This window comes from Hibiscus syriacus, unplaced genomic scaffold, assembly GCF_006381635.1.
Source record: "Hibiscus syriacus cultivar Baekdansim isolate YM2019G1 unplaced genomic scaffold, ASM638163v2 tig00111099_pilon, whole genome shotgun sequence".
NCBI lineage: Eukaryota > Viridiplantae > Streptophyta > Magnoliopsida > Malvales > Malvaceae > Hibiscus > Hibiscus syriacus.
Genome location: NW_024062984.1, coordinates 655,589 through 780,341, shown reverse-complemented (window position 1 = coordinate 780,341; position 124,753 = coordinate 655,589). Strand labels below are relative to the sequence as shown.

Genomic DNA, 124,753 nt, shown 5'->3' with positions numbered 1-124,753 from the left:
GTTTGAGAGACTCCTTGACCCACCTAAGGATGCAACCCCTCAGAGTGGATTGCTCACCAAAACCCCTTCTCAAAGCAGGATGAGCATCCTTTATAATTTCTCATCAGATTACATCTTGAGAGAACAGTATAGGGATCCCCGGAATGAAGTTAGAATTGGGAAGCTGCTTGAAGACCTTGATGCTTTAGTCGTGTGCTTTTTCCCTTGTTTTGCTATTCGGGGTTGTAAAAATTCAACCTTTTCCCCCTTTTGAACGGCTAAAGTTGTATGCTTTGTTTGTGAATTAACATGTTATATATAATCTTAAATATTGTCAATGACAAAAATAATTGAATGCTTTGAAAATAAAAATAAATTTATAATTTTTACGTTTTAAATTTATTCTATATATTTTTTAAAATTATTTTCTAATTATATATATATAATCATTAAATTGCTTGTTTTTAACTTAATTAATAATTTAATTTTTTATTAAAAATAAATTATAACTTATTTAATTTTTAATGAGTTTAGGATTTTAATCTACTATTACTTCTAATCATCATTGAGACCGTACGTAGATGTTTTAGCTTTCGAGTAGTATTCACAAATATTGTGTCTCCTCTTGATTGTAGGAATAGAATCATGCTTATCATTTATATGTAATATTTATTGTTTTGTTTTTCTTATATATATTAAATTACAAAAGTGTTCAAGTATATAATTAAATAGATCTCATATTTATTGTGCTACAAGCAGACAAAAATATTAATAAACACTTGGACAACACGTGCCATATAGAAAATCTTCAAAGGTCATATGGTAGGACCATGACCATGTCATTAATGGTAACCCTAATCACATTATCATCGTATGAATTACAGAAACCATTGCTTTGAAACTTAAACAAGAACATTCTGAGAAAAGCTAATGTAATATGTAAATTATTACAAACTCAAACACCAACAACAACGTGGGGCTTACTTTGATTGATTTTGCAGAAAAGAAAAGGGGCTATGTGTTGGGAAATAAAATGAGAACGAGTAATTTTCTTATAACCAGATTAGTGAGAATGCGAAAAAAATAGAAAAATAATATCCGAAATTGATAACGGAGTTCAACCAATTATGCCTACGTCTCCGGACTGCTGTAGATCTTTTACTAAGAGAGACATTTTACAGGTATTTACAAAACACTCACTACTCACGAGAAAGCTCTCTATTATTGGGAGAAAGAAATGATTTGTGATGATTTTGAAGCTAAATGAGGTAGGGTATTTATAGTTGAAGTTTGAGGACTAATCTTGTAAATACCCTAAAGTACAATAACTAAATGTGTGATTTTACCATTATCAAATTGTTAAAAGTTACAACTTAATTTTTATAATTTGTTGTTGCCACCGAAAGTGGCTTCCAAAATCCACCGAAAATTGCCCACCAATTTGGCCTCCAAAATCCACCGATTTTGACTTTAATTCTTCAACAATTGTTGGCTTGAATATTCAAAAATCTCTCACTTGAAGACTGATTTTAATCTGTCTTCACACCTCGATCAATGCAATAACATTTCTGCTCTTGTTACTGTAGCATGCCAACTGAAGCTGAACACAACTTCAGTTTTTCTGTAGTCACCGCCTTGTAAACCCACTTATTATTGGGCAGTTTCTCTGTGATTGTCTTGTCCCTCAACGTCTTGGCTCCCTTCGACTCTTGTCCACTAGTCTTTGAAGGATTGCTCCTCACTTGAACATCCTCGGCAAGCCCCTACTTCAACCATTCTCTTAAGATGGTCTCTGAAGCCATGTTCTTTACACGAACATGCTTGTCAAACTTCTTGGACACGGACAATTATTCTTGCACTTGATTTCTACTCGCATTGGCAGAAATGAATCTTATTGAGCCAACTCTCAACGCCTCTTCGATCCTGGGTTCGTCATTTTCTCTGGACAACTCGATCTTGGGCTCATCCATCACCTTGGATGACTCAGCTTCCCTTAGGTAATTTTGCAACACTTATGGCATCTTAAGTCTGCGCCCCTCGCTTGCTCAACAATTACCCTCGGCTTAGCATCTTTGACACTTGAACTTGTGCCAAGACTGCACACATCTTCCCCAGATCCATCATTTGTTTCATCATTGAGTGGACTTTCTCTGCCACTCGAGGAAAACGTTCCTTATCCTTCGACTTGCCTTCATCATGGAATCTGTTGTCGCTACCCTCGGCTTTCGGCAGTTGTCAAGGCTTTAGACATCTCATTGACTTCCCTTCGCTCCAACACTTTCTTTTCTCACGACTTCAATCCGAACATGAAGGTGAAGAATTCATCTTCTTCAGTCAAACTTGAGACTTTTGAGCATGAGTCTTCTGAATCGGCTCACATACTCCTTAAGTGTTCCTTTATGCCTGAGACGCCTCAACTTGGACCACGCCTCCATCCTGACATACTGTGAGCGAACTTGCTCACTTTGCACCCTCTGCTTGACGGCTTTATCTCTTGCTATTGCACCAGGTCCCTTCTTGTGCCCGACTGCTTTAACACCCGTAGTCTCGTCACGTCTCAATCCTGGGCTAACTACTTGAAAGTTTGTAGTCGCACCATGCTTGGCCCTTGATTCGGCTACTTTGGAACACGTAGCCTCACCAAGTCTTTCCTCTGACTTGATTGCTTGAACACTCGCAATCGCATCGGGTTTTCTTCTGGGTTCGGCTGCCTCAACATCAATAGTCTTGCCTCAACATCAATAGTCTTGCCTCGTCTCGATCCTTGCTTGGCCGCATTGATCCCCTCAATCGGACCAAGTATTTTTCCTGGCTTGGCAGCTTTAACACTTGCAATCGCGCCAATTCCTGCTACTTCTCCTTCTTCCATCCTATTCATGATGGTTGTAAGGCGACGCTTCTCGGGACATCCTCTAATCAAATGAGGACCATCACAAAGTAACACTTCAATTTTTCCTTGCTCCCCTTCTTCTTTACAACGGACTTAGCCTTGTCATTTTTTCACGATAGCTTTTCTTGGCTACGAACAATCGATGGCTCACCTTGGCCATTCGAAGAGTTTTCTCTACCATCTCTCTGCTGCACCTTTTCCCGGTCTCCACCATTGTTGCCATTATCTCTGGGCATGGGCCTGGACGACACATCGCTACTTGGCTTGTCACCTGCAAGCTCAGTCAGCTTTTTCGGCTACAGCTATGGCATCCGAAAGTCTCTGGGCATCACCTTGCTCTCTCTCGAGCATTGCCCCTGGTCTAAGTCATTCCAAGAATGTCTTGAGCACACCATCCAACTTCTCAATTTTCACATTCATTTGTCTGCAGCCATCGCTCCCACTCGAATCTGGCTTCGTTTGGATCGTTTCTGACAATTTCCGTGAACCACCGTGTATTAGAACACATCCGTCGACAAACTCGTATTGCCGACAAAATTTTACTATTCACGAGATTCACTATTCATTTGAATAGTAACATCGCAGAAAAATTGACAAAATTTAACCAAAAGCTCTGATACCAATTGTTGGGAAATAAAACGAGAATGAATAATTTTCCCTATAACCAGATTAGTGAGAATGCGAAATAAAAGCGGAAAAATAATACCCAAAATTGGTAACGGAGTTCAACCAATTATGCTTATGTCTCCGGACTGCTGCAGATCTTTTACTAAGAGAAAAAATTTACAGGTGTTTACAAAACACTCACTACTCACCAGAAAACTCTCTAGTATTGGGAGAAAGAAATGATTTGGGATGATTTTGAAGCTAATTGAGTTAGGGTATTTTATAGTTGAAGTTTGAGGATTAATCTTATAAATACCCTAAAGTATAATGACTAAATACGTGATTTTACCATTACCAAATTGTCTAAAGTTACAGCTTAATTTTGATAATTTGTTTCTGCTAGCTTTCAAAATCCACCGAAAATTGCCCACCAATTTGACCTCCAAAATCCACCGATTTTGACTTTAATTCTTCATTAATGGTAACCCTAATCACATTATCATCGTATGAATTACAGAAACCATTGCTTTGAAACTTAAACAAGAACATTCTGAGAAAAGCTAATGTAATATGTAAATTATTACAAACTCAAACACCAACAACAACGTGGGGGCTTACTTTGATTGATTTTGCAGAAAAGAAAAGGGGCTATGAACAAACGTTTACTGCATAAAGAAAATCATGCCTCCAAGCTGCATTAATTTATTATTCTTCGAAGGGTGAGTTTCCTTTTTTTTATAATACACCACCATGGAACCACACAAGAACTGAATTCGGGTTTAATAAGAGAGAAAGAACAGTGTTGGCATATTCGAATAACAAGAACATCACTTGAGATAATCAAGTCCCAAGTTAGGGAGCAACTCACTGTTGTCTTTGTATCTATGTTAAATAGGAAGCGTGGAGCAAGTTCAATTTCGAGGAGCTGTTCTGAGTTCCGATTTGTTGTCGTTACGTTTCTAAAAAAGTTGATCATTGGGCAAACTATCCCTTGGAGTCAAATGCATGGTTGTTCCAGCAGCTATAGTTCTCTATCTGTAGCTGTTGTCGGCTTCAGTTTGATGATTCGTAACATCAGCAGCTGGTACAACGGAGCATGCAGTACCGGCTTCAAAGTTTTGTAATGGAGGGTGAAGTACTCTTCTTTTGTTCATATTGGTGTACATTAATTAATCTCCATCCAACTGATGCATACGGAAAGTTGAATTCTTTGAGTTGATGTAGATTATCACCTGCCCCATACACTAGAAGATCAGGGGATTTTAATTTTTGTGATTAATTCTTTTACAAGAAATATATTTTTCCTCTTTATTTCATTGGTGGCAAAAGGAGCATTGATTAGTTTGAGTGATACCGATATTGTTCAATTGATGGTGTGATTCTGAGATGTGTAAGATTACTGTGATGGGTATGCCCAGGTTGATGATTCATAAAATATTTTTCAATTTTCTCAGCCTTACTCAACTGGTCTTATTTTGATAAAATCGACTTTGATTTATATCATTTAAATAGTTAAATACGATTTTTTTTGACATAGTTAAATATATTTTTTAACAATGATTTGATTTAAATCATTTAAATAATTTAATTGGTAAAATTAAAACATTAATGATCATATTGAAACCTTCACGATTAAATGGTCCTGATATAATTTACCACAACTTTTTTTTTATTTAACATGATGTTTTAAAAATATTTTATTTAAAGTACGAATTTAAGAAATGACATTGTTAAAATGGATTGTGAATTACAGTAAAACAAACATCTAAAGAAAGCTGAGAGAGGAGACAAGATTCTATTGTTCATGGTAAGAGTCGAGTGGAAACGAGATTCTTCTGCTCAATTTAATATACTGAAATAAAGAAGAAAGAAAAAAATATAGCAGAACATAGAACTCTTGTGCGAAGAGATATGATTCAGATAAAATGGAAGCTTAACCAAAAAAAAAATTAAAACTAATGAATCAGAGACGCGTGATGCACCCATGAACCATGCAGCAGCCGGATCAAGACGAAAGCTAAATGACAATCTTAAAGGTACTACAATCCTGACAAAGGATGTACAACGCAGTTAAGCCAAATCTAGTCTCGAGGCAAAACTTGGGTTTTAATCTACACCCTCGTTCAAGATGAACTGCATGGGCTTCCGCTAATCGATACCGTAGTATATCTAAATTAACCTGAAAATAAGACCAGATTGTTGATAAGTTCGAAAGTTGACCTCAGAGGCAACTTTTTTGATCTGTTTACTCACGTTGTTCCTAATGACGACATGAGAGTATAGAACACTACGAATGAAATGTCAATGGCTTAGCTATCAAGCAACTGTATTTATAGAAAAACCATAAAAGCAGTGCACACAATCATATTACTATAGCAAATCATTTTTTATTTTTCTTGAATGTTTCATATCCTTCACGCAAGCAACAAATCATAGAGAAAGAGACAAGTACGTATTTATTTTGTTATAAGAGCAAGCTTCAAGAACATCTCAATCTATAAAGAAAAAATGAAAGTGGTTTGTTGTTTTATAGGGTTTATCATATTCAGTTGGAAGAGTTTCTCTCGGGTGGAAAATCCAGGCTATTCATGGTTCGGAACTATGTTTCTCGGACTTAGGTATGAATATTGGATAGAGATATTTATTTGACACACGTATGCTTATTTTCTCTCAAAGTTTTCTCATGTCCTTTAAAGTCTTTGAAAGATCATATACCATGCCATTGTTTGAATATATGCCGGACATTGGTTTGGACATGGATACTTCAAGAAAAATAAAGAGTCAGCACAACATGGGTTGGGAAAACTTATCAAATAAAACATGGAGCAATCGGATGATAAGAGTCATCACAAAGAAATAGTTGCCATGCATAAAAGTTTGCAATAAAGAATGGTGAAAAAAGATAAAAGCTGATTGGAGAACCTCGTCGCCCCTGTTAAGCTGAAGTTTGCAAAGGGTGCAATAAATTAGCTGATGGTTCTGTTGTAACTCTCCTCTCTTACAGATGGGCACCATATCTGTTGCTGCACCTAACATAAACACCAAAAATATTGTTGGTTTCATTAATTTAGAAAAAAATAGCAGAAAACGATGAAATTGAAAGTCCTATGAACTATAATACAGGAAATAAAAAACTAATACTATAGAAATTTATTGCAAGTTATCAGAAAATGGTGCCTGGAAAGCAATTTAGCACACCTGCAAAACCCTGCGTGTTAAATGTCCCCCAAGGGTTCACAATACTAAAATTTATATAAAAAATAAAAAATGAACAGTTTATTGTCACTGAACCTGCTCATTCAATTGCATATGCTCATAAACTGCACTGGCCAAGTACTCATCTTGTTCAACTTTCCAAGTTTCTATTCCTTGTTTTGGTTCTGCAAGGAACTAGAGTAAACATTTGAACTCAAAAAGGGTGACTTTAGCAAATATAACCTCCCGAGTCAGGCATCTGCATGATCATTCACCCACTTATGGAAAGGCATGAATACCTCGACACTTTGATGCATGCCTTAACAGCGTTGGTTTTAAAATGGGACTATTAATTACCTTTTCCTTCCGGCTCTCTCCTAAGATCCTCGTAAAACACTCTTTGCAGTTCTAACAATATCTCTTCACATTCACCTTGATATGCATCTTGAAGGCCATTGTATTCCCATAATTCATCAGAAGCTTCAGGGACAGAGTTTGATCTTCCCAAACTGTCACTCATTGACGAGTCTTTAATTTTTTTGAGTTCATCAGAAACTATGTCATGAAAGGCAGACTTCATGAGCTCCTGAAATCAGAAAACATAATAAATAAATAAGGGATGTACAAATAAACTCAACCGCATGAACCGAGTTCAAGACAAACAGAATTATAAGAAATCAAGAAAAAGCACCCAAATTAAAAAATACCAACAAATATAACCAAAGAGAATGCGTGAAAGAAAACTTCACCAGGTTATTTTCCTATGCTACTCGAAAATGCGGATATCCATCTAACACGGGTATGTTTCCCTATGTTTTTTTTTTTTTATATTTGGAGAGTTTATAGGGGTTTTCTGTTCGACACAAGCACTGAACAAGGGAATTTCAAGAAAATTACAAAATGAAAGCAACATAGATTTTATCATGGGAAGCTAACAAGGACAAATGCAATGATCATGAAACTCTGTAACAACCACTATTCTCAAATAACTTCCAAGTTCAGGGTAACCAGGTATGAAGCAAAAGAATCCCTTTCGCCGTATCCCATGTCCAAAGGCAATAAAGATAATGACATATATTGGAACACAAGTTTAAATGATTAAGGTGGTCCCATCCATCTTAAAACCCCAAGTTTAAATATTTTGTTAGCATTATTTTTTTCCCTATCATCAACTAAAATAAGATACGTAAAAAAATGTTGCAGTTTAGATCAAAATTGAGTATTAAAATTTAGGGTTGTAAACGAACGATGAACACGAACGAAGTATACTCATATTCATTCGTTTAACTTTAACCGATTGAATGAACGAACACAAAAAACTAAACGAACAAAATTTCTTGTTCATTCATTAAGAAATATAGTTTGTCCGTGCATGTTCGTTAAAATGATAAACGAATACAAACGAACGGACGTAAGCGAATATAAAATTAATTTGATTTATATGTGAGAAGAATTTTTTCTTTCCAAATAATTTTAGAATTTATATTTTCTTTAAGTGATTTGATTACTTTCTATTTGGGTTTATAATTAATTGGATTTTAAAATATTCATGTGTTTAAGGTTAAAATTTATTAGGTATTAATAATTCAAACGAGTCAGAGATTGGAGTGAATATAACGAAAGAACATAAAGGAATAGATTACTAAACGTTCACGAAGGTAAATGAATGAACAATCTCTTTATTCATGTTCGTTCATTTAATTAAACGAACATAAAATCTTGTTCATGTTCGTTCATTTAATAAATAAACGAACATAAACGAATTCTCATCGAATAATTCACTGAACGTTCTATTCATTTATATACATATTAAATTTTTTATTGTTAAATATTTTTTAAAACTTGGTATCAATTTATTTTTTAAAAGGCTTTGTCATTTCTTTAATTTTATTATATATATATAATTTACATGAAAAAAATTTCTTTTTAAAATTTTTTGGGATGTCTACAATGTATATTAACTCCGCCAGGGAATAAGGTGATAGCACATGTTACTATCTTTTAGTGAAAAAATAAATTAGAATAAATAAGTAAATAAGAAAGAAAACATCCTCTTATCAGGTACTGGTTTGTGTCACTATTTAATTAAATTAAATTTTGACCAAATTAATATAATGTATAAATATTGAAGACCAAATATATAATTATATCAAGTTTTTTAAATTGTCAAGTCACCTCCTCCGGTTAAAAGTTAACGGCTAGTGATTTAATTGAAGCATTTAAATGATTGAGTGATCTGACTGATGAAATTGAAAACTCGATGATCAAAATGAAAGTAGGCAATAGTTAATTGGTCTCCATGTAGTTTACCCAAAAATTAATTAAATATCCGACAGCTCTGTCACTCTAGGTCACTACCCCACATTAAATTTCTCAATTTTATTTACTGTTTCTCACGTTCTTCGATTTGTCACTCTATTATATAAATCATCCAATCTCCGTTATCTTCTGTTCAAAATATTCGCATAATTCTTCGAAGCTTTGAAGTTAAACCATTGTGAGGGAAAAGAAATATCAAAGAGAAACAAAATCCAGGTTCTCTGCTTCGTTCTTACGCGTTTTCTGTGTCATTGTTGGATCAAGGAGCCGAAAGTCCCCAAGACTCGTCTCAGGTTCTTTATCCAATATTCTTTTATTGTTTCTCCGCCTTTTACTTAAATGGGGGTTTTTTGGTTTTAGATCTAATCTTCCAATTCTTTCTTTTGTTCAGTACTGTGATCTGTTTTACGATTTTGAATTGATATGATTGGGTTTCAGTAGTTTTGGTTGAAATGTTTTTTAAATAATCATGCTTTTTGCATTTCGGTATATGGATCTACCGCTTTTAAAGTTGATGCAATGAAATTGTTTTATGCTTAGGTATCTGAGTATCCTTTCAGGTTTTTTATTAGTTAATGTTAAGTTGAATTTGTATGGAAACTGAATGTTGAACATCTGTTTTCTGTAGATTTCTTTTTTCATTCTGAATGCTTCGATCTAGAGTAGCTTAGATTCGACAGTATATTGCAAGATCTGATATCATCATGGTTTTCCCGGAAAGAAAGAAACCCGGAATCTGCTCGGTTATTCTGTTAGTGGTTCTTTTTGCCCATTATTCTCATGGGTTTTACCTGCCTGGGAGTTACATGCACACGTATTCGACCTCGGACACTATATTTGCCAAAGTTAATTCATTGACTTCCATTGAAACCGAGCTTCCTTTTGGTTATTACAGTCTCCCTTACTGCAAACCTCTCGGTGGGATTAAGAAAAGTGCCGAGAATCTAGGTGAGCTCCTCATGGGAGATCAGATTGATAACTCACCTTATCGGTTTCGAATGAATGTGAATGAGTCTCTCTACCTTTGCACTACTAGTCCCTTGAGTGAGCATGAGGTTAATCTTTTGAAACAGAGGACTCGCGATTTATATCAAGTGAATATGATTCTAGACAATCTACCGGTTATGAGGATTGCGAAACAGAATGGGGTTAACATTCAGTGGACTGGATTTCCGGTTGGGTATACTCCACCAAATAGTAATGATGATTACATTATCAATCATCTGAAGTTCAAGGTCTTGGTTCACGAGTATGAAGGCACTGGTGTGCAGATAATTGGAACCGGGGAAGAAGGGATGGGTGTGATCTCTGAAGCTGATCAGAAGAAGGCATCTGGTTTCGAGATTGTTGGTTTTGAGGTGATTCCATGCAGTGTCAAGTACGATCCAGAAGTTATGACTAAACTTCACATGTATGACAGTATCTCTCTCGTGAACTGCCCCTTGGAGCTAGACAAGTCACAGATAATAAGGGAACGAGAGAGGATCTCTTTTACTTACGAGGTTGAGTTTGTTAAAAGTGATATTAAATGGCCATCTCGGTGGGATGCTTACTTGAAGATGGAAGGAGCACGTGTGCACTGGTTTTCAATTCTGAATTCTTTGATGGTGATTACTTTCTTAGCTGGTATTGTGTTTGTCATTTTCTTGAGGACTGTGAGGAGGGATTTGACAAGGTATGAGGAATTGGACAAAGAAGCTCAAGCACAAATGAATGAAGAGCTTTCTGGATGGAAGCTTGTTGTGGGTGATGTTTTTAGGGAACCAGATTGCCCGAAACTTCTCTGTGTGATGATAGGAGATGGAGTTCAGATCACAGGAATGGCAGCTGTCACTATAGTTTTTGCTGCCTTTGGTTTCATGTCACCAGCTTCACGAGGAATGCTACTGACAGGGATGATTATTCTCTATCTTTTCTTGGGTACCGCTGCTGGCTATGCTGCTGTACGACTCTGGAGAACTCTCAAGGGCACTTCTGAAGGATGGAGGTCTGTTTCCTGGTCGGTCGCATGCTTCTTTCCTGGAATTGTCTTTGTTATCCTCACAGTATTAAATTTTATTCTGTGGGGCAGCAAAAGTACTGGTACAATTCCCATTTCTCTGTATTTTTTACTCTTGTCTCTCTGGTTCTGCGTTTCTGTGCCTCTCACTCTCTTGGGAGGATTCTTGGGGACCAGAGCAGAACCTATCCAATATCCTGTACGGACCAACCAGATCCCAAGGGAGATTCCTGCACACAAATATCCTTCTTGGCTTCTCGTTCTTGGTGTCGGGGCCCTTCCATTCGGAACCCTGTTCATCGAACTCTTCTTCATCCTTTCTAGCATCTGGCTTGGCAGGTTCTATTATGTGTTTGGCTTCTTGCTTATAGTTCTCCTACTACTGGTCATTGTTTGTGCTGAAGTGTCGGTGGTCCTTACCTACATGCATCTCTGTGTCGAGGATTGGCGATGGTGGTGGAAGGCTTTCTTTGCTTCGGGTTCGGTCGCCCTCTATGTGTTCCTATACTCCATCAACTACTTGGTCTTTGACCTTCAGAGTTTGAGTGGTCCTGTATCAGCTATTCTTTATCTTGGCTACTCCATGATCATGGCAATTGCAATCATGTTGTCTACAGGCACCATTGGCTTCATCACATCATTCTATTTTGTCCACAATCTTTTCTCATCCGTCAAGATCGATTGAAAGTTTCACCATGGTCTTCAGCTACCAGTATATTGTCATGTATTTCTCTCTTATTTTTAATCAAATAGAAAGGCCTCTCTTCTCTGTCTAATTGAATATTTTTTGTTTTCTTGTTGAATTAACTGTTCTTTAATTGGTTTGATCCTACCATAAAGACACCAACCTATGTTATTTATTTTTTTCATTAACATTTACAGAGTTACATCCACTACTGGTCTTATACTAATACAAGGATGAAAAGGTCTTTGAAAACTTACAACTGAAAGTGCTTTTTTACTATAGCTTTTACAGAGTTTTACTTAAAAGGTGCCATAAGAGAACCTTAGACAGTATAGAAGTTATAAGGCTTTATCGAGGTTCTTTGGTTCATCATCATCCCAGTTCAGTAAGGCTCTTATTTGGTCCTCATCATCAGGCCAGTCCACGGGGCTAGCAACTCCGGGCAAAGCTTTTTGATGCGATGAACTTCCAGAATAGCCTGATGAAGATGAGAACCCCCCCTGAGGTGCACCCTGAAAAGAAGCTGCTTGCTGCTGATATCCTAAAGGTGGCCGTTGATTGCTGAGATTGGCCAGAGCTGTTGGTTTGTTGTACGCTGGATATGCATCCTGCTGGTTGAAATAAAATGGTGGCAGTGTCGTGGTTGATGTTCCGAAACCAGATGCATCTGCTGGTTGAAATAGAACGGTGGCATTGTCGTGGCTGATGTTCCGAAACCAGATGGACCTGCCTGTATAGTCGTGAAATTTCCTAAACTAGCCGGTGCTTGCCTATACAGGACTGTGTTTCCCGTTGTTCCACTGCCTATATACTGATTGGTGAACTTCTTGCATGCTCGTTCCAGTGCATTGTATAGGTACATTCTTTGTGCTTCCAGACACCTTTGAGCATGCTTCTCAGCCTGCAAAATTATGGCTTTAATATTATGGATGCTGAACAAAGAACTTACAAGAGTTCCCTTTCAGTATTTTTTTTCAATTATCGAAGCTTCAATTTCTACAAAAATTATTGTAAAAAGAACAAAGAACTGAGTTTTTCTGTTATCTTTTTCTAGGCTTTGGCTGTAAAATTTGGAGCTAATTTATTATATCTTGACATAAAAGATATTCTAGATTTTCAACAATTATTAGCATATAATGTTAAACAGATTTCCAGAATAGAGAGATATTTGCTGAATTAACTCACCTCAAGTTTCAGATAGAGTTCTCCCTTTCCGTTTTTCGAATTTCTTCTGCCTCTCCTGCATTTAGAACGCCAAGAATCAACCATAGGTATCGAACCTTGAACCAGTTAGGCAAAAAGTTTAAATATATCGATAAACAGAATCACGTCGATGAAAAGAAAAGCATACCTGTTATCATACGGTATCGAGTTCGTAGGAGTAACACAGCTTGAACTTCCTGCAACTTGAGAGAACGAGACTCCTTTCATTCAGAATTTGTTTTCAAAATGTATGGTCAGCATGAATAGCAACATGTTCTACTCGTGATAAGAAATATCAGAAAAAATATTTGCCCCTACACCAATCCTTTTCGAGTTTCAGGTTCGAGCGGAAGAGGACATACCATAATGATTCGAATCACAGGTTAAAATGAACAGAACCTACCGGTATTGCCTGCCTCCGTCGACTCCTTATCGGCATATCTGCCCAGTCTGTATTTCTGAGGCATACATCGATAACATTTACATAAATGATAATCCTTCATATGAAAACTTTTAACAGTTGGTTTTAAGTGCCAAAGAGAGAAATGTTTTAATTAAATACAAACAAAAACTTACTTGTAAATGACTCTTGACATGGCGAACACCGAGTCCATCGATATCCATCAGGTCCAGGACGGCCTTTGGCGTTGCTCCTGCAAAAAAGATTTACGGTATGGTCCATCAATACGTAATGGTAACTACCAGGTTACTTACGGGCAGCAAACGCAAGACAAGTCTTCCGGTAACATTTCAGAGCCGGAAAAACGTAATACGAAATTCAGTTCATGCATTATGACTTCCTGGAAACTAACGAATGAGCCTTAAAAAAGGGTATAGTGGCCATCTTCGTTTAGGTTGGTCCATCATTGAACAATCAAGCATTATGTGCTAATGTTATTCTTGCGGCACAAGAAATTTCAATTACAGTTGCGACCGAGTCCATAATAGACTAAATTGAAACAAATTGATTAAAAAATGGCCAATACTAAGCAGAAATGGTAATACTATAACTGCAAGTGCCATTTGCAGACCCATGGAGATGCCCTATTCTTCAACAATGTGAACATATTGAAAGTCATCTAAGCGTGCCTGCAACGGTACACAAGCCGACAAGCTTGCAGTTGGTACCGCCAAATACGGTAACGAAGAAACAGAATTCAACATACATCATCATCAATGCTATGTAAAGCCGTAAGACCGTTACATACGGCATAAAGAGAAACGACGTAATACAAGGCAACAAACTTCCCATGAGCATCTGGAAGAGTATGACCATTACTCCTAGAATGCAATGTAACAGAACTACATGAAGATATATGAATCAGAAAAGAAAAGTTTAACATCCATAAACAGCCACTAATCGACAGATATTTTGTCGGCTGCGGCGAGGAACCTACACGGACTTCCTAGATTACCGTTAAGTCGATCTATTTTAACATGTCAAGCGTAGAAAGGTAAAACAACACTGCAAAAGGAAAATTGGAGTATGCAGTGAAAAAACTGAATGGTTTTTAGGAATCTTACACATAAAAAGAGATCAAGCGGACCGAAAAAAACATTGGAGAAACAAGATGTCAAATTCAAGCAAATCTTATTTAAAACTATGATCAAAACATTTTTGGTGGAATCTAAACAAAGGGAAGAAGTGATCGGAGAATAGCATTTGCTGTAGATGATTTAGTTTTATCTTACCAGAAAAAATTAGAAACTTGTGCAAAAACATATAAAATTTGTGTAGTGTTGGAGGACAAAGATTAGCAACTTGTGCAAAAATTCATTTGCACACACGGATGAACTAATTTCTCTCTAAAATTGGTTGGAAAAGGTTATGCATGTTGATTTAATAGCCTTGAAAACAGTAAAAACAAGCTCCAAGCACATCGTTGAATGAGAAGAGCTACTTTCTCAAGAAACAAACATCTATCATTATACTAGGAAAAGAAAAAGGAAATGAAAATCTTCAAGCTGAGCAAGAAAAATGAACCTGGAGGAGAATTTAACTATCCGACATAACAAGTCTAAGTGGTTGATGCATGCTGGATAAGGATGAACAAGAAAAGGGAAAAACACAGACCCCTTAGACATCTTGCTAAGCACTAAACAAGGCATGCATGCTGTTTCCAGTCAAAAGAGCAGAATCAAACTGTTTTATGAGTCATTTTCTTGCTCCTACCACATCTTCTCAAAGATAAATCCGTTTTAGACACCAATTAATGCAACATATACCACCTGAAATAAGATTATTTTTGTTTGTTTTAAGAAAGAAGAAGGATATGCACACACTGAGAAAACTACAAGGAGACTACGAAGAAAAAAATGGCAGAGAATTGAAGGAAATGAACACTGACTATGAGGGCCACCAAGGCAATTGCAAACATCAACAAAGTAAGCATGGAGTTCCCTAGTCCATCGAAGGCGAGGTTTATTATCTTTAGTCACCGTGAGCTTAGGTTTCTCCTTCATCTTTTGCACCCCCTCGTTACCAACAACATCATCAGCCTTGAAAACAGTAGGATTTCCATGGATTTCTTGCGAAGCAAGAAATGTGTTATTATCATCGCCCTGGTGAAGCAGCTGCTGGCCATTGACATGATCACCTTGACCAACTGCCAACACTTGTTTTCCTAACACCAACCTCCTACACTCATCGGAGTTCTGCTCTACGACATCGTTTTCCATTGGAGCACTCTTCATTTCACTCGATATCTCACCCATTTCTCCCCCTCCCCCTGAACCTCAAAGTCTTGCAGAACCGAAACTGAGATTACCTCAGATATATATAACTGATGAATGAAGCAAATCCCAAATATGACATACCCCATAAGAAACCAAAGAAAAGAAAACTGAGGACCTCATCAGGAGAGTTTCTGTGGGGGCCACAGAAGTACTTAGCACTAGTAGAATTAAGAACAATACAAAGAAATACACAACGTCTGTTTTTGTAATTATCTTGATATTGGGGGAAAAGAGAGTGGAAGTGAGACTTTTGAACCAGGACAAGCAGGGAGAAGAAATCGAGGAGGGGATTGATAAGTTTACCGGAGAGGTGAGTTACAATGCACATTGTAAAGGGGGAGTACACGACGTGTACGGAGGGCCGAGGTGTCGGCGCGTGAATGGAAAGTGGCGTTGGAACAGCGAGTCCACCGACTGGAGGTGGGAGAGGAAGTTTTGAAATTGAAATTCCGGGGTGCATGAGGCGAAACGTGGAACTCAGTAGCTGTTCGGTGTTTGGTGTTTTGTTCTTAATTACAGTCCATGATTCTCATTTTGCTTCCGATGATTTAAGGCTTTGGAAAACTCTGAGTTAGGCTGGGTCATTGTATTCGAGCCCATTCATACACCATTGAAGCGAGCTGAAGAAGATGATGACTTGTAGTTATTGTCTGAAACATTTTATGGATATATATAGATAATTTGGCATTCAAATTTACATTCAAAATAAAAATGTGGATATGCTATCATACTGCACGTGTAACTCGGAACCTCCAATTGCAAAGAGAATTAGACAAAGATGTTCTGGTTTTGGTGTAGTGAAACCGAAGGTCGTCAGATTTTGAGTTAGTCTCTGTCAAATTGAAAAGAGGATTGTCTCATGAAAAGCGGATTAATATACTGTTAATATACGGTATTACCGGATACATTAAAAAATATTTGATAAATTCGGTTTAGCGCTATCGGAAATATCGAGTAATAATAATGTAATATGTGGAAATCATGAAGAAATATTAAAATATTTGGCAACCGACAAACTTAGCTTGTCGGTTTGTATCGATACTTTATAAAAATATATTGATCTATAACAATATAACAGGTAAAAAAATGACAAAACCGGTCTATAAATGACAAAACAGGTAAAGTGCTACCAGATATATTGAAAGTATCGATACTTTATAAAAATATATCGATCCATAACAATATAACATGTAAAAAAAATGACAAAACCGGTCTATAAATGACAAAACAGGTAAAGCGCTACCGGATATATTGAAAGTGTCGATACTTTATAAAAATGTATCAATCCATAACAATATAATAGGTAAAAAAAATGACAAAACCGATCTATAAATGACAAAACAGGTAAAGAGCTACCAGATATATTGAAAGTGTCGATACTTTATAAAAATGTATCGATCCATAACAATATAACAAGTAAAAAAATGACAAAACCGGTCTATAAATGACAAAACAGGTAAAGCGTTACCGGATATGTTGATAGTGTCGATACTTTATTATAAGTATTGACACTTTTGGAATTTAAAAGAGAAGAAGTTAAAGCGCTAATAAAGTGTCGATACTTTATAAAAATGTATCGATCCATAATAATATAACAGGTAAAAATATGACAAAACCGGTATCGAAATGAAAAAACCGGTAAAGAGCTACCGGGTATGTTGAAAGTGTCGATACTTTATTATAAGTATCGACACTTTTAAAGTATCGACACTTTCAGAATTTAAAAGAAAAGAAGTTATAGCGCCAATAAAGTGTCGATACTTTATAAAAATGTATCGATCCATAACAATATAACAGGTAAAAATATGACAAAACCGGTCTATAAATGACAAAACAGGTAAAGCGCTACCGAATATATTGAAAGTGTCGATATTTTATAAAAATGTATCGATCCATAACAATATAGCAGGTAAAAAAAATGACAAAACCGATCTATAAATGACAAAACAGGTAAAGCGCTACCGTATATGTTGATAGTGTCGATACTTTATTATAAATATCGACACTTTTGAAATTTAAAAGAGAAGAAGTTATACCACTAATAAAGTGTCGATACTTTATAAAAATGTATCGATCCATAACAATATAACAGGTAAAAATATGACAAAATCGGTCTCAAAATGACAAAACCGGTAAAGAGCTACCAGATATGTTGAAAGTGTCGATACTTTATTATAAGTATCGACATTTTTAGAATTTAAAAGAGAAGAAGTTATAGCGTTAATAAAGCGTCGATACTTTATAAAAATGTATCGATCCATAACAATATAACATGTAAAAATATGACAAAACCGGTCTCAAAATGACAAAATCAGTAAAGAGCTACCAGATATGTTGAAAGTGTCGATACTTTATTATAAGTATCGAAACTTTTAGAATTTAAAACAAAAGAAGTTATAGCGCCAATAAAGTGTCGATACTTTATAAAAATGTATCGATTCATAACAATATAACAGGTAAAAATATGACAAAACCGGTCTATAAATGACAAAACAAGTAAAGCGCTACTAGATATATTGAAAGTGTCGATAATTTATAAAAATATATCGATCATAACAATATAACATGTAAAAAAATGACAAAACCGATCTATAAATGACAAAACAGGTAAAGCGCTACTAGATATGTTGATAGTGTCGATACTTTATTATAAGTATCGACACTTTTGAAATTTAAAAGAGAAGAAGTTATAGCGCTAATAAAGTGTCGATACTTTATAAAAATGTATCGATCCATGACAATATAACAGGTAAAAATATGACAAAACCGGTCTCGAAATGACAAAACCGGTAAAGAGCTACCGGATATGTTGAAAGTGTCGATACTTTATTATAAGTATCGACACTTTTAGAATTTAAAAGAAAAGAAGTTATAGCGCCAATAAAGTGTCGATACTTTATAAAAATGTATCGATCCATAACAATATAACAGGTAAAAATATGACAAAACCGGTCTCGAAATAACAAAACCGGTAGTAAAAAAGTTGGATATTTTAAGCAAAACCCAGTAAGAAAAGAACAAAAGCTTTGCAGTAACAAAAGAATAACATTGGGAAACCCACCATGTTATCAGTTTCTAAAAGAACAAAAACCCGGAAACAGGTAAATTTACAATGTAACCGGTAAAAATATACTGGTTAATTAGCAAATAGGTTTACATTATGTATCGACACTCTTTAAATATGTGTCGATACTTTTTTCCCAAAATGAAAGCACAACGAGGTGCACGCATAAAATGTCGATACATTTAAAATTGTATTAATCCCAAAAATATCAAAGCCGATAATTATAATATAATAAGTAAATTTGTAATGTTACCGATTTAAATATACCTGTTTAGTTAGAAAATAGGTCAATATAAGCACTACCTATTACATTATGTAAGCGCTACCTAATATATTATTGTACTTGATAATATTTCCGGTTAAATGATTTAACATAATCAGTCTAAATTTTAACCGGTCACTTGTTTAACAGGTCACGCCGTTTTTTAGTCATTTTTTTAGGCGTCACACAACAGAAGTTCCCATTGAAAAGATAGTCTAGAATCTGGTTTGGTTGCGTGAATGATAATTAAATGGGTAAACTACATCGGATGTCACTTTTGTTTGTTTTTTTCTTATTTTGATCATAAAACTTATTACAATTATGTTTCAGTCACTTAACTTGTTTTTTTTAATAGTTTGGGAGTGATTAGAAGGTAATATATGTTTATAATTTTTCTTAACCATTCATAACGCACACTCTGTAAACTCAACTACTTGAACTCATAACTTCAAGGGAGAACAACACTCTTAGATAGATTGAGGAGGGGTGAGTAGGGGTAGTCACCCCCTAAAAATTTAAAATTAATATATATTTTAGTTTTTTATATGTATTTTCTATTGAAAATTTATTTTCACCCCTCAAATTTTATAAGTTCAAGTTTGCCTCTTAACATAAAATATTATATCTCTTAATTATTGAAACCACTTAATAAGCTCACTATATTGTTAATTTCTTACAATTTTTTTATGAAATGTTAGCTCCCGTTATATTTATGATTCGATTGATTTTTCTTTTTTATAAATTTTAAATCTAATCCTAATCTTAACTAGAAAGGAGAGAAAATTAAATTTTAGGAGAATGAATGAGAATGCTTCTAATGGGTTATAACTATAAAAAATATGAGCAGCTTTGTAACATCCCAAATCTGGGTAAGTGACTAAATTACAAAATTTGAAAACTATGTGCTTGATTTCAAAACAAGTTAAAAGTTCAATGACTTAAATAAGAATAATTTCTTATTGGATTAGATGATAATTATGGGAATTTTGAAGGGTATAATAGTAATTTCATAAGAAAGAATTTTTCCCCTTTTTATATAAGATATAACACGTGGAAATGAAGAGAGACAATGTTCCAGTTTCCAGAGTTCTCTTCTTCTCCTTTCTTCTTTACGTATGGAAGCCAAGAGCAAATGTAAGATTTCTCGTTAGTTGATACTTAGTTGAATTTAAGATTGGGTTATGATCATTAGATGATAACTAAGCTTAAGGAAAGCTTAGGTTATCTTAAAATCAAAAGATGATGGAGTTATGAAGGATTAAAGAAAGGGGGTGAATAAGTGAAATCTTGATAAAAAGGTATTAATTAGATTTCAAGACTAAATTTGACTTGTCATCTATGAGAATAAGAAGTTAGAAGTGTTAGAATTAAGTTTGGATAACATGGAAAAATTTGGTATGATTCTTAACTTTAAGAATTTGGATGAGATATGGGAGATAATAAGGTATTGGAATTATAAAAGTTAGTTAAAATGGTTGTAGTTGAATTTAGTGGTGTAAAAGGAGTTTTACATGAGGAAATTTAATGAAAAGTTGTGAAATTTTCGTAGAAAATAGTCTATTCTGGGTTGGTGCATCAATGCACTATGAGTGTGTATCGATGCACTAAGATAAACTTTGAAGGTGCATCGATGCATTAAGAGGTGCATCGATGCATAGGAATTTCGAACCCAATTTGTGCACCGATGCATCCATAGTGCATCGGTACACCCCTAAAGGAAAACTAAATTTTTGGGTTCATTAAATTAGCTCAAGTTATTAGTATCGAATTATAAGGTTTAGGCTTCTTATAATTGTCTTGAAAATTATATTTATATATATATTGAGCCTAAACAAGTTCCGGAACTTGGCAAGTAAGATCGATCAAGGGAAAGATAACAGATCGGTATTGACTAGTGAGGCCAGGTGAATGCGTATTATTAGAATATGCGTATTGTATATGGAAATTGGACTTGCGACAAGTTTGTTTCCAATATCTTGAATATATGATTGTATGATTAGAAGTATAATTATGCTTTATATTTCGTGAATATGTTTTGTTTGTATTACATTTTATGTGGTATGAATTTATATGATCTGTGTTATATGGCAATGATTTAGGTATTATAGGAAAAACGTTATACGAGCTATATGAAACGGGGATATAAGTTATAGGATCATGAACTATGTAAAATACAAATTACTTATGTGATAACAAGAGAATGTGACATAAGACATGAAACAATATATAAATTACTTGATTTAGATATAAGAGAATTGGTATAATCAACTTAATGGATGAAAGGAAAAGTGGGATAATTTAAATATCATTGACCTATAGAACAATACAAGAATAATATATATATATTAGGAACTTTTGATGATAATTTATTAGAAGACTTGCATATGTGATAAATAATGCGAGAAAGACATAAGGAAGGAAATGAATATGTGAGCATAAGAGGACCAAGTATAAATTATACTATATGGTATAAGTGAGTACATGAGAAAGGTTATAAAACTCTATGAGAATAATAATTAGAGAAAATAATCTCAGTGACCGAAAATGCCTTATAATATACGATTTTAACCAACTTTTTTTGGATTTGCCAAAATGACCAACAAATTCGCAACCCAGGTTCCAAATTCGCAATGTGAAAGTCGAAATTCGCAACACGATTTAAGATTCGCAACGCGATACTCCAAAATCGCAATGCATTTGTTTCTTAAGAATTTTCTCTAAAAAGATAGTATCCGCGCGGACGTATCAAAGACACGTATTACCACGACCACGACCACGACGGGACGGGACGGACGGCGGCGGCGGTGCGCGAGAGTCCCCCTTGTTCTCTTTCACTCAACAAGGAAGTAGAAAATCCAAGCCTTAAATACCCATTCCCAATAGTGTTTCCAATACTATGTGGGATTGAGTATTACCAACACTTGTTTCCAATGCTAAGTTGAAACATTTAACATTTGGAAGTTGGAACACATTTAACCAAGTGAACATCCTTTCGGTGGCCAAGATAATTAAGTTGGAACACATTTAATCAATGCTTGAGAAGGCAATGTACTTGGCGAAAGTTGGGTTAAGAGAAGATAAAAGAGATGATGTGAAGCAAGAGTAAGCACTTCGTCGTGTTCCCCCGACGATGTCACCATCACACCATGTAGCCAACACAAAATACATTTGATTAACCCCAATGTGTTGTGTACATCCTGGCACGTAATAATGGAATATGATCTTATGTTAAAAACAAATATCACTTAAATATTGCAAAACAAACCAAGTTTTCCCAACTCGATTACAAATATCACTTAATTATATTGGCCACCGAAAGGATGTTCACTTGGTTAAATGTGTTCCAACTTCCAAATGTTAAATGTTTCAACTTAGCATTGGAAACAAGTGTTGGTAATACTCAATCCCACATAGTATTGGAAACACTATTGGGAATGGGTATTTAAGGCTTGGATTTCCCACTTCCTTGTTGAGTGAAAGAGAACAAGGGGGACTCTCACGCACCGCCGCCGTCGTCCGTCCCGTCCCGTCCCATCGTGGTCGTGGTCGTGGTAATACGTGTCTTCGACACGTCCGTGCGTATACTATATTTTTAGAGAAAATTCTTAAGAAACAAATGCATTGCAATTTTGGAGTATCGCGTTGCGAATCTGACTTTCGCGTTGCGAATTTGACTTCTGTGTTGCGAATTTGACTCTCAAGTTGCGAATTTGGAACATGGGTTGCGAAATTTGAATTCGCGTTGCGAATTTGTTGGTCATTTTGGCAAATCCAAAAAAAATTGGTTAAAATCGTATATTATAAGGCATTTTCGGTCACTGAGGTTATTTTCTCTAATAATTAAGTTAGGATGCATAGACATATGTGATTATATGAATAAGTAAAATAAGTTATATGGTAAAAATTTAATGGGATTAAATGAAACTAAGGTATGAGGTAGATGGTAAATATCTATGAAGGCATATGAGAAAAATTATAGGAGCTATGTGGAACTGAACTAAGTAAAGAGATTATATTAATAGATAAGAGGAACAATAGAAGTGATATGTGTTTATAAGTATGACATAGGTTACATGATTTAGGTGAATATAAGAAAAGAAAGCATAAGCTATAGGAAATGATATAAGTTAGTATATACCTATATGGTATATGTTACAAAATATGAGATATTTGATTAAGAGAAGATTATAAATCATGTGAATGCAAGTTTATAAATAATATAAATATATATATATATGAGAAGTCATAAGAATAGGATACAAGAAATGTGAAATAACATGAAAAGTTGATAGAAATTATGAAAAAGTGGTCTATGTGATACAATGTTATGTGACATAAGCTACGTGATGACATCTCATGAGAAAAGATATATGTAACACCCCCAACCCGTATCCAACCCGGATACAAGTCAGAGATATTACATTGACTTTTAAAACACAACTCATTACAAATAATAGTAAAATACTTGAACTTATATTACAAAAAATACAATAATATACATATGGTAATATAAGTTTACCAAAATATTCAGAGCATACACAACTTAACTCTTTAATTACATGCCAACATCCATTTTCATAACAAAATGACCTACTGATTAAGTTGCTTTTAATCTGATAGTTGCAGGAGTAATGTTGTCCAGCTGCTTAACCTCGATCGTCTACTTTATCGGATCCTACGTGTGAAACACTCACACGCTAAGTCATCGACTTAGTGAGGCAATATAATAATAATATCAATAAATATAAAGTAATTGCCAAAATGAGATGGGTTGCAATAATAAGATGTATGTAAACAATGCAATAACCAAAACCATGTTTCTTACACATATACTTATCAATTTCACATTCATAAGTTCTCCTTAGTAAGTTCATTAGCCCATGGTACCATACAGAGAACCTAAGGTATGTGAGTATTGTGAAGTTGTGCACTATGTTGTCACCACAGCTCATATAATTGCACCTAAGTGCCACGTAGAATTGCACCTGAGTACCGCGTAGAATTGCACCGTAGTGCCATATAATAATGTCCATAAGGACCACATATTATTCCTTAAGAATCATATACATATGCCAAGGATCAAGTATGTGTCTCACCAGACCTCACACATGTTCCAAAGAATACATATATGTCCCGAAGGACCACATAGACCCTTACCCTTGGCATGCCAACTATACCTATAGTTCTCATTTACATAACATGTGCTTTCACAATTTATCTTATTTGTATCACGTAGACATAGTATTTTCATACCTTTATCGCATAACTCATATAACTTTTTCTTTCATATTCATGTCCCATAATGCATAGGGTATGGATTCATGTCATATATCATAATATGAAATACTATCATGTATCCAAATATTGAATCTAGACTTATCACAAGTCTAGAACTGAATAAAATACATATTCATGCTATGCATATGCACTCACCTAGATTTCTTTGTCTTTCCCTCGATTGATCCTACTTGTTGATGGTTCTGGAACTCGTTTAGGCTCGATATCTACATAGTAATTCATTGATACTTATCAATATACTAATTAATATATTCTAAACTATCATTTCTTAGGCTAAAAGAAAAGCCATTTTCATCTTTTAATGGAGGTATGCATCGATGCACTACACCATGCATCGATGCATAAATCATATTTGATGTTTGTATTTAATGGGGATGCATCGATGCACTCCTTATGCATCGATGCATAAATCCTATTCGATGTTTGTATTTAATGGGGATGCATCGATGCACTCCTTATACATCGATGCATAAATCCTATTCGATGTTTTCTTTTTAAATTAATGCATCGATGCACTGCATGTGCATCGATGCACCTTAAACAAATTATGGGATTTATCATCGATGCATCGGTGCACAATGAATGTGCATCGATGCACATTGCCCAGAATTGTCATTTTAGCACGAAAATCTCTTCTTAGTCTACTTCACACTTTATATTTCTCCTCTTTATATATCCTTAACTTGCATACTCTTACTTAAACTAATTATTATCCATTCCATACTTTTGAAACTTAAAAATCCAATTCTCCATGTAGAATTTAAGAATCTAACCCAAATTCCAACATGTTCTAATTTGAATTCTAACACCTCATACTTCTTAGTTAGCTTTATGACAAGTCAAATTCCACTTCTAATTCTTATTAGGAACTCTAATCCAAGATTTCACTTTTCTACTTCCTTTCTTTGATTCTTCATATTCTCCTTATCTTATGGTTTTAAGATAATCTAAGCTTTCCTTAAGCTTAGTTATCAACTAAGGATCAATAAGAAACCTTAAATTCATCAAGAATTTAATCAACAAAAAAACTCACCTTTAGCTTGGCTTCACGGCAGAGAAGGAGAAGGAAGAAGAAAGAAATATCCAGAACATTGTTTCTCTCATTAGCTTTCCACGTGGTTTATTAAATATCCTTAAGAAACATTTAATTATTTCCTTGTCAAAAGACTCATTTACCCCTTTAGTTCCCCATGCTTTGCTAATTGATCCTACACCAAATATTTCAATCAATTCCCTTAACTTTCAATTTATCAACTTTGATCGCTAAATTATAAAATTTCACAATTTGATCACTAACCCGGTATGGAGGATGTTACAATATATGTGATAAGCTATGTGATATGTGAAAGTGAACTGTATGTTTATGTGAACAAATAAAATGATATAGAGAATAATGCCCATGTTATTGTTATGAGAGCTAGAGGTATAGTTGGCATGCCAAGAGAAGAGGGTCTATGCGGTCCTTCGGGACATATATGTATTCTTTGGAATATGTATGAGGTCTTTCGAGACACATATTTGGTCCTTAACATATGTATATGATTCTTAAGGAATTTTCTATGTGGTCTTTAGGGACATCTTATATGGCACTATGGTGCAATTCTACGCGGCACTTCGGTACAATTCTACGCGGCACTTCGGTGCAATTCTACGTGGCACTTCGGTGCATTTATATGAGCTGTGGTGACATCATTAGTGCACAACCTCTATAGACTCACATATATATAGTTCTCACATGTGTACATAGACCATTAAAAATATAATATGCGAAAATTCTATGTGATGTATATGTTTGTTTGGTGAAGTGATGTTATATGTTGTGTATATGTATTAAAGATAAGAAGAGAATATAATATAAAAAGGGAGAAGTGATGATAACATATAAAAGATTATGAATGTAAATGATGCTATGTGTGTTTATGTGTAATTAGTACATCAAAGAATATATGATTTGGTATGATATGCATATGTATGTAATTATGTTTTATATGTATTATGAGTTTATTAAATTACTATAATTCTATGAAGTGTGCAGAGTAGTAATTAGAGTTGAAATTTTATATTTAAGTGTTAATGCCTCACTAAGTCATCGACTTAGCGTGTGAATGTTTCACACGTAGGTTTCGAGAAGATGAAAAAAAAAGAATCGAAGATGAGCTTGTCAGATCAGCATCTCTTTCCTGAATTTCAGATCAGAAAAATCTTAAATTATATGCATTTTATGAAATGTATTTGGCATGTAAGATAAAATATTGGTGTCAGATATGCTCTGATAAGTTTTGTAAATCAATATGTTTTATACAATGGCAATTATTCGGTTTATTGAAAATGTCGAACTAAATTTTATTACATTTTTTTCAAAGTAAATGATTTGAAAAGTCAATGTGACACCTCAGACTCGTATCCGGGTCGGGTACGGGTTGGGAGTGTTACAAGCTTGGTCGCCCGACCTAATGTACTTACCACTAAAATTGGTTTTGGATTAATACCATTATAATTTACATATGACAATTATATCAAACTTTATTAATATTAAAAAAAGTAAAAAAAAAATTACATATTTATTATATATATAATATATTAAATATCATAAAACTATATTTAAATTATTAATTAGATTATTGATTTTTTTTAAAAATAAAATAATCATTACATTTATTAAATTATTATTAAATTTTATCAAATATCATAAAATAGTTATTAAATATATCAAAGTTGTACACTATTATAAAATTATAATTATATTTACAATAGTTTAATAAACGTAGTAAATATTTTATATATTTTTTAAAATTTTAATAATAAAATAATTATTTAATTATAATTTAATGAAATGTGAAATATTTGGAGTTAAATATATTATTGTTTTCAAAATCAAATCGATCCGGACACTTATGACCTTAACTTTAGAAATTTGGGCTGGCAAGTCTGCTTTTGGTTGGATGAAATCACTTGGAATTAGAGAAATTGAAATTCAATTCCACCACTTTCTCATGTTTGGTTCAAGTTTTCCAAGGGAATTGGAATCCCTCATGATTTCAACTTTCCATTAAATGAGGGAAAATGAATTACATCCAAGAATGGATGGAATTCAATTCCCTTGTTGGAGGGAATTGAAATTTGACCATACTATCCTCATCAATCTTTTGGTAACTTATTCATATATTAAATAAAAATATTTTTTATTATTTCGGGTCGGGTTTCTAATTCACATATTCTAGTCGGGTCGGGTGAAACTTTATTTTGGTCGGGTCGAGTTCGGGTTTAGGGTGAAAAATACCCGACTCGAAAATATATATAATTTTACTTTATATATTTAAAAATAATTACAATAATACCCCTCTATATATTTTTTTTTCAATTAAGTCACTGTTTTTATTGAATAAAAATAATTTTTTATTATTTCGGGTCGGGTCGGATTTCTAATTCATATATTTGGGTTGAGTGAAACTTTATTTTGTTCGGGTCGGGTCGAGTTTTTTAAGTGTGATATTCTGGTCGAGTCGGGTCGGATTTTTTTAAGTGTAATATTCGGGTTGGTCGGGTTTTTTTAAGTGTGATATATGGGTTGGGTCGGTTTGGGTTTAGGGTGAAAAAAACTGGACCGACCCAAAAAATATATATAATTTTACCTTATATATTTAGGAATAATTACAATAATACCCCTTTATATATAATTGTTTTCAATTAAGTCAATGTTTTTATTGAATAAAAATAATTTTTTATTATTTTGTGTGTGTAGGGTCGAGTTTCTAATTCATGTATTGAATAAAAATAGTTTTTGGTATATTTTTTGGTAACTAATTAACATACTCCGATTGGAATGTATCGAAATATTACTCTATCTTTTGGCAACTTATTAACATATTTTGATTGCGATTATTTTAACTTATGATGTTTATTAGCATGATTTTATAATTTATTGAAATGAATAATTAATCATAAAATGAAAGTTTAATATTTTTAATTTTTTTATAATATATTACTACATGTAAGTTGTAAAACAAACTAAAATAAAGCAAAAAAATAAGAAGGACAATTCTGTCATTTTACATTACTGAAATCAAATTCATTTGACATATCTACGAACCAAACAAAATATGAAATTGGATTACAATTCCATTTTCATTTCCTGCCAACCAAACAGAATATAGAATTGGATTCTAATTCCTGACAGATTCCAATTCTTTCACAGATTCTAATTTCCTCATAAATATTCTAGTGAACCAAATGCCACCTAATGGTTTTAAAATGAGAATCGGTGAGGAAGGTGCTTAAAGACAAAATATATTTAAGTGAGATTTTATGACAATTTGTTCTGTTGATCATCTCTGAAGTAACTGTAGCCGTGATTCTTTTTCTCCCTCCACCCTCAAATCTCTAACGTTTTAACTTTTTTAGGTACATTACGAATTTAGTATTTAAATTATCACTTTTAGTTTGTTTTAGTACCTAAATTTTTAATTTTTTAAAATTATATCTAAAGTTTAGCTTTTATTTTATTTTAGTATATCGCCGTTAAAAACTTTAGTTTTTGTTTAATTTTAGCATCTCGATCAAAATTTATCATTAAGCTTTGAAAAAATTGAAAGTTTAAGTACTAAAACTCACAAGAATTGATAGTTTAGGTAACAAAGGAGTTAAGTTTTTAATGATGGATATTAAAATGAAATGAAAACTAAATATTAGGTATGATTTTGAAAAAAATAAAGTTTAAGTATTAAAACAGATCAAAACTAATAGTTTATGTATTAAATGCATAATTTACCCTTGTTTTTATTTTGGCAAATGTTGATGATGTAATAAAACAATTTCTTTTAATCTGTTAATTGATAAAATGATTAAACTGAGTGAGCATTTTATTCAATCTAATATTATATTGAATATTTTTTATTAAGTTGAGGTGATTACCAAGTAATATATGTTCTAAATACTCTTAACCATGACAAATGAAATAATCAATCACCCTACCGCAATTGCTGTTGATTATACCAATTTTTCTTACTGCCACATCAGCACTGTCGTTAACTATTAACGGCTAGTGATTTGATTGAATACATTTAAATAGTTGAATGGTCTGATTGACAAGAATGTAAAAATGGTAGGCAAAATGAAAAGGGGTTATAGTTGAGTGGTCATATATATAATTTACCGTAATTATAAATACAGGGGAACGAATAAAATACCCATTATATATAAGAAAGGAAAAATAAAATAAAAAGTTCAAACTAGCCGTTACCATAAGTGAAGATCCCAAAAATATAAAACACACAGGCCGCTCCTTTCTTTTCTTCATTACCTTCCCTTTCTTGTATTACTTTCAGCTAATTTCTTTTCCCAAAGCTATCTCTTTCTCTTTCAGCTAATTTCTTTTCTAGAAAACCTCTGATAATGTTCACCGAAGGGTTGGACGAATCTGCAATCAACTGGATCAACCAGGTTCTGTTCTGTTTTGTTTTGGTTTTTGGTTTTCATTTTGATTTTCAATCAAATTTGATTTTTTTAGTTCTTTTGCAGGGAAAAGAAGAAGATCAAGAACCCAGAGTTAGATCGCCATTGGCAGAAAAACTAGCGCCTCACGACTCATTCCCCAAATCCCCTCTTATTTACAACGCCGCCACTCTTTTATCTCCGCACGTTTTGCCTTCTCCTCTCAAATTCCGCTCCGGCTTACTCGGACCTCATAGTGTTATAGCTCCTGCTCTCGATGACAGGGACTGCGGGGAAAATGAAAGCGTAGCTTCGTTTTCCGATGATATATCATGTGGAGATGCTGGGAATGTGAACTTTTCTGATGAAGATGACATGTTTGAGAGAACCGAGTGTAGTTCAAATTTGATTCGAGGGTTTTCGAAGCTGGATTTGAAGGTTGAATTGCCTGACACTAATAGAAGATTTACTGATGGTGATTTGGACATTAGAGATTTTGCTAAGAAACATGTTACTTCAGCTGGCATTGGAGGGGGTGGTTTTGTACTCAGGGAACGAGTTCAAGTACAAAATGCACATGTAAGGAGTCTTCTGGCATCTTTTCTCTTTTATTTTTATTTTGACTACTTATGTTTTGCTTCCCCATACTGTAAAAGCAGAGCATTTGGATACGAAATAATGATTTTATTGCTGCCTGCAACAGTTATACATTGTCTAGACTCTAGATTGATGTAATATTTAAACAATCAGATTTCGTTTTGCAACAGTTATACATTATCTTTTCTCTTTTATTATTATTTTGACTACTTATGTTTTATTTCTGATTGGTTTTGCTATGAATAAAAGATTATATTTTTACCTCTGTAGAATGGCTAAAACTGTCTCTTTTCTGTTTTTTTCCCTTTCTTGATGATGATTTTAGGGGACTATTCGAGGTCAAGTTAACAATACATTTAAAGATGTTGAAGATTTGGGGACACCAAGTGCACCTCCCATATTGGATATTGAAAGAGAAGGGAGTGACATGGAGATGGAGGTTGAAGAAGAAATTGAACAAATTCAAGATGGAACCTACAAGCCAGTACAAGCAGATTGTTTTGATGGCAGTAAAAAAGAACTACCAGAATGGAAATCTCAATCCTTAAATGGCCCTGAACTTGGTGAAGAAAGGTGATCTAGTTTTCAGTTTCGTTAGGCACAATTCAAAAGGAAGCCGCTCATGTCTTTTGATCTGATTATACTACTATTTCTAATATTTCTTGACATTGGCTTTTGCAGAGAAAATGAGACCATGAATGGAGACAAAGAAGAAAAGATCCCTTACTGGCAAAGTAGCATGCCTGATGACTTGCATCATTATAACGCAAGGTGCATGCAATCTCTATTAAAGTTCTACTATTAAGCTAATGTTTATAAAAAAAAAAGTTGTTGGGTAGTAAACCACTTAATCTATGTTCTTCATTTTGTAATTCTATTACTCCAGTGGCCAATATGCATGGCAGACTTTAATTGCTTATGATGCATGCATCCGCCTATGCCTATATGCATGGGCTAGAGGCTGCCCTGAGGCACCTGAATTTCTGCGCGATGAGTGCCTCCTACTACGGAGTGCCTTTGGGTAGGTTGCTTCATTTTTGAACTTAAAGCTGTCCCGTTATCCTTTCAAATATCTCTCAATTTTCTATGTGTTTTAAATCTATAGGCTACACAAGTTTTTGTTGCAACCGCGAGGTGTACAGCCACTAGCAGTGAGCACTAATAAGAGTGTAGAACAGGTTTCATTGAAGGCAAAGAAGGTCGTTGGAAAAATAAGAGTGGAAGGTAAGGTCAATTTTGTTATGGCAATTGTATATAAAAATTTGATTTTAGGAAGGATGGACGGGCTATGGAATTATTGTTCTTTATCATCATGTCATATTAATTTTGAACATGTCATAGGATAACTTCTTTTAGTTTAAAACCTAAGTTGCTTGTGGTGGATAATTGCAGTGAAGAAACTTCGGATAATTCCAAGGAGGAAACTTAGGAGTATGTATTCACAGCGAAGTGCAATGTACATGCAAGTGGGAGCGGAGTATGTGCGGCAGGTCTCATCACTTGTGAAAACTGGCATGAATTCTCTTAAAATAGCCTCTTTTTCAGTGGCATCTGAAGGTTCGTGGCTGTTCTGGTATAATATTTAATGTATTTTAGTTATTTTGCAACTATGAGCTTAAGATGAAACTGATATGGAGAAGTTTAACTTTGACTGTAGCTGCATTTTTGGAAGGTATGCTTAAGCTGGTTAAACACTTTTAACAGCTTAACTATTTATTGCCCAATAAAAATCTGCCTACCTCCTTGGGAGAGTGTTTGAGGAATTTTTTTTCTTCTCTTCACTAATACATGGACTACACGCTGTATTGAAATTCCATACGGTAATGTTCTGACATAACTAATATGTTGTTTTTCATATTTCCAGAGCCACTATCGTGCTTATTCCAGCTGAAGAGTGCTACAGAAGATACCAAAGTTGAACCAAGTTCTGCCATCTGCTTGCACCAAGGGAGCAGTGATTATCATGTCTTGTGAGTTGCTGTCTTATATCTTAAACTTACGCTAGTACTTTGGCGGACAGCAAGTCAATCGTAACTCATAAGTAATAAGCTAATCTTATGCATGCCATGGCATAACTCATAAGCAATAAGCTAGTCTTATGCATGCCATGTCATAACTTATATTGATATCCTGTCATGTCTGTCTAAGTTAGCATAGATTGGATATGTAAATGAGAGATCACATCCGTGATGAGAGTTATGCTTTCAATGGTAGAAAAATCTTACACTTGCACGTGCTTTTAGTTTCCCAGAGACAGAAGGTGATGCTCTTTTGCTGGAAGTCCAAGACAAGAAGAAATTAGTCCAAGGGCGAGCAACAATACCAGTTTCATCTTTGAGTGATAATCCTGTATGTAATGTTATCTATCTTGAATAAACATGTTTTTTAAAGGATAAATGCTAACCATCATGATCCGATGTGCTCTTCTATCTGTGCAGAATGAGAGAATAAGATGGTGGCCCATATATCATGAGGATGAAGAATGTGTCGGGAAGATCCAGCTATCTATTGGAAGTACAATTACTAGCGATGAGATGAGTCAGATAAAGGTATTATATTTTCCACGTCAAGGACAATTCAATTGACTTGATTCTATTCAGTGATTGGTGATAAGAGAACTAGATATGCTGTATGGAGTTTGCTCTTGGAGTAGATCAAATTATGGCCCCACTTGTCCTTTCCTAAACCAGAATTGTTTTCCCCATAATTACATTACAGATTTCTTTTTGCTTTTCTTTTTAAAGAAAATTGGTGCTAATTTCATTTATAGTTAATTACTATCCATTTTCTACAACAAGAATTTTCTGTAATGTCAACAGTTGTGTGGAGTTGGACTAAATTGTTTAAGTATGCCAATAAGTGTTTAAAAACATACAAGTGAGCATGCAAGAGTATATTTCACCTATTGTGTTTTTCATCTTTTAGAGTGGACCTGTCGTAGAGACTCTAGCCTATGATCTACTCCTTGAGGCTTCAATGCGTGCAAAGCGTTTTCATTCCAGAAACTTGAGGTTACAGGGACCGTGGCAGTGGTTATTGACTGAGTTTGCAGACTACTATGGAGTTTCTGATTCATATACAAAATTGAGGTATGCAATTCTACTTATTCATATACTCCTTGCTATTTCCTTGCTATGCTTTAACTCCTTTTTTTCTCGTAGATATCTATTACATGTCATGAATGTAGCCACACCAACAAAAGATTGCTTAGAACTTGTAAATGAGTTGCTTGTACCCATTTTAAAGGCCAGGAATGAAAAAAGCTTGACAAGACAGGAGGTGGGTATCTCTGGTTATAGATTGCTTCATATTTTCTTTTAAAATGATAAGAGAGGTGCTTTTGAAGCATCAATTGTGTTAAAAATAATGCTAAATTATATTTAAGTTTCAAAAGCTTTTATTGACATAAATGATTATAATCTCTTGCGTTGATTTATTTGACCTTGAATGCTTAAGTTTGGAGAATAAAAACATATCACTATTTTGTATACCACAAATTTAAATACCAATGGATTTCCTAATTTCGGAAGTATGGCTTCCATTCATTCTGAAATGAGAAGTGTTCCATATTTTTATGCTTCAGAAATTTGTACATGATCTAAATGCTTCACTGAGATGACTCATCTGCATGCTCTCTTGCAGAAAAGCATACTACTGGGTTGTGAAACACAAATTGAGAGCCTTTTGGCAAATGCTTTTGAAAATTACAAGTCTTTGGATGAGAAATCTCCGACAGGCCTGGCCAACTTGTTTGGACCAACCCAGGAGACTGCTGCAGCACCAGCTTTAGCTCCTGCTGTTCAAGTATACACTCTGCTTCATGATATACTATCTCCAGATGCTCAGACTATGCTGAGAAACTATTTGCAGGTAGTTGCAATTCTTCAGCAATGACTAAATAAGTCAATCACACAGAATATATTAATTGCCATAATTTGGACAATGTGATGCGATCCTCAGCAAGCCAAGCATTCTTTTGGACCTGTTAACTTGTTTGATTCATTAAATGCATTAAAATTACTATATATGTATTCAATAGAAAGGAAATATTGCCATGCATGCATTAATGAGAAATCCCCTCCAACTCTCATTTTATTAAAATCATATAAGCAACTAAATATGCTAGTGAGCAACTAAATAATGCTAGTGATGATAACGTTTTGCAGACTGCAGCCAAAAAAAGATGTAGGAAACACATGATTGAAACTGATGAGTTTGTTTCAAGCAATTCTGAAGGTATATGTATTCAATAGAAAGGAAATATTGCCATGCATGCATTAATGAGAAATCCCCTCCAACTCTCATTTTATTAAAATCATATAAGCAACTAAATAATGCTAGTGATGATAACGTTTTGCAGACTGCAGCCAAAAAAAGATGTAGGAAACACATGATTGAAACTGATGAGTTTGTTTCAAGCAATTCTGAAGGTTTTCTCTTGGACCCCATTACCATTTCAACAGCTTATCCGAAGATGAAGAATCTGTGTTTAAATTTTAGCAAAGAAATTCAGGCAGACATCAAAATCCACAATCAGCACATACTGCCCAGGTAATGGCATACTCTTTTTTTTATGAAAAGACCAACATGTGAGATACTTAACCGGTTATATGCTAAAAATCGGTTAGCTTATTTGTTTTACCTTTTAGTTAATAGAAACTTTAGACAAAAAGAACTAGCGACTAAATTCAAATTTATATAGGAAGATAAATTTATATGGGTCTTAAGTTGTAAAAATCTCCACTTCAAACTTCTTAAATATATACTTATGAACTGATTGTATAATGCCTTCTGACATATATGCTTCTTCTCCAGTTCGATTGACCTGTCAAACATCACGGCTGCAGTATATAGCACTGAGTTGTGTAAGAGGCTTACTGGTTTCCTTGCTGCATCGCCTCCATCTTGTCCCGCACCACATGTTAATGAACTTTTGATTGCAATTGCGGATTTCGAGAGGGATCTTGAGTCATGGAACATCAGGTTTGTGAAAGAAATTTTATTTGAAATCCCTTCATATGCTATAATAAAGTACTTTAATTTTGACAAGAAATGGTCAGTAGATCTTGTATGAGTATCTAAATTTGGATTATGACCTGAAACATAGAGTTGAAGCTCTCTTCCTTGCACATTATCTTGTCCTGTTTCAGTCCTGTGGAGGGTGGAGTAGACTCGAGGAGTTTGTTCCACGATTACATAATGGTGTGGGTGGAGGATATGCAGCTTAGGTTACTCGATCTTTGCAAGGCTGAAAAGGTATTACTTGGCCTTTTTCATAAGTTTTACTTAATCTGATATAAATAGGATGATATTTAAAGAAGCGAAAAACAAATATTCTTCTTTGGGAACGTAAATCAAGTGCATTTATTATCAAGGATCTGGAATAGCTTACCTTGAACTTTGGAACATAATCAGCTGCCCTGGTCTGGAGTAACAATAAACCATTCAACCTCACCTTTTGCTGAAGAAATGTACGAGAAGATAAAAGATTCCCTTATTGGTTATGAAGTTGTTATCAATCGGTGGCCTCAGTACTCGTTGGTCTTGGAAAATGTAATTTCTAACACTCTCTTGCAGTTTTTGTCTTTGAACATGTTTGTGTCATTTTCCCATCTACTGACTGTTGCATAATTTTGGTTAAATGTGAAGGCTGTTGCCAATGTGGAAAGAGCCATTGTTAAAGCACTGGAGAAACAATATAATGATATCTTGACTCCTTTGAAAGATAGTATTCCAAAAAGACTTAATATGCACGTTCAGAAGCTGACACGAAGGCAGTCGACAGCTCTATACTCAGTTCCCAGCCAAGTAAGTGCACTGTAATCAATATAATTGAACTCCAGTCCATTGGGTCAGCAGTGAATATAGTTCTTGCATATCCTAATTTAGTTGTTAATGGTGACAGTTAGGAATATTCCTCAACACTGTCAAGAGAATTCTTGATGTATTGCATTGTAGAGTGGAGGAGATCTTAGAGTCTTGGGCATCCTGTCTGCCTCTCACCGGGGAAAAGAAGTCTCTGTTTGGAGAGCAGATGAATGGGATAACTGTCATGTTGAGAACGAAGTACAAAAATTATTTGCAGGCAACGGTGGAGAAGCTTGTTAACAATGCAAGTCCTATTTAATTAGTTCTCACTCAACTATGATCGTCCAAGTTAATAGAAAATGCAACTTTGTTCCAAGTTCATCCTTGAGAGCATTTCATCCTAAAAAAACTATTAAAATTAGTGCTTAATGACTGTTTCAGACTCAAGCTAATCGAAATACGAGACTGAAAAGGATACTTGAGGAAATAAAGGAAGAGGATGGAGAGGCTGAGATCCGCGAGCGAATGCAGATGCTGAGTTCACAACTGATAGACTCTATATCTAACCTACATGAGGTCTTCACAAGTTGGATATTTGTAGCAACCTGCCGTGGATTTTGGGATAGGATGGGACAGGTGAATGAGAAACTTTTAGATCCTTTTTAACTTAGATTTGTCTTGTTTCTGACATGTTTTTCGATTCACTAATTTTACCAGATCGTACTGAAATTCCTCGAAGGAAGGAAGGAAAACCGAGTGTGGTATAATGGATCATACTTCGCTCTTGGGGTAAGTCATCTACTTGACACCACTTGACAATAACCAAATTGACTCTTCTACTTGTTCATGCTTATGAAAGATTATTTCCAAACAATGTCTTTTCTTAACGCTGATATATTACATGGACTCAGGTAATTGTCGGATTCCGATGAGTTCTACACAGAATAGTCCGGATTTGCAGTGGTTATGGTTTAACATTCCTATGTTTTATCCTTTGTAGATACTGGATGATACCTTTGCATCCCAAATGCAGAGGCTGCAAGGAAATCTGCTCCAAGAAAAAGATGTTGAGCCGCCTCGGTCGGTAATCGAAGCTCGGTCTATCCTCTGCAGAGAACCGGCTAATGCAACGGATGCATCCACCTACTTCTATGTTTAATTACAACTCATACTCCTGCATCAGCTGCAGTACCAAAGATTTAATCAATATATACGTACAGCAAAAAGACAAAGGACCTGCAATTGATATATTCTTTTTTGTATATGTTATGTAATACCCAGATGCTGCTGGAAAACGCTTTCCTTCTTGTATTCTTTCTGCTTGAAATTACATGAAATGATAACAATGTCTCGGCTCATTTAATATCAAAACATGGATCAACTATAATTTCCTTGTACTAAAGGATTACAACTGCTTATCAATGGCGAGTTCAGGGTCCCTGACTCCCGTTAGCTGAAGCAGGAATCCCTACTTTCTTAGCTATCCAGTCTTTGGTTTGCTATTTCTCTTTTCTCTATGCTTAATTCCTTATTGTAGTTCAGGCGACTTCAATTTGCATCAAATGTTTACGATGATTGTCCTTTGAACACCTAATGATAGAAAATATATTCCGTTTAAGTTGCGCACGTCGGAGTTTGGGGCAAGGACATCCTCCGGGAAAGATTCAAAGAACCGTAGCCCGATGTGGGCGTCACTGATGCGGAATAATGGCTAAGGCAGAGTCTGATCAAACCAGATCCTCCTGCCGGGAACCCTCCACAATGGACACAACCGTACTAGAATAATAACCAATTGTGCATGATATGCAATTAATTTATTCTATTAATATTGTCAAGTTAATATATTTTCATATGCTACAATTATTTTCAAGAGATCTATATAATTTTCGTTGAATATATAAATCATATTTATAATTTATAGTTTTTTATTCGTATGTGGTGTGATTATAAGGTAGCATTTGTTAGAAAGACTTTAACAATTTGACAATGTACGCTCAAACACCTTTGCAAACGTCATACTCAAACCCATGACCTCTAGAGATAACAAATCATTCTTGTAACTATTGAAATCGCTTGGTTCGTACAATAATTTGACATCTGAACTGACTTTTGAAAACTACAGGTTAGCTCTTCACCACCAGCGGATAAGGTTGACAGAGACCTCCAAGGTAGAAAATTTTGGCCAATCTGCCAGTTCTTGAACGTTTAAATATTACTATACTGCCTAAAAATATACATCACATTTGGAAATTACTACAAATAAAAGAGAAAAGCTGGTGCAAGTAACATGCCTTTGCATTTACTTTCTCGAGAATAACCAATGGAACGGTGCCTGTACTACTTAGCAGCAAACTTCCTCAGATTACAGTTCCACTGGGAATCAAGGCATCCTTGATTACTGTCACAATCCCACTCTTAATGAAATATCCGTCCGTTTCCCTTGTTGCTTCTTGTACATTGTCACTGTTAATGATCTGAAAAAGAGCGAAATTAGTTGTCAACTGTTTAACCATGAAAATCCAAAAAACATGGATCAACTGCATGGGATTACATGTTCTTGAAAGTTGTTTAGCAATGGAACTCATTCAATTAAGAACTTTGTACTGACAAACAATTTCATCAGAAAGGTAAAAAGCGATCCAAATCAAGAGACGGAGAATAGGAGAGAGTTTTTTTTTTTTATTCCGGCGAAGTTCCAAGCAGAGAAGCAATACCAAGGTGAGAATTTAACTAGTAATCAGTGAAACTCGTATCTCTTTCCAAGAGTTTAATGACTAGTTAGACTATAAATAAACCATAGTAAATTCATCTAAATTAAAATAAAAAAATACCTTCACATTGGCACCAATTCGAGCATTCTTGTCAATAATGGCTCTCTTGATGTGTGAATTCTTTCCAATACCAACTGGAACGCTGCCCTTTGCAGCAAGTAACTCCCTGTCAGCATCAGTCTGAATGAAGAAAATGAGAACAGATTATCATGGATTCAATGGTATAACGTCACAAAAGCAGTAAAGAGTGAACTTGATGGGAAAGAATTATTATTATTATTATTATTAGATAAGAGACTATCTTATGTTCATGTACTTTCGGTTAACAATTTTTGTTTTAGATCATATTGATGTAACACTTAATAATATTAACGTCATAATTTATGATGTTGACATGACAATATATAATAGTAATGTGATAGTATATGATATTGTGACATGGTGACATGATTAATAGACTAAATTGATTTTTTTAAAATTTAATTAAGTTATATTTAATTTTAAAATATTATTATTCAATTTAATTTACTTTTTTATTTTTATTGAAATTATAAAATTAACTTTGTCATTTTTTTTGGAGTTTGATACCAGCAGCACAAATAAATTCTTTTTTTTCATTGATATATATATATATATATATATATATATATATATATCATATCAATTTAGTTATTCCAATGATTAAATACTGTTATAAAATCATGACATTGTTTCAGCTTTCAAATTGATCATGTTTTAATCACCCTAATTTATTTTATTAATATTATTTGTGTCATGAATTTTTTATTATTTGTTAATATATAATTAAAATAAAAATAAAAGTCATGAATTTTTTATTATTTGTTAATATATAATTAAAATAAAAATAAAACTATACACAAACTAAAAATATGCCATAAACCCTAAATCACAAATTTCTCAATTTATTTTCTTTTTCATTTTAATCATTTTTAATAAAATAATAATTAAAAGATGTCACATCATAGAAAATATCGATGATATAAGTTAGAGTAAATGTTAGTAATATAAATTAGAATGTAAAATATGAGTAGTTTGAAAGTTAAGTGTTTAAATTTAAAAAAGTTAAACTTCAATAAAATATGAGTACTAATACAGAAAAAAAAAATTAGGTACTAAACATATAGTCTAGTAAAATTTGAAATCGTACAAACAAAGCCTTTCCATTTTTATCCGAATAAATCTTTGTTAAAACGGAAACATTAAGCTAATGTAGGCTTATAACTATCCGAACGAGGTATGTTCATGTTCGTTCGTTTAATTTTAATCGAACAAATGAATTAACACGAATATAAACGAACAAAAAATTTATTTTCGTGCTCGTTCGTTAAAAATGTAAGTTGTTTGTGTTTGTTCATTTAAATGATAATGAATACAAACGAACGAACATAAACGAACGGATATAAACTAACATAAACGAACATAATAAACGAATGCAAACGAACACAATAAATAAACATAAACGATTATAAAGGAACGTAAACGAACATAAATGAAAATAAATTTTTCTTCTTTCCTAATAATTTTGGGATTATATTTTATTTAATTATTTAGGGTTTTTTTATTTGTATTTAAAATTAATTGAATTTTAAAATATTAATGGGTATCATATTAAAATTTATTGGTCTTAATATTTTAAATGGGTCTAGAGAGATTGGGTTAAATATAAATAAACGCACAAAACATAAACGAAAGAAAAGAAACAAACATAAATGAACATAATGACCATATTACCAAACGTTCACGAACGTAAATGAAATAACGAGCATTCTATTCGTGTTCGTTCATTTAATTAAAAGAATACAAAATCTTGTTCATGTTAATTCTTTTAATAAATAAACAAACATAAACGAACTTCCCGTCGAACAGTTCACGAACGTTTCGCTGAACGTTCGGTTCGTTTAAGGACTAACCCAATGTATTTCAGAAAAGGAAAGGAAAGATAGAGAAATGTCTCATTAATCAAACTGGATTTCATTTTTTTTGCCAATAATTATTGTTTTAGCCAAATATTACAGCAAGGGCCCTGAAGAATATATAGAACACATTGAAGGCCATGCCAAAAGCAAATACATATAGGATTGAATCCAGGGATTTAAACTTAAAGCTATTTTTTAAGCAAACCTTTTATAGTTTAGGCTGCCTTCACTACTATAGGACTCCTTACATAGTGTATACCATCTGACCATATCAACTGCCCATATACATATTCCTCGACTGCATCAGCTTTCTTAACTTTCAGGTTAACCTTGAATGTCTTTTCTTCACCAACCTTTTTGAACTTCAGTTTTCTCGGCTTAACATAAACCGATATCCCCATCGGTTTCCGCACTTGAGCTCTGTAAGTGCCTGGTGGTCCTACATTCTTAACAGTCCTAGTCACTGTAATGGATCCAACGAGTTTAGGGATGGTGATTGAAGGGTAGTTGAAGTTGGCAAGACTGATTGAACCGCGGCACTCGTAGGGTTCCTGCAAGAATGCTGATATTAGTGTTTCGTTGTACCCCAATGTGCACAGAAACTTTAGGTAATCCTTGGAGGTTAAGTCGTAAACGAGTCCCGGATCCATAGCACGGTTTGGTTGTACATGTCCTGCTCCGTAGTTGAATGGTCCGGCTTCGATGTATGATTGCTGCAGGACTCCACTTAGGATAAAGGGATTTAAGAAGGCCAACAATTCCTGAAACATGAGGACATGACATCGAAGTGCCGGATACAGAGTTGAACTGAACTCGGCGCTTATCGAAATCTTGATTCGTTGGCCTTCTGCTCCTGTATAGGCAGCTATTACACTCACTCCTGGTGCAGTGATATCCGGCTGGATATAGAATGCATAGTACAGAGTATCAGATCCATTTTAGCAGAAGAAATAGTAAGGGGAAAAAATGAAAAACTGTAGCTGCTACTAGCAAGTACCTTGAGGATCTCAGGTGTGATGGTATTGGGTCCCTTTGATGAAAATGCTGCCATGAAGGGGGCTGGCTTTGTGCCAATTTGGGTGGTTACGAGTGTAATACGAGCCATGGGATGCCTGTTCATATGTAGTCCGTGAATTCATAATGCTATTGTCATATAAGCTCACTGAATGCATATATTTACTGATTCTCACACTTACTTTGTTGATTTTATGTAAGCGAAAACTGCAAGACCATTGGTGTAGTTTATATGCGAAGCTGGAAGGAGATGAGCGTCGGCGATAATTTCATTCCCTGTGAGATTGTTATTAGCAAGAATCATGCCAACAGCACCAGCCAGAGCTGCTTGCTCACCCTTGTCCACTCTAGCATTCTGCCCTCGAAGACAAACCAGGATCTTTCCTGTCGCCTTTTTAGGATCAATGGCACCAGCCTGACACAATGTTCTGCATAATCTAGGCAAATCAGCATGTTTGTATGCATGTAAGGAAGAGATCAACATGCAAAGATACATATAATACAGAATGAAGTGTGTTAGAACAGTAGGTATAACTGAAACCAAGGTACCACTATTTACAAGTGTTCTATCCTTACGCGTTTCAATCGATGCATTCGCCAACTTAGCATCTACTGCACTAATAAGTGGGAAGAGCTTCTTGCCTGGCAAAACTTTATCTGATAAACTTTGTCCCTTCAGAAATGAAATAAGTATTGATAAGTTCCAAGCATTTTACGAACCAACAATCTTAAGTTGTGGTTTGATTCCTCTCTGTTTTGGTGTTTAATTTTGTATTGCACTGGATACTTATGTTGCTACTCATTTTTCTATTTGTATCTGATCTGCATTGGGACTTATGTCCGACGATATTTATCATCTTCCGCAAATTTCCATTTGATTTTCACTAACTAGACTTGAAGGGAGGGGGAATGTAACCTTGAAGCGCATACTGTTGCCGAGGACAACGATACTAGAAAACACCCTATCCATGGTGCTGGCTCCGACCGTGATCTCCCATGGTGCAATATTGGAGACAGTGCCATAAGCAGGTCCTGAGTTTCCAGCCGAGCAGACCACAACAATTCCATGCTTGATAGCATGAAAAGAACCAATCGCGACGCTGTCATTGAAGAAGGCAGTGGGTTCTCCTCCAAGTGACACAGACAGCACATCGACACCATCGTGAATGGCCACATCAAAAGCTGCCAATATATCTGCATCGAAGCATCATTTCCGGAAACCGGTGGCCAGCACACCTTGTAAGCTGCTACTCTGGCTCTAGGCGATCCGCCTTTCGCGGTTCCTTTACCGAAGCCGAAAACACTTGCCTTGGGTACCATGTTACCTCCAGCAGTCGATAAGGTATGCGTTCCATGACCTTCTTTATCACGTGGTGTATCGAATGACGAGTTGAGTTTGCCAACCGTAGCAGCATAGCCTTTGTGAAATACCTTGCTCCAATTAGCTTCCTGTAAAATGAAAATCCAGCAATTTAGGCACTAACATGGTGTAAATATACATGGAAAAACATACTTCCATTACAAACAAATAAATTTTAATTCAGATACCGGCACAAACCTAAACTACCTCCAGGATAAGAGACAATAGCTTTTTCCAGGATCGAAAAGACACCATAACAAGACAGTTGTAGGATAAAAGTAACATTTCAACCCAAAAGAAAAAGGAGGAAAACGTATCTGACCAATGACAGCAAGGGAACATCAGAATTAGAGGAAGATGTTTTCGTATCAATATTGTTAGAATTTAACTTGAATTCTAAAAAAACATAAATTAATTAATATATAAATATTGAGAAGGTAGGAAACTCATTTTGGTTAAAAAGTAGAAAACTTTATTAAAGTAGATTTTTACTTTATTTAATTTTATTTTGTAATCAAGTATCTATACCTGTAAATGGATACTAAGTGTCAGGATTAGATATCAAGTTCTTTTCTTTCACCAAAATCCTCATGTATTTTATTCTTTCATATTAGTAAAATTCTTCTCATCTGCTCGTGGATTTTCCTTTTTGGGGTTTTCACGTAAATCTTGATGTTCTTTGTTTTTCTTTTTCGATCGTGTTTACTTGTTTGTCTATAAACATTGTTTCGATTTTATAAAAAATTGGTATCAGAGATTCGGGTTCAAGATTATGACAACAATGAAGTATGATATTCCTCTGTTGGATCGAAGCATCAGTTCTCACTATAACAGGTGAAGGTTTGGGATGTTCTTGCACAGTTAGATCTCGACGATGTAATATAAAGATTTGATGAGAAGCCGGTAACACAATGGACGAATGAGGAAAAGCATAAGGATCGTGTTGTGCATGATATTACTTGTGGTGAAACATTTGTGAGAAAAGTTGGCACTTAATAATCATGTCGATGTGAAGACTAAATCCAAACCTATAAAAAGTTTGGACTTAATTGGTGTCTGTTACTGAAGATTACTCCTTTGAGGGGTGTTGTGGAAGAGGTGGAGAACTCGTTCATTGAAATGAAGAATTATTTTTTGTTGAGTTTGGGTGTCACATCGAATTTGAGTGTTTTATCTCGAAACATTTGCACTTTCAGAATTCGTGTCAAGGTGGAGATTTGTTAGAGTTTGACTCGAATTGAGAGTGACACAAATTAATTAATATATAAATATTAGAAAAGTAGGAAACTCAATTTGATTAAAAATAGAAAACTTTATTAAAGTAAATTTCTACTTTATTTATTTTTCTTTTGTAATCAAGTATATATTCTTATAAATAGATACTAAAGGTGAGAGTTAGATATCAAATTCTTTTCTTTCACCAAAATCTTTTTATTTTTTTTTCATATTAATAAAATCATTCTCCTCTATCCGTAATTTTTCTCTTTTGAGTTTTCCACGAAAATCCTAATGTTCTTTATTTTTTTTGATTGTGTTTATTTATTTACTGATAATTATCATTATGATAATATAACAAATATTTTATGCACTTGCAAGTTGCAAGTGTAGCAGTGCAAGCATGCATGTGCCATACAAGCACCTAGAAGCTGTGTGTCCAGGTCCACGTGCCCATCCATTCACTTACACAAGCCCAAGCATCGAGTCTCAGCTAGAGGGAAACGCTCACGTGTGACGCCTTAGTATAACGAGGAAAAATGAACCATATTAAGGGATTTTCAAAAGAAAAAATATGTTGGCTTAACTCTTGTGTCTCAAAAGGTCTTTTTTTTGGATTTTCAGAACAACAAGAACCCACATCTAGAGCTGGGTATATGGGTTAAGGCCTGCGGGCTACCCGTTTAACCCGTGACCCGTGCAGATTTCGTGCCTCAAAAATTGAAGACCGTTTAAATTGCGAGCTTTTTAGCCCGGATCGTTAAACCCGCGGGTTTAATGGGTATAACCGCAGGCTACCCGTTAAACCCGCTAAAACCCGTTTAATTTAAAATTTATAAACTTTTAGAGAAAATAAACTTAAATAATTTTATAGAAAATGAAAATAAATTACTTATAAATATGATGTTACTTATAACTATTGTAGTTCTTAAATTTATTAGGTCGTTTGTCGTAATTTTACCGTTGCTTAATATTTTTTTCATTTAAATATACATCATTATCATTTTGGTTTTTAAAGTTTTTTTTATTTAATTTTGACCTTTATTTTTTTTCATGAAATATGTTATCCATTTTGTTCTTTAATTATAAAAAGTCACGTGATATTATAATAATATATCACATGACACGTAATATTTGGATTAAAAATAAGAAAGAAAAGTAAAATAAAAAATTGAAAATATATTTTTCAACTTTTAAAGACTTTTACAAAATAAATATATTTTAACAAATTAATGACTTATATTTTATCAATTTTAGTATAATTGTATCTTTCAAATTTACTCTAATACTATAAGTATTTTATTTTATATTTTCATATTTTGTTTCAGTATTTCTCTAAAGTATCCATAAAATACAATTATTAGAAACACTTGACAACTTTCTTGTTAGATTTGTATAATGTTTGACTTTGTTGAATTTCTACTTTCAGACACTTTTGTGTATTCATATTATAGCCTTGAATAATCATGTTTTATAAAAATATAATGTGGTTATTGTTTTATTTGGTTTTCAATTTGGTGATATAAGTGAATATTGTTTTTTTAATTTGAGTTTAAGTAATTATATCATTATATATATATATATATATATTAATGATTAAAAATTAAAAAAAATATTATTTTATAATCATTTTCGGCTATTTAAAATAAAATTTAAATATTATTTATTATTTTGACAGTGCTACCTTCCTTTTCAAGTTGCTCAATCATTTTTAAAGGTGTAGTAAGTTAAAACATTATTTTTATTGTATTTAAAGCATTTAAAATTATTTTTATTAAACGGACGGCGGGTAAGCCCGTTTAGCCCGCGGGCCTTAAAATTAAAAACCGTTTATGAATGCGGGTTTTTTAGCCCGTCCGTTTAAACCCGCACCGTCAAAACCTACGGGCTAAACGGGCGGGTAGCCCGATACCCACCTCTACCCACATCCTAAGTAATAAGTATCCAATGGTTATATATATATATTGTGGAAACATAAACAATTCTTTGCTGTCTTGCTTTTAGGCAACAATGTGTCACAAATTATTAACTCTATAAGGATATCAGATAAAAAATATTCTCTGTAATGCCCAAGATGGAAGGCAGTTTGAAAATTTCAGACATGTAATAAACTAAGCAGAAATTTTCGGACTACAGTCAGTTTGTACAAAAAAAATTATTGATAATAAACACTACACAACAAAAAGATATATTAGTATCGAAATCATACTCCATCGCAGTACAGAGAGGGAACTTAAAGCATAAAATTTTATTGCAGATTTACAGGGAAGAGCAACCCAAGAATTTAAAATTGCTTATGTACCAACAAAAACACATAACATCAACATTTAAACACGTGAGTTATTTTCATTGACAGATGTGAGGGAGAAAAAAAAGGTAATAAAAGAATCTTATCTCGAAATTATCTACTTACAGAAAATGAGGAAGTTTAAGAGAAAAAAGAGTGGCTGAAACTGAATACTGGGTCAACCCAAGTAGTTTTTGCAGCATTCCTAGACTGTAAGCTCTCTGGAATCCAGATTTAGGTGTTATATACATTTGTGCAGCACAAATATGTTCGATGTTTTATAGGTTTTTCTAATGAGGATTATATTCCGTACTTATATCGAAATAGGTGTTGAACCAGAGTGTTCAAACAAAAGATTGAAAAGAAAATGAAGTCATTGGAATTCTAAAACCTGTTTTATGTGGCTCCAAAAGAAGGTGACAACCCTTTTCTTACTGAGTTATTTATGTGAAGTTTAGAATTTAGATAACACTTTTTTTATGTCCAAACTCTCAGAGGAAGTGGTACCCTCAGCATGAAATTCCAAATGGTTATGCTTTTTATAGTTATTTTTGATATTGGTCCATCCCCACCACCAAATTGGAACTGAAGATTCCTACATTACCTAAAATTACTCCTGCAGCCTGCACACATGACAGATTCTTTCGGGGTTGAAAACGATGGACACATTAGGCCAATCAACAAAAGGTAAAAGGACAAAATCAACAACATCATCCTTGGAAAAAGGTAAACCCACTTGGTTGAAAGGTGGGGGCAGGAGAAAGCCAAAACAAAAAAAAACCGACCTGTTGCAGTGAAATCCGGCATCTTTGTGATTTTGACAAATTCCCTTCCACTTTGAAGGAATCGGTCCATACCCATCATCGCTGAAGCTTTTTGATTCAGGCCAAACACCTTAGAATGAAAAAGAAAATCCCCCATTCTTCAGCATGCGTTAAAGGCTATGAAAGTGAAAACCTTTATTAAAATACAAGCAAATATGGGCTATGCATCTTTGGTTTCTTGTTTTGTACCACCACCACTTTTCAATCCTCATCCGCCTACTATTTTGAAGGTTCTAAGCCATTTTCTACTTCACATTAGGTGTTTGATTTTCTTTTAAGAGCTCTTATCAATGGAACTGCTCCATTATAGACGCATGGTTAGCAAAATAAGTAAAAAAGAAAACTGGACGTCATGCATGAACATGGGGTGGGGCTAGTCAAATTGTTGTACATCATTATCTTAATTCCAACGTTATTGAAAACAAAACCCTTTTGCTTTTAATTTTAGTAAGTTCAACTTTTCGAATTAAAAATTATTACTATGCTAGATCCAATCTGTATTCGTTTATGAGTTTTGTCATATGGGGACGAAGTTAACTTATAAAACAGACAAAAACTGGATTGAATAAATACTTAGATTCAAAGTGAAGCCGAAGAATCCGCGACTTAATCTAGTTAGTTTATGCAATTATTATTACGAGAAAAGTGTCTCACCAGTGTCAAGGTTTCCGATAATGGTATCTTCACCATATCTGGTTTTGTTCCAGATTGAGCTCGATGGAACTAACCCGTTTTGCTCCAAGCCAAGGAATTCCCAGGACCGAGTAGTGTGCAGTTTTCTTCCTTTGTTCAAGAACACTGAAACGACTTTAGGGTGCCCTGCCATTGGAGTTCAACACAATCTCACACAGCTTTTAAAAAATAAAAAATAAAAACAGTAGCCTCTGGGGAGATAAAATGAAGTGCAGAAATAAAAATGGAGTTTTTACTTGCAATCTCAGCTGCTATTTCATCGTCTAAATTCGCAGCGAAACCATTGATGTGTCTTGTATAAGAGTAAAAGATAGCCTCTCGAGCATGCTCATGACTGAAAATAAATCATTCAAGATGTTAAAAAAATACAGAAGGCTTCAAATATGTTCACTTGAACGAACTCAGCTGAAAGTTCCACCTTCCTAAGAACGTTCGGAGAAAATCGTAGTGAGAATCCGTGACAGTATCCAGATCAACAGATGAAGATTCGATTCCATGCGAATGTCCTCCCAAGTACACCACATAGGACTGCATCAACAAAAATATGAAAATTTTCATCACATTAATGGAAGAAAAAGAAGAAGAAAAAAAAATGGTGTTTGAATCGAAAATGCTCACCCTTTTGGAGGCAAATGTGGGCGTCTGTAAGAGGGAGAAAACAATGAAGGTAACCAAGCAAAGGGTGGCATTTGAAAGTCTCATTTGCATTGGCTGCTGCTTGCTTGCTCTGTATCTCCTGTGTTTCACCTCTATGCTTCTTTATATAACAACAGGAATGGAACAGGGAGTTTGGAGTTAAGATATTGTTTCCGAAATTATTAAAAGAAAATCATATAGTATCAAATTACTTATAATTTGAACTGGTGCAAAGTTTCATACTTTTTTATTTTTCTGGATCGAAGGAAAGGGACAACGAAGATGGGTGAAGAGCAAAGCCCATGCTTGTTTGTTTTCATCAAATATTTTAATGGACAAGAAGAAATCCCAAAGGCCTTAAAATCGCCTTCCATTTGAGTAATTTAGATAGGCTCGTCTTCTATATTTTTAGGGTAAACTACACAGGAGACCACCAAACTATGGTCATAAATCGATCTTACCACCGAACTATTTTTTGTCTCAATTCGACCACCAAACTTTTTAATTAAATCAATCGGACCACTCTCCGTTAAAAAAAATGGACTTGCTGACGTGTCTTTTAATAAAAATAGCATAATTATATATTTGGTCCTTAATATTTACATATTCTATCAATTTAGTCACTATTTTAAGTCAATTAAATAAATTTAACTATCCAATTAGGACATGTCACGTGTCAATGCATGATTGGAAGGTTTTATTTATGAATTTTAAATTATTTAATTAAATGATTTTATAACCAATCAGGTGGTGACATGTGTCACCACTCGATTGAAATGGAAAATTGAACAACCAATTTGCACCCCAAGTGTGCGTTTGGTTCACTAAATGTAAGATTACCAGTGGGAATAAAAGATTACCAGAGAATAGGATTATTGGGAATGTTGTATTTTGTGTTTGGTTAGTTTAGCAAGAATGTAAGATTACCATGTTTGGTTAAATGAATAAAAGGTTATTGGAATGTATATTTGACCAAATTGTCCTTATTATATATTTGTTTTTTTAACAAGTTGGAAAATATTTATATATAAAATTTTTTTTACAAAATTTAAAATATAAAAAAGTTTATTGAAAGGTTAAAATTTTATTTTAACCCTTGAACTTTATATAAAATTTTAATTATAGATTTTTTTTTGTAAATCTAAAATAGTTTAAGGAGAAATTTGTAATTTAACCTTCGTAGAATTTTTATTATTCGATGACAGAATAATGATATTTTTGAAAGAAAATTTTTTTAAGGGCGTTTTAGTCCAAAATGCCGGTAATCCAACAATACCTAAGGAAATGGATGTAATGACATTCCCGGTAATATACCAAAAAAAAACTCACAATTGGTAATGTAAGATTATCAGGAATGACATTCCCGGCCAAACATTCCCATGGGAATCTCACATTCCCCCAACCAAACACACCCTAAGGGATTCGAACCTACGTCTTTGGGGGGAGAGTAGCCAAATGCCCAAACCGCTGGGCCAAAGCTTCCCAATAGTTCTAACTTACAATAATTTGTATTTGACTTGTACGGTTAAATTATTTGGTTAAATAAATTTCAGTTTGATTAATGGTTATGGAAAAAAATCGGTTAATTCGATTCGGTTAATAATTTTTAAATAAATTTCGGTTCGATAACGGTTAAGGAAAAATTATTTTATTTGAAAATTATTAACCGAACCAAATTAACCGATTTTTTTTCTTTAACATTAATCGAACCGTAATTATTTGACCGTTAATCGAACCAAAATTTATTTGAAAATTATTAACCGAATTTTTTTCTTTAACCATTAATCGAACCAAAATTATTTGACCGTTAATCGAACCGAAATTTATTTGAAAATTATTAACTGAATTTTTTTCTTTAACCATTAATCGAACCAAAATTATTTGATACTTAATCGAACCCAAATTTATTTTATTCGGTTAATAATTTTCAAATAAATTTCGATTCGATTAACGGTCAAATAATTTCGGTTCGATTAATGGTTAAAGAAAAAAATCGATTGATTTGGTTCGGTTCGATTAACGGTTAAATAATTTTGGTTCGATTAATGGTTAAAGAAAAAAATCGGTTAATAATTTTCAAATAAATTTTCGGTTCGATTAATGGTCAAATAATTTCGGTTCGATTAATGTTAAAGAAAAAAATTCGGTTAATTTTGTTCAGTTAATAATTTTCAAATAAATTTCAGTTCGATTAACGGTCAAATAATTTCGGTTCGATTAATGTTAAAGAAAAAAAATTCGGTTAATTTGGTTCGGTTAATAATTTTCAAATAAATTTCGGTTCGGTTAACGGTTAAAGAAAAAATAATTTATTTAAGCAGATAATTTGTTTATTTTTTTAATAATTAACAAACTTTTACAATTTTACAAGTCAAATACAAATTGTTGTAAGTTAGAACCAATAGAGAGCTTTGCCCAGCGGTTTGGGCATCTAACTACTCTCCCCCAAAGGCACAGGTTTGAATTCCTTTGGGCGCAAATTGGTTGTCCAATTTTCCATTTCAATCGGGGTGGTGACATGTGTCGCCACCTAATTGGTTAAAAAAATAATTAAATAATTTAAAATTCATAAATAAAACCTTCCAATCATGTATTGACACGTGTCATGTTCTAATTGGATAGTTAAATTTATTTAATTAAATTAAAATAGTGACTAAATTGATAGAATATGTAAATATTAAGGACCAAAACAAGTCCGTTTTTTTTAACGGAGAGTGGTCTGACTGATTCAATTAAAAAGTTTGGTGGTCGAATTGAAACAAAAAATAGTTCGGTGGCAAGATCGATTTATGGCCATAGTTTGGTGGTCTCCCGTGTAGTTTACCCATATTTTTATAAGTGAAAAACCTAATATATTCATTCGGTCTTTGAGCCATTCTAAAACCAATAATTTCGAGAGACAAAATCTCTCCATTTGAAGCCAAGATCTGTGTGTATGAGAGGCCCCATGGTTAGATTTAAACGCCCCTTGAAAGAAATTTTCCTTTTTATCTTTTCAGGATTTTCTGGGGAGATGTAAGTTTTATTTCAGGAAAAGCTGACGATGGTACTCTCGTTGTGTTGTAATTGAGAAAAAGTCGCTTTGTTAAAGACTATAATTATTCTCTTTCATTTAGTTTGCAGGGGACAATATATAGGGGCGTTCACCCGTACTAGTAGAATGTTGATCCACAAAATGATGTTTTCGTACCTCACCGGCTGTTATTCTCAATTCTCCTTCCGCAATAAATTAAAGGGTAAACTATATCATTGACCACCCAACTATAATATTTTTTCATTTTGACCAATATTTTTAAATTTTTATCAATCGAGTCACCTAACTATTTAAATGCATTCAATCAGGTCACTTGTTGTTAACATTTAACGAAAGTGCTGACGCGACAGTTAGTAAAATTGGTATAAGTACATATTGATCACTCTTACTTATATATTCTATCAATTTGGTCCTAATTTTAATAAATTATCCAACTATTTAAATGCATTCAATCAGGTCACTTATTGTTAACAGTTAACAGAAGTGGTGACTGACAGTTAGTAAAATTGGTATAATTACATATTTGATCACTATTACTTATATATTATATCGATTTGGTCCTAATTTTAATAAATTACCCAATTATTTAAATGCATTCAATCAGTCCACTTGTTAACAATTAACGGAAGTGCTGATGTGACAGTTAGTAAAATTGGTATAATTACATATTTGATCACTCTTACTTATATATTCTATAAATTTGGTATTGATTTTAATAAATTAAAATAAAATTAATCTTCAAATGAGATGGTACTATGTGTCACCATTCAGTTTGATGATTAAATTTATTTTATTTTAATATATTTATTTTCTACCAATCAAAGGGTGACACGTGTCACTCTCGGGTAGAAAGAAAATTAAAGCACATAGTGGGGGCATAGGGATCAAACCTAGGTCATTTGGGTGAGTAGAAGAAAGACCAACCACTAAGCCAAGCAATTTGTTTGGTTCAAAGTAGACTGCATAAAATTAAATCACAAAGCGGGGGCATGGGAGTCAAACACAGGTCATTTGGTGAGTAGAAGAAAGACCAACCACTAGACCAAGCTATTTGCTTGGTTCAAAGTAGACTACATAAAATATATATCTTATAACTTATGCCAAGAAATTAAAGCCAATTGTTTGGAATCGAACCCAAACAAACATTGAAAAATAAATTTTATTTTTATCTTAAATTTATATATTAAATTTAATTCACATCTTAACATTATATATATATATATATATATATTAAATTCATATATTTAAAATATATTTTTATTTTTATATGGTTAAAATATATTTAAATATATTTTATCTTAACATTAAAAATAAATATATATTTTTAAATAAAAATAAATTTTAAAATGTATTTAAAATATATTTTAAATATATAAATTTAAGATAATAATATATATATATATATATATATATATATAATGTTAAGATGTGAATTAAATTTAATATATGAATTTAAGTTAAAAATAAAATTTATTTTGCAATGTTAGCTTGGGTTCGATTCCAAAATAGGCTTTAATTTTCTTGGCTTAAGATAGAAGATATAAATTCATGTAGTCTACCTTGAACCAAACAAATAGATTGACCTTAGTGGTTGGTCTTTCTTCTACTCACCCAAGAGACCTGGATTCGATTCCCATGCCCCCCAACTATGTGCTTTATCCTCTTATTGGTAGAAAATAAATAAATAAAATGAACTTAATCATCATCTCATTGGAAGATTAACTTTATTTTAATTTTTTTAAAATTTGAACCAAACTGATAGAATATATAAATAATAATAATCAAATATATAATTATATCAATTTTACTAATTGCCACATCAACACTGCCGTTAAATATTAACGGCAAGTGGACTGATTGAATGTATTTAGATAGTTGGATGACTCGATTGACAAAAATTTAAAAATAGTGGTCAAAATGAAAAGTGACTATAGTTGAGTGGTCACTGGTATAGTTTACCTTAAATTAAATATAAGTTTATATGCAGTAATGATCGCAAGTTAATGTGAGAAAAGAATGATAATTTTTATTTATTTATTTTAAATAATTATATTATGTATTGGCGGTACAAAACTTATCCTGCTAATAAAATTGTATGATTGTTATACTTCTTTTAATTATATTAAAAATAAAAAATATAATGATTATACAATTTTATTTGTAAAATATTTTTTTTATCAATAATCATTTATTTTTGTTAGGTTTATATAAAAGGGTTTGAAGCCACAATTAAATTCCATGCAGACCAGGCCAACGACTCCTTGAGATATTGACCAACGATTTGTATAGAAATAGAATGATTGAATATTCGTCGGCCTAAAAAAAGTAAAAAAGCCGAATATATGAAAGTTAAATCGTCTAGACAACGGAAGTTAGGGTTTTTTTCTTTCTCAATACCTGAGATCAATTATTTGGGATATTGGGTTTAAATTTATTTTAGAGAATACGATATTTTCTACACTACACTCTTAATTAATTTATGATCTTGAAGTGGCGAGTTCTCTCATATATTATTTTTAATTAGTCTCCACATAGTAGACCCTATGTGGTCCATTATTTTATTGGCATTATAATCACTCGTCACAACGAATATTCCATTAAAAAATCTTTTTTAAAAAAAAATTATAAATAAAAATGAAATTTATAAATTTAAAGAAAAAAATTAGGGCGAACTCGTCACGTCGAGGTGAGGAGTTCGTTCAAATTCAAAAATACTAGTCATTTTCTAGCCGTCACTCAACAGGCAGACGGGAAGAAACGGTAACTTGGACAAGTTCGATTGGATAAAATTTAAAAAAATTAAAATTAAAAGAGAAATGAATTTATTATTTTACAAAATACAAAGTAAATAAATAATTAAAAGAAATAAATTTTTACATGGAAATTACAAAGAAAATTGATCTGTCTTCTAAGTTCTTGACGATGCCGAGGAGTTGTCGAAGGGCTCATCGAGTACGTTGGGGTCGTAGGCCTTGGTCATCGCTGTCGTCATCGTCTTGCCCGAGGAGGTGTACTTAACACACTCTGTAATCTACCTTCAAAATACGATGATGGATTTATAACATTTGACGCCATCATTGTCGTAACTGCTTTGGCTTGGATTTGGTGATCATATAGGATATGGTCCTACTCACCCGCAATCGCATGTTCTATGGAAGATCCTTGAGTGTATTGTAAAGCATCCCATGAACCTCCAACCCAATTTGGTCGAGCCTCGGCTAAAGTATGAAATGGAGGATAGGAATCGAATCTGGCCTAAAATGTATAATGGTACTCTTAAGCGGCAGATGCTGAAGCGGGAGCAGAAGATGACGATGTTTTTTTCTTGGACTTCGACTTGGACTTGGCGTATGTGGCTTGATGATTTTGCAATTCTCCCCTATCTTCCGGTGTCGTCAGATATAGTTTCCCATTTACTTCATAATTTCAAAGATATGAAGAATAGTCAAAATCGAGGTCCAGCGATGTGATGTCTTGACACAGGAGAAGTGATTGGTCACGCTGATTTCATTGCTCGATGTAGAATGACTGGCTCACTGGCCAATTTTCGATATGTTTCTCATGCGTATCGATTGTATAGAGCACGTCCATTTCAACCATAAACGAAGGAATCAACTGGTACGAAGTAAACTATCGCATCACTCTGTCTATGGTGTGCTACTCTACAATCGCATAATACAACAACAACATCACTACACACTATAAACATGACCCCTAAAAAATCTCACCGGTAATAATTGGGTGATCTCCTCATCGACATACGGAAGCCAAGAGGACTGTAAATATTAAACATCAAAGTTAGTATATATAAAGTAAAAAAGATTAAAAAAATAATAAAAATTTTGTATATCATACCGCATATCGACCGGTGATGTCGATTATTATCTGTATGTCTCATGTAGTGGCACCCGCCAATTTCGCCTCAGAGATTTTATAACGCCATTTAAAATATTTTAAAATAAAAAATATTATAAACAATTAAAAATAATTAAATTTACAAAATTCAAATAAAAAAGTTTAAATAAATGAAGTTAAATAATTACATTGTAGCCAGCGGAAACTTAACCGGGGCTATTGTAACTGGCGTAAAAAAATGGGAATCAATATGATGCCCACGATTGTAGCAGTATCATATAACATGCTACATCGACTTTTCGACTCGTTGGACAATTGCGGCCTTGCAAAGCTCCCGGTAAAGAAATGTCAAAATCGTCGAGCCCTAACTGGTATTACGACACACAAAGAAGTCTTCCAAATATCATAAATACTGCGTGTGCGCCAAATTATCAGATTTTTCCTGTAATAATATCCCTTCGATCACTTGGAGAAGAAATGCTCAGGAAGTGAAAACAACCTCCGCCTTGTTAGACTCGTATGTGACTTGGAATTCGGACTCCAACCACGTTATCATTACCCGATAACCCTAATGACGTCGAATGGTGTCTATTTTTCCAAAAATTGGTAAACCAACGTCACGGGGTCATAAATGTTTTGTCTCACCACGGGGGCTCCATTCACCTGAACATCGAGTTGGTAAGTGACATCTTCCAAAGTAATAGTCGCTTCACCACTCGAAAAAATGGAATGTATGCGTCTTGGGCCGCCAACGTTCGATTAGAGCCTTAATCAACACTGGGTACAGCTTGAAGCCACGTAAAAAAATGGTCGGAAATAGATCGAATTGATGTAGATATGTCATCATCCGCTGATACAGCTCTCTGGTTGTCATCCCCCAACTACAAATATTCCATTCATCGTTATCCGACCCGCGTTGGATCAACAAAACATGGCTGTTATCCAGGCACAACATATATTCTCGGGTTGTTATTTTTCAGGATTTTCGCACAATGTATGTTTTTTATAAAAAAATTGGATCCAGGGTTTGGTGAAAACCAAAGCCCCAAACCACTTTTTATAGCCTTACCCTCAACGGCTATAAACGGCTAAAAAATTAAAATGTCCGCCCGAACTCGCCACCTCAAGGTGACGAGTTTCAAGTGACCGTTGCGGCTCGTTGCTACGCTTCTGCCCGTTGACCAACTACTAGAAAACAACTAGTATTTTTTTGAATTTGAATGAACTCGTCACTTCGACGTGACGAGTTCACCCTAATTTTTTTCTTTAAATTTATAAATTTCATTTTTTATTTTAAATTTTAAAAATATTTTTTAATGTACTCGTCACCTCGGTATGACGAGTCATTATAATGCCAATAAAATAATGATTCACGTGAGGCCCACTACGTGGGGACCAATTAAAAATAATATCCGAGGGGTGACGAGTTCGGGGTGCACTGTAAAAAATATCGTATTTTCCAAAATAAATTTTGGGTAGGCCCAATACCCCAAATAATTGATCCGCTTGAGGTATTAGGCCAAAAAAACTGAAAGTTAGAGCTCATCACGACCCAATTCAGGTTCACACTAGTTCAACAATGCGATCCCACTTGCCACATCCACAATTTCATGACTCATTTACTAGGGTGATTATAAGTGGTAATGTTTGTTTTAAAGTTTTTTTAACCAATTGACAGTGAAAGCTCTAATAACTTATAATTACTGGTACTAGAACTCGTAATATTTAAGGATAACAATTATCCCTTCAACTACTAAGGTCATTTAATTCATGCTTATTCGATGTATATTTTGAAAAAAAATGATCTATGATAATATTAATATTTTCCATCAATACATGATACGTGTACAACTGTGATTAAATAATTTTTTAAATTAAATAAAATTGAAAGATTTAATATATTTTTTGTAACACCCCAACCCGTATCCGATCCGGATACGAGTCTGAGATATCACATTGACATTTAAAAACCTTTATTCTTGCAAAATAACAGAATATTTGAACTTATATTAAGAAAATGCGATCATATATTGTTCAATTGTGTTTGTTATAAAATTTTGAGGCAAAAATGTATTTATAAATAGTAAAATACGATATGAACAGTACCGTGAATAATACCATGAACAATAACATGAACAGTGAAAAATTTCGAATATAAATTGTGTATCGATGCACTGCTACAGTCCATCGATGCACTGCTACAGTAACTTTCATAAAATTACGTATGAACTCGTAAAAATCTAAGCTTTCATCCGTATAAATTTATCAATTACATATATGCATTTAAAACATTACAAAACTCAATCATATGACTTTTCAAACCGATTAGAACATATCGGATTTAAATCCCTTATTTACATGCCAACCACTATCCTTATTACAAAATACATACTATACATTTCTTTTCTGATCTGATCTTTGGAAAGGAGAAACTGACCTGCCTTGCATAATTTTTTTACCAATCTTCCTCTTCTCGGAACCTACGCGTGAAACAATCACATGCTAAGTCGTTTACTTAGTGAGGCATATAGAACATAATTATATGCTAACTGTAAATTCTACAATGCATGAACATTTGATATTACCTTATCGTACCAAAACATATATTCTTTTCTGTAATATATATACATACATGCACATATCATGTAACATAACATCATTAACATGCTTATCATCTCTCATTCTATCATCAATAATTTCTTTATATACCATATCAGCATATAATGTAAACTCTAAATCACACCATTGCATAAACAATTACCAATCTCATATAACAAATACATTTCACTTAGGAATACACACAGTATCACATATGAATCTTGTAAATACTTTTGATGTCTTTTATAGGCCCATGTACATTACTGAGAACTTAAGGTATGTGAGTACTGTGAGGTTGTGCACTATGCTGTCACCACAACTCGTATAAATTTGCATCGTAGTGCCACGTAGAATTTGCACCGAAGTGCCGCGTAGAAATGCACCGTAGTGCCATATAAGATTGTCCATAAGGACCATATATAAATTCCTTAAGAATCATATACATATACCAAGGATCAAGTAGGTGTCTCAAAAGACCTCATACATGCTCCAAAGAATACATATACGTCCCGAAGGACCATGTAGAATTTGTCCCGAAGGACCGCGTAGACCCTCGACTCTTGGCATACCAACTATACCTCTAGATCTCATGACATATTACATGTGCATTATCTTTCATATTTATTACATATTCATATCGTCACATGGTTCACTTACACGTAGAACATTTTCATATGATTCACTTTCACATGTCACGTGGCTTATATCTTGTTCTTATGTCTTCTCATATACATATCATTTCCATACCTTTATCACATAGCTCATATAATTTTTCATGCATATTCATGTCACATATTTTCATATCATTTTACATGGAATCACGTAGATTGTTTCATATGGCTTATATCATTTCTCCTTTGTTCATATACATATGTCATATATATACATCACATAACACATAAGATAACATATCATGCATATCACATAGTTGCTATCATTTTTTCATATATCTTCATGTAGTTCAATATCACATATTGCACATAATAACATATTACACCTATACACATTTCATGTACTCATGCACACATAAAGATCACATAACATTTTAGAAACTACTTTTTACCATAATAACTCTGTCACTGGCTCATCGCAAGCCAATGTTTGATCAATAACATTAGTACAATTAAATTGCACTCACCTTAGCCTTGCTTTGATTCAATCCTAACTCTTCGATTGTTCCGTAACTCGTTTAGGCTCGATATCTACATAACATAAATTTCAAGACGATTTTCAGAAGCCTAAACCTTATAACTTGGTATTAATAACTTAGGATAATTTATGTGATCTTTATGTGTGCATGAGTACATGAAATGTGTATCGATGCATACTCATAGTGCATCGATGCGCCTGTCCAAAATAGCCCGAAATTCATCAATATTTCACCCAAATTTTCATGTAAAAATCCTTATCATGCTACTAAATTCATCTATAACAACTTTAACCAATTCCTATCATTCCAACACCCTATAATCTTCCATATTTCGTCCAAATTCTTAAAGCTAAGAATCATACCAAATTTTCCATGTTATCCAAACTTAATTCTAACACTTCTAACTTCTTATTCTCATAGATGACAAGTCAAATTCAACCTCCAAATTCATTTAAACCTTCTTATTCAAAATTTCACTTAAAAACTCATTTTCTTTAATCTTTCATAACTTCTTTATCTTTTGATTTTAAGACAACTTAAGCTTTCCTTAAGCTTAGTTATGATCAAAACTCAACCATAAAATCAACAAATAATTAGCTAACAAAGAAACTCACATTTGCCTTTGGGTTTCACGTGAAGAAGAAAGAAATAAGATGAAGAGAAGTTTTGGAGAAAATATCTCCTTCATCTTATCCTTATATCCTTATTAATCACATTTTTAATTAATTTCTAAGTCAAATGACCATTTTGCCCTTCATTTCATTTAATAATTACTAATAACTTTTAGGAAATATCTTCACATAAATCATTGAACTATTCAGCTATTCTACTTTAATCACCAAATTCTGAAATTTTACAATTTAGTCACTAACCCATAGTTTGGGATGTTACATTTTTCTTATTTTAAAAATTTCAATGAAATTTTAGATATATTTTTTTATATTTTTATATCATCTTTATTTATTTGCCACAACTCCACTCTAACCTTGGTTTAAAAGTTTATTTATTTATCTGGTGGAAATTAATGTACAAAAAGTAGGGGTGTACAAAATTGGATATCGGATTCGATCGATCCTAAAATTTTAGATAATTAAAATAGTGATTCATATCCGAATCGAAAAACGAATATCTAAAATTCGGGTATCCTATTTTTTCAGATTGGATATTCGGATATCTGAATTCGAATATAAAATTTAATTTGAAAAAAATAATTTTAAAATTTTAAATTATGTAATTTAATGTTATATATTCGATACTTCTACTATATTATATATATACATATATTTATTTATTTACTACACACAATAAATAATTATATATTCTTATTTTATTGAGTTAGAGCTTTAATGGGTTAGTGAATTACTCCTTTATTGGGCTAAATGTATATAAAATTTAAAGGCTCAATTTTTTTGGATTTTATCTGATCCGTATCCGAACCGATTATCCGAAAGAATTTTGGGATATCCGATCTGAATTATCCGAAAATAAAAAAACAAATCTGATATTCGAATTTTCATATCAAATCAACGGATCGGATCCTTTTTGCACACCCCTAACAAAAAGACCGTCAAATAATCCGTCAAGCCACCCATGCAAGGCTGTCAAATTGTCTCATGCTATGTATGACTCCTGGCACCCCTGCTCTCCTGTCTTGCATATTTGAAAGAAAAGGCCAAGATTTAGGAAGCTGCAAACCCAGAATAATCTTAGAATCTTGGCATCTTAAGATTAGGGTTTTCTTTTCTTTTTTAGTTGTAGTTAAACAAAAAATCCAGTTGTTTGCCGATCACACCATGGTCGTCTTTTCTCTTCACTTTATTCCCTACCTGCACTTCTCCTTGTCTCTTTCCTCAGCGCTTTTAAATCCCCACAAGTTCACATATATATATACATGCAGTTATGTGTTGACATATAGAGGAGAACGGAGCTCAAATTTCTTCCGAACATGCCTCTGCACCGTGCTGTGTTGTTTGTTGGCCCATGATTGAAACTGTAAGTCATCCCTTGTAGTACTGATGTTTCGTTTTGTACACAAAATGTCCCATTTCTCTTTGATCATGCACTAATCAATTGATTAGAGTATTGCGATTCCCGTTAAAATGAGGGGAACATTTGATTTTGACAGGAAAGAGAAAAAGAATGAATGAAGTAATGGTGAGAGCAGTGATCCCGCCTGGCTCCCTGAATGCCAACTGTGGATGCTGTCGATAAGTGCGTCGGCCCTTCCCAGTTGGCATCGGAGGAGTCAGGCAGGTCTTGCTTACCAACTTACATCTTTCTATATCCTCATTAAACAAGGGAAAACAAGGGAAAACAAGGGGCAATGAAGGTGGTGGATCCATGCACTTTTGACTCTTTTAATACATTTTTATCTTATTCTTAAGTAGAAGAATGAGCGAGAAATCGTAGATAAAATTACTAAACATTTTTCAGCATCAACTGATCATTTAGTTGTTTTTGATATACCTCTGTCTATTTGTATAAAGTTCTTCATAGGATTGATCATGGTCTCATGGACGTTTAGTCTCAATTTGATGTAATCGATTTTTGTTTCCGGTGGTAAATCTAAAAATATTTTTCAAAATAGATACATATTTATTTTAGGGTAAACATAATTTAAAAATATTTTTTAAGATAGACACATATTTATTTTAGGGTAAACATTATCAGTAAAATGAATAAAAAAGATCGTAAATCTTTAAACTTCAAAAGAGATTCTAAATACAAATAAATTTTAGAATGGACATACACCTATATGCATCCGCCAGTATTTACCTCCCTCGCATTAAAAAAATACAAATAAATTTTAAATAATCTCAATTATCGCTTAAACATATTGTAAACCTTTCGGTCACAAAAGAGATTCTCTAACAATATTATTTTAGCCAAGGTCGGGGTTAGGACGTTGGAGGCCTTGTGTAAATTCTTAAAAAGAAGCCCTAAAATCTCAATTTTTTTTTAAAAAAAGAGGCCCTTAGTAAAATTTGCAAAGCTTGAATGCAATATATATAGGGAGATTGGTGATATTACTAACTCAAATATTAACAATGTGAGATAGGGAGATAATGAAGATGAGTTCATTTCTCGTAAAGTGGAGTTATACCCCAAAAAAATGAAAATTTTATTGTAATAAATCTAATTTTTTTGGGCCCTTACTATTCCGAGATCCTGTTCTATCGCTCAAGTTGTGTTCCCTCTAGCCTCGCCTCTGATTTTAGCAATGAGGAGATCTATGAATTAACAATAGAAGTTATAAAATGTTTAATGAAGTGACATATTTGTTCTTTAATAACAAATTATTGGAATAATGTCAGTTTTAATGACGGGGCCACACTTAAGTGAGAATGAGTATGCGTTTATTTTGAAATTCAAATTTTCTTCGATTAATTATTTATTTCAATGACGATATTTAATCTAAAATTTTATTTGTATTTATTTCATATAAAAAATTTATATTGTTAACATATGTGTGCAACCTAAAAAATACCCGCGGTTTAGTCTCTTATAGTTTATGCCATTGAGGAAATGAAGGCAAGATTTTGGCTGTCATTTTGAGTTTGATTCAAATGATTACAGTAATTGTATGGAGAATGGTTTTAAGGCTGATATTCTGTCAATTTTTTTATATTTGGAGAATGGTTTTAAGGCTGATTTCCAGGATTGTATTTTGTAACAATAGCTTAGTTTTAGCCTTACGGTTTACTTGTTTCCTCTTTTTAGCTGTACAACTTTCTGTATATAATTTCAATCATCTATCAATGAAATGTGTGGAAATTATTCATTGAAAATTACTGCAATACTCATTTCCTTACATGGTATCAGGAGAGCCAATCTCTACCGAGTCTCCGATCCAAGCCACTCCCATGTCTTCCTCATCCGATCAAAATCCAACATTTACTCTCAATACCCAACCTTCTTCCGTTACTGATAAACCACTTATTGCTCTCAACATTACTGCCCAACTCAATGAAAAGTTAACTCCCTCCACCTTTCCTCACTGGCATGCTCAATTCGAAGCCCTCCTTATTGGTTACGATTTACTCGACTATGTCGAAGACACCCTTCGGTGCCCCTCTTCCACTGGTACCGCTGTTGATGCACTGCACAAGACCCATTGGGTCCGACAGGATATGAGTGCTATTTTAGCTTCCACATCTTCTTCAATCACCCCCTTATTGCTACGACAAAGACCTCCCATGAAGCTTGGAAAAAGCTTAAAAATTTATATGCTAGTCGATCTCGAACTCATGCTATGCAATTAAAAGAAGAACTCACACTAATTCAGCGTGGAAATCGGTCAATCACCGAATATCTCCACTCTCTGAAGGCCTTGGCTGATGAAATAGCCATCATTGATCATTCTATTTCGGATGATGACCTAACTCTTTATGTGTTGAATGGTTTAGGTCCAGATTTTCGAGAAATAGCAACGCCTATTCGAGCTCGAGAATCTTCACTGCCTTTGAGGAGTTACACGACCTTCTGGTTGGACATGAAGCCTATCTACGGCACATGGAAGCTGCAACGCAACAACTAGTTTCTTCTGCAAACTTCACGAAGACGAAGCAGTCTACGCAAGGGGAAAATCAATCCCGGTCCTTTAAGAAAAATGATGTTGCACGTGGAACTCAAGGTTTCAGCTCAGGCCGCAATAATCATGGAGCCCAACGTGATGGGCGTCGCTCCAACAACAATTCTGGAAAGCCTAGCAATTCCAATCGGCGTTATCAACCCGAATGCCAACTTTGTGATCAGTTGAGACACATTGCAAAGTACTGTCCGAAATTTAACTCCCAGAATGTTTCTATCAATTTTACCACCGACAAAAATTGGCTACTTGATTCGGCTGCTTCTCATAATATCATGGGTGATCTTTTCAATTTATCTATTCATTCTGAATATGATGGAACTGACGAAGTAACTCTCGGTGATGGTTCAGGTTTGGCAGTCTCACACATTGGCTCTTTGTCTTTGCACTCCCCTCATCGCACTTTTACATTGCGTGATACCTTTTGTGTTCCAAACCTTTGAAAAAATTTAATTTTCGTTCATCATCTCACCAAACAAAACAATGTCATTGTTGAATTTCACCCTTTCTATTTTCTTTTGAAGGACAAGATAACGGGGGCGATTTTACTAAAAGGAGCATGTGACAATGGCATCTACACCTTTTCGGACTCAATGGTGACATCCAAAAAGGTTGCTAATGTACATGAACAGACTTCTATTGATGGTTGGCATAAGCGTCTTGGGCACCATTCTCTTAAAATTGTTCATCGTCTCGTCAAGAATTTTTCTCTTCCTATTTCATCAAATAAAAATTTGTCTTCACTATGTCATTCATGTTCTATTAATAAAGCTCATCAACAACCCTTTCGTGTCAATAGTCTTCAAAGTCATGAGCCCCTTGAACTTATTTACACGGATGTGTGGGGTCCTACTAGTTATATCGGTATTGATGGATCATGATATTACATTATTTTTGTCGATCATTATATAAAATATATATGTTTTTATCCAATGATCACTAAATCCAATGTTTCTCATATTTTTCCATTTTTCAAAAAGTTTGTTGAAATTCGCTTTCAAAAATCAATTAAAACACTATATTCAGACAATGGTGGTGAGTTTATTGTTTTGAAATCATATCTCTCACTTCATGGAATAACTCACTACACCATTGCTCCACACACCCCGCAACAAAATGGTGTCTTTGAACGTCGTCACCGTCACCTCATTGAAACGGGCATTACGCTTCTTCATGATGCAAATCTTGATTTTTTTATTGGCCTCATGCCTTTCAAACAGCTTCTTACCTCATAAATAGACCGCCCACGCTCATTCTTCACGAAAAATCACCATTTGAAGCTTTTTTTTTATCAAAAACCAAATTATTTAAAATTAAAAAAATTTGGTTGCATTTGTTATCCCCTCACTCGACATTATAACTCAAATAAAATGCAGTCCAAATCGAAAGCCTGTATCTTTCTTGGTTATTCACCAACTCAAAACGCGTACAAGTGCTTTGAACCACAAACCAAAAAAACTCTTCTTTTCACTACACGTGTTGTTTGATGAGACCAAACACCAATCCAGCTCTTTTCAACCTATCCCATCCGTCTCACCCGAAAACACCCCTGACACTCATACCTTCATTCCTCTTCTTTTCGTTGTTCAGCAACCTGCAATTCCTTCCTGAGCATCAGCACCATCGCACCTTCCGGAAGGTCCTCCTGCCATTGTCATGTCCTCCCCAAGTAATTTCGGACCCCCTATTTCTTTACTTCATGATTCTTTTCATGCTCTAGATCACACCATGTCTAATCTGAATCCTCCTTTAGCTGAAAATATGACTGTTTCTTCATTAAATATCCCACCATCTCCTCCTATTTTCTCTACGGATACCCATCTAGGTACTGATTATAATCCCTCAAATCTGAATCTCACAAACCCTTCCCCAACAAATAATCCCCCTCAACGCACTCACAACATGACCACACGGTCAATGAATCAAATTTTTAAACCCAAACAGATCCATATTGTGTCCAAATATCCTCTTCCCCCGACCATAGAACCAACGAGTGTGAGTTAAGCCATCTCTCAACCTCACTGGCGTAAAGCCATGTCCACTGAACTCACGACTCTAATGAAACATGGGACTTGGGACCTAATTTTACCACATTCCAACTGTCAACCCGTGGGCTATAAGTGGGTCTTCCGAGTAAAAAGGAAAACATATGGGTTAGTGGACAGATTCAAAGCACGTCTAGTTGCTAAGGGTTATCATCAACGTCTTGATGTTGATTACAAAGAAACATTTAGTCCTGTGGTTAAACCAGCAACTATTAGAGCTGTCTTATCTATTGCATTCATGAATGGTTGGGATTTGAGGCAATTGGATGTCAACAATGCCTTTCTAAATGGTAAATTGACTGAAACTGTTTTTATGGCACAACCCGCGGGATTCAATGATTTGTCCAAACGTCACCATGTGTGCAAGTTGAACAAGGCGATTTATGGGCTTAAACAAGCTTCACGGGCATGGTACACTGCCCAAAAAAATGTCATTCTTCAACTGGGTTTTCAGAATTCCAAGACTGGCTCTTCTCTCTTTATTTACAGCCAAGACTCCACTCTTTGTTATTTCCTAGTCTACGTTGATGATCTACTCATTACTAGAAATAATTCAACTCTTATGGCCAATATTATTAAGCAGTTGGGTCATATGTTTCCTCTCAAGGATATGAGATCTCTTCATTTTTTCTTGGGGATTGAGGTCATTCCTACTCGGGCTGGGCTATTCCTCTCACAACATAAATATGTTCGTGAACTTTTAGCCAACACCAGTATGAGTGGTGCAAAAGATGTCTCAACACCTCTCTCTACGACACATTCTCTTCAACTAGTTGATGGTATTGCTGCTGTGGACAGCTTTGAGTTCCGTCGAATAATTGGAAGCCTTCAATACCTTTCCTTGAAACGTCCAGATATCTCTTTTGCAGTCAACAAACTTTCTCAATTCATGCATAAGCCGACTACAAATCATTGGACAACAACAAAAAGGCTTTTCCGCTACCTCAAACAAACCATTTTCTATTGTATTCAAATTCACAAAGATGGACCTTCCATTTTAAGGACATATTCCGATGTCGATTGGGCTGGAAATGTGGATGAACGAACATCAACCTCTGCCTATATTAGTTTTTTGGGCCTTAATCCTATTTCTTGGAGCTCAAAGAAACAAAGAGCTGCTGCGCGCTCCTCAACTGAGATTGAATATCGGGCATTAGCTAATGCGGCTTCCGAGACAATGTGGTTGTCTACTCTTTTCAAGGAACTAGTTTTTCCAATCAAAGAATCTCCCCAGCTGCTATGTGATAATCTTGGAGCCACCCATCTCAGCTTTAACCCAGTAAATGAAACATATTCAGATCGACCTTCATTTTGTGCGTGACTTAGTGCAAAAAAGAAGCCTCTAAGTTAAACATGTCAATACTCAAGATTGGTCTTGCCGATGAAAGCTCAATCTTGCGGGGCGTATAAGGGAAGCATGCGAGGATTCCATTCAAACCAAAACAGAGCATATATAGCCGGAAATCATGGCCAATATTCTGTCAATTTTTTATATTTGGAGAATGGTTTTAAGGTTGATTTCCAAGATTGTATTTTGTAACAATAGCTTAGTTTTAGCCTTACGGTTTACTTGTTTCCTTTTTTTAGTTGTACAACTTTATGTACATAATTTCAATCATCTATCAATGAAATGTGTGGAAATTATTCATTGAAAATTACTGCAATACTCATTTCCTTACAGGTACTGCAGTTAGAATCTATGGTTCGTGGAAGTAGAGAGTGTTTGTGTTGTGTCTGTTAGGTATGGCTCATAAATATACCAGTAAAGGGGACAGGAGATGGAGCGGAGTGAGCGAAGCGAACATCAACAGTCCTTACAAAGAAAGTCTCGTTGTGGGGTTACAAATTATGTGGGTTGGGGGTGCGGGGGCGTAGCCCCCGCGGTACGGTACATGGTTGATTTTGTAATTATGTACCAGAGTTTTCTATTATAAATAGAGATGTAACCTAGACCTAAAATATCATTGAATAAAAATTCTAGCGCCGCCTAGGCACCGAGGACGTAAGCACATTGCCGAACCTCGTAAAATTCTCGTGTTCTTTCGTTTTCTTTACCCGTTTTCGTCAACAATTGGTATCAGATGTTAGGAGTAAAATACGAAGTCGCGAAATTCGATGGTCAGGGTAACTTCGGATTATGGCAAACGAGGGTGAAGGATCTATTGGCGCAGCAAGGGATCTTGAAGGCTTTGCGACCTACAAAGCCGGCGTCGATGGATGAGGAAGATTGGGAAGAATTGCAGCAGCGAGCGGCAGGAACCATACGATTATGCTTGGCGGACGAGGTCATGTATCACGTCATGCATCTATCGTCTCCAGACGAAATTTGGAGGAAGTTGGAAAGTCAGTTTATGTCCAAATCCTTAACGACAAAACTGTATCTGAAGCAGCGGCTGTATGGGCTGAAGATGCAGGACGATCACGATTTGGCGCAACACGTGAATGTATTCAATCAAATCGTTTCTGATCTGGCTCGGCTTGATGTGAAAATCGAGGATGATACTTCTGATTGCAGTGAGGGCGATATGCTTTCTATTTCAACGACACAATTGACGGATGCTTGGATTCTTGATTCTGGATGTTCTTATCACATCACGCCAAATAGGGAATGGTTTTCGACATACAGGCCGATTAATTCTGGTTCGGTTTATTTGGGTGATGATCGATGTTGCAATATTGTTGGTATTGGTGATGTCAGAATCAAGATGCACGATGGCTCCGTTCGGACGTTGAGTGGTGTTCGACATATCCCAGACTTGAAGAAGAATTTGATTTCCTTGGGCACTTTGCACAAGAATGGTTTTATCCCTAAGGCTGACGAGGATAGGGAAACCATTCGGATTGTTAAAGGAGCATTGACTGTGATGAAAGGCAAGATGACTGCAGGGAATATCTACAGATTGTTAGGGAGTACCGTTGCAGGTGGAGTTCACTCTATTGAGTCCTGTGATGATACGACAAAATTGTGGCATATGCGCCTTGCTCATCTTAGTGAACGTGGTATGGCAGAATTACACAAGAGAAACTTGTTGCATGGTGTCAAAAGCTGTAAGCTCGATTTTTGCAAGTATTGTGTTCTTGGTAAACAGACTAAAGTCCGTTTCAAGACTGCGAAGCACACAACTCAAGGGATTCTTGATTATGTGCATTCTGATGTATGGGGGCCTTCCACGACATCGTCTTTGGGTGGATCTAGGTACTATGTTACTTTTATTGATGATTTTTCACGGAAAGTTTGGGTGTATTTTTTGAAACAGAAATCTGAAGTTTTTGAGAAGTTCAAGCTGTGGAAAGCTGAGGTAGAAAACCAAACAGGACGAAAAATCAAGTGTTTGCGGTCTGACAATGGTACGGAGTACACAGATTCACAGTTCCTACAATTCTGTAAGGAGCATGGGATTCAGAGGCATTTTACAGTGCGCAAGACACCACAACAGAATGGTGTTGCGGAACGAATGAACAGGTCGTTGAATGAAAGAGCCAGATGTTTGCGGTTGAATGCGGGGCTTCCCAAACACTTCTGGGCTGAGGCTGTTAACATGGCGTGTTACCTTATCAACAGATCGCCAAGAGCATCGCTGGCTGGGAAAGTTGCAGAAGAGGTATGGACTAGTCATGATGTTAGTTTTGATAACTTACGGATTTTTGGTTGTCCTGCTTATGTGCACGTATCTGCTGATGAGAGATCCAAACTTGATGCAAAATCGAAGGAGTGCATTTTTCTGGGTTACAAGAAAGGTGTCAAAGGATTCAAGTTCTGGGATCCAGTTGCGAAGAAAGTTGTGATTAGTAGAGATGTCGTTTTTGATGAACAGTCTATGTTGCAGCAGAAGCAAGACACGACAGTGGTAGATTTCGAGCAGTTTCCAGTTGAGAAACCAGAAACTTCTCAACCGACTTCTGGTGGTTCCACTACGGATGATTTGCAGGATTATAGTCTCGCCAGAGACAGGGTGAGACGGACGAATATAAAGCCTCCGAACAGATTGGGTTTTGAAGACTTGGTATCTTTTGCACTTACTGTTAGCAGTGATGATCCAGTTACTTTTCATGATGCCTTTACTAGTCAGGAAAACGACAAGTGGATGGCAGCCATGGATGAGGAGATGGAGTCTTTGAATCACAATCGCACATGAGAGTTAGTTCCCCTTCCTGAGGGTAAGAAGCCGATTGGTTGCAAATGGGTGTATAAGAAGAAACCAGCAGTAACAGAAAAAGAGGAGGAGAAGTTCAAGGCTCGTTTGGTAGCGAAGGGTTTTTCACAGCAGAAAGGAGTTGATTATGATGAAATCTTTTCTCCTGTGGTCAGGCACACTTCAATCCGAGCAGTACTTGCATTGGTGGCTAGTTGGGATTTGCATTTAGAGCAGATGGATGTTAAAACTGCTTTTTTGCATGGTGATTTAGAGGAGCAGATCTACATGCGGCAACCTAAAGGTTTCACTCAACCTGGAAACGAGCATTTAGTTTGCAGATTGAAGAAATCTTTGTACGGGTTAAAACAGTCTCCGAGACAGTGGTATAAACGGTTTGACTCCTATATGATCAAGATTGGCTACAACCGATGTGAGTATGATTGTTGTGTCTATGTTAAGAGCCTTGATGATGGTTCTTTTATTTTTCTATTACTGTATGTTGATGATATGTTGATTGCTGCGAAGAACATGGATGATGTTATCGGTTTGAAAACTTTATTGAGTCAGGAATTTGATATGAAAGATTTAGGTGCTGCAAAGAAAATTCTTGGAATGGAAATTTGCAGGGACAGAGACTCAAGGAAACTGCGGCTATCTCAACGGGGTTATGTTGAGAAAATGCTAGAAAGGTTTGCGATGAGCAGCGCGAAACCAGTTAGCACTCCATTGGCGAATCACTTTAAGCTCTCATCAGAACAGTGCCCTAAGACAGATAAGGAAGCTGAAAATATGGCAAAGGTTCCGTATTCTAATGCTGTTGGCTGCTTGATGTATGCGATGGTATGTACTCGTCCTGATTTAGCTCATGTTGTTAGTCAAGTTTGTAAGTACATGTCTAAACCTGGTAAGCAATATTGGGATGCAGTCAAGTGGATCTTTCGGTACTTAAAGGGTATTGTGGGACATGGAATTGTTTTTGGGAATCAGCGGGATAATCCTTTGGTTGTAGGATATGTGGATTCAGATTATGCAGGTGACTTGGATAATAGAAGATCTACGACAGGGTATGTGTTTACTCTTGGTGGAGGGCCTATTTGCTGGAAGTCTACTGTTCAATCTGTCGTGGCACTATCTACAACTGAAGCTGAATACGTGGCAGCGGCTGAAGCTGCAAAAGAAGCTTTATGGCTTACTGGTTTAGTGAAGGAGTTGGGTGTTCAACAAGGTGGAGTTCAGTTGCTTTGTGATAATCAAAGTGCTATTCACTTGGCTAAGAATCAGGTGTATCGTGCTAGAACTAAACATATTGATGTAAGGTTCCACAAGATCAGAGAGTTGGTTGCATCTGGAGAGGTTTTGTTTCAGAAGGTACATACTGATGAGAATGCCGCTGATATGTTCACCAAGCCAGTTACGACAGACAAGTTCAAGCATTGCTTGGACTTGTTGAATGTTTCGAGTTGTTAAAGAAGCAAGGTAACCCAACCCACATTGAAGTTTCCAAGGGGCAGGATATTCGCCAAGGTGGAGATTTGTTAGGTATGGCTCATAAATATACCAGTAAAGAGGACAGGAGATGGAGCGGAGTGAGCGAAGCGAACATCAACTGTCCTTACAAAGAAAGTCTCGTTGTGGGGTTACAAATTATGTGGGTTGGGGGTGCGGGGGCGTAGCCCCGCGGTACGGTACAGGGTTGATTTTGTAATTATGTACCAGAGTTTTCTATTATAAATAGAGATGTAACCTAGACCTAAAATATCATTGAATAAAAATTCTAGCGCCGCCTAGGCACCGAGGACGTAAGCACATTGCCGAACCTCGTAAAATTCTCGTGTTCTTTCGTTTTCTTTACCCGTTTTCGTCAACAGTGTCCTTATTTTTGTTTCTTCGACTTGTAATTTCAGAACAAAGAGGCTGGGATTGGCTCTAAAGATCGTGGTTCTAGTATCGTTGATTGTACTGCTGGTTCTCTGGCCGGTCGTAGCCGTTGTTGGAAGCCTTTTAGGTGGGATTGGGTATGGATTTTTTGCTCCCCTTATTGCAACTTTCGAGGCCTCCTGGCAGAATGCGATTGGGCAGAATGCGATTGACAAATGCTACCACTGCTTTGCTGTGAATTGCTTTTCTCGGCCTTCATTTATGTTTGCTTCCTTTGCAAGCTACCTGACAGAATTTTGTGTTAATTTTTTCCAAGAGTAGAACAGTTAAAATGTAAGTTTGGTTCCATTATTAATAAGCATTATATTATTGTAGTCCTTTGCCTATATCTTCCACTCTAGCATGAATAATGCTTTTTTCATATATAAATGTCTCTGCAATTTATACAAATATAGGGACGCACTTTGATTGTCGAAATAGCTTTCTTCACTAGGATGAAAACAAAGTGGCCATTCGGGTTGTCAAATGTACTTAAAAGTGGAAAGGAATGTGTATCCCTGCATATTTCATTCAATCAAAATGCCTTCTGGGCCTTGTGTCTGATACTTAAATTAGGATGGCATGTCCAACTATATCCTAACAACACAATTATGTTGTTTTCTCTCTTTCTTTTTTGTTCCGGAAATGTCTATAATTATTAGCACTTATAACATTTATGATGATTCAACTATAACTTTCGCACTACATGACTGATATATATTGTGAATTAGTTTGGGAACCTTTTGTCCAGTGTGTTATTTGCATGCAACACACTTCATTTAAACAACAAAATGGAAGCTTAATAATGTTATGCCAGGATGGTTGTTTGTCCACCATTAAAGGAAGCTGCACCGTGGTGACGGACTTTACGGATTTCTGTTTCCACTCATACTTCTCCTACATGGATGAGCTAAGTGAAAAAATGTCTCCGGATGAGAAACCCATGGATATAAAGTAAGAACTTCCCTTCTTAAGCTTTGCTTTGCACCATTCAATAAATATAAGTAAACTCTTGGGATTTATTACATTTTGTTCTTGCAAGGTTATTGAAATTACCAGGTTGCTTGTTGGTTGGCTTGATTGGCATGTTAGTTGATGTGCCTTTGATTACAGCTGTTACTCTATGGAAAAGCCCATATATGCTATTCCAAGGATGGAAAAGGCTGTTTGAATATTTAATTGGTTGGGAAGGGCCATTCTTCGAGACGGTGTGTGTTCCCTTTTCCGGTTTAGCAATACTTTTATGGCCTTTGGCTGTTGTGGGAGCTGTAGTAGGAGCTATGATTGTAAGCTTCTTTCTGGGGTTTTACGCAGGAGTTATCGTGCATCAGGTCTGAAAATGTTTCTTTCTCTGTTTTTTGCTCTTATACACTTCTTTTGTTTCAATTGGTTTCAAGTTATGTCCAACATATTTGTTAAATTCCAGGAAGATTCACTTTACATGGGATTTTCCTATATTATATCTGTGGTTTCTCTATTTGATGAGTATGTAAACGAATTACTCTACTTGAGGGAAGGATCCTGCCTGCCCAGGTACAACATGTGTTAATGTTCTTTATTTTAATCACTAGAAGAACCATGAATGTTCCTCCTATGCATGCTTTGACTTTTCATTTTTCTTGAAGTACTCGTGTCCAACACATATTCAAACATAGTGGAGCTGCATATTCATCCTAGGACACTTGGTATTTAAGAACTTCAAAAAAATTAAATGTACACTTACTCTCAAGTCCTAGGAACATAGTGTTCCTAGTTACTACGGTGATTGTCTTCCTTTTATTTTTACACATATCTCTTGATTGTGATTATGAGACATGCTTTTGACAGTCAGACCCAGATATCGTAGAAACATGGGTCATAACCATGATATCGAGAAGGTTGATGATAACCGTTACAATGAATTGGAGAGTAAAGGTGAGGCATCCCGCCAAAAACTTGTTTCAGAGAACTCAAGAACATTGAAGTGGGCTATCCAACAGTATAGACCTATGCAGGTCAGCTCTTTGACGTATAATATCGAATTAATGTCTAATGTACAAGTGCTCAATTAGGTTTGATATTTTATAGGTATGGGACTGGCTTTTTAAATCCTGTGAGGTGAATGGTAGGAGACTCCTCTATGACAGCCTAATAACTATCAAGGACATCGAGGAATGCATTGTCAAGGGAAATTGTAGAAAGCCGGGTATAAGACTACATGCTTGGTCCATTTTGCAGTGTCTGCTGACATCAGTTAAGGGTGACTCGTCTGGCTTAGTGATCAGTATGTGCCTCACTCTCTCACTTTATTAAGACCAACATTATGGAGGATACTAGGGTTATAATCATATTATTTTGTGATTGAATTTCCCATGTGACAATGCAAAATTAACAAGGAGTTATATGCCAAGGGATAAGGTGTTTGAATGGTTCATTAGGCCACTCTTTATAATGAAAGAGCAATTAAAGAAACTCGAATTAGATGAAAGTGAAGAGGCTTGCCTGAGGAAGCTTGTTATGGAGTGCAAAAATGAGACACCTGAGGACTGGAATGATGCAGGTGTTGGTTTTTGGAAAATATCCCACATTGGTTTTGTATAAGGAGGAGGGGATATTCTTTTGTTATAAATAGAGCCCTCCTCCTCCTTAGTTTAGCATCCCACAAATATAAGCCTTCTTCACTATTGAAGGCTATTTGTACTCTTTCTCTCTTTGTAATATTTCCTCTATTAGTGAAATATTATTTTAGTAGTGTTCGAGGAGGTAGGCATAATTTTGGCCTAACCTCGTTAAATTTTGGTGTTCTCTTTGTTATAAATAGAGCCCTCATCCTCCTTAGTTTAACATCCCCTCTTGACACACTTGGGATTGGTTCAATTCACTTGAGGAATCAGGATGGATCAATTAGAACCTTAACATGTGTCTATTATGTACCAGATTTAATGAGAAATCTCATCTATGTGGGAACCTTAGAGTCAAAAGGTTTAGAAGTGAGGGAAAAAGATGGGATTATGAGGATTATCTCTGGTGATAATGAAGGGAATCTGGAAAAGAAACAATGTGTATTACTTTCTGGGTAGTACAATTATTGGGACAGCAGCAGTGGCAGCTTCTACTGATGATCAGGAGTCAGAAGCAACCAGGTCATAGCATATGCGCTTGGGGCATATTGGTGAAAAATCCTTGAAATTGCTGATAGATCAAAGATTATTGAAGGGTGCTCGGGCTTGCAAATTAGTTTTTTGTGAGCATTGCATCAAAGGGAAGAAGACGAGGGTGAAATTTGGAACAGCAATCCATGATACTAAATGTATTTTGGATTATGCTCATTCAGATGTATGGGGGCCTTCCAAGACAACTTCATTGGGAGGAACACACTATTATGTCACATTTGTTGATGATTTTTCCCGGAGAGTTTGGGTGTATACAATGAAGACAAAGGATGAGGTGCTAGGATTTTTCCTTAAATGGAAAAAAATAGTGGAGACTCAAACAGGTAGAAAAATCAAACGTCTCCGTACAGAAAATGGTGGAGAGTACAAAAATGATCCATTTCTGAAAGTCTGTGAAGAAGAAGGTATTGTCAGGCACTTCACTGTCAGAAGTACACCACAACAGAATGGGGTGGCAGAGCGTATGAACCGGACATTAGTGGAGAAGGTTCGGTGTATGTTGTCTAATGCTGGGTTAGGCAAAGAATTTTAGGTTGAGCCTTTGGTCTATGCTTGTCATCTTGTCAACCGCTTACCATCGACTGCTATTGGTGGTAAAACACCATTAGAGAAATGGTTTGGAGAACCTACTATAGATTATGATTCCTTACATGTGTTTGGTTCCACTACATACTACCATGTTAAGGAGTCAAAGCTGGATCCAAGAGCAAAGAAGGCGATCTTTATGGGGATCACCTCTGGTGTGAAAGGCTATCGTCTTTGGTGTCCAGAAACAAAGAAAATAATCTTCAGCATGGATGTTACCTTTGATGAATCTACCATGTTGAGAAAGGTGACTTCAGAAAAATTGGAGCAGACAGATGGAATGTAACATCCTCAATATCGGGTTAGTGATTTAAGTGTAAGATTTTTAATTCAATGACCAAACTAAATAAATTGAAAAGTGAATGAATTAATTGAAAGATGTTGGTGTAGGATTGATTAATAAGTGAAGAAGAAGTAAGAGGGTAAAAGGGTCATTGAGCAAATAAAATAATAAAATAATAAATTGTGGGTATTATAATACCCATGTGAATGAATTGAAGAGATAAGTTCCAGATTACTCATCCCCCTTTTCTCTTCATCTTTTTCCTCTTCAACGTGAAACCCAAGCTCAAGGTAAGAATCCGAACTTAGGTCGTTTCTTTGATTTTTAGCTTGGAAATTGAAGTTTGGATGTTATATAAGCTAAAGGAAAGCTTATATGACATTAAAACAATAAGATAAATGTTTTAGAGATATATTTGAAAAATGGGTTTTTAGATGAAATTTTGATATGGATGAGTTTTTGAAGTTTGAATAAGATTTTTGACTTGTCAAGAGGTTAATTAAGGAATATAGAGTGTTAGAATTGATTAATAACATGTTTGGAATTTGGGTATGATTATTGGTTTTAAGAATTTGAATGAAGTATTGGAAATAATAAAGTGTTGAAATGATAGAAGTTAGTTAAAATGGTTGTAGCTAAGTTTGGTAGTATGTGAGAAATTGTGTATGAGAAAATTTAGTAAGAATGGAGGATTTTCGGATTTGAACAGTAAAATTTACAGATTATGCGGAGGGAACCGATACCCCCTGGGGGGGAATCGATTCCCCCTAAAGGAAAAGTTGAGATTTGGTTCATTAAATTTGTTTAAGATGTTAGAGGTTAATTGCAAGGTTTAGGATTTTGATAATTGTCTCGAAAATTATGTTCATGTAGATATCGAGCCTAAACGAGTTCCGGAACAAGGGACGAGTAAGATCGATCGAGGGAAAGGCAAAGAGATTTAGGTGAGTGCATATGCGTATCATGATTATAGAAATACATTCAGGTCTAGACTTGTGATAAGTCTAGATTTTATATCTTGATACATGAATAATAATATGACTTCTAAGTGTACATTACTATGATCATATGTTATGTGTGTTATATGCATTATTTTACCTGATTTATGTATTACATGAAAATGTGAAAACAATTATGCAACATGGAGTTATATGATTACATGAAAAGATGATATGAGCTATGTGATAAAGGTAAGAAGTTACATGTCTACGCGATATAAACTACGTGAAATGTAAAAGCCCATGTTATGTAGATGAGAACTATAGGTATAGTTGGCATGCCAAGAGTACAGGGTCTACGCGGTCTTTCGGGACAAAAATTCTACGTGGTCATTCGGGACGTATATGTATTCTTTGGAGCATATATGATGTCTTTTGAGACATGTACTTGATCCTTGGTATATATATATGATTCTTAAGGAATTTATATGTGGTCCTTAGGGACATATTATATGGCACTACGGTGCAATTCTACGTGGTACTTCGGTGCAAATTTATATGAGCTGTGGTGACAGCATAGTGCACAACCTCACAGTACTCACATACCTCGGGTTCTCAGTATTGTATCATGGGCTATTGAATCTATTGAACTTACGGAATTTATTATATGAATTTATGATGATTAAATTGAGAAGATTATTGATAAGGTACATTGTTATATAGCTTACATTGATTGCATAGATGTTTTCGTTACGTTTTATTTTATTATAGCATCATTGTTATTATTATTATGCCTCACTAAGTCTATGACTTAGCGTGTAAGCGATTTACACGTAGGTACGAAGAACCAAGATTAGCAGAAATAGAAGGTTCAGTGTATGTTGTCTAATGCTGGGTTAGGCAAAGAATTTTGGGCTGAGCCTTTGGTCTATGCTTGTCATATTGTCAACCGCTTGCCATCGACTGCTATTGGTGGTAAAACACCATTAGAGAAATGGTTTGGAGAACCTACTATAGATTATGATTCCTTACATGTGTTTGGTTCCACTGCATACTACCATGTTAAGGAGTCAAAGCTGGATCCAAGAGCAAATAAGGCGATCTTTATGGGGATCACCTCTGGTGTGAAAGGCTATCGTCTTTGGTGTACAGAAACAAAGAAAATAATCTTCATCATGGATGTTATCTTTGATGAATCTACCATGTTGAGAAAGGTGACTTCAGAAAAATTGGAACAGACAGATGGAACTCCCAAACAGGTAGAGTTTGAAGGAAGCAGAATTGACCCAGCCAGTAAAGAAACTGATGTTGACTCTCCTATGGTAGAAGAAGAGTCTGATGAAGAAGAGGTTCAAACCCAAGAACCTCCACAGCAACATGAATCAATTGCACTCAGAAAGGGAAAGAGGACCATTAGACAACCTACTCGTTATGCTGATATGGTCTCTTTTGCATCACCAATTGTAATTGATGACGTTCTTGCCACTTTTAATGAAGCAGTCCAAAGTTCATAACATAAAAAGTGGAGGATCGCTATGAATGAAGAAATGCAATCCCTTCAAAAGAATCAGACGTGGAAACTAGCTAGTCTTCCGAAGGGAAATAATGCAATTAGGTGCAAGTGGGTATATGCAAAGAAAGATGGATTTCCTGACAAGAATAACATCCGCTACAAAGCAAGATTGGTGGCTAAAGGCTACGCTCAAACGGAGGGAGTTGATTATAATGAAATATTTTCTCCAGTTGTAAAATATTCCTCCATCAGAATTTTGTTGGCTTTGGTAGCACAGTTGGATTTGGAACTAGTTCAGATGGATGTAAAAACTGCATTTTTACATGGAGACTTGGATGAGGAAATCTACATGACTCAGCCAGATGGATTCAAAGTTGCAGAAAAAGAAGAGATGGTGTGCAAATTAGAAAAATAGCTATACGGATTGAAGCAATCTCCAAGGCAGTGGTACAAGCGATTTGACAAGTTTATGATAGGGCAGAAGTACACAAGAAGCAAATATGATCATTGTGTGTATTTACGCAAGCTACAAGATGGATCCTATATATATCTTATTCTTTATGTTGATGATATGCTGATAACTTCCAGGAGTCAGACAGAGATTGCGAAATTAAAGACTCAATTGAACAGGGAGTTTGAGATGAATGAACTTGGTGAAGCAAAGAAGATTCTAGGCATAGAGATATCAAGGGATAAGAAATTGGGGAGGCTTTGTTTGTCTCAGAAAGAATATCTGAGGAAGGTACTAAAATGTTTTGGCATGAATGAGAAGTCAAAACCAGTTAGTACACCTCTTGCTCCTCAATACAAGCTCGGTGCATCCATGTCACCTAAGGATGATGCAGAACGGGAATACATGTCAAAGGTTCCATATGCAAGTGTTGTTGGTAGCTTAATGTATGCAATGGTGTGTACGAGACCCGATATTTCACAAGCAGTTAGGGTTGTGAGCAGGTATATGCATGATCCTGGAAAGGAGCATTGGGAAGCTGTGAAATGGATTCTGCGGTATATTCTGAACACCGTTGATGTTGGTTTGGTCTTTCAGCAGGACAAACAAGATGGTCAGTGTGTAGTTGGGTATTGTGATTCAGACTATGCAGGTGATTTGGACAAGTGTCGATCAACTACTGGTTATGTGTTTACATTTGCAAAAACACCAGTCAGTTGGAAATCCACCTTACAGTCAACAGTGGCTTTGTCTACTACAGAGGCAGAGTATATGGCAGTTACAGAGGCTGTGAAAGAGGCAATTTGGCTTCAAGGGTTGTTTGGTGAATTGGGAATGAAACAAAAGCACATCAAAGTGCACTGTGACAGTCAGAGTGCTATTCATTTAGCAAAGAACCAAGTTTATCATGCAATGACAAAGCACATCAATGTTCGATATCACTTTGTACGAGAGATTCTAGAAGAAGGTGGAGTCATAATCCAGAAGATTCGGACCACTGAGAATCCTGTTGATATGTTGACAAAAGTGGTAACTGCGGTCAAGTTTAAACATTGTTTAGACTTGGTCAATATTGTTACAAATTGAAAGATGAATTTGCAGACACTACTGAAGATTGGATTTTTTGAGAGACATGTGTGGAATTTGCCAAAGTGGAGATTTGTTGGTTTTTGGCAAATATCCCACATTGGTTTTGTATAAGGAGGAGGGGAAATTCTTTTGTTATAAATAGAGCCCTCCTCCTTCTTAGTTTAGCATCCCACAAATATAAGCCTTCTTCACTATTAAAGGTTATTTGTACTCTTTCTCTCTTTGTAATATTTTCTCTATTAGTGAAATATTATTTTAGTAGTGATCGAGGAGGTAGGCATAATTTTGGCTTAACCTCGTTAAATTTTGGTGTTCTCTTTATGTCTATTTAATAGCTATTGTCGGGTATAGTTGTTAATTATTGTCCTATTAAAATTACTTGTCTTGGTAGTTCTGTCTAAGGAAAGTGGATTTTAAGAGGGATCATTGTGACCCCTCCTCTTTCCTGGGAATCTACATTGGGGTGATTTTTAGTACAATCATTTTCACACTAGTCACCTAGATAATAATTTTCAAGGTGAATTTGTTATTATTGTTGGAAATTAACCCGAATTCTACAACAACAGGTTATCCATCTGATGATAATGTCAGGAGAGCACAACTTCAAGCCATAATTAGAAGGTACGAGAACAAGCTATATCAGTAAACCAAACAATTCTTCAACTGGTCGACTGATCTTTTCATTTGCCCATCTTATTGTGCAGGATAAATCATTATGTAGCATGCTATTTGGAAGATGGAACCATAACCTGAGCTTTAAGTTTTCTAACTTTACTTGGTACGCTCATCTGTCATCATGCCATTTTCATTTTTCGACAGATTGCAGGGAATTGTAACTTCCATGTCCCGGGTACCAACATTCCGTCGTCGGTTTAGGAATTTGGTGAAGCTGTTGTACATAGAGGCCGTTCAGGCTGATGCTTCAGCCCATCATGTTGGAGGAATCCTAAAATCTAGACATGGTGGCAGGAGATCCTTTGGAAAGGGCAATAAAAAAGATAGTTATGAAAACGATGATGCAGTAGTAAATAAAGCAACTTCAAATGAGGATCTAGTTTAAATTTATTGTAGAATATTGGTCAAAATGTTTAGACAATGAATAGTTTGTCAGTGTAGAAAAACACGACAATGAAGATGTTTGTTGCAGTAAAAATAGAAAAACAGGCATATTTGCAGATCACAGACACCTCATTCCACTCTTTAACTGTTGCATGTCATTGTAAAATTGACTATGATGTTCATGTCAGCCAGAAAATTGTAACTTACCCTGTCTGGCTGCTGTACATGTCTCGGACGCTCATTGATTTTTTAAAAAAGGGCAAACTTAGACTATATATAGCAAATTGGTTTTGAGGAAATTTTTGTCGTCCCCTAGTTTCGGAAACCATTTTTTTCTTGCAACCTTTGGATGGAGGTTTTCACTCCATGGAGAGACAAAGTTCCCTGTGTTCTTTCATTCCGTCTCTTCCCAAAAAGAATCACAATTTCTGCCAAAAACAGACCAGCATGCTCACGTATTTCTCTTCTGCAATTTTGTTTTCGCTGAACTTGGTATTATCTTTAATCCCATCGTTCATAAGCTAAGATGCCAGCATTCTTTAATCCCATGAAACTTTCGGACACAAGGTATCGTTATCTTCTACCATATATAGGGTTATATATGGGTATATATAAAATCTTGTGAAGAAAAAAATTGGATGAGATCAGATCAGATGCCGTGGCACTGAATCATTAGAGGTTTTGCATGAAAAAACAATAAAATTTGCATCTACAAATGGCATTTCATTTCCCCTTGAGAGCTCAGTCAGTTGGAAGCTCGTCGAATTATGCAGAAAGAGTAACCGAAGAACCTCACCCACAGACGAACAATAAAAACGCTCAGACCACCGTTACGTTGGTGTACCAGACGAGTATAGTCGGATATTATCAGAACGTCAAGGTTTTGCGGTGCAAGAACGTTTTGAACCATTCTCTCAGCATCAAGGTGAATAGCACGCAAGGGAATTTCCAATACTCCTGCAAGATCGATCATAAGCCTTGGCATTTCTGGAGCAAAAGAGGGTACAAGTCATTTGAGGTTGAAGGGAGCCAATTACACGTTTACTGGGATCTTCGTTCCGCTAAATTCACCAGCGGCCCCGAACAGGTATCGGATTACTACATCTTGCTAGTTGCCGATGAAGAGGTGGTTTTGTTACTGGGGGATTACAAGAAAAAGGCGTACAAGAGAACGAAATCGAGACCGACCTTGGTTGAACCTCTCCTGATTTACAAGAAGGAAAACGTGTTTGCCAAGAAGCTTTGCAACACGAGCTAGATTCGATGGAAAAAACAGAGAACACGACATTGTTGTTGAGAGTTCAATAACCAGAATAAAGGATCCTGAAATGTGGATCAGCGTGGACGGGGTAGTTTTGGTTCACGTCAAGAATTTGCAATGGAAATTCAGAGGGAACCAGACTGCTCTGGTCGATAAGCAACCGGTTCAAGTCATGTGGGATGTCTACGACTGGTTGTTCAGCAGCCTTGGTACCGGCCACGGTGTGTTCATATTCAAGCCGGTGATGGCCGAAGCGGAGAGTGACAGAGAAGGAAGCAGCCACGGCGGAGGAGACAGCAACAGCGGAAGCAAGTATTATTCTACACTAGGTGTCGGCATCACATCGGAATTCAGCTTGTTCCTTTATGCCTGGAAGATTGAGTGAAGATATTGAAAGCCTTTTTTTTTCTTCTTTTAAATTGCAGTTCCCATTTGACAAATAGAAATACATTTTACAGGCAATTTTCATGAATGTATATTGTTGAAGTATTGTAAATTGTGTACTCTCTAAAAACTGAAGTTATTGAAGCAAAATGTTCATTTTAAAAGATTATTTGACCGACATTCAAATATGAATATATGTCTATCACAGTTATATTAGCAGTTGATAAATCAAGATTAGAATGATAATTATGATCCTAATCGACTCATTAGTCATTATAGCACAAAAAGTGAGTGGCATAAAGGATCGAACCAAAACTATTTGAAAATTAGAGGATGAAATTGAATTGAAAGAAACGTATCAGGGTAGAAAAAACAATTTCCTCTATTTATTTTATTGTTCTCCAAGAAAATCCTCTTAACTAAGGGAGGAACTAGTGCCATTCGCTTTTCTCCTCTTAACAAGTGCCACTGGGACGTACTTCCAAGGAGAAGAAACCAAAACTAATTGGATTCCAACGGCAAAGGCAGCAAGTGGTGGTGGTGGAGAGCCATGGCGCGCATTCTATGGTTAAATGTTTTAGGTTCTTGCAGGAAGCAGAAACTGAGATTTAACATGTGAGTGGGTGCATATTGTAGTGAAAACTAGGGCCCCTGTTTGTCGGATATGATACAAATTGCAGTCAGCAATGGCTTAAAATAGTTGAAAATTGATCTTATCTGTTCCATATTTGTCTGATGAATCAAACAAGCAGGAAGTTTAGTGCCTGGAAGGTGTTCAACATGTTATGTGATCTAACATGTTTCTTGAATGATTGCCTGACCCCATCCATTATTTCTTTCAGGTTGGAATACCTTTGTTCTTTTTTTTTTAAATATTTAATTTTAAAATATTTGAATTGACAAAAAGTGAACTTGATTATCCAAATGGATGTTATTTTACAATACAAAGGTTTATATTTAATGAATATACACTGAATTAGGAGTGATGTTATATTTCCTTTGAAAATGGAGAAGGGTGAGAAACTTAATTTGTAGTTCAGGTGTTTGCATCGTTGTTGTTTGTTAATTAGAAGTGGCAGGACCACAGGGTGTGGACCATTTAAGCCATTGTTGGGTGTTGAATTGAATGGGGTTGGTTTTTCAAGACCTGCAATGAATTTATATTTGGGTGGTCGTACATTGCCAAATCTTGTTTTTCTGTCATGGTACCAAGGTATCGGTATATGTCAATTTCAAGATAAGATTTAAACCACATTAATAAAGTGTTGCTTCGGCTTTGCCTTTGGTATCGTTCTGTGTTTTTTTATTAATCTAGAGTAAATACGAGATATTGTTTATTCATAGTTAATTCTATCATTTAAAATTAAACGCTCATATTTATGACATTCTTAATGCTTAAACCTGAAACCCTCAATAAAAACCAATAATTCTTTGCTAAACCTTAGCCTCACCTTAAAGTGGCATCAAAATATTATTAAATAATTTTCTTCCTACAAAATAATATTATGTACTAAATATATTGTCACTGTTGTTGTTGTGCTTGTTATTATCGTACATCTTTAGCTTTACTTTTGAGGTCGTTGTGTTGTCTAATTGGATTTTAAGTACTTGCCTCCTTCTCAAGCATATTTTTAAATTGAAGATTCATATTTTATTAGTGAAATTATTTTAAATATAATATATTCACGAAGTGACTCTAAATAATATTTTTTAAATTAAAGTAGCCATTAGTTTTTCTTACACAATTTGTAAACTTTATTATATAACGAGAGTAATATTAAAAAGACTCGGGGCTAATTTTTTCTTAAATTATTGTTTTAGAAGATTGTATTTTCTTAGCATAGAATTTAAATATATTTTGATATTTGAATTTTAACATTTTATTTTAAATGAGTATTTGAAAAATATTTTAAGTTAATTTTTAGACTTTTATTTCTTATATTATTCTAATACTTTTTTTTTATAGCGGTGTTATTTATGCAACACATGATAACCTATGATTTTGTTACAACGTTAATATTGTAAATTTATATTTTTTTATAGAAAAAAATTAAAAAAATCAAAATAATAAATCTAATAATATTTAAAGTCCAAAAATGTTTTTTACAAAATTTAAATATATATATATATATTTATATAATTCATTCGACGAAACCTAATATCAATGAGCTTTACTAATTTATGTTTACTGATATTCATGGAACCGATTTAAATGATTAAAATAAGAGAAAATCGCCTCAGTGACCAAAAAAAAGTTATAATATACGATTTTAACCAACTTTTTTTGGATTTGCCAAAATGACCAACAAAATCGCAACGCGAAATAAAAATCGCAACGCGATCCCCAGAATCGCAAATCAGTTTCCAGAATCGCAACGCGATTCTTGAAAATCGCGATGCGATAGTACAAATTCGCATTGCGATTTTCCATAATCGCAACGCGAATATGAAAATCGCAACGTGAACACATAAATCGCAACGCGTATCCGTAAATCGCAACGTGTATCCGTAAATCGCAACGCGTATGGGTAAATCGCAATGCGTATCCGTATATCGCAACGCGTATCCGTAAATCGCAACGCGTATCCGTAAACCGCAACGCGTATCCGTAAATCGCAACGCGTATCCGTAAATCGCAATGCGTATCCGTAAATCGCAACGCGTATCCGTAAATCGCAACGATAATCCGTAAATCGCAACGCGTATCCGTAAATCGCAACGATAATCCGTAAATCGCAACGAGAATCTGTAAATCGCAACGATAATCCGTAAATCGCAACGAGAATCTGTAAATCACAACACTGAAATTTTGGGTATATAACACTGAAATCATAAACTAAATCCCTAAATCGCAACTCATTCCATCTCCATCTATCACTCTCTCCGGCGACATCCGTTCCTATATCCAACGACATCCTTCCCCATCCGGCAACAGGTCTTAGTTTCGCATCTCGTTTGTTTAGTTACAACCATGAAATCATCTAATGTTGATCATGTTTGGATAGATTTGTGTTTTGGAGGGTCATGGGATAATGTTAATGGTGTTTTACAATATATGCCTTTACCCATAAATCTTCAACTAAAATTGTCTTTACAAAAGTTAACTTATGAAACTCTAATGCTACGTGTTTCAAATAAATTGAATTTAGAGCCCCTAAGTGGATTTAGGCTATCTTATCAGAGAAATGGTAAAGTTTATTTGTTAACCGACAATGAAGATGTTGAACGATTCATTGCTTACATTAGTGTTTCACAAGATGATGTTACATTGTATGTTGTTGAACCTAGAAGTAGTATTGTTGGGTCAGTAGCGGGTAGTAATCAACTAAGTTTTTCTCAAAACCCACAACCTTTCTCTAATCCAAATCCCAATCAACTTTCAGCACCAAATTCCGGTTTTCGTATTGACCAGTTAGACGATGATGAGCCAACAGAAAAAATTGTGAGTACTAGTCAGTATTCGAAATTTGGTCTTGGTCAATATCCGGACTTTGATATTGGTCAATACACGGATTTTGATGATGTTTCAGAAGAAGAAACAGACCATGCGTGTAATGATATTGATATTGGTCAATACCCGAATTTTGATGATGAAACAGCCGTTGCCGAAGAATGTAATGTTGATGATAATGAGGAGGAAGTTACGACTGTGAATGAACATGTTGAACATCCATTCTGTAATTCATATAATCCTGAAGAAGAAAAAGAAGAAGAAAAAGTCCCCGAAGAAAAGAAAATGCCACGGGCGTATAACTGGAATATGCCAGAATTACTTCAGATACCGGAAGAAGAGTTGATAAAGAAAGCAGTTGATTGTTACACAAAAGTTATTCGTATCAAGAAAGATGATTGTTTTGATACAAAGGAAGACTTGAAGATAGCTTTATATACGAAATGTGTGGAAGATGGCTATCAACTAAAAGTTAACAAATCAAGCAAAGATCGTTTCGAAACAAGGTGTATGATTGACAAAAACTGTACGTGGCGTATGATTGCAAAGAGAATAAAAGATTGCAAAATGTTTCAAGTTAGGACTTTTATTGATAAACATACATGTTCAAGAACCCAAGTTTTTCCTCACCATAGACAGGCAAACAAAAAGGTGTTGGGTGGTTTTCTGGCTGAGTTAATGTTTTTGAATGGCAGGGTATATCGGGGACATGAAATTATGACTGACATGAATGCTCGGTTCAAGATTAGTATATCATATTCTCAAGCTTGGAGAGCCAAATGTTATGCCTTGGAATTGTTGAGGGGGTCGCCAGAAGCATCGTTTGCCCAACTGCCGGCTTATTGTCACAATTTAAAGCTGAAAAATCCTGGGTCGGTAACTCATATCAAAACAGATAGAGATGGACGCTTTGAGTTGCTGTTTATCGCCATTGGTGCTACGGTTAGTAAATCAATATAATTTTGTTGACTCATTTTTGTTAGTTACATGCATTTCACATTTAAATGATTATATTTCTTGTGTATATTATTTTGTAGATTCGTTCGTTTATTACTTGCATGCGCCCAGTTATTATAGTTGACGGAGCACATTTGAAAGGTCGATACCTTGGAGTAAACTTATTAGCAGTAGCCATGGATGCTAACAATGGGATATTGCCAATAGCTTACGGGGTTGGCAAATCTGAAACCTCTGATTCATGGACATGGTTTATGGGGCATCTTAGGGATTGCATAGGTCCTATTAGCAATCTGACAATCATATCCGATAGGGCAAACTCAATTGACAACGCTGTTAGAAGGTGTTTCCCAGATGCTTTTCATGGACTTTGTGGTGTTCATTTGTATAGAAATCTAAAATCAAGGTCTGCTGGTATAAAAAAGCACAAATGTACATACTGGAAGGCTGTAAAAGCTTATCGGGAAGTGGATTTCAATAAGCATATAAATTGTTTAAGACGTGTTTTGCCTCAGTGTGCTCAAACACTAGAAGATGTCGGGTTTGAAAGATGGTCAAGAGTACATCAACTTGGAGCAAGATATGGTTTCATGACGTCTAATAGTGCAGAATCAATCAACGCTCTAAGTCGTCATTCCCGGAAATTACCCATTACTATGTTAATGGAGTTTTTTCGAGCCTCTATTCAACAGTGGTACTACAAGAAAAGAAACCATGCAGGTATTATTTCTTTGAATTCGTAACTTATCATATTTATATATTTTACTAAGTATTGTTTATTTAAATTTACAGGAACATTGGAACATCGTGTTACACCATGGACTGAAAAAAAGATAACGAAACGTGTTGTGAAGTCAACGTCATGGAGAGTTGAACCATGTTCAAACACTTTGTTTCAAGTACTGGATAATAACTTAAATGGGCTAGTCGATCTAAATGCAAAGACGTGTAGTTGTATGAAATGGAAAACATCTGGTTATCCGTGTGGCCATGTTATAAAAGTTGCTCTTCATTTAAACCAAGATGATTCAAGCGCATACGCTATGGATTGCTACACTACAGAAGTTTATCGACAGACTTATGCCGAGATTGTCTACCCTATTCCACATCCTTCTGAGTGGGACATACCAGATGACTTACAAACAGTTTTGCCACCAGCCATGGACAGAAGGCTACCTGGCCGACCAAAAAGTCACGATCGTATACCGTCTAAGGGTGAAGAGAAGAAGAGATCGACATGTAGTCGGTGCAAGGAAAGTGGTCATACAAGGTTGACATGTGGATCACCAGTGCCATCAAAATCATCTTTTCCTCTACCAAAATATGGATCCTCATCAAAATCCAAAGCTCATATGGTGTGAACTTTGTATTATGTAAACGTTGTTATTCAGTTGTATTATGTAAACGTTTTAACATTTAACATTTTATGTGTATTATGTAAACGTTGCCATCAAAAGCTCATATGCAAACGTTGTATTATGTGGATTTTATGTGTGAACTTTTAACATTTTCAGTTGAATTAATGACTCAGGCCAACCATTTTGACTTAACCAACTCTTGTTATTCAGTTGTTATCACTATTAGGCATGCATTTGACTATCGCAACACGGAAAATACAATCGCAACGCGAAATGAAAATCCCAACATGAAAATCGCAATGCGGAAATGAAATCGCAACGAGAGAATCGCAATGCGAAATGAAAATCGCAATGCGAAATGAAAATCGCAACGAGAGAATCGCAATGCGAAATGAAAATCGCAATGCGAAATGAAAATCGAACCGACATAATCGCAATGCGAAATTAAAATCGCAATACGAAATGAAAATCGCAATGCGAAATGAAAATCGCAATGCGAAATGAAAATCGCAACGAAAGAATCGCAATGCGAAATGAAAATCGCAATGCGAAATGAAAATCGCAACGAGATAATCGCAATGCGAAATTATAAACGCATTGCGATTTTCATTTCCGCATTGCGATTTTCATTTCGCATTGCGATTCTCTCGTTGCGATTTTTATTTCGCATTGCGATTTTCATTTCGCATTGCGATAGTCATTTTTGCCTTCAACATAATGCAGATTGAAATCAACAAAATCAACCATTACATTTCAATCAATTAAACAAGCACAAATAAGAATTATGTTCGCATCAATTACACAAATCAACTTTTACAAATCATCTTTTACAAATCAATTAAACAATCAAAAATTGAATCAACTTTTACAAATCAATTAAACAATCAAAAAACAATCAATTAAACTATTGAATCAACTTTTGCAGCTCGACATCATTTTCACGCAGTTCACTTCTGAGATTAACCTGCAGAAACCAAACATTTGTTCAAACAACACTTTCTACGCAAATTATTGAATTCTAATTACTTAACCAAACATTTTCATTTATAAGTATATAAACTTACCAATTGTTTATGGACATTTTTATAACACGGATGCAGGTAGGCAGCGTCTCGTATATATCGATTTAGCCATATAATGCCGAAACCACAAGCCTACTGCAGCTTTATCTCTATCGGTGGGAGGTAGATACTTGATGCTTCCCGTCGTCAAACGCTCCAACACCAAGCATACGAGAGGACCACAATCTCCTCTGGCTCCGCTCGTTTGTTGTGGCGCGGTCTCGTCTCTAATAACTGTAATATTGAGCTTCTTTGGCTTCTTGTTTCCAGAACGAGTCCAATAATTGATCGCATCCAAGAATTTAGCCAAATGAGAGCTCCATCCCTTAATAACATCTCTTAAATCAGCCAATGATATGTAATTTATCATGCTGTCATACACTATTGTCTTAAGGGATGGGAGCTGAAGCTCGACGAGAATCCAATGTTTACGTTCCAAAACAGGGATAAACACCTGCAATCATAAGTAATAATTCATTCATTTGCGCACTTATTTCATAAAACCTTTAAACTCAATCTAAAATAAATACTAACCTTATCGACCTCCCACCATGCAGGATAAAGTTTAGCTTGTCCATTGCCCAAATCAAATGATTCATCTCGTGCATTCTTCAAGTGAACGGCGTGAAAAGACGTCGGCATTATTGTATATCGTATATTTTTATTTTTCTTAAGTTTTCTTATTATTAGAAGACGTGTCACCCACGCATCGATATGCTGTTTTACAAAAAAAGACATATATTAGTGACTTACATAAATTTAAAAAAAAAATTAATCAAATTGAAATATAAGAAAAATATAAGACTTACCCCCCCATCGAAATAGCCATTGTCTTCGACCCCTAATAATACGCCCCACCAAGGCCGTTCAAGCAACAAAAAGATATCATCGGTGAGCTTGCATATGTCAGTGAAACACCCCTTGCTCCGCTCATGTAGATAAAAATCAACTGCGGTCTTAGCCCAAAGGGTGTTATCCAAAATTGTGTCCGGTAGTTGTTCCCTCTCCTCTTCAGATACCGGTATGGTACTGGCCGGTAACTCATACGAGAGCCAACTCTCATCCATCATGTCCGGAACCGGTGGGGGTTTCTCAATACTTCGATATATTACCCCATGTGAATCGGGCTCTGGAATGGTGGGAGGGACCTCTTCAACGATGACAGTTGCCTCTTGAACGGTGGGAGGGGACTCTCGAGGAATGATATGGGGGGCCTCTTCAACGATAGGAGTGGACTCTTGAGGGATGACAGGCGAGTCGGGCTTCTTCTTGCGGTGTCTTCGCACTATTGGGGTGTACGGAGACTTAATAGCACGTGCACGCTGTCTGATGCGTGAACTCCGTCGTGCAAGCATAACCCGACGTAAAGCATCCACTCTATCGGGCCGCTAAATAATTAAATACAAAAATCAGTAAATAAACAGACATGATATTTAAACAGTGAAAACAAAGACAAATATGTTTCAAACTTGCATTGTATTCACCCAAGTCATTATTCTATCATAGTTCACAAAATGCATCAGATAACAAAGAAAAATATGTTTCAAACTAATACCCTGAAGTTAGTATTTGTCTTTGATTTGTCTATTGGTTGAAGTAATGCAATCCATTCAAGTTTCAATTTGCAGAAGAAGAAATAGTTTACTTTCGCAACACGAAACTTAAAATCGCAACGCGAAACCAAAATCGCAATGCGAAATTAAAATCGCAACGACAGAATCGCAATGCGAAATGAAAATCGCAACGAAAGAATCGCAACGCGAAATGAAAATCGCAATGCGATTTTGGTTTCGCGTTGCGATCTTGTCGTTGCGATTTTGGTTTCGCGTTGCGATTCTGTCGTTGCGATTTTCATTTCGCGTTGCGATTTTGGTTTCGCGTTGCGATTTTAAGTTTCGTGTTGCGAAAGTAAACTATTTCTTCTTCTGCAAATTGAAACTTGAATGGATAAATTTACTTTCAACCAAAAGACAAAACAAAGACAAATACTATTTCACAGTGTTAAAGAATACACAGTTTAGCAGAATTGGCAGCAACCGAACAAATTTACTTTCAACCAAAAGACAAAACAAAGACAAATACTATTTCACAGTGTTAAAGAATACACAGTTTAGCAGAATTGGCAGCAACCGAACAAATTTACTTTCAACCAAAAGACAAAACAAAGACAAATATATTTCACAGTGTTAAAGAATACACAGTTTAGCAGAATTGGCAGCAACCGAACAAATTTACTTTCAACCAAAAGACAAAACAAAGACAAATACTATTTCACAGTGTTAAAGAATACACAGTTTAGCAGAATTGGCAGCAACCGAACAAATTTACTAAGCAATCTAAGTGAAATGGCTAATCTAAGTGAAATTACGAGTAAATTTATCATTAAGTTAAATATGGAAAATCTTAAACTTACCTCGTTGCGTAGAGTATGAACCTCATTCTGCAACGATACTATCATCTCACGTAGAGCGGCAACCTCACCACGTAAAGTTGACACCTCCACACGCCATGCACCATCGTTATCGCGTAGAGTACCGATCTCCTCACGCAAGGCATTGACCTCATCACGTAACTCCCTTGACTCATCCCGTTGAGGTGGAGGTGGAGAACAGGGAGATAGGAGTCGTGGCATCTTTGCCGGTCGCCTATCATGAGGTGATGGTGGAGAAGAGGCTCGATGATGTGACGGGATAGGTGATGGCTCTCGTTCTAGAGATGTATAGTCGGGTCGATCGGGTGATGGCTCTAGGTGAGGTGATGGCTCTCGAATTGGAGGAAGTGGATGCTGCTCATCATCCGTGCCATCAAAAAAATTCTGACTAGCTTGCCACCAATCAGTGGCAAGCTCTTCCTCCGTGGGTGTCAGTCTTTGTAATGGAATGTTGGCCTCCTAAAATATAAAAACTCAAACAAAGTTAAACGTCTACTATTAATAACTTGTTTATATATTATATGAAAGTATTTGTGTTAACTTACATTATTTATTGTGGCATATGGTATTAAGTCTTCCCAATCCAACAGAGTTTTCCTCTTCCAGGAAATAGCCCTGGGAATATCATTTGACGTTTTTATTGCATATGTACGCATGCTGGGGAAAGCCTCGAATATCCAAATCTACAAACAATATAATAACAAAATTAGTAATTGTTAAATAATTAATTATAATTTTAGAAACATTATATAGAAATTCTTACCTTAAAGGCCCAAACAAAGCCTGACAAAGTGTATTTGGACCCATCGCCCCGCAAACTTTTGCGGTCATCAAAGGCAGACGACAACTTAGTCCAGGTAGCTTTCCATATATACGAACCCCACGGAAACAGATTCCATGCATTCAGGTCCTCTACCAATATTATTAGCTCCCGATGAATAGGTTGTCTGGCCTCTCTGCCTAAAAAGCCGGCATACACAAGTAGTAGAAGGCATACTCGGACAACATCGACGTCTTCCATCCGAGTGAAACCAGCTTTCTTATTAAATAATTTCTTCAGGTCGTCGACATGTAGGTTCGGCTTCTCCATTGACTCATCCGGAAAAACCCGGGATAACCATGATGGGCGGGCGATATGACGAGTGTACCGGCCTACATCATCGTGTCCGAATCGTAGACCAGTGATTAAGCAGAACTCCTTCCGCCCAAAGCAAGTATACGCTGGTGGAAAATGAAACCATATCTCTTCCTCACCACGTTGTATACTGTCGGGTAGATTTGATGTCATGGTCTGAAGCCACAAATGGGTCAAATTAGCATCTCCACCCGGATGCTGTACTCTCAGCCATGGCCCGAAGCAGGTTTCCTCAAACAATTGTCTTTGAGCAGGTGAAAGCTTCTTTGCAATTGTAGTGGCCAGGCTGACTTTATTTCTCAAGGTCAATTGAGCCGAAAAAAATTTCTACAAAAACAATAAACATACCAAGTTAGATATACCAAAAACTACACTGTGAAGATATACCAAAAACAATAAACATAAAAAGTAGTAGTTTATTCTTTAAACTAAAATTTGCAACACTGTTTTGTCTTTTGGTTGAAATGAAAATCGCAACGAGAGAATCGCAACGCGAGATGACAATCGCAACGATAGAATCGCAACGCGAAATGAAAATCGCAACGAGAGAATCGCAACGCGAAATGAAAATCGCAATGCGATTTTGGTTTCGCGTTGCGATTCTCTCGTTGCGATTTCCATTTCGCGTTGCGATTCTCTCGTTGCGACAGTCATTCTCTCGTTGCGATTTTCATTTATCTCGTTGCGACTCTTCTGCAAATTGAAACTTGAATGGATTGCATTACTTCAACCAAAAGACAGAACAAAGACAAAGACAAATACTAACTTGAAAATCGCAACGAGAGAATAGCAACACGAAATGAAAATCGCAACGACAGAATCGTAACGCGAAATGAAATCTAAGTGAAATGGTTAATCTATTATTGAAATGACCAGTAAACTTATCATCAGTTTCAATATGAAAAACCTACAATAATGCAAACATTTCAAAATAAAAATAATTAAAAAAACTAACCCTCGGAGGTTGATTTTCCATTTCTGAATATTGTGAGGGATTTCTGACCGTGAATGGTTGTGAGGGATTTCGCCGGAGATGGGGACGGAAATCTTCGGAGATGGGGACGGATTTCTTCGCCGTAGAGAGTGAGAGATGGAGATGGGACTGAGTTGTGATTTTAGGTTTTAGGTTATGAGTTGCGATTACGGGATTTTGTCTTAATATTCTTTTTGTAATTTGAAAATAAAATACGCGTAGCGATTATAATGGCGCTTTAAATATCGCGTTGCGATTTACGGATACGCGTTGCGATTTTATGTATTATCGTTGCGATTTACGGATACGCGTTGCGATATACGGATACGCATTGCGATTTACCCATACGCGTTGCGATTTACGGATACACGTTGCGATTTACGGATACGCGTTGCGATTTATGTGTTCGCGTTGCGATTTTCATATTCGCGTTGCGATTTTGGAAAATCGCAATGCGAATTTGTACTATCGCATCGCGATTTTCAAGAATCGCGTTGCGATTTTGGAAACTGATTTGCGATTCTGGAAACTGATTTGCGATTCTGGGGATCGCGTTGCGATTTTTATTTCGCGTTGCGATTTTGTTGGTCATTTTGGCAAATCCAAAAAAAGTTGGTTAAAATCGTATATTATAACTTTTTTTTGGTCACTGAGGCGATTTTCTCTTAAAATAAAGGTAAAACTGGCGAAGAATATAATTTTATTAAATAATCATATTTAAATTTTATATTAAAAATCAAAAGCCGTTTTTATTAAGTCAAAATCATTTTTGTTAATTATTTATTAACATTAAAAGTATTTCTTAGAAAATTTACAAACAAATTAAATACTAACTTTAGTGAGAAGTATATATATTTATTTATTTTTTAAAATTTTAAATTTAATTTTAATATTATTTTAAAGGAGATGAGAAGGAAGAATTGTTTGAGAAAGAAAGATAATACTCTTAATGAATTTAAAATAATCACTAGGGGTGATTATTGAGCTAGTCGATCACGAGTTGGGTAGTGCTCGACTTGTGCTCTTTAAAAAAAAATTGTTGCTCGATTCGACTCGTTGCTCGTTAAACTCGTTAAAATTTTACTCGATTTGTGCTCGTTAAAAAAACTTATTGCTCGACTCATGCTCGTTAAGCTCGTTGCTCGTTAAAATCATTGCTCAGTTCGTTGCTCATTAAACTCACTGAAATTTTTATCTTATTTTTTTTAACTATAAGTAAAATCTAATACTATAAATTAATAGATTAGTCATTTATCATGTTTTTATCTATTAGTAAATTTTTAATTTTTGAATGAAATAATTTTTTAAAATAATTTTTTAAAATAATTACTAAAATTATAAAACAATTAACGAGTTGCTCATGAACTTATCGAGTCGAGTTGAATTTTGCTCGACTCAACTTGTTAAGATCTCAAATCAAGTTCGAGTCAAGTTAACCCTAGTCAAGTTTTTATTGAATTTTTACCGAGAAAAATTCGAGTTGCTCACGAACTGCTCAACTCATTAAACACTTTTAATAATGACCTATAAAAATATAAAAGAATAAAATAAATAATTCAATTAGTCGATTAAAATGTGATCGTTCTACTTAGACATGCATATGGTCGGATAAAAAATCGATCCGATTTTTTCATCTAGTCAAAAAATTAGATTTAAAAAAAATCGGTTCGGATTCTATCCAGTTTGGAGGGTCGGATGGTGTAACCGATTTTTTAAAAAATTCGGTTTTTAATCTGGTAAAAAATCCGGTCGTCAAATTTTTTAAATCCCAGACAGTATTTTTTTCGGATAAAAAACTAGTTTTTTATCCGATTTTTAATATGGTAAAAAATCCGGTCGTCCAATTTTTTCCCAAACCGGTTATACTATCCGATTTTAAAATATCCGATCTAATTTTAAAATATTCGATCCAATTTTTAAAAAAACCGATTTTTTTCAAATCAAATTTCAAATATTTTTTACGTAAATTCGGATATTCAGATTTTTTTTTTTTTGCTACCTCTGGTTCTACTACATATATATTTATAAAATGTGAAAAAATCAATATACGAAAAGGACAGGGTCCCACTTTGCTTTCCTCTACAATTTTGCCATTTTATTTGCTTTCGTTTATGTTTTCTTCCGATTGAATACTTGATTTTCTCTCTCTTTACACTTTTTCTCAGCTTATGCCATCACGTTTCCTAATATATTAAGGTGCGGACTGTAGAACTTTCCATATCTCCTGCTTGCATAAACTGAAAGCACAGGATCAAAAGATTAAGAGCAAAAATTAAGAGAAATTAATAGTGAGGATGGACAGATAGACAGGGAGCGGCAAATTCTGGAAAGCTCATTGTCCCCTTATGTTTTCTCTTCTATTCTGAAGGTAAATTACTTTTTTTTTCTTAATTTGATTTTCCTTTCTGGGTATTTTTCTTTTCTTCACTTGATTTTAGTTTTGGATTTTAATTATAGAGTTTACATCTTTGGATTAAGGTTCAATTTTCCTTTGATTTAAGTTAAATCTTTTGCCTTTTTTGGATATTAGATTGTTTCATTTTACATGCTTTGAAATTGAATTAGTTTTGCTGATATTTCTTTTTCTCGAATGCTTATTCCCCTGCCTGTTCCCCTTTTTACTAAAAACTTTTTTTTGTCATTTTTTCTCTTATTTTATTTCACTGTTTTAGTCGTGATGGATGACTCTAAAATTTGATGAGTGTGTTTGTGTTTGTTTTGGACATTTACTAATTCTCTTGTTCACATTGATTTATTGGTGCTTAAAACTGTTTATTTTTTGACTCTGACCATAACATTATAGAGGCTTTTCCCCTTAAATAGTGCTTGATCACGTGAAGTTTTCTATGATTACATTGTCTTCTGGAATGTTGACCCTCAGCTGTATCATTATTGTATGAGCAGCAGGAATTAAGCAACCTCTAGTCTGTAGTCAGTGGATATTCCAGTTTTCCCACTGATTAACTTGCTTTTATACGTCAAACAAGAGCTGAATTCTCTTGTAACAACCATCTTTTTTTTACCTTTGACAGCTATTGAAAGTGCACGGAGGAGTGGCCAAGTCTATGATCGTCTCTGAAGCTACTCGCTCCGGTTGATATATTGTTTGCTGACAAGCTTTTATCCCTTGTTAGGAGTTGTGTGATTGAAATGGGTTACATTTGTGATTTCTGTTGTGAACAGCCGTCTATAGTATATTGTCGGTCTGATGCTGCCTGTTTATGTTTGTCTTGCGATCAAAGTGTCCATTCTGCTAATGCACTGTCGAAACGTCATTTAAGAACACCGTTGTGTGGAAGATGCAATTTTCAACCTGCTTTTGTTAGATGTGCAGAAGAAAGGGTATCCCTATGTCAGAACTGTGATCTGATGGGTCACAGTACCTCTACCTCGAATCTGACACATAGGAGGGAAACGGTTAACTCTTATTCTGGTTGCCCATCATCTGCCGAACTTTCTTCCATATGGTTGTTTTTCTCGCAATCCCCTTCAGCAGGTGAATCTACTTGTGAGCAGGAATTAAGGGAAATGAGCATCAATGAGAACGTAGAGAGGAATTCGTGGTGTCCTATAGAAAATACCATCAGCCAGAATGATAATGGTGTTGCTGAAGTAAATCATGACCGCAATGTGAATGTAGATAGCAGAAGTACTTGGGATGGATCATCAAATCCGGAACTTGGGTCTGCACCACAATTTCTTCATCAGCCAGCTGGAACAACAGATACATCGTTAACCAAGGTAAATGATGAATTTGTAATATTTATCTTTAAAGAATTTAGATAAATTGTTTTTTAGGTACTTCGAGGCCCTTGCTATCTAAGTTCCATGGGGTAATAATAAACAACTACGGTAAGAAAATGGGTTTATTTGCTAATGCATTCTAAAGTCTGCACTTAATGCTAAAAAACATATTAACACCGAGTATTGAGTGCTAACTGCCAATTTGCTTTTCTTATACTTATTATGTTGGAAATGAAAGCTCCATCCAGGATGTCATTTCTACTTGAATAGATTTTTTGGTAATAGTAAAAGATATTATTCTTTCAGTTTGTATTTTTGTTGGTCTCTTCAGATATTTATGTTTCTTGGCCCAAAAGCAACTTAAATTTGAGTGTAATATTCCAGATAACTATTCATTTAGGCCTTTTGATGTGCAATTACTATGCTAGTAACCTCGTCCACAATCATATATTTTATCTTATGCCTATTTTTGCCATGGGTTCATAAACTTGGAATGTAAATCTCTCCTATTTTACACACATGAGTTTCTATCTGGACTCCTACCATCCATCTATATAATTGAAGTTTTTACACTGTTGTTTTCAATTGAGATGGAAAAAGGGAGTGTGAAGGTGATAGAAAACGAGAAGCCGTGAAAACTGGCAGAGGTCGGTTTTTTTAAAGTTATCAACATTTTATTTTAATCATAAAAGAGTATTGGCAATTTCGTAGTTTGCATTAGATTGTCCGAGATAATTTTTGGCATATTTGTGAAAACTTCATTATTGCACGTTTGCTCGACTATTTGAGAGACAATATGATTAATTTTGGGAACTTTGTCTAATTCTTACCTTGTTAATTTGCAGTTATCTTGCCCTCAAACAAAGTATGCAGGAGTTTGTGAAGACGATCTGTATGATGACTTCAATATGGATGAATTTGATTTGGACCTTGAAAAATATGAAGAACTCTTTGGGGTAACTCTCAATCATTCAGAAGAAATTCTCGAGAATGGTCAAATGGATAGCTTATTTGGGACAAAGGCCATGTCTGTTACTGATTCGTACTGTCAGGGTGCAGTGGCTGCTGAGGTTCTCTCCTCTTTTTTCATCTTGCTTTATGGTATCTGTATGATCTTTTTCTCTGATAGTAATATTACCATTTTTTTTAGGTGTTATGGTTTTGTTTCCTGGTTTTCTTAAATATTCCAGCTTTTAGTTTTTTCCATTCTGTTACTCGGAGTTTTGGTAGGGGTATCAATTTCATCAATAAAATTGATTTTCAGACACGCTTTGTCTGAAATGAAGTTTACTGTCCATTTGTTGATGGTCATTACCAAAGGAACATTTCCCTTGGGTCAGAAGCATCTAGATGAAATCAATAACGTTGGTTTTCAGAAATGACCAATGTACCAAAAGGAAGTTGATTATATAGCTATTATTGGTAGGATTCCTCAAGTTTGTAAGTATACTAGTACTTGATCTTTAAGTATCTTCTTGAATTTGATTATCAATAAATCAAATTTCTTCTTGTGAATTATGCATGTGTCAAATGTTTTCTTACGAAAATTGGAGCTTTAATCTGCTTGAAAATTACATTTTGTGTTTTATCTCCCTTAGGAATCTTACTGCAAGGGATCATCCATAACATGAACCCCTGAGAATTTCAAGTTTCTGTTCAGCAAATGTTCTTATGGTTGTAATTGAATATTCATGTCCAGGACTCATCTCCTGGACTTGTGAATGGAATCCAGCCAGCATTCAGCAATGCCGCATCTGCTGATTCCATGTTGAGCAGTAAAACCGATTCAATTTTGTATTTTACGGCAAGGCAGGACCATTCAAGCTTCTCTTTTTCTGGCCACACTGGAGAGAGTAACGGAGGAGATTACCAAGATTGTGGGGCTTCGTCAATGCTTCTCATGGGACAACCCTCTTGGTGTCCTCCGTCTGCTGAGGGCTCCTTCCCGTCGGCTTCTCGAAGTGATGCTGTCATGCGTTACAAGGAAAAGAAGAAGACACGGAAGTAAGTATCTCATCATTGTAATCTGTGCATTTTAGTTACTAATCCTGCCATTGGAGGGGTCCATTTCACTGTGGTGCTCTCGGGTAAGCAAAACAGAAATTGCAGTCCAATGTCTGCATCTGTGAGTATTTATCAACAACCGATCGGGAAGGTCAATATAGAATCTATATTATGGATCTTTTTAACATATTATTTTACTTCTAGTCTTGTGTGGAATCACCATTTATGCGTTCAATGTCGTCCGTGTTGAATGATAGGTTTGAAAAGCGAGTGAGATATGCCTCTCGCAAAGAAAGGGCTGATGTGCGAAAGCGTGTGAAAGGACGCTTTGTCAAAGCTGGTGGTGCCTATGATTATGATCCGCTGAACCCAACTAGAAGCTGCTGAGACTACAACCTACAACTATGCTTAGAACAAGGAAAGAAACGCCGGGTGTTAGTTGGATACAAAAAATACCATGAATAAATTGGTTGGTCCTAGTTGTCCATCACCGTAAAAGATCATCGGATTGCTGCTTCATTAACAAGATCCACCTCGATCGCCTTTGCTGCCATTACGTCCGAGAAAAGTTCACCTGCTCAAATTATTTTGTTTTTTTCAGTGTGGAAATGAAAATGCTTCCGGATGCTCCAAGTCATGAATATGCTCTGAGTGTTATAGACAAGTATATACTTCTTCTGTAAAAGATGCTGTTTTCATCGACACAGCATGCCTCATGCTTGCAAGACTGAAGTCTTGGCACGTGACACCATGGCATGCAGCCATAGTTTTGTACTTTCTTCTTTATTTTTTAAAAATGTTTATCTTAATGACGTGTATAGCCATTGATATTTGCAGACTTGCAGTTGAGAGACAGGAAACTTGCAATTGTAATATTTTTCTCTTCGGGTGTATAACAAAGGATTTAATCATGTGCACTTAGAATCAATTGCAATTGTAATATTTTTCTCTTCTAGTGTATAACAAAGGATTTTTTTTTTTGCTAATACTAAGGAGCAAACAAAGCTTAGCTAGAGGAGTCAACGTCCTCAATCACTAAGGTAGCGTTTGGTTCGTTGGAATGTTTCTGAGGGAATTGGAATCTGTGAATGAATTGGAATTTGTGAAGGAATTGGAATCCAATTCCATATTTTGTTTGGTTCGCAGACATGTCAGATGAATTTGATTTCAGTAATGTAAAATGACAGGATTGCCCTTCTTTTTTTTTGCTTAATTTTAATTTGTTTTATAAATTACATGTATCAATATATTATTAAAATTTTAAAAAAAATTAAATTTTAATTTTATTGATCGATTATGCATTTAATAAATTATAAAAATCATGCTAATAAACATCGTAAGTTAAAATTATCTCAATTAGGGATGGTCATGGGTCGAGTTTTTGGTCCATCCGACCCGAGAACATGGGAACCTCCATCCGAGACCCGACCCGACCAAAATAAAGTTTTACCCGACCCAACCCAAATATATGAATTAGAAACCCGACCCGAAATAATAAAAAAATATTTTTATTCAATAAAAACTGTGACTTAATTGAAAAAAAAATATATAGAGGGGTATTATTGTAATTATTCCTAAATATATAAGGTAAAATTATATATTTTTTGGGTCGGGTCGGGTCAGGTTGGGTATTTTTCACCCTAAACCCGAACCCGACCCGACCAAAATAAAGTTTCACCCGACCCGACCCGAATATATGAATTAGAAATCCGACCCGACCCGACCCGAAATAATAAAAAATTATTTTTATTCAATAAAAATAGTGACTTAATTGAAAAAAATTATATATAGAAGGGTCTTATTGTAATTATTCCTAAATATATAAGGTAAAATTATATATATTTTCGAGTCGGGTATTTTTCACCCTAAACCCGAACTCGATCCTAAACCCAAACTCGATCCGACCCGAATATCACACTTAAAAAAATCGACCCGACCAAAATAAAGTTTCACCCGACCCGACCCGACCCGAATATATGAATTAGAAACCCGACCCGAAATAATAAAAAAATATTTTTATTCAATATATGAATAAGTTACCAAAAGATTGATGAGGGTAGTATGGTCAAATTTCAATTTCCTCCAACAAGGGAATTGAATTCCATCATAGAATGGATGAAATTCACTTTCCCTCATTTGATGGAAAGTTGAAGCCATGAGGGATTTCAATTTCCTTGGAAAACTTGATTCAAACATGAGAAAGTGGTGGAATTGGATTCCAATTCCCCCTAATTCCAAGGGATTCATGCGAACCAAACGCCACATAAGACTTCAATTTCATCAAGACTTTCCTGGTACAGCGTCTCCCCCAAAGGCCTTCCTCTAGCCATCAACGCGAGCTTATCTGCCACCCTTTTCACTTCTCGACAAACATGGGAAAACTTCGTTTCTCAGCTCCTCCTCCTTAATTCACGAATTAGCACAACAACAGTGTTCATGTTATCCTCCATAGTCGCCTTGTTGATCAGCTCCACAGCCTTCGCACTATCCGATTCTACCACAATTCTTCGAAATCCCAATCTCCAAGCATGCACAAAAGCATTGTAACATCTCCAACCCATATCCGACCCGAATACGAATCTGAGGTGTCACATTGATTTTTTAAACTTTGACTCGATTCTAATCCTTCAATTGGTCCGGAACGAGATTATGTTCTAACTCTACATAGTAATACATTGATACTTATCAGTATACTAATTGATATATTCGAAACTATCACTCCTTAGGCTAAAAAGAAAGCTATTTTTATCTTTTAATGAAGGTATGCATCGATGCACTACACCATGTATCGATGCATCCCTTGACGGGTGCATCGATGCACTATCTATGCATCGGTGCATAAATCTCATTCGAAGTTTGTATTTTAAGCAGGTGCATCGATGCACTCCTTATGCATCGATGCACTAATTACATTCGATGTTCTATTATTTGATAGTGCATCGATACACATTGAATGTGCATCGATGCACACAACCCAGAATTTGTATTTTAAGCCCGAAAATCATTAATTCTCACTCAATTCTTCTATTTAAACCCCTATCATGTCATTAAACCCAATCATCATTACTTAAACCAACTTATATCCATGAAAATCATCTTTAACCTCAAAATCCTATCCCTCATATGTAATTCAAGAATCATACTCAAATTTCAATATGTTCTAAATACAATTCTAACACTTCCTATTCCTTAATTAGCTTAATGATAAGTCAAATCCCACTTCTAATTCTTATTATGAACTCTAATCAAAGATTTCACTTTTCTACTTCCTTTCTTTAATTCTTCATGTACTCCTCATCTTATTGTTTTAAGATAATCTAAGCTTTCCTTAAGCTTAGTTATCATCTAATGATCAAACCCTAACTTAAATTTTAACTAACAATCAGCTTATGAAAAATCTCACATTTGCTATGAGTCTTCAAGTTTGAGAGAAAAGAAAAGAAGAAGAGAACTCTGGAACCTTGTTTTTCTTTCTTCTCTTCCACGTGGAGCTAATATATATATATCTATTCTTTAATTATTTCCCATCCAAATGACCATTTTATCCTTCTATTCCTTCTTCCTTGCAATTTAACCCTATACCAATTACAATACTATTCAATTATTCTGCTTTAGTCACCAAATTATGAAGTTTTACAATTTAATCACTAACTCGTATTTTGGGATGTTACAAGCATCACGGATGATATCAAATTACCTAAAAACATAAACTGTGAAATGAAATTACGGAAGTATGCATGATATAATATATGATGATTAATGCACAAGAATGGCATGAAATACTTTAAATTGAATAATAAAATAATAAATATTATATACTGAAAAATAAAAGGAGAAACGAAAATAGGACAACATCGCTTAATATTAAAAGTATTAAACTAATCCTAAAAAGTTGTGTGACCGTTTTAATTAAATGATGAATCATTAACTAAAAGCTATCGCGGTCGCCGCTTGATATTAAAAGTATTAAAGTGATCCTTGAAATATATATAATGTTTTCACGAAATGGTCGGTGATCAACTAAAAGATATCGATATCATCACTTAATATTAAACGTAATAATCTGATTCTGAAAATCTATATAATCGCTTCGATTAAATTGGCTCTAAAAATTTATATAATCGTCTTTATTATATAATCTAATTATCAAATAATGTCGTTGTAACATAACAAATATAAATGAATTATATTTCACCATCATTAATATTTTATAATTAAATGAAAATTGACTATAGTCTATAATTGACATAAATTACAAAAAATATATATACAATAATAAGAAAAATATACCGCTATCACCACTTAAAAAATAACGAAACAGTGTAAGTTATCTATTAATCAAAGTAATTATTATGTATAGTTAAATTGAGAAATAAAAAAAGAAAAAAAAATGATAAAAGATATATAGTTGGTGATTAATATTTATCATCGTTCTCATTTAATATTGGAAAATACGTGGAACATCATCGTCGTTGTTAAAAGTCATCACCGCTAGCCATTAATATTAAAAAAATATTTAAAATTACATTGATTTTATGATGTAACTGTTCAATAATGTAACTGTTGAATATATAATCACAATATTTTCATAAAAATAAATTAAAAATTATCAGTATAATTATATAAAATTTAAATTTAGGAATTATACAATACATTTAAGTAAAATTTATACATAGTTTTAATATTTAAAGCTGTCCATTAATATTAAAAAAACATGTAAAATTATATTGATTTTATAATATAATCATCAAATAATGTAATCGTTGAAAAATGTAACCATTATTTTAAACGAAAAAAAAGTCAAAATTGTTTTGATTACAAAATAAAATCAAAATTGTTTAGATTACAAAATAAAATCAAAATTTATTACTAATATAATTATATAAAATTTAGATTTGTATAATAAGTTACATATTTAATTAAAATTTATATATAACTTTATGGATTACTCTTGAGTCTTGAGAGGTAGTAAATGTTTGGCATGCATGGGAATTCACCACAGCTGTTCCTTAACATTAAAAAGCATGTGAATTGCAATGTAACCGTAACGCAACAAGTACAAAAAAACTTGTATTTTATAACTATTAATAAAATCATAAATACTTACTATTTGTAATCACAATCAGGGACGGAAGTAGGATTTCAAGTTAGAGGCGAAATTAAATTTATAAATTTCAGGAAGTGAATTTGAACTTGTAAAATTTCAGGGGACAAAACATATTTTCAATAGAAAATACATAGAAAAAACATAAAATATATGTTAATTTTAGATTTTTAGGAGGACGACTATCCCCACCCGCTCCCCTAAATCCATCCCTAATCACAATGGCTATTGATCAACTAAAAAATATCGATATCACCGTTTAATATTAAAAGAAATAAAATAACTAGTGATCAATTAAAAAGCACCACTATCACCGCTTCATATAAAAAAACAAAAGAATCAATGACCAATTAAAAGGTACTGTTGTCGCCACTTGACGTTAAATTTTTTTCTTATTATTTAAAAATATTTATAAAGTTTAAAATATTTTTGAGATCAAATAATAATTCTTTATTTTTTTCCTTTCAATTTATTTCTCCATTAAGAAAATCACACTACAAATATTTTGAAACAATAATTATACTAAAATATTTTATGCAAATGATAAACTCATGACTTAAATAATTGGATTCTTAAAATATTTGACTTAAATTGCAAATCGGAAATTGTAGCAGAAAACAGATATAAGTGGGAATTTTAGCTCGAGAGGAGAGACACTAAAAAAAGTCATGAAAAGTAGGGACGAGTAAAACTCGTCTCGATTCGAAAAATAAAATTTTGTTTTTAATTTTGAGTTATTCGAGTCAACTCGAATTATAAATTTAGTTTTTAAATTCGAGCAGAGTTGATTTTTGATAACAATTTTTTGCGAAATTTGAACTAAATGCTCTTAAACCATACTAGAATATATGCGTACTTTTAATTCCTCTTTTTGATAATTTTTATTTTTTAATTTAATCCTTCAATTTTTCATAATCTCTTTATTTCTTCAATTTGTCGTTTATTTTAAGTCAATTTTTACCAAATTTGAGCCACATGATCCTAAACCATAGTAGAATGCATATGTACTTTCAATTCATCTTTTTGATAACAATTTTTTTTCCAATTTAATCTTTCAAATTTTCATAATTTCCTTATTTCTTATATTCGTCATTTATTTTAAATATTTTTTTTGCCGAATTTGAGTCATGTGCTCCTAAACCATAGTAAAATATATGTGTGCTTTCAATTTCTCTCTTTAATAACAAATTTTTATTTTTCAATTTAGTCTTCAATTTTTCATAATTTCTTATTCCTTGAATTTGTGATTTATTTTATGTCTTTTTTTTTTATACTAAATTTGAACCCATGCTCATATACCACAATAAAATATTTATGTAACTTCAATTGTTAATTTTTTTTATTACTAAAGATGTACTCTCTTTTTTATTTAGTCCTTTAATTTTGCATTTTACTCAATTTAATCTTTTGACTACAATTGTTTGTAAATTCTTTCTTCTCATCAATTATTTGACTCATTTCTACTCTCATAGTTTTCTCTCAAAATATTTTATTTAAAATATAATATTGTAAATATATTTAGTAATTTTAGATTGTATTTAATATATTAAATAACATTATAATATGAAAGATATATATATATATATATATATATATTATGATTAGATAAAGTCAAAAAATTAGAACAAATCATTGTATAATACTATAAATAATTATAATAAAATTATTATAGAAACTCGAATAATTGGACTCGAATTTATGAAACTTGACTCGAAAAAAATTCAAGTTAAGTTTGAGTTGTAAAATACGACTCGTTAACTCGAATAACTAAATTTTTTTTGACTCGACTCGATCAAATGTTCACCGATAACGGCTGCTGATGATATAAAGTAACATAGTTAAGTGTCAACCACAGTTTGGTTTTAGAGTTGGGGGTTGCTCTATAATCTATATAAGTAGAGAAGGATTGATTCAATGGCACAGCCTGCCAGCAGCAGCAGTCATTACAAGGCTTCATTTCTGGTAAACCCAAATCTCCTTCCTCCACGTTTCCTCGATCCCATGAAAAGGAATCCTGTTTAGTTCTTCTTCTGGGTAATTGTTTCTACTTTCAGCCATGCATGAAATGTTAGATCTCATATTACCTCGATGTGTATTTAATGGTTTCCAAATTGGAAATTTGATATCTTTTCCCCTTACCCTTTTCTTGCTATAGCTTTGATTTTATGTTTTGAACATATCTATTACCATCAAGGTTTGAGCACGGCTGGATATCTATGATGGAAAAGCAAAGAAAAGGGGTTTTATTTTTAGCATTGATCATAGATGAGATGCTAGCTCTAGCCAATTTTAATGCTAAATAAATTATCCTGTTGGGTTCTTTCATCATTTCCCCTTGAATGCTGGTTTTCTTGCAGGTTGCCAGAGTAATTTCCAACATCATTTAGTTTAATATTGAATTTCTCTAATTGCAGATCTCTTTTGTCCATTTTGGAATCCTACACAACAAATGGGCCTCTCAAGTCTACCAACTCCATCACAAGGAATGCTATATGTTCTCTTGGTAAACGCAGCTATGTCGTTATCTGTAGTTAAAGGCATACTTCGTTCCATCCTTCAAATTGTTGGTATCCATATATCGTCGCCATCATCGACATCGTCCCCGGATTTGATGCCATCTTCCCCGGACTCGATGGATGACTCCCCGGATTCGATGCCATCATCGCCGCATTCTGTTTTCCGCAATGAAATAGCTGTGTATCACTCTGCAGCTGAAGTTTACCTCAAGGACTACCGGAGTAGGATCCCGACAACTCGGTTGGACACTTTGAGCAGCAGCCAGCAACCCGAGCATGACTGCCCTGTCTGCCGGTGCGAGTTCGAGCCTGACGCCGAGGTCGATCTCTTGCCCTGCAGCCATCTGTTTCACAAGGAATGCTTGGAGACGTGGCTGAGGTATTTGAGAGGTACTTGCCCTGTTTGCAGGTATCCTCTGCTGTTCGATGAAGTGAATGCCTGCTACTGATGAGAAGATCACAAGAGTGATGAGTTTGAGAAAAAAATCTCCATAGTTCAGCCTGTTTACTACAAGCATAGGTATATATATATATATATTAATGTTGTTAGCTTGGGGCTTAGTGTTAGGCTACCCGCAAGTTTACCTTGATGTGGTGATTTGTTAATGTGCATATTGTCAAGGTTTCTTATGTTATATGGCTTCTTTGACTCGTGGAGTTCTTTCTTTTAGTTCTTTTTAAGGGTTAAACAATGTTTTCCACTAAATTTGAATCTCAATCTTTCTTTTAGTCCTTAAACATTAAAAAATACGTGAAAAGTCATCGTCGTTACCTTTAAAAGATAAAACGATGCTGATTAAAAATCATTACTATTATTATAAAGACACGTAGAAAGTCATCATCATTATTTTTAAAAATTAAGATACGTAGAAAGTTATAATCATTACCAGAAAAACACATAGAAAGTTATCACTATTGTTAAAAATTGCCATTGCTTTCCTCTTAATATTAAAAACCACATAGAAAGTCATCAACGTTATTTATAAAAATTAAGACACGTAGAAAATCATCATCATTACCTTCAAACATTAGAAAAACACGTAGAAAGCTATTACTATTGTTAAAAATTGTCGTTGCTTTCCTTCAATATTAAAAACCACATAGACATCTCTGTTGTTTCTGAGATTTTAGTGGTTGGAGGTGAATATAGAAATTAGTCCCTTAATAACAAGTATTAGAAAAATGAATTAAAGAATAATTAAGTGAAAAGTGAATTTTTAAAAAAAATATCATTTTAGCATCGTTGTTAAAAAAATAATTTAAAAATGTCACTTCAATATTACTGTTAATTTTTTAATGATGAGTAATAAAAAAGAAACAAAATGTAACGTTAAGTATAATTTTAAAGAAAAATAATAATTGGATGGCTAAAACGGAAATAAAATAATAAGTGAATGACTAAATAAATAATTTATTCTTTTTTAATTATATAAAAATTTATAATTTTAATCCCTGAGTAAGTAGGGGTCTGGACGATTGCCCCTTTTTCCCATGCTCATAGACGGGGTTGCACATAGAAAGTCATCAATGTTATCTTTTAACATTAAAAAACATGTAGGAAGTCATTACTGTTATCTTTAACATTGAAAAATACGTGGAAAATCATCGCTAAAAAAATTTAATCATAATATTTTAAAAAATAAAATTTATTAATATGATTATGTAAAATTAAATTTTATATATTCCCAGATTAATTACTTAATAAATTTTATTATTTTAAATTTAAATAAATTACTTATCTCAATAATTGATTTTAACTCGGTCCCTAACCTACTTTCAAGGGTTAGGTATCCTTTATAGACAAAGGTAGTTTATCAGTCCCTAACATGATGTTATGTTCATTTAGATAACAAGTAGTGATAACTGGTGCAGTTTATTGAAATGTAAATAAGTTATAATTACAATTAGAACATATCCAAATGTAGCAATGATATTTGAGAGCTCAGTATAAGGATCAACTGGCTGCAGTACTGCAGGTGTTTACACCATCTTTACAATCCTTGGTCAGATCGTTGAAAGTCTCGAATTGCTTCTTCCCTCTCAAGAAAAGTTCTGCATCGACCGAGGCCCTCATGTAGCCATCGAATTCGACCGCAGCCCCGTTATTAAGTTTTGCCGTGTCTGAATACCATTCACTTCTGTCTCCCCAAAAATCCTTGTAGTCGTCGAGAAAATGAGTGGCGTATTTGTGTTTCAAAGGTTCGAAGAAAGATGTTTCGGGTACATTGGTTGCAATGTACACGTTCCTCCCGTCTTCGATCTTGTTCTCTAAGGTTGAGAGAAGGGCCTCGGGCGAGGTGTCTTGCGCGAGATTAGGCCAGAGGTCCTGGTTCCTCGCTTTTTCACCCCTTATGACGTGAACGGAATCGTAATCCCAGTTCAACTTTGAGCCAATTACTGCCACCAAATCCATCAGCCTTCTTGATTTCCTTATCAGATGCCATGGCCTTTTAACTACGGATCCGGTCTCTGCTTCGCAAACTCCGTACCAGTAATTATCCGGCTCGACGAATCCGAACTTTCTCATGATCAAAGAATGTTTCACCCCGGTAAGATGTTTAGGCGACACCCTGAAATCTTCAACAAGGTAAAGGGACAATTTGTCTTTCCTTTGCCATTTCTCCCAGTGTTTCCAAAACTGGTCCTGATCCAATACTGATGCTGCTTGCTTCAGGTGCTCAAAATCAAAGTAGAATCTGAAGTCTTTCCCTTCTTCGTCGAGTTTTGATGAAGTGTATATGGAAGACAAGCAAAGGGTCATATCCATAACCAGGGTTCGCTTCAAGTACCGTGCTTCACCCAGTGCACACAAGAAACTCCATAAGTAATGCTTCATGCTCTTGCACCTGTCTCCACCACCTACATAAATCAAGTACTTCTGACGAATAAATGCCCTTTCGGACTCGACATCCGGAAGTGAATCGTTTACTATTTCCCCTGCAGCAGGCAAAGAGAAGCCACCTTGATCCTGCATACCTGATGCTGGTTCGTATCCAGGTATTTGATTCTTATTCTTCTTCTTCTTCTTCCTTGCATTGACACCAGAATGATATTCCCCGATGCTCACGACACTAACCGTACAATTCTCCGATCTGTTGATAACGAACCGCCTATAATCTTTATTGAAACCAGTCGCTTTCCCTTTCTTAGGCCTAAACCTCCATGCCATATCACAAGTGTTCCCCTCGGGGCCAGGAGTCGGCTTCCCGAACCGGTTAAAGTGTATATCCTTAAAACGCTCAATAGCCTTTTGCATCATCGATTGGAACACTTCGGGGTCCCTACAATCAAGTGGTTCTTTTGGATCAAACTCGCATACTGATGAACTGGTTTCATCTGTACTCCTATCCATCGTTTCAGCCGCATCTGTAACATGGATCAAAGTAGCTAATGCAGTCTGGTTGGCTGCCAATAAATCCTCCCCTGTTCTAACGACAACATTATCCGATTGAAACGTAGAATTCGACGCGGAAGACAGGAAAGTGGTGATATTTGTAGGAGAGTTGAAAAGAGGGTCATCCGGTTCATAAATTGCAGCTATAATGGTGACCACTAGAGCTGCTATTACAAATACAGTTAAGCAAATATTGGCAATGATATGTAAAGTATTTTTTCCTAGATTTTCTGGCCTAGTGCTTCGAATTCTATGTAACCCAGGACGACCCGACATCTTTTCATTAACTAAAAACCTTTACGATGAACTAAATCTACTTAAAAAGACAAAAACAAAAATACCCAGATTCCCAAAATGCAAGAATTCAGTGAAAAAGATTGAGGCTTTACAGATCAGGGCTCGTAGATCTTGAAAATGAAAAATTTGGCAAGTAATTTAAGAATTCGACTTACCTCTTTCAAGATAAAGCTCTGCCTTTCTAAATGAATGGGTTTGTTAGGATGAAAACAAGAAAAAAAATTGGAAAATTTGTTAATGATTAAATTCATAATCCTACTTTTAATCAATTTTACCAAGCAAAACAGTGAGATAATGTGTAAACTGATGCGCAAAACATGCATGGCTTCAAATGGCTACATGCAGGGACGAATTTTGGGGGCTTTGCATGGGCCTTGCTCCCTTAAATCATTAAGAAAAAGTTTCTTCTTCTTCTTTAAACTTAATTAAAAAGACAACTTTGGCCAAAAAAAAAAAAAAAGAATTTGGTCACACAACCTGAATTTAATGCTCGGCCTCTCCTATGATTTTTTTAGTGGAAATATACATGTATGATAAAAGAAAGGGATTCTATCATAGGCTGATTCAGAAATATTTTGAATGTAAATATACATATATTAATAATATAAAATTTTGATATGTAGATAAATATAAATAAAATCTCACAGTGAACATAAAATAAATAATCAATAGAAATTTTTTTTGATTTCAGGATAGGCACTCGACTATTGTGACTATACGCTACATACGCCACTGGATTCTATATATACACGATGGTCAAGATGTACAACAAAGCCTAATGAAACATGATCCATCGCATTTTGCCCTATTGATTTCACACTCTCTTGGACGATGATCTATAGAAATTGACACGAATTTTAACTGCTGTGCTCGGTTCATGCAGATGGGACTTGGGCAGGTGTGAAGGATGCAACCCTGTATTGGATGCTGAGGTCCATGCTTCTTTGAGTGTCATTATTATTAAGGTTAGTTTATCAAAATAATTTTGAATATGTGAATTGAATTAAAGATTAAACATATCTTAATCATATCAGTCGTCATTGCCATGACTTTCACTAATTGCTTCAAGTCTTGGTTTCCAGAAAACGCCATTTCTCGACTTCCTTTTCTCTCCCTGCTGGGATTCCTTCTTGGAGTTGTAGGCAATGGCAATGCTACCTTCATCCTTCCTGGTTTTAATGGCGGCCAAACCAGTATTGTGCTTTACATCAATGCCTATAAAGCTGACATGTTTCTTTGTTCCATTTTTGTTCTTGGTTTTACCAGTAAATGAGCTACTTACCCCACTTGAATCACTAACTTCCTTGGAGACATCCATGAAGGATTGTGATACTGAAACTTCTATGTCGGGTTTTCTGATCCTTTGGCGAAGCTTTTAATACGGTATGACGAGCGACGGCATATAATTTTTCACCCTGAGAGAGGATCTCATGTGACCGGACCAATGAATCCCATGGTCTCCTGAAAACTTCTGGTCTAGCTATCACGAACGATGGATATTTCTTCATGATATTAACTGCAGGGATTGCCATGTAATAGCACTCGACAGCTCCACCTGGATGAACAATCTTCAGAGCCGAAGACATCCCATGGCTCTCCCTCGGCCCTTGCTGAATTTGAGCCACTGGTCGAGGCCGACCGTGGCTAGAGAAAGGAGCAAGTTTACGGACATTGAGGAACTTAAGCATGTCAACCACAATACCAGTGTAACAGTGCTCCTACTGTGATGCAAGTTCATGACAAATGTGGTTTATAAAGAATCACCTTGACTCTGCTTGTTATCTTGGAAACAACGATGATTACAAGAATAGTAAGAATTTCTAGTTGTTTACACGTCTATATTAATTGTGCCGACTTGCAAGTCAAGTAGGGGATTTACAACTCTGGAAGAAGATAACAACTATGCAAGATCACTATGGAGGGTCCGAGGCCAGCCATTTTTCCTGTTTAGCTTGGGCTGAAATATCCAAAGATGCTTTAGATATCCTGCCAGCTTTATTGTCTAAATATCATATCTGCTTTGTACGTGCATGGCTACTTTGCAAGCATATACCGTAATATAAGGATTGAGATACATGCAACTGTTTCTAGGAAAAGTGAACTAGAACAAATTGGTTCATGCACCAATGCGACTATTGAAACTATTGTTCCTTGAATTCACCTCTTATGTCAGAAATACCTCTTTTAAGGAATAAACTTAATCGCCAAAAGCATTGTCCAAAAAAAAAAAACTTAATCACCAAAAAGATTTTAATTAGAATTACAACAAAATCCTGTTTTAAGAGGTAATCCATTTATATAGTTCTCTTCAGTTGTCAGGTTACTTCATAACAAATGAAACAAGTTCTTATATACTGCATGGAGGAAGCCATGAATATATACAAGTAACACTTCTCGTCAATAGCCAATAAAAAAGTACACCATACATCAGCAGAATCTCACTGTAACAAAAACATGTATACACGTGAATTTTTTTGATTGTCAAACATATATATGAAGAATACACATGTAGGAAACTTTATGCGATAATTTCTTGATGCACCTGTAAGTGGAATAAACTCATCATCATGTGGCACTGGCTGCATTTTTCACTGGGATGACATCATTATTATCTAATTCTATCGTCTTGGGGACCCCTTTCTCAGGTCGGTATAAGTTCATCATCATCAGAAGATGAACTTAAGTTCTAATTTTGCTCGGATGTAGTTGTGGTAACTGTAACAGGCAAATCTGACAGTGATGGCCGTAAGACAAGATAAAGAGCAGGACCTATGAATGGCACGAATGATAAGGGAAGAAGCCAAAAACCTTTGTCATACCTGCAAATAGGAAAAAGCATTCCAGAAACTTATTTCATGCCAAATAAACTCCTTTTAGAGGTTTTGAACTTTAGATTCAAAGCAATGGCATGATAGTCTCTCTTTTTTTCTTACCATTTACGGGCTGTCATATCATTATAAACCCAAAAAGGAGCAAATGCAGATAGTAGAGTAAAATCCAGGGTCATGATGTGAATCTGCAACATAGAGATTTGATTCCCAGCATGAATATATTTTGAGTTCCATGACATTATAACAGCATACTGTCAAGACAATTACAGTCAATCATGAGTACTCAAAAGATGGACGATCTTACAAATTTGCTTTCCCTGAAGTACTGGTAAAACTCTCTCCAAATATCAGCTTCTGCTATACCTGCGTAAATGATTAAACCTATTCCCGCAGCAAGTGACACCTGATGTGTGATGAAGTTATTTGCATTATTGCACCAAAACATTTTTTTGTTACTTTTATCAATGTAACGAAGTGGTTTTATCCCACATTATTAAATTTTATGGAAATTAACAGTTTGGTTATAATTGCTCAAATACAAGGATATTGCATGTAGGGGAGAAACAGAAATACTTACCCCACCAGTTAATTTTGATTCCAGAAAATTCAAAGGCCACTTTCCAAGTTCATTTTCTTCAACAGGTGGTGGTGGTGGACTCCATAGAACAAAATATGGTAAAAGAGCATATGCACCACCAAAGCATGAAAGTACTAGAAACGGCCAGGTGGGAATGTTGTTTTTTGAGCTGCAGGTATATAAAATATTAACTAAAATTAGACTGATTGAACTAATTAACACAAAATGAAGAGAGTGTGCGTCTTCGCACAAAAATAAGACGGACCATGGATTCAAGTCTCGATAACAAGTACATCTGGCAGCATAGGGTCCCCTACTAGTATGTCAAAGTTTAGACCTACTAGATAGTGTGCTGAACCCGAATCCTATTACATTTGCTTCAGAAATAAATGCAACAAAACTAAATCATCATCGATTCAACTAATTCTACCACGCCCTCAGTCCTTTTGCATGCTCCATTTGTAATTCAACACAAGGATAACATGGTGGAGATAACATGTTTAGATAAGGAAAGTAGTGAGAGAAGTTGAAGGCACCTTCTGCCTGTTGGAAGTAGCAGCATGCTGTACACTAATGGCCACAATCCCATGATGTACCACAGGGAGATAAGTACATCGTTCATCCTAAAACCATCATCTCCCTTCAAATTCAGTAGCTTTTTCAAGAAATACATGTCCCTTGACTGCAGAGAATTCACAATCCCATGTTAAGGACGCAATGCAGATGTTAAATTGATTATTTCATGAAAAATATGTAACTCTCAGCCAGTCAGCCTTAGGCATAGTCCGGAGAATGTGATATCACAGCATCATGTTTATATGTTATTAACATTTCAATAGAAGTCATAATTAGCGTGCAAAACAAACGCAAGCGCCACAAATGAATGCAGAAACAAATATAGCAAAAGGAAATGGAAAATTTAAACTATCAAAAGGCCATTTAGGCTTCTCTGGAGAACAAGAGTAACCAATGACCATGACATCTGAAACCCAAGCTTTAGCAATAATGTTTTTGTTCAGAAAAAAATTAACAATAACCACAACAAGGGAAGAAAACCGGCAAATAAATCAGAATACTGAAGCATCAAGAAAAAGCAAGCTATTTTGATTAATGAAAGCCACTTTACTAAATTTCATCTCAATTCCAAATCAAAGAACACAAGAAAGGCAGTCACCATTGAAAAAAAAAGCGAGTAGAAATATACACATACAACAAGAACAATTAGTTGGGTTTGGAAAATACCGGGGTTTGGTCAGGTGTGAGATTGAAAACATAGTACATGAGAGCACCCCACAACACAAAAAGCAAAATCGAGGTCGTCCAATCCCTTCCTTCTTTATTGTCGTTATTATCCGAAAGCCCTTTATCCTTACCCGTTTCTTCTTCTGAGTTCTGGCTGTTTAAGTACTTTTACAAATGTGAAGAACACCCTTTTGTTGAAATGAGGAAATTAAAGGCTTGTGATTGTGGGGCTTAAGGAACACTGAGAAATTCGAGTTCCTTTTGTAAAATAATGGACTCTGATGGCTAAGGTTTCTATCTTGGATTAAAGTTTTGGACTTCGAAGCGTTTTGAGGTACGTGAGAGAAGCTACAACAGATGAGGTTGGTGGTTGCAGACATTGTGAGAAACAATTCTAAAAAAAAATCTCAAAATTTGAGCTTTGATATTAAAAAACTCATGATAAAGCATCAGAAGATGGAACCACTGTAAGATAGCTGTTAGATGTGGCTTGGATCCGAAACGGCGAGCTTTAGAGCTAGAGTACTACTTTGGATAGAACGAATGTGAAGGAAAATAATCCAAAGATATTTGGACACGCGAGCCAAAAAGATGGAGACAAAAGCGCGCATAGAAGCGACATCGTTTTGCCTTGTGAGAAACAAAAGAAACCTCAGCCAAGGACAAAAAGAGACAAAAATTCGCGGTCAAACTAACCAACAGTTGCGAGTTTCTTATGTTCTGTTCTTCGGTTTCTAAAGCAGGGAACTTTCCAATTTAATCAAATTTTTGGGATGTTCAATTCAATATAGTAAAACATATTAAATTTCAGCGAGTAAACACATCTCCTAGGTATTACTAATAACCGCTAAAATTTTCTTATTATCTCTTTGTCTGCTCTTGTTAAAAAAAAACCACCAATGATCTAAAGCTGTTCGGTTTTTGTTTCGTAGAGATGACGGGAAAAAGATGGAAAAGAAGCGTCGAAATTGCATGGGTAGCAATGGGTTTTTTTATATGGAGCTTAAAAGTAGCGGAAGGGGTGAGATTCGTGATAGACAGAGAAGAATGTTTGTCCCATGACGTCAAGTACGAAGGTGACACTGTTCATGTCTCTTTCGTCGTAATTAAGGCCGATGCCCCTTGGAATTTTAACAACGAAGGCGTCGATCTTGTGGTAACCTTTCTTCATTTCTACCCCCCCCCCCATTTCTGGGTTCGAAATCGTTTAATCATCAGATTGATTGATTACCAGTTTTACGTTTTTATTGTGAAATAATTAATGATGAGATGGGCAGATAACGGGACCATCAGGGGACCAGATTCATGATTTTCGTAACAGGATAAGTGAGAAGTACGAGTTTGTTGTCCACAAGAAAGGGGTTTACAGATTCTGTTTTTCTAATAAATCTCCTTATCACGAAACCATTGATTTTGATATAAAAGTGGGGCATTTTACGTACAGTCATCAGCATGCAAAAGATGGTGAGTTTAGATTATCGGTTCCATCCTGTTTTCCCTTAAAAAGAAAAAAAAGGGGTGGGGGGAATGATTATCTGTTTCAATGATGTTCGCAGAGCATTTCAATCCTCTGATGGATCAGATATCAAGGTTGGAGGAAGCTCTTTACAACATCCAATTCGAACAGCATTGGCTCGAGGCTCAGACCGATCGACAGGCAATAGGTATTATCATGTTTTGATCTGAATGTCACCATTTTGACATTTTTGAACATATCAATATGTTGTGCAGTGAATGATAACATGGGGCGACGAGCACTTCACAAGGCAATGCTGGAATCAGTTGCACTTGTAGCCGCAAGCATCCTTCAAATTTTCCTTTTGAAACGCATGTTTGAACGAAAGCTTGGAACATCCAGAGTCTAATCCCTCTTATATTTTCTTCATATTTACGCACTGCATGCTCCAGCTTGTTCTGTACTTAATGAATTACTATTACTACAACCAATATGGCCTTAGAAGCTATTTTTTTTTTGGTTTTCGTTTTTCCTTTTCGGGTTCTTAATTATTGTATTGATTCTTAGTGTAAACATCAATAATCTACCATTGAAATTTCAGAAATACTTAAGTTCGTTGTTTTTCGTGTTAATGGACAATTGACAATGTATGAACATTATGTAAATGCATTTATTTAAACCCAATTAAAAAAAACCATTTTTATTACTGAAATCATTCGATAAATAAGATTATAATTTAATATATGTTAGATGGTTATCATATTAAATTCTACTCATAAAATGAGAGTGACATGTTTATGATGTTGATGAATCAAATATTATAACTTTTCTATCGGAAAATAAGATTGCACCATATAATCATAAATCAAACAATGCATAATAAAACACTGGAAATGTGATTATAGGGAAAATCCTTTGAATAAAAATATAGATAAAAATGGATTAGAAAAAAATATAGTTTAGACAAGAAATGTCGATTGGAAAAAACATTATTTCCAAAGTTATACTATAAAGAGAATGAATGCATTCATAATGAACTATGCTCAAACTGGCCATTAAATAAGATTAAAGCATTGTGGAATATATTGCTCCTGTTCTCGTGGTTGATTTGGAAAGGAGGCTTGATTTAGCTAATACAATGCCCTTCTCCTGGAAGCTAGTAACACCACAAGCGCCGTCTCATTTATCTGTAGCTTGTACACAGCACAACCATTTTTTCTGCAGCACCGTGAAATCAAATACTTATTATGAATCTGCTAATATAACATGATATAATAGCTTCGGATATCCATCTGGTATGAATCTAGATATGGCAAATACGTAAAGAAAAAGTTTACAGGAGGAGGCTTCTCTTGCTTGCGTGGGGGGGGATTGGTGACAGGCAAATCAAGCTTGGGACCTGCCTTTTTCTCATTTCTAGCCTTGTTGAAGATGACTGTAAATCCCTCGGCTGTTGAGGGATTGTTGACGTCCCATTCTCCAAACTTTGGCAATGCTCGACCCTTCTCCTGTATAATTCCATAGAAGATACATTCAGAAATCATTGATTCTACTTTTTTGAATGCACGAAATGCATTAGCAATGCCTGAGATTTAGGGATTTTAATCATTCAAAACGAGAGACAATAAATCAATAATGTTGTTTTCTTCTCATTATCGGAACCTATAATCACACCAGCGAAAGACGGGAATATTATAATTAATACAATCTCAAGGGAAAAAGGAAAAGATAGGTGTTACCGCCATGATTTTGTTCTGAGGTTACAACGCAGAGAGAGATAGAAGGAGAGTGGCTCTGGTTTTTGTGTCCTCTGACCTCTCTCTATCCCTTTTAATCAAAAGAAGAAGAAAAAAAGAAAATGTTAAGTTATTTTCGATTCGGGTAACTTTCGGTTCGGGTCAATATCGGTTCAACTATAATTCGGGTCGGTTACAGTCCGATTCGATTTATTTTGGGTTTGGATCAATTTCAGGTTATCATATTCGGGTCTATATCAGGTCTCAGGTTGGGTAAATCAGTTCTGATAATGGGGTACGGGTCAAATTTTCCAGGTCTACCTGATAGGTCTTGAGAGTTCCCTGATACTAGACTATTTATCCCTATGTTTGAAAGCTTCTTTTTATCTCTCGCTCTGTTATAATTTGTATCACCTGATGGGTCTTGAGAGGATCCCCATATTGGACTATTTAACCTTATTGTTATGCTATATTCACTACAGCAATATTGACCTATTGCGGCGTTTTTTTAGTCCTATAGCGGCGTTTTTAAGCGCCGCTAAAAACACTCGCGGCGATAGTAAAAACGCCGCAAGAAGCGCCGGCGAAACCAGTGCCGCTAAAGTTAACGGCGTTTGTGAACAAAAAACGCCGCAATAGGTCGAGATCTATAGCGGCGTTTTTAGGACAAACGCCGCAATAGGTCGAGATCTATAGCGGCGTTTTTGGGACAAACGCCGCAATAGGTCGAGATCTATAGCGGCGTTTTTGGGATAAACGCCTCAATAGGTCGAGATCTATAGCGGCGTTTTTGGGACAAACGCCTCAATAGGTCGAGATCTATAGCGGCGTTTTTGGGACAAACGCCGCAATAGGTCGAGATCTATAGCGACGTTTTTGGAACAAACGCCGCAATATGTCGAGATTTATAGCGGCGTTTTTGGAACAAACGCCACAAAAGGTTAGATCTATAGCGGCGTTTTTTGATACAAACGCCGCTAATGACCGTTCTTTAGGTAATATTAATTGATTTTGCATATTCCATTTTTGCTATACATCACCTAAATTTAATATCATGTAATCCAATTAACAACAACCATCAATTTTAATTAAGATACAAATTATGCCGAAAAACTTAACAACAAAATAAATTAAAATTTATAAACACTAAAATTAAATGTAATGTAGTTTGACATTGTTCTCTAGAATTTAATCAAGGTTCTTTCACTTTAAATTAAAAAAACATTTTCCTTGTTTGATGAAGCATCGTTAGGTTTTTCCTCCCTGTAAACTATATGGAGAACATCTTCATCCATTTCACTAAATAAATCCCCTAGCTCCGGTTCACCAAGAAGACTCCTTGCACGCTTAAATGCTTCACTTGAAACAGATAACGACCTTCCACCTACAATATGTAACTTGATTGGATGTGGCTTGGGAATTGAATCAAACAGTAAACAAAAAATCAAAGTAAAAAAGAGAAGCGTTACTTGGAGTAACAGTAGAGGCACCGTCTTCTTCATCGAGGATAGATAATGCTTTTGCAATTGAAGATTCTTTCAACGCCATAGATTTCCCCAATCCGGTTCTAAACATCGGGTATTTACCACTTCTCTATCATCGTTCTCAATAATCTTTGAACATCCTGCGTACGATCTATAAAATTTGAGAGTACAAAATAAAAATATAGCGGCGGAAAAATCCAGAGATTATTACCTTGAAGTAGGAGATCGACCATGGAAGGGTATGGAGCAATAGGAGTTCCTTTCGGGTCATCATAGGGTTTCGACGGCAAGAACGGACCAGAATCCTCCCAACGATAATTTGATCCGGCGTCAGAGCAAATACGCCACGTGGACATTCTGACGATTTTGCTTAGGGATTGTGGATTAAATTTTCTAAAGTTTTATCCACAATCAATTTCTCTTACTCTGTCCATACATATGGGTGATCGAGTTTATAAATCTTCTCTTATATACCTCATTGTTTTCAGTTAAAGAGCAACACAAAAATGCGTATTCAAATGAAGTAACAAAGGAATAAAGTAACTAAGAGGTTATATATCCTTAGTTAAGGCTACTTTAACTAATCACTTAAAGTAACAAGTAATATTGATAGTAAAAAACAAATTTGATTTTAAGAAACATAAATAGACTAATGATCTCACTAGACTACAAGTCTTAACATTGCGGAAAAACCACAAGATGGAGAGATGCAAAAATATCCTGTTTTCAAGGAATAATAATTCTGTTTGAGAAAAGTGAGTGCAGCGTACCTTGGTACCTGCTAATTGTTCTTTTAAAACTGTATGTGAATTGAAAGACCACTTTGCAGGCTGAAATATAAAGAATGCAAAATACAAATAAAGGGGGATTATTAATAAAATATTGCAAAGAGAAATAATTCCTTCTATCCAATATGTTCAATTGACCTTCCATTTTATGAAACAACGTAAACAAGTCTACGAAACTCGAACATACATGCTTAAGTTACATTTCACATCAAGTTGCGAGTATAATGGTTGCTCATAATACATACAGGTGCCAAATAAAGATTCAACATTGTATGTCATACTCAGGTGAATAGGACTGTTTGCGATATCCCTCAGAGTTTTGACCAAACCTTCAATACAATTCTGCATTGATGATAAAAGAAGCTATTATCTTTTCACATGTATAGAAAATAATATATATATTATCAGGAAGCGAGGAAATCAATATTCAAAGAAATTCTACTCATTACAGCTTCTTTTCATAGTCACAACTCTTGCTAGTAGAGAGTTACATTGAACTGAAAAAATGTTAAAAAAGCCATAACCAATTACCTCTCTAAAATATTCAAGGGCTTCAGAACTGACTTTGCAAAGATCTGTACAAAGTTGAACTCCAGTTACTAGGAATCCATGATGTTTTTCTTTAAGTAGTGAAGCAGATACATAAGTTTTCAGCCAGGTCCGAACTTTCTTTATGATCCGTATGGAGCACAGTGCTGCCTACAGAGACAGTTAGTCAAATATTGCAGTCAGAGTGCTAAGAAATTAGAACCAAAAACATAAAAAAGGCCAATTGACAGGAGGAGAGAGAAAAGAACAGTATGAAACCTGCTTAATCAACCAATACAACAACCGAAATGTGAGTAATTTTAGATGAACCAATTTAGTACGTTTAAAAATGACTTCACAAAATGGCTGGCACCAAGCAATAAATGTATTTCCCTCAAATCATTAAACAAGAAAGAGTTTAGACTCACGGGTTATCATATGTTGCTTTTTTTCCCTTGAGTGATTACATGCAGTAAATCTTCTAGATAAGATAATGGTCAAAAAAATATCCAGATTTCATAAAAGTGCAAGCCATTCAAAGATCGAGGAACATCATTAAATAAAATATCACACATTCATGAATTTGGAAAATAATTACATGTTACAACTCAGGTCTCAGTCATGAGACATGCAGTACATCCATAATGGGTTCACGAGGTGATTTTAACTTTTGTATTGACAAATTAAAAGGCACTATCAATTTCTATAAACAAACTGAGTGCTCAAAACCCATATAATGCTCCATCAATTATCAGAATCTAACAACTGATATCCTTTTAAAAAGACGGTGAAAGTTTGGTCAGGATTCAAGAAATGTTCCACAAAAAGCACATCTTATTCGAAGTAATTATGATGAAGTTATTGTAGCTGTTATAACTAAATTCTGATTTCATTCCAAAAACTGAGTGTTAACTCCTTTATATTTTGAAAGTACCAGTGTTAACTCCTTTATAACTAATGTTAACTGAAGAAATTTTTTACCACTAAAAACCACATTATAGAATACATAACTAAAATATGAAGCTGAGACATTAACAAGAGTAAGAGGAACTTGGAATTTTTACTACGGATATATTCGATAAACAAACGATCAATGTCTTAAGGCTAGCAATAATTCATATCAGATATCAAAGATGGAATTATATAACACTTGTAGAAAAACCTAAAAATTCCCACGTTTAGCTGAACTTAATAGAAAACGGAATAGAGTGATAGAACAACTCCTTTTGGTCCAAAGCTGCATTTCTTTATCAATGAAACATTCTAGTGATGCCTAACAGTTAGGAAAACAACATAAAAATTGCATATTTTTATCACGAAAAGGAATAGCATGAGGCACAAGTAAAAAAGGGCAAACTCGTACCAGAATTCAACATTTGGCTGGCCTTTGTTAAAATGACATTGCAACATGTTTCAAAGCAAGAAAATTATCTCTATATGGTTATCCCTACTTCACGATTAATTGAGAATAGAAAAGAAAATTATCTCTATATGTTATCCCTACTTCACATTATTGAGAATAGAAATAGGACTTTAACATCATTGAGAAAGTGATGAGAATTACAATAAAAACATTTGTTCAGAACCATCCTTAGAAAATATTAAAGCATTTGAAAGCCTACTTATTAATCAAGATATATCTTTTGGGAAGACAATCAGAACAGGACATTACATTTCATGGAGCTATACAGTGTGGTCCTCAAGATACCAAAATAATTAACTTTACCAGGTTTTTCAAGAACTAGATAACATAGACTAAATATATGGATGAAATACGTGAAACCCATAAGAATGGGTCAAAATGAGCAAAACCTAATGGATAAAATCCTATATGCTCCTATATATAAGCATCAAAAACTGTTCAAACTAAAACACCATAACAGGAAAATGGCTGCTTTCATTCCTGCATCATTTAGTTCAATATTCTAAAAAATTAAACCATTACCATAATTGTAAACACTAATGCTATGTTTGGTGACATAAGTACGATACAAGGAACAATTTAACTATTTCATGAGTTGTTAAATAGCAGTTTTCAGTATTACCTCGGAAAGGGCTCATACGGTTCCAAATTCTCAAACAATTTATAAAGCACGACAATGAAGAAATTGCAAAATAGTAAAAACCATAAAATATCTTGAATTTAGATTCCAACACACCCTAATAACTTTGGTACGACGGCGGTTGACTAACAGAAGAGTACGACGGCAACGAGATGCTACGTGATGGTGGATTTTGGGCTATGGTGGTTGTGCGGGCTAGGGTTTGGAGATTTGGGTGAAATGAGAGCTGAATGAACGAGATGCTACGCTGAAGGTCGAGGCTTGAGTGTTGCGTTTTGGGTAAAGCAGAAGGTAAGAACAAAAGTTCCCAAAACACATCGTTTTGAATGGATCAAGACGACCTTTAGCGGCGTTTTTTAAAAATGCCACTAAAGTACGTGTAATTAGCGGCGTTTGTGTATAAAACGCCACTAAAGAACATGTAATTAGCGGCGTTTTTGCTTAAAACGCCACTAAAGTACGACCTTTAGCGGCGTTTGTAAAATCGCCACTAAAGTACAGTATTTATCAGCGTTTATATAAAAACGCCACTATAGTGCATGTAATAGCGGCGTTTGTGCGTAAAACGCCACTAAAGAACATGTAATTAGCGGCGTTTGTGCTTAAAACGCCACTAAAGTACGACCTTTAGCGGCGTTTGTATAAAAATGCCACTAAAGTATATTATTTTCCGGCGTTTTCTCATAAAACGCTGCTACATATGCCGCTAAAACCCCATTTTGCTGTAGTGATTCATGTATAGTGGTCCTTTATACCGAAAACACTCCAATTGATCTT

General features: G+C 35.0%; 9 protein-coding genes, 1 long non-coding RNA gene and 2 pseudogenes across 10 annotated transcripts; 7 read left to right on the top strand and 5 right to left on the bottom strand.

The window, feature by feature from the left end:
* Positions 1-5,573: 5,573 nt before the first annotated feature.
* LOC120153210 lies at positions 5,574-7,058 on the bottom strand. Its single transcript, XR_005518770.1, has 3 exons — positions 6,767-7,058; positions 6,398-6,504; positions 5,574-5,654 (listed from the first exon to the last, which is right to left on the bottom strand). It is a non-coding gene; the product is annotated as an uncharacterized LOC120153210 (long non-coding RNA).
* Positions 7,059-9,203: 2,145 nt separating this feature from the next.
* On the top strand, positions 9,204-11,731 carry LOC120153208 (transmembrane 9 superfamily member 12-like). The gene is made up of 2 exons (XM_039165209.1): positions 9,204-9,282; positions 9,618-11,731. Exon 2 carries the CDS (start codon positions 9,694-9,696, stop codon positions 11,671-11,673), a length of 1,980 nt encoding a protein of 659 aa, XP_039021140.1. The 5' UTR covers positions 9,204-9,282; positions 9,618-9,693; the 3' UTR covers positions 11,674-11,731.
* A 17,841-nt stretch (positions 11,732-29,572) lies between these two features.
* On the top strand, positions 29,573-37,355 carry LOC120153246. Its single transcript, XM_039165238.1, has 22 exons — positions 29,573-29,675; positions 29,754-30,245; positions 30,589-30,836; positions 30,945-31,034; positions 31,150-31,284; positions 31,369-31,487; positions 31,656-31,820; positions 32,128-32,233; positions 32,507-32,612; positions 32,702-32,812; positions 33,189-33,352; positions 33,425-33,542; positions 33,906-34,133; positions 34,624-34,814; positions 35,079-35,246; positions 35,414-35,519; positions 35,679-35,816; positions 35,913-36,071; positions 36,169-36,375; positions 36,513-36,707; positions 36,789-36,860; positions 37,072-37,355. Exons 1-22 carry the CDS (start codon positions 29,628-29,630, stop codon positions 37,228-37,230), a joined length of 3,525 nt encoding a protein of 1,174 aa, XP_039021169.1. The 5' UTR covers positions 29,573-29,627; the 3' UTR covers positions 37,231-37,355.
* Positions 37,356-38,357: 1,002 nt separating this feature from the next.
* Positions 38,358-40,918, bottom strand: LOC120153335 (glucose-1-phosphate adenylyltransferase small subunit-like). The gene is made up of 3 exons (XM_039165314.1): positions 40,877-40,918; positions 38,903-39,022; positions 38,358-38,545 (listed from the first exon to the last, which is right to left on the bottom strand). The coding sequence occupies exons 1-3, from the start codon at positions 40,916-40,918 to the stop codon at positions 38,429-38,431; spliced, it is 279 nt and encodes a 92-aa protein (XP_039021245.1). The 3' UTR covers positions 38,358-38,428.
* Positions 40,819-48,305, bottom strand: LOC120153334 (annotated as a pseudogene).
* Positions 48,306-73,216: 24,911 nt separating this feature from the next.
* On the top strand, positions 73,217-81,203 carry LOC120153332 (uncharacterized membrane protein At3g27390-like). The gene is made up of 7 exons (XM_039165313.1): positions 73,217-73,462; positions 73,558-73,664; positions 73,963-74,125; positions 74,199-74,394; positions 74,485-74,670; positions 80,709-80,763; positions 80,962-81,203. Exons 1-7 carry the CDS (start codon positions 73,217-73,219, stop codon positions 81,200-81,202), a joined length of 1,194 nt encoding a protein of 397 aa, XP_039021244.1. The 3' UTR covers position 81,203.
* A 685-nt stretch (positions 81,204-81,888) lies between these two features.
* LOC120153268 lies at positions 81,889-82,950 on the top strand (annotated as a pseudogene).
* A 14,311-nt stretch (positions 82,951-97,261) lies between these two features.
* LOC120153169 (zinc finger protein CONSTANS-LIKE 9-like) lies at positions 97,262-100,866 on the top strand. The gene is made up of 4 exons (XM_039165170.1): positions 97,262-97,953; positions 98,802-99,026; positions 99,656-99,960; positions 100,218-100,866. Exons 1-4 carry the CDS (start codon positions 97,363-97,365, stop codon positions 100,345-100,347), a joined length of 1,251 nt encoding a protein of 416 aa, XP_039021101.1. The 5' UTR covers positions 97,262-97,362; the 3' UTR covers positions 100,348-100,866.
* A 6,713-nt stretch (positions 100,867-107,579) lies between these two features.
* On the top strand, positions 107,580-108,029 carry LOC120153331 (probable E3 ubiquitin-protein ligase XERICO). Its single transcript, XM_039165312.1, has one exon. It carries the CDS (start codon positions 107,580-107,582, stop codon positions 108,027-108,029), a length of 450 nt encoding a protein of 149 aa, XP_039021243.1.
* A 1,419-nt stretch (positions 108,030-109,448) lies between these two features.
* LOC120153277 lies at positions 109,449-111,523 on the bottom strand. The gene has a single exon (XM_039165263.1). The coding sequence runs from the start codon at positions 111,248-111,250 to the stop codon at positions 109,535-109,537; it is 1,716 nt and encodes a 571-aa protein (XP_039021194.1). The 5' UTR covers positions 111,251-111,523; the 3' UTR covers positions 109,449-109,534.
* Positions 111,524-113,591: 2,068 nt separating this feature from the next.
* On the bottom strand, positions 113,592-116,424 carry LOC120153249. Its single transcript, XM_039165240.1, has 6 exons — positions 115,922-116,424; positions 115,216-115,361; positions 114,680-114,848; positions 114,407-114,505; positions 114,205-114,287; positions 113,592-114,090 (listed from the first exon to the last, which is right to left on the bottom strand). Exons 1-6 carry the CDS (start codon positions 115,958-115,960, stop codon positions 113,958-113,960), a joined length of 669 nt encoding a protein of 222 aa, XP_039021171.1. The 5' UTR covers positions 115,961-116,424; the 3' UTR covers positions 113,592-113,957.
* Positions 116,425-116,702: 278 nt separating this feature from the next.
* Positions 116,703-117,793, top strand: LOC120153236 (transmembrane emp24 domain-containing protein p24beta2-like). Its single transcript, XM_039165229.1, has 5 exons — positions 116,703-116,752; positions 116,854-117,077; positions 117,199-117,385; positions 117,478-117,585; positions 117,653-117,793. The coding sequence occupies exons 2-5, from the start codon at positions 116,856-116,858 to the stop codon at positions 117,784-117,786; spliced, it is 651 nt and encodes a 216-aa protein (XP_039021160.1). The 5' UTR covers positions 116,703-116,752; positions 116,854-116,855; the 3' UTR covers positions 117,787-117,793.
* The last annotated feature ends 6,960 nt before the right edge of the window (positions 117,794-124,753 follow it).

What these genes read in the sequence shown, in the direction of transcription:
- LOC120153208 (XM_039165209.1), top strand. Translation starts at nt 9,694, where the DNA reads ATGGTTTTCCCGGAAAGAAAGAAACCCGGAATCTGCTCGGTTATTCTG.
- LOC120153277 (XM_039165263.1), bottom strand. Translation starts at nt 111,250, where the DNA reads ATGTCGGGTCGTCCTGGGTTACATAGAATTCGAAGCACTAGGCCAGAA.
- LOC120153332 (XM_039165313.1), top strand. Translation starts at nt 73,217, where the DNA reads ATGTTAGTTGATGTGCCTTTGATTACAGCTGTTACTCTATGGAAAAGC. An exon ending in GAAGGATCCTGCCTGCCCAG is followed by an intron (nt 73,665 to 73,962) that starts GTACAACATGTG and finishes TTTGACAGTCAG; the next exon opens with ACCCAGATATCGTAGAAACA. An exon ending in AACAGTATAGACCTATGCAG is followed by an intron (nt 74,126 to 74,198) that starts GTCAGCTCTTTG and finishes GATATTTTATAG; the next exon opens with GTATGGGACTGGCTTTTTAA.
- LOC120153335 (XM_039165314.1), bottom strand. Translation starts at nt 40,918, where the DNA reads ATGGCCTTCAATGTGTTCTATATATTCTTCAGGGCCCTTGCT. An exon ending in TATTCTTCAGGGCCCTTGCT is followed by an intron (nt 39,023 to 40,876) that starts GTAATATTTGGC and finishes TTCTTCATTCAG; the next exon opens with ACTGATGCTGACAGGGAGTT. An exon ending in GAATTGGTGCCAATGTGAAG is followed by an intron (nt 38,546 to 38,902) that starts GTATTTTTTTAT and finishes GCTCTTTTTCAG; the next exon opens with ATCATTAACAGTGACAATGT.
- LOC120153236 (XM_039165229.1), top strand. Translation starts at nt 116,856, where the DNA reads ATGACGGGAAAAAGATGGAAAAGAAGCGTCGAAATTGCATGGGTAGCA. An exon ending in ACGAAGGCGTCGATCTTGTG is followed by an intron (nt 117,078 to 117,198) that starts GTAACCTTTCTT and finishes TGAGATGGGCAG; the next exon opens with ATAACGGGACCATCAGGGGA. An exon ending in TCATCAGCATGCAAAAGATG is followed by an intron (nt 117,386 to 117,477) that starts GTGAGTTTAGAT and finishes TGATGTTCGCAG; the next exon opens with AGCATTTCAATCCTCTGATG.
- LOC120153249 (XM_039165240.1), bottom strand. Translation starts at nt 115,960, where the DNA reads ATGTACTATGTTTTCAATCTCACACCTGACCAAACCCCG. An exon ending in CTACTTCCAACAGGCAGAAG is followed by an intron (nt 114,849 to 115,215) that starts GTGCCTTCAACT and finishes ATATACCTGCAG; the next exon opens with CTCAAAAAACAACATTCCCA. An exon ending in ACTTCAGGGAAAGCAAATTT is followed by an intron (nt 114,288 to 114,406) that starts GTAAGATCGTCC and finishes TCTATGTTGCAG; the next exon opens with ATTCACATCATGACCCTGGA.
- LOC120153331 (XM_039165312.1), top strand. Translation starts at nt 107,580, where the DNA reads ATGTCGTTATCTGTAGTTAAAGGCATACTTCGTTCCATCCTTCAAATT.
- LOC120153169 (XM_039165170.1), top strand. Translation starts at nt 97,363, where the DNA reads ATGGGTTACATTTGTGATTTCTGTTGTGAACAGCCGTCTATAGTATAT. An exon ending in CAGATACATCGTTAACCAAG is followed by an intron (nt 97,954 to 98,801) that starts GTAAATGATGAA and finishes GTTAATTTGCAG; the next exon opens with TTATCTTGCCCTCAAACAAA. An exon ending in GAAAAGAAGAAGACACGGAA is followed by an intron (nt 99,961 to 100,217) that starts GTAAGTATCTCA and finishes GTTGAATGATAG; the next exon opens with GTTTGAAAAGCGAGTGAGAT.
- LOC120153246 (XM_039165238.1), top strand. Translation starts at nt 29,628, where the DNA reads ATGTTCACCGAAGGGTTGGACGAATCTGCAATCAACTGGATCAACCAG. An exon ending in TGCTGAGAAACTATTTGCAG is followed by an intron (nt 34,134 to 34,623) that starts GTAGTTGCAATT and finishes AACGTTTTGCAG; the next exon opens with ACTGCAGCCAAAAAAAGATG. An exon ending in ATCTTTGCAAGGCTGAAAAG is followed by an intron (nt 35,520 to 35,678) that starts GTATTACTTGGC and finishes GAACATAATCAG; the next exon opens with CTGCCCTGGTCTGGAGTAAC.